A 130,199-nucleotide genomic window follows, 5' to 3' on the forward strand; every position below is an offset into this window, starting at 1 on the left:
GTGTCTAGGTGGCTCAGTCGGTTAAGCATCCGCCTTTGGCTCAGGTCATGACCCCATGGTTCCTGGGTTCAAGCCCCACAGTGGGCTCTCTGCTATCAGCACAGAGCCCACTTTGGATCCTCTTTTCCCCTCTCTCTCTTCTCCTCCCCACCACCTTAAAAATAAATAAATGAATAAACAAATAAAACATTTAAAAAGTCTATCCTCTCTCCATTAAATTGTTTTTGTAACCTCTGTCAAAAATCATCTGGACGTATTTGTATAGGTCTATTTCCGAGTTCTCTGTTCCATTTTGCTGACTCATGTGTTTGTCCCTCCACCCTTGCTACACTGTCTCCATCACTGTAGCTATGCAGTAAGCCTTAGCATTGAGGAGAGGGATTCTTCCCATTCTTTTTCTCAAAGTTATTTTAACTGTTCCAGGTCCTGGGCCTTTCCATATAAAATTTAAAATAAGCTTGTCAATGCCTACAAAACCTATTGCTGAGGGGCGCCTGGGTGGCTCGGGTGGGTTAAGCATCCAACTTTTGCTCAGGTCACGATCTCACGGTTCGCGGGTCCAAGCCCCGCGTCAGACTTTGTGCTGACAGCTCGGAGCCTGGAGCCTGCTTTAGATTCTGTGTCTCCCTCTCTCTCTGCTCCTCCCCGGCTCATGCTGTCTCTCTCTGCCTCAAAAATAAAAATAAAACATTAGAAAAAAACTATTGCTGAGATTTTTTTATAGGAATTGCACTAAATTTATAGATTAGTTTGGACAGAATTGACAGTTTTACCGTTTTGAGTCTTACGATCTATGAATAAAGTATGTCTCTCGATTTATTTAAATCTTCTTGAATTTTTTTAATCCATCATTTTGTAATTTTCAAGATACAGATCTTGTACATGGTTGGTTATATTTATACCTGAGTATTCCATTTTTTGGAGTAATTATAACAATATTGGGGTTTTAATTTCAGTCTCCACGTGCTCATTGTTAGTATACAGAAATATACTTGAACTGTGTGTGTTTGTGTATTGATCTTGTATCCTGCCATCGTGCTTAACCTGTTGATTAGTTCTGAGGGTTTATTTTTGTAGATTCCTTGAGATTTCCTACTAGAAAATCATGTCACCTACAAGTAGGGACAGTCTTATTTTTTTCTTTCTACTCTGCAGGCTTTTTTGTTTGGGGGGTTGGGGGTTGTGATATTGCCTTATCGTAATGGTGACTTCCAGTATAATGTTGGTTGAACAAGTTTGGTAAGAGTGGACATCCTTGCTTTATTCTTAGTCTTAGAGGAAAAAGTATTTGGTCTTTCACCATTAAATAGGTGAGCTGTAGGTTTTTTGGTAGATGTTCTCTATCAAGTTGAGGAAGCTCCCCTCTATTCCCAACTTGCTGGGAGTTTTTATCATGAATAGGTGTTAGATTTTGTCAAATGCTTTCTTCTGCGTCAGTTGATATGATCATAACATTTTTCTTTTTTTAATGCCTGTTGATATGGTGATCACATTAATTTATTTTCAAAGATTCAAATTATTTTTCAGTCAGCTTTGAATACCTGGAATAAATCACACTTGGCAATGGTGTATGATAATTTTCATACGTTGCTGGACTAAATTTATTAAAATTTTTTGAAGATTTTGCAACTAAGCTCATAAAAGATATTGGTCTCTTTCTGGGTTTTGTGGGGGGTGGTGGTACTATCTTTGGTTTTGATATCAAAGCAATACTAGCTTCATAAAATGAGTTGGGAAGTGTTCTCTCCTCTTTCACTTTCTGAACAATAGGTAAACATGATTCCTTTTTAAAAATGTTTTGCCATTTGGGAGCACCTGGGTGGCTCAGTCAGTTAAGCATTTGACTCTTGGTTTAGGCTCAGATCGTGATCTCATGGTTTGTGGGTTCAAGCCCCTCAATGGGTTCTGCGCTGACAACGTGAGGCCTGCTTGGGATTCTCTCTCTCTCTCCCTCTGCCCCTCTCCCCCTCTCGTGCTCTCTCTCTCTCTCAAAATAAATAAACGTTTAAAAAAAATGCTAGTTGGAGGGGCGCCTGGGTGGCTCAGTCGGTTAAGCGTTCGACTTCGGCCCGGGTCATGACCTCATGGTCTGTGAGTTTGAGCCCCGCATCAGGCTCTGTGCTGACAGCTCGGAGCCTGGAGCCTGCTTCAGATTCTGTGTCTCCCTCTCTCTGCACTTCCCCAGCTCGTGCTTGCACTCTGTCTCCGTCAAAAATAAATAAACTTAAAAAAAAAATTGCTACTTGGAATTTCTCTTCTATAGACCGCCTCTTTGTATTTTTGTCCACTTGTCCCTTGCACTGTTTGTCTTCTACATTTGTGAGAATTCTTTATGTATTCCAGATATAAATTCACTATCTACTATATAAATTGAAAATGTCTACTCCCGCCCTATCTTCTCCCTTTCTAGTCTATTTAGAAATGAATGAAGAGCAGTATAATGTGGTGGTCATGTGTATGGCTTCTGGCACATGACTGCCAAGGTTTAAGCCCGACTTCTACTACTTATCAGGCCTATGACTTTGGGCAAATGACATAGCCTGTCCCTGCCTTCATTTCCTCATTGGCAACAGGCAGATAGCAACGGCACAGACCTCACAGCATTGTTTTGACCATAAATATGTGATAACTGAAAAGAAATTCAGAACAGTCACTTGCAAAGAATAAGCCCTCACCATACATGTTAGCTACTATTTCTTTATTGTGATGATTTTTGTAAAAAAAAAAAAAAAAAAAAAGAAAGAAAGATATTAATCTAAACGTAGTCACGTATGCCAATGTTTTCCCTTTTTATGATTTATCCAAGAAATTACTTCTTACAGAATAGAAAATATAAAGATATTTTTCTACAATTCTTCTAGAGGTTTAAATTTCTGTGTGTTTTGTTTTTACATCTTGGTCTATAATTCACCTGGAATTTTATTCTTTGATATATGAGGTCTAAGTCTGGGTTGGTTAGGATATAGCCTGGGTTGCTGTAAACAGAGAGAGCCATATTAATAGCGGTTCATTTCCCTGTCACGTAAAGGTCCAAACAAGAAGTGTAGGACTGGAGGGGCGTGTGAGTCGTTTAGTCAGTTGAGTGTCTGACTTTGGCTCAGGTCATGATCTCACGGTTCGTGTATTCCAGCCCTGCATCGGGCTCTCTGATGTTAGTGCAGAGCCTGCTTCAGATCCTCTATCCCCCTCTCTCTCTGCCCCTCCTGAGCTTCCAATCTCTCTCTCTCTCTCCCCAAAATAAATAAACATTAAAGAAGAAGAAGTGTAGGACTAGAAGGGCAGCTCTAGAGTGCCCAGGAGCCAAGTCTCCTTCTATCATGCTGCTGTGACATCTTCAGCTTGAACCTTCCCTCTGTGGTCCAGAAGGACTGCTCTGGTGCCCACTGTTATGTCCGCATTCCAGCCAATGCGAAGCAGGAAAGGGAAGGGCACATTCTCTCCTCTAAAGGCGTAATTGAAAGTTGCCCACAATTCTTCTCTCATAGTCCCTCACGCAGCTACCTGTTGCCAGATGGCTAGGTTCTCTAACAAGAACACCTTCCCTTTCAGGTTCTGGGCCTCCATCACAACTATCCATCACAGACGACCAGCTCTGGATGCACCTTTAGGCAACAGCACACCAGCCATTAAGTCACTTCTACGGGTCAGGTCTGGCCCACCCACACAGACACCCAATGGTTACCAATTCTGAAGACCAACTCAGCCCACACGCTACAGTATATTTCTCTACCACCCACGGGCTGTGTGCTCCTAATAATTTCTTCCCACTATCCCTCTGTCCTGTGGTGGCTACTTGTCACATCTGCTGCTTTGGGACCCATTAAAGTCTTCTTTACTACTTTTAGTAGCTAAGCACTACCTAATTTATAATGCTTTGTATTTTCCTTATGTGAATAACTGATGTGGTTTCTGTCTCCTCAGAGGACCTTGGCTGATATAGTGGCAGTGTGCCCAACTGAAAATTCTATTACTCTGAAAACAGGAGAATGGATATTGAAGGATAGCCAATTATCTCTATCACAGAATTCAATATTTTTCTATATTACTTATCATTTGTTCCAATATCATTTTTTTCAAGAGCCATTCACTCCCCAAATGATTTGAAATCCCACCTCTGACATGCATAGTATCAAGTTCCTAAATATGCTTGTATCTGTGGGCATTCTGTGCAATCCCGCTAAGCTACTTCTGTTTCCCTATACTGGTAATGTACCATGTAAATTACTCTAGCTCTCTAGGTACTTGGGCAAGCACTCTCCCTTCCCTGGTCTTACTCAGAATTTTATTACTGTCCTGGCCTTTTCATTTTCCATATGAATTTTTGAATTAGTATTTGTTCCATAAAATCACCTGCTAGAATATTTATGAAAATACACTGAATTCATAGCTTATTAGGAAAGAACTGACATCTTGAAAATATTCAGTCTTCCAGTCCAATATCAAGATCTACCTATTTGTTCAGATATTTATGTCCTTCAATAACATCTGAAAGTAATTTTCATAAAACACTTGCATGTTTTTATTATATTTATTCCTAGGAAATATTGAGTTGCTATCATACAAATATCTTCTGTTCAGGCTGCCATAACAAAACGCCATAGACTGAGGTGCTTACAGACCACAGAAATTCGGTTCTTACAGTTCTGGAAGCTGAAGTCCGAGATCAGGGTGCCAGCACGGTTGGGTGAGGTCTTCTTCTGGACTGCAGATTTCTCGTTGTATGCTCACACAGAAGAAGGGGCTAGGGAACTCTCTGGAGACTCTTTTGTAAGGGTTCTAATCCTACTCCTGAGGGCTCCACCCTCATAACCCAAGCACTTCTTATAACACCCCCTCCCATTGCCATCGCCTTGAGGATTAGGATTTCAGCATATGGATGTTAGGAGGATACAAATATTCAGATGATAATGGAAGGGTAACATTTTACCTTTTATGAGTATCTTCCATGACTAGTTTTTGTTATTGGATAGGAATACTATTGGTTTTCAAATGTTGATCTTGTATCTGGAAACCTTTCTGAACTTTCTTATTAGGACTACATTTGCACATTCTCTTAAATTTGCCTTGTAGACAGCCATGTCTTTTGTAAATAAATGTTTATCTCTTCCTTTCACCCTTTCAGTCTCCATTCCCTTTCTTTTCTTAATGCGCTGAGTGCCTCCTGCGCAATGTTGATCAGTGACAGTGAGAGTAGGCATCATAATCCGGTTCCTGACTTTAGCAAAAAACCTGAGAGAACTGAGGTTACGGGGCAACAACTAACCCAATATCTGGATTGAGACAGGCTCTATAGAGAAAAAACAAGACCTGAGCATTTGTGTAACAGCAACAGATCCTTGGAATGCCATGTATGCCAAAAAGAAGCTTGAACTGGAGACTTTTAACAAATTGTGAAGGACGAGGATGGGCTAGCATGAGAGTGTAGAGTTCTTGAGGGGCCCAGAAATAGGGGAGCTCACACTCTCTTTCATCCTTTTACTCCAGGAACACCATCTGACTTTCACAGGAAAGGTGAGGAAGAATCTTGCTAAAGCTCCCTCCCTCGGCTGGCTGGGGAACAGCAGCCACTGCCAAAACTCCCCCCAGACCAGTATTCTCTTATCTCCCCTTAAGAACAAAGCTTTATTCTACAAGGGGAAGAACAATAGAACAAGAGCCTAAGAGCATGATGGAAACCCACTATAGCTGGGAGAGACCAAACAAACAAACCAACAAACAAACAAAAACAAGGAAAAACTCTCTGGGGATGGAGGCGGGGAGACAGGAATATACGGGGAGGCCCAGAATTATATGGAGAGGCAGGAACACTTTTGGAGGCTACCTTCCCAAGACCCAGGTTCACATACCCTCCCAAGACTGAGGTTAAGTCAATACATCAAAGAATGTTTCCCTTCCTGCCCCCCACCACCATGCTAGCAAATGTCCTATAAAAATCACAGTGGAATACAACTGAGAGCTGCAGGAAGTGGACTCCCTCGGAAGGACAGCACAAAGGGAAGACCTAAAGTCAAATAGAAGAAAGTGTCAAACTCAGCCCGACCACTGATTCAACTGCCACCACCCCTACGACCACCACCAGCTGACAGCCCAGCAAAAGGAAAAGAAATGCCCAACTGTGCCACTTGGAGTCAATGGTGGCCTACGTTTAATAAAGCTGAGATGATAGAACTTCCCTAACATAATATTAGGAAGTTCCCTAGCATGAAATGTTGGGGTAGATTTATTATGCGTGAGCTGCATATCAGTCCTTTCCGATCTAACCCTCAAGATAGCCAAGGAGACTTCCCTACTGTAATGTATTGAAAAATACACTAGTGGGGGGGGGGGGCGGGAAGCAGCATCTTTGAGAAGTTTGTGGTGTCTGTCCTCTGCAATCCAGGTCTGATGATGGCATATGCTATCAGTGACCTGGGTGCCTTGATTTCAGGGGGATGATGTGTTCCAGAGTAACAGAGGCCAAATTGCAGTGCATAGCTGCCTCAATTAAAAAGACAGGTGGGTGTACCTTTACTCTAATAGGCAGCAGAGGAGAAGAGGTAATAAAAATAACTTGAGACATAGCACTCACTGAGAATGGCTAATTGATGGAAATGAAATAGACGGGAAGTCCACCAAAATTCACTGGATCTACTTAACAGGAAAAACCCCAGATCCAGTGGCCAGAAACACAACGTGGGTCACTACAATTAAGAGTCAAGCCTCTCTCCCTTAACGACTTCACAGACGAAGGTCCCGTTGCTTGAAGGGAAGACAAATTCTCCTTAAAGAATGGTATTACAGAGCTCCCATAAGTGTAAATGCTGTAAATCTTCCATCAGGCTTTCCCCAAAGGGACCTGAAATTGTTTTCTGTAGTAACTGTGCACTGGGGAAAAGGAAATACTCAGACCTTTCAAAGATTACAAAACACTGGCTGGGTTGACACTAATTTGCTTCTATGCCCTACCAGTCAAAATGGGGGCCTATGAGGGTCAGGTGATGAACAGAGCTATGACTCAAGGTCAAATCATAGTAGATCCAGTAGGTCCGCTGACCCATTCTCTAGTTACTGAATCTAGATCTGTGTAGTTCGATGTAGTCACTACTAGCCACATGTAGCTATTTAAATTTAAATTTCCACTATCTCCAGGTGCTCTTTTGGGCAGCATTGGTGGAGACCTAGGATTGGCAAATTATAGCCTGTGAGCCAAATCTAGCTTGCTTTTTGCCTTTGTCTTCTTTTTGTTTTGCTGTTGTTTCATTTTGTTTTGTTAGTTTTGTTTGTTCTTTGGTTGGGAGGGGGGGTATAGCCTACAAGCTAAGAAAGGTTTCAACCTTTTTTTTTTTTTTTTTTTTTTTTTTACATCCCTGGAATAAATCGCATCTGATCATAGTGAATGATTTTTTTTAAGTTTTTTTTTTAATGTTTATTTATTTTTGAGAGAGAGAGACGCACACAGAGTGCAAGCAGGGGAGGAGCAGAGAGAGGGAGACACAGAATTCGAAGCGGGTTCCAGGCTCTGAGCTGTCAGCACAGAGCCTGATGCAGGGCTAAAACTCATGGACAGCAAGATCATGACCTGAGCTGAAGCAGGACATTTAACTGACTGAGTCACCCATGTGCCCCAGTGAATGATTTTTTTAATGTTATCACTGGATTCAGTTTGCCAATATTTTTTGGAGTGGTTTGAGAATAACAGGTATTAAGTCTTCTTTAAATTTTTTGTAGAACTCACCTGTGAAGCCATCTGGTCCTGGGCTTTTGTTTGTTGGGAGTTTTTTGCTTACTGATTTGATTTCATAGCTAGTAATTGATCTGTCCAAATTTTATATTTCTTCCTGATTCAGTTTTAGAAGGTTATATGTTTCCAGGAATTTATCCATTTTTTCTAGATTGTCCAATTTGTTGGCTACACTTTTAAAGGGTTGGGAAGGAGGAGGAGACAAATAGCTGTCCCACAAAGCCTAAAACATTTAGTAACTGGCCCTTTACAGAAAAAGCCTGCTGACCCCTCACGATTGAAATGGCATAATTGACAACAGGCAAAATCCCCACACTGACTCTTGGATATATGGTGTAAGAGCTATTATAATAGATAGAGCCAAGTAGAAGGTGCTTGAACTCGCTGTTCATCCAGAGAGTAAACCAAAAGCAATATCACGCCCCAGGGGAATTTAAAAGATTAGTGCCACCAACAAAGAGTTTAAAGACGTAGAGGTAATGACATCTATCACTTTCCACTTAACTCACTAGTTTGGCCTATGCAGGAGGTAGACGGATCTTGGAGAATTATTGTGGATTATTGTAAACCTAACCAGGAGGTGGCTCTAAGGGCAGCTGCTGTTTCAGACATAGTATCTTTACCGGAATAAATCAACATAGCCCCTGGCGCCCATACGGAGCTATTGACCTCGCAAATGCTTTTTCCTCCATATCAATTTGTAAAGACTACCGGAAGCAGCTTGCTTTTACCTGGCATGGCTAGCAATACTACTACATGGTTTTGCTGCGGGGCTAGTAAACTATCTCTGCAGCGATAGTCTGCAGAAATCTTCATCTTATTGGCATTCTACACAACAGCATGCTTCATTCTTGATATTGTGCTGATTAGATCTGATCAGCTGGAAGTAGCAAGTTCTTTAGTTGCCTCAGCAAGACAGATGTGAACCAGAGGATGGAAAATAAACTCCATTAAAATGCATATAACCTCGGTAAAATTTCCAAAGGATCTAGAGCCTGTTGAGAGATTTCCTCCAAAGTGAAATACAAGTTGAATTAAATATATATATATATATATATATATATATATATATATATATATATACAATAGCACCAACATTAAATACATGGCATAAATATAACAAAATAGGTACAGGAGATGTAAGTTGAAAACTACAAAACACAATGTAAGAAATCAAAGAAGAAATAAATAAATGTGCATAATCTGAATTGTTCATGAGTTAGAAGACTCAATATTGCTAAGATGTCAATTCTCCCTCAGACTGATCTATAGGTTCAACACATTCCCAATCAATCCCAGTGTAATTTTTTGTAAACACTGATGAGCTGGTTCTAAAATGTATATGAAGAGGCAAAGAAAGAAGGATAGCCAAAACATTTTTCAAGAAAAACAAAGAAGAAAGTTGGAAAATTCTCATTACCTGATTCATTCACCATAAATCATTAGTAATTGAGAAGTGCAATATTGATAAGAGAAGACATATGTAGATACATTCTGTTAGGAACAGAATAGGGAGCCCAAAAATAGATGCATGTATGTATCCTACGTATGGTGAATTGATTTTTGACAAAGGCAATTCAGTGGAGAAAGAAGGAAATTACAAATGGTGTTGGGACAATTGGACATCCATACAGAACTTTGATCCATACTTTGTATCATATATGAAGATTAACTCTAAATGGACTGTAAACCCTAGAGCTACAAAACTCCTAGAAGAAGATACAGAAGAAATATTTTTTGACCTTGGACTAGGCCAAGATTTCTTAGATACAACACAAAAAGCAATATACATAAAAAGAAAATAAAGTATACATCATTAAAATTTATTGTTCCTATTCTGAAAAAGACACTTAAGACATTTAAGAAAAGACAATCTGGGGCTCCTGGGTGGCTCAGTCGGTGAAGTGTCCGACTTCAGCTCAGGTCATGATCTCGTGGTCCATGGGTTCGAGCCCCGCATCCGGCTCTGTGCTGACAGCTCAGAGCCTGGAGCCTGCTTCAGATTCTGTGTCTCCCTCTCTCTTTGCCCTTCCCGCACTTGTGTTCTGTCTCTCTCACTCTCAAAAATAAATAAACATTAAAAAAAAAAAGAAAGAAAGAAAGACAATTCTGACACTGGAAAAAAATATCTGCAAAACACAAATCTGATAAAGGACTTAGGTCCAGAATACATTTTTTAAAAACTCTCAAAATTCAATAATAAGCAAATAACAACCTAATACAAAAAAAATGGCAAAAGATTTGGACAGATGCTTTACAAAAAAAAAAAAAAAAGATATAAGCATAGCAAAAAAGCACATAAAAAGATACTCTATATCATTAGTCATTAGGAAACTGCATATTAAAACTACAATGATTTACCATACATACAGAGTTAACATTTTATTTTTTTAATTAAAAAATTTTTTTAAGTTTATTTACTTATTTTGAGAGAGACAGAGCACAAGTTGGGGAGGGGCAGAGAGAGAGGGAGAGAGAAACCCAAGCAGGCTCTGTGTTGTCAGCTCAGAGTCCAACGTGGGGCTCGAACCCACGGAACACGACATCATGCCTGAGCCAAAATGGAGAACCAGGCACTCAACCCACTGAGCCACCCAGGTGCCCCAGAGAGTTAACATTGTGAAAGACCACATGTTAGTGAGTATGTAGAGAAAGTGGAACTATCATACGCCGCTGGTGGGAAGGTAAAATGGTACAAGCACTTTGGAAAACAATTTGATAATTTCTTAAAAAGTTAAATATACATCTACCATACGATCCAGCCATTTCACTCCTGGATATTTACCCAAAAGAAAAAAAAGCACATAATTATATGAAGACTAGTATCAAATATTCAGGGCAGCTTTATCTATGAAAGCTAAAAACTGAAAACAAATCAAATGTCCATCAACAGGTGAGTGGATAAACAAATTCTAATACAACCATACAGTGAAATGCTGACACATAGAACAACATGGGTGAATCTCAAAATAATTATGCCTCAAGGAGCGAGACACCCCCCCCCAAAAAAAAAAACAGTATGGTATGAGTCTCTTTTTTTATAAACTTCCAGAAAAATGCAAATTAATGTATAGTGACAGAAAGCACCAGATCAGGGGTTGCCCGGTGATAGGGGCTGGGTGTAGAAAGGGTTAAGAAGGGGCCCAGGGGCACAAAGAAACTTTTGAAGGTAATGGATGCATTCACTATTTTAATTGTGGCAATGCTTTCCTGTATACATGTGTCAAAATTTATCAAATTGTGCACTTTAAATTTGATTCTATGTAAATTGCATCTGGGTGTTGTATGTAAGCAAGGAATCATGGGAATCTACTCCCGAAGCCAAGAGCACACACTGTATGTTAGCTAACTTGACCATGAATTATATTAAAAGAGACAGAGAGAAAGAACTCATCACAAACTGTGATCCGAGAATCAGTGTTTGAGTTGTCTACTGCTGCGTAACCACCTAGCTCAAAAACTTCAATGGCTTAAAACAGTTGCCATTTAATTTGTTCATAAGTTTGAGGATCAGGCACCTGGGCAGGGCTCAGCTGGCTGGTTTGCTCCCTGTGCCAAGGGCTGGGGTCATTCACTCAGCTACATTCAGCTGGTGGTTGGAGGAGCTAGAAGACCCAAGAAGGTGCTACTTCACACGGATGACATCTTTCCACCGGGCAGTCTTGGGCTTCCCCAAGCGTGGGAGTCAGGCTTCTTACATGGTGTTTTGTTTCCAAGAGAGCGTTCCAAAAAATGAAAACAGGAGCTGCAAACCTCTTAAGGGGCAGTCCCTGAGGTTACACAGTATCACTTCTGCTACATTCTGCGGGTCAAGGCAAGTTGTCCTGTGATCCTTCAGAGGAAGGAATACATCTGTCTATCTATCCCGTGATGAGATTTTGCAAAGAATATGCCGCCATTTTAATCCACCACAATCAAGGAGCCACAGTGTGCTGCCTGTGCCTCTTCATACCCACAGATCTGGTCCCAGATCACTGGAATACTGACGGAGCAAAGCCCCCACCTCTCCCTGACCGTGCTTGCCAGGAGTAACAGCCAAAGCCCTAGGAACACGCTTTCTGCTATTCAGATTTCCTGGAGCACATCTCATTGGCGGAATCTAAATTCCAATCCAGAACTCTGTCTGCAAAAGAATCTAGGAAGTCTAGTTTCTGGCTTGGGTACAGAAAGGAGCACCAGAAAAACGCTAAAGTGGAAGCTAAGTGCCCTGCCCACTACGTCCGCAGGGACTGGAGGGCACCAGAAACCATCAGACGGCTCTATTTTGCTCCTAAGTGCGAGCCGACAGGTATGTGAGCCAGGAGGCAGATGGGGGCTGCTCGCTGCTCTCCACCCCCAGAGGCCTGGATACACCCCTAGAAGGTGTTCCTGTTGGATGCTTATCTGCCTGGGAAGGGCATCCCAGCTGGCAGCTGGGGGCTGGGGTTGCACACTGAAGATATTCCAGCTGAGGTCTCGGACTCTGGGGACAAGCGAGAGCCATTCCACAGGGATTTCTGAAAGAACAAAAGCCAGGCCAGTGCTCACCCTCATCTACCCCTCTAAAGGTCTGCTGATAAGACCGTGGCCCTGATGTCAGCCCAGGCTGAAGCCAAGCTCCCTAGGAAGTGTGATCGGGTCCCCAACATTTGTCTCCCAGAATGGGGGTGGCCATACAGATCCTGTCTCCACAGCCCTTAGAAACTATAAGGCTGCCTCCATCGACAGACGAGCCCAGAGCAGCCCCACACTCCCACAATGCACATCCGGGGTTCCAGGTCCCCAGACGCTCCCCCAGGGACCCCAGCAATGGCCACAGCCACTCACAGGCCCTAGGAGGTCACTGCTTGTCCTGGGCCTGTCTCCCACTGCGAGCGGGGAGTCTCAGCCCCGGCAGCCCGGATGGTCTGAGCTGGTGAGAGTGGGAGGCAGCTCTTGTGTTCTCCTGTCAGCGCTCACTCGAGAAGCCTGCACTCCAGCCCTTGCCTCCTGCGCTTGCCGACAAGAGGCGATTTTTGTCAGTCGCTGCCAGGTCTGAGCATTTTTTCTGGCCCAAAGCATTGACTTCCGGTGAAAAACCCAATTTCCCGACAAAGTCTCCTGAATTCTCTGGTCAGGTCTGGCACCTTGGTTCCTCTGCTTCCCTTGGGAGCATGCCGACGAGGCGAGGTAGGCGGCCTGCCGGCCAGGGCCACCCGAGACCCACCCGTGTCACCAAGGGCGGAGATAAGGTGGGTAGCCCCGGGGCAGAGTTCCTCCTTGGTCCCTGTGGACTTAGGGGCTGCCTTCCTTCATTCCTGGGACACGCTTGCTGAATGTTAGAAGGGGACTTCACAGTCCCGTCTCCTAGAGATGGGGAAACTGAGGCCCAGAGGGGTCTGGCCGTGGGTCTGCTCAGCACTAGTCAGTTGGAGTCGCCGACCCCACAACCAGCCCCCTTCCCACAACCATCGCAGTTTTGTATTTTCAGGAAACTGCGAATGCGGGGCGGGGCAGGTGCTGGGGAGGCTCAGAGGTTCCCTAAGTGTGAGATAGGGACCCATCCCCTGGCTGCCTCCCTCTTCTCTACCCCCGCAGTACTGGGGGAGGAAATGTCTGACTGGAAAAACAACAAGCAGAAGCAAAACACAAACCAAAAACAAATATTAAAAAAAAAAAAAAAACCCACAGTCTTTCGCTTCTAAGTCCATGACCCCTGTTTCTGGGCAACGGAAGCCTCTAGTTCAAGCTCATATACAGAGCAGTGGAGATTGAATACCTAAAGTCCAGGGACTCCTCCAGCTCTCTGAGGCTCCGAAGAGCAGCTCTGACCTCCATCCTTCAAAAACCACACACACCTGTCTTCTTTTCCGCTCACACACCCACCGACTCACACATTCCTGAGGGAAGTGCCACGTCTGTTGGAAAAGGTAAAGATGTCTTCTTTCTTTCTTTCGGAATTTGTTGCTTATTTACGTTTTAATTCACATGCAGGCAAATCCATCCTTTTTGGTGTACAATTTTATGAGTCCTGACAAAGGCAGGGCCACCAGGATGGTCAAGGTACAGATAGTTCTGTCATCCTAAAGCATTCTGCCCCTCACGTGGTCCCTTCGTATTGAAGCCTGCCCCTCCCTCCACACCCAACCACCTGGCAATCACTGTTCCTTTAAGCTTCCCCTCTCCAGAATGTCATATAAATGTAATGATATAGTATAGGTAACCTTTTGAGGCTGGCTTCCTTCACTGAGAATAACACATTCATATCCATATTAATATTCGTCCAATACATCAGTGTATGAAAATGAACTGTGCAGAAGAGTCAGTGTCCATCTGGTGGCGGGGGGGGGGGGGGGCTCCAGCAATGAGCACGGCTCCCCAGCTCCTCTCTAACCAGCATCATCCTCCCCACCAACACGGTCCCGTTCCGGCCCCTGACCTGCCTGATCACCACGACCCGCAGCCCGCCCTAGTTCACGTGACCCCTAGTTCATCGGCTGCTCCCCAGTCCTGTCGGGGCTGCTGGGCCCTAATCCGGGAGGGAGAAACCCAGACACCCGCAGAGCCATGCAGGTAGTGTTAATAAGCCTGATGCAGTCAGGAACGGTGGCAACCCAACACAACTGGAGAGCGAACATCCCAGCGAAAGACATTCACGGTAGTAGAAACTATCTGATACACTGTTCCTGCCCCACCCCCCCCAAAAGCTACAACATCTGCGGGCCGCATTCAGGTGCGGGGACTCTGTCTGCCGCCTCTGAATCTCTCGAATGGAGCCTGTTCCGCCACTCCACCACTGCACCGCTACGAACTATGACAGCACACAGGGCGACCATGTCACCGTTCTGCAGGAGGCAGAACTCAGGGTGACCACGTGTCCCCCACGGAATGCGATGGAACGTGGGGAAGCAGGTGACCCTCTGCGGACTTGGGATACGTCTATGGGATCTGCTTCGTGCAGGTAAAGCTGTGCGAGAGGCCAGCTGAGTGGAAGGGATGATGGCAAGGAGACCCCCACCCCCACCCCAGTCACAGCAGTCTGGTGCTTCTTTACAGTAACATTCTTCAGGGTACAGATTGGCCATCTTTGGCTCTTTCCTTACTCCTGCCGTGTCCCATCCACCAAGAACAGCACAACCCCCCACATATACAACCAAGGGGAGGGGGAGGTGGCGAGCTGCCCAGAGCTCTTGGATAGAGGTACTGTTGTCCCTCCACTGCTGATAGCTCACCACTGTGCCCTTTCCTGGTGTCGCCCTTCGCCCAAGGTTATGGCCGCTTGGCAGGTGCAGCCTACGACCACAACCGGTTGAAGTCGCCGTAGAAAAGCCTGCTCGCTCTCCTCTGGTCTCAATTTGGAACCACTCCAAGGGGCCATCCAGCTCCAGACCCTTCTATGGGCTTGGGCGAGGTCTGTGCTGCAACCGCATTGGAGGGAATTTCTCCCCCCGCCCGACCCTGCTTCACTCAGGCCCTGCACATCGGCTTCCCAAGCGCATCCCTAGAAACCGCTTGCACACAAGCCTCCACCTCAGAGTCTGTTTCTAAGGAACCCAACCAAAGGCAAAGGGTGAACAGGCTTTACTTAGTACAAATATCAGAGTCACCTGTAAAGTATTTACTCCATCTCTCAATTTTCCAGATGTTATTTCGTTTGATCCTGCAAACAACTCAAAGAGGTGGGTGGGTATATAGTTACTCCATTTATACATGAGTAAAGTAAGGTCCAGAAAGGTTGGGTGTCGCATCCAAGGTCAGTCACATGGACAATAATAATCGGATCTAAGCTTCTGACCCTCCAAGCCCTGCTCTCTAGTTCACTACAATGGCCGGAGCTGTTGGGAGAAAGACAGCCCTTTATAGGGACAAGATGGAACAGGTGGGGGGTATGAGCAGGCTGCCACGTACACTTGGGCTTCACACAATCGTGGGGCACGATGCACATTCCTAGACAACAGAGTTTCACGTCTATTTTCTCTCATCTCTCCAGCAGATGGCAGTCAAGTGACTTGAGGAAGGGGCAGCTCTTCATTTGCAGACCAGCATCACTTGGGTTACTGGGGAGCCAGCAGAGGCAAGGGACGTGTGTGTGTGTGTGTGTGTGTGAGAGAGAGAGAGAGAGAGAGAGAGAGAGAGAGAGAGACAAAGAGAGAGAGAGAGACAGCGAGACAGAGAGAGACTAGGGCAGAGGGTACATGTAGGAGACAGCCAATCCCACCAGACAACAATCCCTCAGATATGAGCTAACCTGTTCATTTAGGTATAGGAGGGATCAGGTCACCATCTCCACGGAGGTCCCTCCGTGCCCTTGACCACGAATACATTTCTCCTTTTCTCTGCCCCTCCTAAGATAGAAGGTCTCAACTTCAAACCGCTCAAGCTTCAAAATACAGCAAAGTCTCTTCTGAGGAGAGCTCTGACAACCCACGAGGGTCACCTGTAATCACTTCTTAAAATTACCTGGGGGGAAAACTGAAATGGAGGACTGTCTTCAAAATATAGCAGGGGCGCCTGGGTGGTTCAGTCAGTTAAGTGTCCAACTTTGGCTCAGGTCATGATCTCACGGTTTGTGAGTTCGAGCCCCGCCTCCGTCTCTGCACCGACATTGCGGAGCCTGCTTGGGATTCTCTCTCTCTTCCTCCCTCTATCCCTCCCCTACTCTCTCTCTCTCTCTCTCTCTCTGTCTCAAGGTAAATGAGTAAACATTTTTTTTTAATTTTGCAAAATACAGCGGAGTGAAGATACCTCTTAAATTGTCACTTAAAACGGCAGTGCAATGATTTAAAGAGGCATAAACACCACAAAAGTGTGGAAGAGGTAGCAACGGTAGTCGTGACAACTTTTCGGACGTTGGAGCAGCAAGTGACCTAGCAGAGCCGGAAAGCTGGGTTCGAAGTGCTCGCAGAGGGAGGGGTGCCAAAGGAAAACCAAGGACACCCTCCTCCTCGAAACCCTAGAACGTTCCTGGGATTCCGGCACTGGCACCAGGCAGCTTTGGAAGTGGGGGAGGGGGCGCGGCTGAAAAAAGGAGAGGGCTGGGCAACAGTTTGTATTCAGAGCACCTGGGCTTCCAGACCCCTCACCACCAGACACAATCTGGCTACATCTTCAGAGAATCAGTGTCATTCGTTCACACGCAGAGTGAAAAAGAAGTATGAAGGTGTGGGCTTGCAGTGGACTGTCCCTGGGGCCAACCTCTGCAAATCTCCTGGCCTTACCCCCACGCTCGTGCAATGGTTTTGCCGCTCCAAGCACGGTGGGCTCGTTCAAGGCAGGAAGAAGGGGAAGAGGGAGAGAGCTCATCCAGCTGCCCCTGTCCTCTTGTATCAGGAAAGCAAATGCCTTCCCAGAAACCGCCCCGCCCCAGCCAAACTTTGCTCATGACTGGTGGCCATCATGCGGCCACATGGCCAGCCCTGGGTACAGGAGAAATGAGGAGGCAAGTACTTCTCTTGGACAGCCTTCCTGGGAGAGACAGGCAGGGAGAAAGGGTGAGGATAAGTGTGGAACGAGAAGAGCTCCCGACAGGTGAGCTTTACGGTGGGGACGGTTGGGGGCCCAGCATTAGAGGTCTTGTCTCTCGGGCTGGGCATTTTCTCAGTGTGAAATTCTCCAATCCTTTGCCAGAGTTCCGGCACCTAGCAGAGGTAGGAAACCAAGGGTCCCAGGAGATCTTACTCTCAGTAAAGCCCCTCACTTCCGCCAGATGCCCCCTCCCAGAGTCATATGGTTGGTCACAAATGGGGGACGACCAGCCCCTGGCTGGGAGGGGCAGGGAGAGGCATCTCTGGGTTCTCCTGGCTTTTGTGTGAGCTTTCCACCAAGCCTCCCGCTTCCAGCCCCGACCTGTACCTCCGCCTTCCAAGATGCCTAGTCCTGAGTGTGTATGGGTTCTGAGCCCCGGACCAGCCTGCCTCTTCACCTGCCCTTACCCCAGGCATTAGCAGAGGGAAGAAAACAGAAGCACAAGCTCGTTACCACTCTTCCCTCTAATTACCATCTCCTATCCTACCTGTTGTCCATCTCTAGATAGGACAGAATGGATAGGGGAATGGACAGAAAAGCTGCGGTGTGTGCGTGACATAGAATGCTCTGCAGCTGTCAGAGCGAGGAATTAACTGCCCACACTACCATGTGGACAAGAGCTCCCAAGCAGAGTGTTAGGGGAGACACAGAAGAAGAAGAATGAAAGTTAGAACAATACCCATTTATATAAATGAAAAGCACATATACACAAATGGCCAATAAACCATGAAAAAGTGCCCAATTTCATTAGTCATCAGGGAAATGCCAATTAAAACCACAATGTGAAACCTCTGCACACCCACTCGAGTGGCTAAAAGGAAAAAGATAAAAATACCAAGTACTGGGGGTTGCTGGAGGATAAACTAGATTCTCATATAGTCGCTGCTGATGGAGTATACGTTGGTAGAACCACTCTGAAAAACTCCTCGGCAGTGTCTACTAAAAGGGAAAACGCTCTCTCCCGTGACCCAGCAGTTCCTTCCCAGAAAGGCATGCTTACGTTCACCAAAATCCATATGCTGGAACACTCGTAGCAGTGCCGTCCGTGGGAACCCTGCATGAGAAACTACCAACCCCCATCAGCAGTAGAATGGATAGATTGTGCTAGTCTCATCCAATGGAATTCTAAAAAGCGATGAGAACAAACACACTGAAACTACAAACAGTGGTCGGGATGGCTCTTCAGAAGAAACCAGATACTAGGGTTTATACTTGCGGATTCCATTTATTTTTTTTAAGATTTTTATTTTTTTTTTTAATTTTTTAACGTTTATGTATTTTTGAGAGACAGAGCGAGGCAGAGCATGAGCGGGGGAGGGGCAGAGAGAGAGGGAGACACAGAATCGGAAGCAGGCTCCAGGCTCCGAGCTGTCAACACAGAGCCCGACGCGGGGCTTGAACCCACGAACTGTGAGATCATGACCTGAGCCGAAGTCGGATGGATGCTTGACCGAGTCAGCCAGGTGCCCCTCTATGATTCCGTTTTTTTTTTTAATATCAAAAGTAGACAAAACTAACATGGGCAACTCCATTTGAGTGCGTGTAGCAGTTACCCACAGGGAGAAGCCGCAGTGACAGGAAGAGGGTGTGGACAGGGCTTCTGGGAGGCTCGTGATGTTTGGTTTCTTGATCTGTGCGCTGGTTACACACAGGTTTTCAACTAGCGACCACCCTTGAGCTGAACATTGAGGGTCTGCACTCTTTTCCGTGTGTAAGTTATAATTCAGTAGAAATAACACAGAGAAAGAAAAGCCTGGGGCAATAAAAACAGAAAACACACAGGTGCGAACCATATTACACATTTTACAGATCTCCTTTTTCTACTAGAGAGGGAAACTGTGTGGGCCAGGGAACGACGTGATGATGGCAGCAAAGGGAAGAACTAACAGGAAGTAATACAGGAGAAGAGTCTTGACCCGGTGCTCGACTCCAGTGCCCTTAACTTTTGAACCAGAAGTGGGGGAGGGGGGATGGAATAAGGAAACACTAGTCTTAAAAACTTTGATTGTTCTCAGACTCCTGACCGTATGTTCCTGCTTTAATTAAATGGGGTCCCGGCAAGAAAAGAAAGTCGCCCCAGATCTTGGCAAGGGCTCCTTGTAGAAGGTCCCAGGCCTGTGCCCTTTCCTGACCCCCTGCGGGCCCTCTCAGACCACTAGATGTGTTAGCTGAATCTCCACGTGGTCAGAATTCTGATTCCTCCCTCCCCTGGGCTTCTCTCCCCTCGTTTACAACTGTGGCGCGTCTAGATTCATGCCTTAACCTACCTCTCCCGCGCACCATCCAAATGCCCAGCGCTAAGACTCAGAATACTCCAGTCTGCGACATGCAGCTGAAGCAAAGGACCTTTCTAACGATCCCCCCACCCCCTCTCGCCCGCCCCAGCAGCCTCCGCTCCAGCTCAGTCTCCTGCTTGGCCCAATGCCCATTTGTAAGTTCCGATCTGCCTTCTGGGGTCTAGAAGCCGGTGGTGGAAAACCTCGGGAGGACCCTCATTGTACAGCCCTCTCCTCCCGCCTGGGAGGTGAGAGCTCAGGGAAGGCGGTGGGTCCCGCGCCCCCGGCTGCCGTTGACACGGCCTGCACTTCCCGCTCTGACCGCTAGTGGGAGATGCTGGCCAACCTGAGGCCCGTCAGGGGGCTAGAAGCCGGCAGGCTGTTTGTGATTCATCTGTCTGGCGAGGAGCCATCCTACCCAATCCAGGCCCAGAAAGTGTCCTGTGTCCTAAACTTTCCTGCAGACAGACTTCCTCACCGATCCCCCCACCCTGGTCTAGCCGTCCTGAAAGCAGGAATAGCTCCTCAGTATATATAGAAGGCACCAGGGGACACCTGGAACCCCACACGCAGGTCCCAAAGGGACAATGGCCTCAGGGTGACCTGTCCAATATCCCCGTGGAGGGGCAGGTCACAGCCTCTGAACTCTCAGACCCAGCACCTTGGTGCTTTCTGAGACACCAGGACCCGTTTTGCCCTCCAAGAGCAGCTTTAAAGTCAGGAAAGTAAAATGCTACTGATAAAGAAGACAAAGGCTGTGCGTGTGTGCGTGTGTGCGTGCATGTGTGTGCTTGTGTGCCTGTGTGTGTGTGTCCGCGCTCCTGCACTCCTGTGACAGCTCTGGGCAGTGGTCACTGCACGGCACAAAGCATCATCCCTTCCAATTATCTTACCGGCCTTTGGGAAAGAGCTCGTAGCCTGTCTTGTTTTAAACAGGCGTGTGTTCCCGGGCATGTGTCCCTATGGGTCAGCCCGGGTGCCCAAGCCCTAGTTTGCAGGGTAGTCTCCGTCCGTGTGTGAGAGGCAGTGTCTAACTCAGTGTCCCCACGTTTGAGTGTGTGTGTGTGTGTGTGTGTGTGTGTGTGTGTGTGTGTCGAGGTGCAGGTTGCGTGTGCCCCAACGAGGTGGGCGTACGTGAGCATGTGTGGGTGTCTGTCTATTTGTTGCTTGTGTCCCTGTCTCTGGTCTGCGTGTGTCTGTGTGTCGGTGCAGGCGTCTGGTACCGTGCGGAACTGGGTGCTGCCCGTGCTTCTGCGGGCCAGTGTGATCCCCGTGTGAGCGTGTGCGCCTCCGCGGCAGCGTGTCAGGGGATGTGCGTCTCCGAGTCGCCTGTCGCTGAGTTCATCAGAGTGTGTCTGCCAATGTCCATGTGGGTGTCTGTGTGTCGGTGCGTGTCTCTCTCACTGCGCAGGTGTGCGTGTGTCCAGTGCGTCCGCGTGTGTCGTGAGGCCGCATCAGGGTACGTCCCTGTCCAGGGGGCTGAGTATCCCTCGTGGGGTCCCCAGGTCGGTGGCGATGCCTGTGTGTATCCGCCGGTGCGTGCCGGCGTGTGCCCGTCCCCGTCCGCGTGGGTGGCTGCATGTGGCGAAGCGTCCCGGGGTCGGTGAGCGTGCACCCCAGCGTGTGCCCGCGTCTGCGTGTGCCTGTCCGTGTCCGCGTGGGCGGCGGTCTGCGGCCGGGCCGCCCCCCCCCCCCCCGGGGCAGCGTGGGGGTGTGCGCCCCGGCGGGCGCCCAGGGGTTCACCCTCTGAGCGGGCGGAGCGCCACGTGCGGAGTCCGGGGCGCGTCGCTCTGGGGCGGAGCCAGCCCGGGGCCCCAAGCCCCAGGCCGAGCCCAGGCGGGGCCCGCCCCCGACCCCGCCCCCAGCCCGAGCCCGCGCCGCCCGCCGAGCCCCGGAGCCCGAGCGGAGCGGCGGAGCCGAGACGGCGGCGGCGCCCGTGGGATGCGGGGATCGCGCCCCCGGGGCCGCTGAGCCTGCGCCCAGTGCCCCGAGCCCCGCGCCGAGCCGAGTCCGCGCCGAGCCTCAGCCGCCCATCCCGGGGCCCGGGCCGGGGGACCAGCAGGTGAGCGAGCGCCCCCGCGCCCGGGAGCCCCGGCCCGGCCGGAGCCCCCTCCGCCTGCCGCCGCCCAACTTTCCTCCCCGAGGGTCGGACCCTCCAGCCCCTGCGCACCCCCTCCCCTGCCCCGGGTGCGCCCGGCAGTTCCCTCCCCCATCGCTGCCCCCCGAGGCTGGGAGGCGGGAGAAGAAAGGGTGCAGATCTGCCGGGCTGGAGGGGACCCCCGGGGGGGGGCGGTGGAGGGGGGCGTCTGTAATCGCCTTGCGCCCCCTCCTCATCCCTTTCCTTCCGGGTTTCCCGGTGCGCTGTCGAGGGCCGGGGGGGGGAGGAGGAGCCGCGGCCCCGGCTTCCCGGCCGACCCTGGCGCAGGCTCGGGGAGGGTCTGGGATTGGGACCCGGATTCCCGAGGCCGGAGACCCCAAGGTCAGAGCGGCGACTAGGCGCGCAGTGAGTGTGGTTCCAGAGAGCCGGGGAGCCGACCGAGCAGGGCTGGGGATGGGGGAGGGGGCCAATCACCCCCTCTCTCTGGGCCCCGCCGAGCCGTCCTCTGAGGGTATCTTCTCTGGGACGAGATCTCTGCCCGTCCTGACCTGGGAAAGATCTCTGCGCCCTGAGGCGGCAGAGATTTATATGTGTGTCCTGTCTCTCTGCGCGCTCCGACCACGAAGAGATCTCTGTGCCCTCTGACGCCCCAACGGGGCCGCATCTGGTCTCTGTGTGCCTTGAAGGAGGGAAGAACTCCTTGTGGCCTCAACAGAGGAGATCTCTGTGCGCTGGGACTGGCGAGAGTTCTCTGCCCTCCTCGCTCTGACCTGGGCAGGTCCACTCGCCCTGACGGGAGGGAGGCGGCTCTCATTCTCTGCGTTATTTGATCGTCTTTGGTGGCACCGGGAGGAAGTCGTGGTGCCTAGCCTTGTGGAGGCCAGAGATGTGGAGAGTGCTGGTGGGGGGGGGGGATGCTGGGGACGAGGCCCCGGGCATAGGCCCGCCTTGCAAACACCTGTTGGAGGCCGGTGCACAGATGAATCAGGAAGCCATGACTGAGGTTGGGGCAGGAGTCAGTCTTCTCTCCTGAGAGCCCCGAGACCAGTCCCAGGAGGGCAGGATCCGTCTCCTCTTGGGGTCCTGGGCTGGCATTCCATCCCCCCAGCTCCTGCTGAGACCCTCGTCACCTTCCTCCGTGAGCCTGGACAGCTCAGTGGAGACAGACACACCATATGACCCCACCGCGCTGCAGCACCTCAGCCTTCTCCCTGCTTCCCGTCAAACCCCTCAGGATCTACGGGGACCCTGAGTAGCAGAGGCCCAGGCCACTGGGAGCCCAGCCCTGGGTACTGCTGTCCTCAACTCCCATCTCCTCGCCCTCAACTCCTCCCAGTTGGAATTGGGCAGGTGCACGTGAGTGGGTGGTAATGGAGCTGGAAGGCGGAATGAGGGTGGCACAGGCTGATAGCTGAGACCATGCCGCAGTCACAGGAGCATCGGAAGGGGAGGGTCAGGGCACAGCCAGACCGTGGAACACAGATTTTATGCTAGAAGGTCCAGCTCTGTGCTGCAGTGAGCCTCGTTGAAGTTTTAATCTAATCCTGTCATCACTGCCACATTGTACAGGGGGAAACTGAGGCTGACGGTGGGCCAAGGACTTACCCAAGGTCGTCTAGAGAGTCCGTGAATTTGGCGCACCACCTGGGGTGAAGATTCCTTGAGAGCCACTTCCTGGGGGCCAGAAGGACGTAGGACTGACCAAAGAGGATCTGAGCAGACAGGGAAGGGGCTCTGGAGTGCCGAGAACCAGCATTCAGCCCAGGGTGGTGGGGGCAGCTGCTGTGCCTCTGAGGTGCTTGGCCTGTCTCTGTGTGGTGCTCAGAGCTGCTCTGGAAAAGTTCCAGGATTGACTCACTCAGCATGAAGACTGAGCTCGCAGTGGTGGGAAGCATCAGAGACAGCTGACAGTTGTGGAGCAGAGGAGGCTGGTGCCCCAGCAACCCAAGAAGGGAGTCCTGGGAACGTCCTGGGACAGAGGTCAGGGGCAGTCTCCGTTCTGCTCACAGGAGGCTAGTTCCCGCTCACCCATGGGAAGGTTATCGGAAAGGTGTGTAACGACAGGAGTGAGCCCCCTTGCTCACCTGAAAGAGGGCTGATTATCTTCCAGCCGGAAGAGTCAAGATTATCTAACAAAAATAACCTTCCACATGGGTTTTGAAGGATGCATAGGAGTTTTCTAGATGAAGGAGCTACAGTCTAGCCATCAGGACCAGCCACCCAGTGCCGATTTGTGAGACAACACAAATTCAGTTCAGCGACCCGTTTGGGTCTCATGGTGTGAGGGAGGGAAGAGCAGAAGCTAAAGCCAAGGTCACAGTCACGGGGGCCCTTGTGAGCTCTACTCAGGAATTGGGAATTTATCCTCAGTAATGGTACTAAAAATAGCTAACATTCACTGAGTGCTTTCTGCCAGCCAGGCATGGCACTAATCACTTTATAAGGCTCATCCCCTGAATCCTTGCGTCAACCCTGGAGGCGGGGGACCATACTAAGGACAGTATTGCAGGTGGTGAGACGGGAGACCCAGAAAAGTTAAATAACTTGCTCACACATCTACTAAGTCACACATCTACTAAGTAGCAGGCCTTGGGTTTGAACCCAGGTGTCCATATATCTGCTCTAGACTGTCCTACCCCTCTAGTGCAGACCGTGGGTGCCACCAAAAGCCTTTCAAGTGAAGGAGAGGAACAGTCAGGTTACCACAGGTGGTGGAACTTGTCCTGTTCCAACTTTCTTCTCTGTTCAGGGACTCGCCACTTCTCCCGTCCCTAACTTTGACTGCTCATTAAGTGAGATTCCCCACCGCCCTCCCACACCGTGAGCGAAGTTTAGGTTGGCAAGCTTGATAAAGGACAAAGGAGAAGCGACGGACGTTGCAGGGCTCTGACTGGAACCGTCGGTGCTTCCAGAGAGAGATGCCAACGTCCAGCAGTCATTTGGAGGGGAGAGTCCAGCGTTCAGGCAGGAGAGCTGGGCTGGCGGTGGAAACTTGGAAGCATCTGCAGAGGCTGGCCATGGGATCCATGGCAGTGAATTAGACTGTCCAGCAAGAGTGCAGACCAGAGGTTCTCAACCCTGGCGATGTTAGCATCTCTCGGAAAGCGTTTTTAAATTGAAAAAAAAAAAAAAATATGCCCAGGCTCCACCCCCAGAGGTTCTAATTTGTCTGGCACCAGAAATGTTGAAAGCACCTAGGTGATCCTAATGTGGGATAGAGGGTACAACACAACAGGGTGGGGGCAGTCCAATAGTCAAGGCCGGAGAAGCCTGCAGAGGAGCCTGAGAAGGAGCAGTCCGAGGGTGGGAGGCAGGCCAGGAGTGGGAGGTGTCACAGAAAGCAAGGAGGGAGCCCGTCCTGGAGGAAGGGGTGTCTTCCGTTTCCTTCTGCCGAAGAGTGAAGAATCTTTCGCATTCTGAGAAGTTCATGGATAGATCAAAAAGGATGCATAATTTTAAAACGAGTGTCTGTTAGATTGAGCAACAGTAAGGGTGCCCGTGACCTTGGCAACAGAAACTTCCTTAACACCTACAGAACGTGGTGCCCAGCACAGATGGACAGTTGTTGAATGAATGAATGAATGAATGAATGAATCAGTGAGGGTAGGAGCTAGTTTGGAGTGGATCCAGGAATGAGCATGAGGTGAGGAAGTGGAGACAGCATGTGTAGACAGCTCTTTGCAAGAGTTTGATGGTTTAAGAGGGAGGGAAGAGATAGAGGGGAGCTGGCCGGGGGTGGGGTCAAGGTGGGGGGGGGGTTGTAGGGAGAGCCTGAAGTGGACTCTAGGCATGTGTGTTCATGCGGTGCACCCACGGGCAGTGCTTATAGGGAAAAATACCTTTTCCTCACAGGGAGGGGCCAGAGGTCTCTGCATTGACGTTGTGCCCATGGGGCCTCAGTTGTTCTCAGAGGGGGATTTTGCGGGCAGGCACTGTGATTCCTCCTGGGGGTGGGGGGCACGAAGGAGAAGGAAATCTTGCTGTGAGGAGAGAAAGGTGTTCCAGAAAGCAGTATCTGGGGACACGATGAGGTTGTATGGAGCAGGTACCCAGGAGTAGGGGGGCTAGCGTAAAACTCCCGTGGCAGGGAGCAGAGCAGGCATGGGGGGCGGGGGCGGCTGCAGAGGAAGCCGGGACTGGATGCCCACTGTCTTCTGCCAGCCCAGGCTGGCCTGAGGTGGAGGTCTGAGGCAGAGTTCAGCCTGAGGTGGTTGGGGAGAGCCTGGATAGGACATTCAGGACCTACTCTGTGCCATGGAAGATTCTAGAAGGTGTACAATTCAGACACAATAACTGCTCTCATGGAGTTTACCTGCTACTGGGGAGAGACAGTCTGGATACCACTTAACAAATAGATACAGAAGATAATTTTAGATCATGATCAGGACTATGAAGGAAGTGAAACAGGATGATGTGATGGAGAGACAAGAGTGACCCTAGACTGGCTGGTCAGGGAAGGCCTCTTGAAGGAGGTGATTGAACTGAGACCCGAATAACAAGAAAGAACTAATCCAGAGGACATCTGGAGAAAGAATATCTTATAAAGAGGGAACTGCATGTGCAAAGGCCCTGAGGCAGTGACAGGCTCCTGAGGCATGGGTGGCGTAGGTGGCCAGAATAGAGATAATGAGGGGGAGCTGGATGCCTCAGTTTCTGACCCCCACCCTTTCCATCATCTGCCCCCTTCTGATATGCACGGGTTATACCACTGCCTGGGACTGGCAGTGGTTCCTGGGGATGAGACTATTTTTAGACACAACTCTTCTCTTTGTGGGCCTAGAACATACCGTGTCTTTTTAAGATGATCAATATGGAATGGGTGCTATTTATAGAGCCTCCACGTCAATTCTTGGGGCCTGGGACCCTCACATGGGGGAGGGAGCCCAGGAGCAGGCTCCTCAGGAGCAAGCCCCGTGGCTGGCACAGCACTGGGGCCATGTGACTCATGGACTCTTTGAAACTTGTGTCACCTCCCCTGCCAGGCCACCCTCACCCCACCCTGCAGAATCACAGCCCTGGGCTGGGGAGCTGGGTGCCCACGGTTTCCCCACCACCAGCTTCATTTCCTGGAGGAGTATCTGGTGTGCCCCAAGCCCAACAGAAAATTTACTGGTTATTGAAGCTAGAGTCTGGTGGGACAGTTCTGCGAATGTCTCTTGTCCGTTCCTCACTTTTACTACTCTGGATGGGCAGAAAAGGATACCGAAGACCCTCGGGGCCTGGCAGGTTCACCCCCCAGGGCCAGAGAGAAGGCTGCTCAGGCCAGAGGAAACACGTGGTTGGGGCTGGGGGCTCAGCCTCCCCAGTGGAGGTCAGCGTGGCCCAGAGCAGCCAGGGGAGGGCGCCTGGAAGAGGTAGGATTAGAGTCCAGCTGAGGCGGAGGCACAGAATTTGGAGAGGTGAAAGCAGGCTGTGCTTGCGGGCCTGTTCTGAGAAGCAAACGTGTGTGCTCTGGGGCTGGAGTTCGGTTCTTTCTCCTCCATTTCGCCTTCTGACCAAATCTCCAGGGAGGCCGTGGGAAGCCGCACCTCCCCCCGCCCCCAACACGGGGGTGTTAAGGGAGTGAAAGAACAGGATAGAGGTGCTCTCGTGGCAGTTGTGTGGGTGCCGGAAGGTCCCTCACCCGCTTGGAGATCCCGCTGGTGTCATCTCCAGGGGCCTGTCCCCTCCTTGCAGCCCTGGAGGCCGAGGGCCAGTGCGGGTCAGCCCGTAGGCTCAAGGTCACACAGGCATTGGGGCGGCGCTAAGCCTGGGCCCCTGTCTCCCTCGCCCCACCCAGGCCTGGCCCGGGCAGTCCCCATGCTTTCTGGGAATGGATTTTGAAGGGTAGAAAGGCTCTTCCTGGCATTAAAGGATGGTAAATGCCTTTCTGGCGGGTATTGATTCCTCGAAGTCCTGTGTGAAGGAAGGGCCTGACTCCAGAGGCAGTGTTCAAAGGGATGGCAGGGCAGGGAGAGGTTTGGCTAGAAGCACTGATTTCAGTTCTCGGGCTACATTAACTGTCCCTCCATCTGGCCAGGCTGGGAGATCTAAGACGGGGCAGGGGGTGGGGGGGGCTGGAAATCAGGCCACGGGAGGGACCAGCCCAGCCCTATCAATACTTGCTGTGTGGCCATCAGAGCCCCAGCCTCATCGACCTGGGCCCATAGCAGGAAAGTGTTCCAAAGAGCTCCTCAGAGCCAGAGTGCCTGCCCTCTGCTGCCCAGCCCTGCTGCCTGCTTCGGGGCCCATCCCCGGGAAGAATCCAGGCCCTTCAGCCCATTCTCCCATCCTCCGACTAAGGGACACCCAGCTGGTGTGGGGGTGCAGGGAGGCAGAGGGACAGAGGCCTGCCCGCCACAGCCAGACTTGAGCGAAAGAAGGCCCGGGAGCTCAGCTGGCCATTTGCAGTGCCAACCCAGCCACCACCCCCACCGTGGTGGGCTTGGATGAGGCACAGACTGCCAGTTAAATAAAGCGACAGCTAGTTGCTAACAAAACTGGAAACCCAGGGAAAGCCCCCACTCCCTTGCTGAGCTGGGTGCCTGTTAGATGTATAATTGCTGAGTTTCTGTTTCAGGAAATGTCTGAGGGAAGGAGAGAAAAATACTCCCTAAGGATCCCCCGGGGGCGGCCGTCCCCAGAGATAGCTGGACTTTGGGGCCTTTCCAGCCCTTGCCTTTTATGATTGAGTTGTTTCTGAAGGGCTTGTCCCCAGATGGGTCACTTATGGTCGCTGTGCATTGCAAAGGGAACTTAGATGACTTAGACGGCAGTCACCAACAAATACACAGTAAAAATCTCAGAAGCATTATGTCGAGCAAGAACATTCAAGGCCAACAGCCCATACAGTGTGCTTCTATATATGTGAAGTTCTAGAACAGGCAAAACTAATCTGTGCTGATAGAAATCAGAAACGTTGACCGGAAAGGGACCTGAGGGAACTCTCTGCCGTGATGGGAATGTTTAGGATCTTAACTGGGGAGCGGAGGGGGTAGTTACACAAGTATATAGATTTGTTAAAAGTCGTTCACCTATAGCATCTAAAAATCTGTGCATTTTCTTGTTTGTATATTATACCTCAATTTCAGAGTATTAAGGCAAAAGGATTGCACATGCATACTGTGTCAACAGACACTTTTGTGGCATAGATTTTGTGTATTTATGGGTGGATTGCCTTATCTCTGAGGAGTAAGGGACCCTACGCTCCCCAGATTTCACTGGGGGAACTTCTGTCTCCCTCAGTGCACATAGTAGGTGCTCCATAAATGCTTCGGTTGCCATGACATCGGTGCACGAAGGCTTTTTTTTTTTTTTTTTTTTTTAAGCCCAGGTATTGAGCAAAATGAGTTGGAAGAAATGGTGCTAGAAAGAGGCTTAGGATGCTGATTGCTGTCTCTTGGGCACCTGTGTGCCCTCAAGGTGATTCCCAGGCCATAGGTGGGCACCTTTCTGGCCCAACTGTGTGTAGATGCATGGGTATAGATGGTCCAGGGCCTGGGGCAGAAGTGCCCTGGTTGACCGAGCCAGCTCTCTGACTTCTGAGTTCTGTGGTCGCATCGTGGATCATTCAGGTCCCCACCCTGGAGACCCAGGGCGTCTAGGCAGCCCTGGGCCTTGACTAACAGCTCAGTGCCTCCTGGCACAACATTATAGATCCCTGTGCATGGAGCAGTGAACAGGATTACAAGGCAGACTCGGGCTTGGGGGGGAAGAGGATGTCGTGTGCCCTGTGGAGGGGCCCCTGAATGACCTGGGAAGTTTGCAGTTCTCCTGACCTGGCACTGGGAACACCACTGACCCCGAGATGAATGAACCGCTTCCAAGCCCGGTGGGCCCTGTGCTTACTGTGGGGAAGGAGGAGTTTGAAAAAACAGAGGCTTTGGCTGAATCCAGGGCTCAAGCCAAAGGTGCGCCCGCCCCCATTCCAGCTCTCCCTTCAGCGTCCACTCCAGAGAGCCACCCCCTGCCCCGGTCTCAGGGACCCCATTTCATCCTGCCTGGGGAAACACTCTCAGAGCAAGCGGGTGGGGTTTTCCTGTCAGCTGAATTAGCCTCGGCTTCAGCCTGAGTGTTGGAATAAATGAGATGCAAATGAATGTAAATGAGGGCATCCCCAGCTTCTGGGGTGGGCGTGTTCGCCTCCGGGAGGGATGGGGGGGGGCGGATTCTGCAGGACTTCCCCAGATTGCTGGGGGCTGGGATAGGGACTAGAGAAGGAAAGCCCCCTCAGGATCCTCACCCCCTCCCCAGAGATAGGGCTCGGACTAGACAGAGTTAATGCGTGTGCAGCCTCAAAGGAGTGGAGCCTGCAGGGAGCCGGTTAGCTGAGGCCCTGCACAAGGACATGCCAATGTGCCTTTGATCCGGGAGCAAGGACCTGAATGCACGGGCCACGAGCACCAGCTGGCACCCCCGCTGAGCTTTTGTCCAAGCTGGTACCCTGGGAGCGCCAGGACTGTGCAGATAATTGCCTGGGCAGGAGGGATGCTGTAGACCCCTCCCACTTCCCCCCTGTCCCCCACCTCCCTCCCAACCACCCACAGCCACTGCCCCAAACCGGGGTGGCCACTTTCTGGTCTGCGGAGGAGGACAACTGCCCTTCAGCCCATCCCTACCCCCTCCCTGTCCCTCCCCTCCCCCACCCCCAGCTAGCCTGAGGCCCAGCCCAAAGCGGGTGGAGTTCTGTAAGGGTTTAGAGCCTGGTGGCCGGGACACCGTGGTCACGCCATCAGTGGAGATATAACGTGAACTACAACCGCAAGTCACATATGCAATGTGAAATGTTCTAGTAGCCACATTTTAAAAAGTCAAAAGTAGCAAGTGAAGTTAATTTGAACATATTTTACTTAACCCAGTATATCCAAAATATCGTCTGTGTAAATCGTAATCCACGTTTAAAAGTTAATGATGGGATCGTTGAATTCTTGACCGTACTAAGCCTCCAGAGTCGGTGTGGAGCGTACAACAGCACATCTCGATGGGCACGAGCCACATTCCACGTGCTCCGTGCCATGGGGGCTGGGTGGCCACCCTGTTGGACAGGGCAGTTGGACAGGGCCGGAGCTGGAGAGAGAACCTGCTAGGGAATCATTTCCGACGAGGGAACTGCTGACTCTCTGGGCATGGGCAGAAATAGGCCAGGGCTCCCTGGGAGCATCTGCCCACGAGTGGGCACAGACACGTTGGCCAGCCAGAGGAGGCCAACAGGGACTAAGCCAGGGACTCCTAGCTCTGTAGTGGGGATCACAGACATGTCCCACCCACGGTAGACCTTGCCCCTTCCTCCCCACCCTCTGTGCCATCAGAGGTGGGAGACGAGGTAGGACCTTGGTTAGGCCTGGCTTCACACAGACTGGGGCTCGCTTACTTGACCTGCGAGCATCAGATTTCCCTTTGTGTAACGGAGATAATAACCTCCCCTCTTCCTGGGATTGTTGCAGGGATGAAAGGTGACCCACAGCAGCACTTAGAGCCATCTAAGTGCTACTTAGTATCACGTGATACTGCTGGCATGGCCCACCCAGCTCACGATTGGGGAAACTAAGGTCCAGAAAAAGGGGGCGTTCTGATGCTGTCCAAGCTCACCGTGTGGGCTAGTGGCTGGGCAATAGGAGGGTTAATCTGGCGCTCATTCACTCATTCATTCATTCACCAGGCCCTTCGAGGCATCTCTGCTGGGCCGGACTGTGCTTTGGGAGCTCAGGACACAGCCGAAGGCAGACGCAGAACAGAAACAGGGAATCTTCCAGAGAGGGAAGTGGGGGAGCCAAAGGTGGAAGCGGAGTTGGGCACAGGGCCCGGCTCTCTGGCCCAGGGCATCGCTTCCTTGCTAATCTCAGCAAGGCTAAGTGGAAATTTCCTTAGAAGCCACCGAGTCACATTGTGGATGGCTCGGACTCATTTTCCCATCATGACCTGTTGATTTAGGATCCATCACCTTGGGCAGAAAAGTACTCTAGGAAGTCATTTGTAGGACCATGCACACAGTGGGTGCTGCTTAAATGCTCACTGAATCACTCAGTTGCTAAAAGGATTCTATGCGTTGAGGTGTTGATTAGTTTTAACTTGTTTTCCTCCAGGAAGATATGAATTCGCTCCTGGTGCCCTCCCCTCCACCTGTGGGGAGTGAGCCCTGGCTTCCTGAGCACCCACACGCTCTCCCTGAGCTTCTTGCTTTAGGACTGAGGAGCAGTGGAAAGCAGGGCCATGGGGCAAGGGCACAGGTTGCCCGAGCCTGCAGGGTGGGAGGGAGGAGCACAGAGCAGAGGAAGCCGGTAGAGATTTTCTAGGAAGCCTGGGAACCACTTCCACGGAGCACCTTGCATAAATTTACATGGCAAAGAATATTCTTTGCATGTTGTGTTCCAGAGGCTCCGATTCCAAGGCGACCAAAATGCCAGAGGTGACTCAGGATGCTGGAGCATGCCTGCCTTGGGATCCGGGAGCGGAACAGGCAGGAAGGCACCACAAGGAGAGGTTGGGCTAGAGTCCGGTCCCTCTTTACCTCTCAGGTGACCGGCCATTCTGGTTTGTCCGGGACCAAAGGGTATCGCATCTCAGGATGCAGAAACCTTAGTGCTGAAACCAGGGAGGTCCAGAGCATCAGTCCCCAACCCTGGACAGTACCCACGGCTGCACCCTGTCGAGTTCCACGTCATGGCATTGTGACCACCAGGAATTGAGCACTAGCTCTGTGCCCCATACATTCAGGAAAATATTTCTTCAGGGAGGCCACCTGAAGAGACAAAAAATAAGAGACAAGTCCAGAAGGGTCCAGTTTCTGGTGTGGACGCTGGCTGTTCTCCCCCACAGCATCTTCACCCTGTTGTGAATACTGGTACGTATAGGCCAGCGACTCAGAGGAGGGGGGCCCAGCCCTTCCCTAAGAAGGGGTTTTCAGGCTGTTGGGTGAAATCAGACTCACCCCAGGGACCATCAGAGAACAGCCGAGGCCAGGAAGCGGGGAAGGGCAGGGTACCCAGAGGAGGGAGGTCAGTGTGCGTGGGCAGTCACAGAGGGTGTCCTGGAGGAGGTGGGTCGGTGAGGAGAGCCCTCAGGGTGGCCCTGCCATCGCACGGGGCAGGGGACAGTGTTTGGGAATGTCTGAGCCAGGGAGTGATGGAGCTTCATGTAAAGGATGGAAGGAAAGAAGGAGGAGGCCAGTGGCCGTGGCGTCAGCACAGTGCCAGCCGGGTGAGGAGGCCTGTCCCTGGGCAGCGGCGGTGGGAAAGGAGGCGGGGGTGTTTGGTGAGGGTGCAGGGGTGTAGCCCGGGTCAGAGGAAAGGATCAGGAAGAACCGATTTGAGAAGGAAGGTTCACGGTCTGCTTCCGTGAAATCTTGGGAGCCAGCAGAACTTTGGGAGAGATGCCCCCAGTAACCAGAAACTGATAAACTTGAGAGGGGATGGAGTCGGGGGCCCCTTGAGCTTGAGTGAAGCTGACAGAACAGGGGCAAGTGGGCCGGGAAGGGTGATCGGCTGGGAGAAGCCTTTCCAGCCTTTCCAGCCTTTCCAGGGAGCGGACAGACAAGCTGTCCCAGACGAGGGGAGAGTCACGGGCGCGCTGCTTCCAGAGAGCATGCTCTTGGAATGAAACCAGGTCTGGGCTCCCCCACACGCTGGAGCTGTGCAAGATAGAGGCCCCCTGCTCCTCCCAGCCAGAGGTGGGGCCTCCCTGGAAAGCCAGGGGCCTGACCTCCCAGGCCGGAAGGCTATAGCCGGGCCTGAGCCTGGAGCGTCCTTGGCCCACCCCCAACCCCTCCTTACCTTGGCTTCACCGGAAACCTTGCAGCCAGCGCCCAGCGGGTCTCGGCCACCGGCAGGGCGTGGGCCCTGAGCTGCTGAAGGAAGGGCAAGGCCAAAGCCAGGTGCAGGCAGGGGAAGAACAAGAGAGAAAACAGATCCATCCTGCCCACCCACCACGCACCGCCTGCGGGGGCCAGAGACAAAGGACACTCTTGACTGGTTTACTTTGGAACCTGAGGCTGCCTGGCTGAGGTGGGGGGGGGGGGGGGGGCGGCGCTGGCAGGGAACTTCATCTGGAATCTGGTTTCAGAAACCACAGACTTCCCAGACTTCCTGGGACAAGACCCTTCCTAAGACCCAGGCCCCCATCGTCAGCGTTCTTTATGAACGTGTTAAACAATAAGATCTAGCAGTGGGTCTAATAAGCATTGTAATTCTGAAGTATCGATAAGCGTTGATGATATTTGAGATGCCTGCGGCACCTGTCATGGGTCCGGGAAAGATCTGCAAGCTTCTACTGGTCACAGGTACCGCTCACGCTATCGTTTTGCTGCCTACATTCATAATTGAGGGAGGTGCTTAATTGCAGTGAGAAGTTAGTGAGAATGAGGTGTCGTCGTTTCCCCTGCCCCGAACTCTTTCCCGAACTCCATAGACGAACAGAGGTGTCTCTGACGTCAGCAGTCGGAAGAGTGGTCGCCCCGCCCAGGGAGGTAGTGACCGGAGGGGAATCTGAGTCTGGGGGACCGGAGACAATTATTTTTCTTGACCTGGGTGCTGTTACCAGGTTTGTTTTGTTTACAGACGTTCATCCACCTGTACACTTAGGAGACGCGCCCCGATCTGCGCGAATCATCGATTTCAATACGCGTTTTAAAAACACCTTTACTGGAACAGACGTATGTGCAGGTGTCAGCTTGTGCGTGCATGCACACTCTCTGTCTCTCTCTTTGTCTCTTTCTCTCTCTCTCTCTCTCTCTCTCTCTCTCACACACACACACACACACACACACACACCAGTATATACCGGTGAGCCTCTGCAGGTCCATGGGCATACACGTGTCTCCAGAACCCTTGCAGGCATGTGGACACAGATGCATACAGTTGAGACAGAGAACACTATTTTTAGGAAATACTTCCAAGTCAAAGAGGAGGCTTCCTGATTTACTTGACTGGTGATTGCTGATGGTGGAGAGAATTGCCCTGCAAAGGGCTGTTGTCATCCAGGCTGGCTTTTTTTTTTTTTTTTTTCTTTCTTTCTCCTCCCCCCCCCCCCCCCCGCCTTTTTTAAAAGAAAGACTAATGACTTTATGGCTTTTGTGAACATAATACAAGATCATCCTAACTAATTCAAGCACTAAAGGAAAGTACAAAAAGGAAAGCGTAAAATTACCCAAATTCTTACCAGCTAAGGGGAAAAAAATCATTCACCTTTGGTGATGAGTATTACAGGCGCCTTTCTTTGTTCACTCGAAGATGGAAGCTACACAGAGATCGCTTTTAGAAAATGGGAGCCCACTCCCTCACTTGCTATTTTTAACAGAGATGCTCCTTTAACTTGACTTGAATGGAACAGAAGAACAAGACACCGAAGGATGGGGTGGTTCTTACGGTGCTGGGTCCTAGGACCTCTGCTCTGACTTTCCCTCCACACATTCCTTGCTGCGCTTCCCTGGGGAAGGCTGTGTAGTGCTTGCTCACTGTTTACCTGTCACCTGGCCAGGTGCCTGCCTCACAGCAATCACGGTGCCTGGTCCCGGGCTCTTTGCGGGCTGTGTGCGAGGGCCGATGCGGCAGATCACTGGGGTCACTGGTGACATGTTTCTCGGGAGTGAGATCAAGGCAAAGCCTGCCTTTGGTTGGCGGAAAGGGATTCTGTCCTGGCAGGGATCTCCAACAGGTGTCCACCCTGCCCTCTTGAGCTGGTGCCCGGCCATTCCTGGGTTTGATGTGGTAATTAAGTGACACTGCCTCCCCCTTCCCGGTGGTGTCCCAGTCAGGAGCTGTGCCTACCACATCCTGTTTTGCTGGGACGGTCAGGAGCGCATTCTTTGGCCTCCATGTCATAGGCAGAGCCTGTTCGCACCAGGTCCTGGATCGTTTGAGGCCACTGGGGCCCACATTCCCCCGGTCTGGCGTCATACATGTGTGCCGGTTGGACACCCGCGTGGATGGTGGTCACTGTTGTCTGCTTCTGCTGTCACTTGTTCAGATATGGGAGGAAGGGAGCAGGTGGGGAGGTGTGAGGAGCCTGAGATGCTGCATCTGAGTTTCCCATCTTTGGAAAAATGCTCCCCCTGGGGATCTCGGGGGCGGGGGCGGGGGGGGGGGGATCCTCTGCTGCAGCCGTATACACCAGGGGGCCAGCACCTGCATGACTGTTACCCTGCTGTTTCCAGAAACCCGTGGGATTTGCCTGCATCTCATTTGGCAGACACAGATGCCCCTTCAGTTACCAGAGGCTGGCACCCCCCGTGCCCCAGGAGAAGTCTGGGCAGCCTTCCCCTGCAGGCGCGTGGTGCTCTGGGGAGACAGAGTGGCCCCCACCCTTTGGCCCCAGCGCCCAGGCTGCGTCTGCCTGGAAAAGAGACCCAGAGTTTGGGCATCGGCCCAGGAGGCCTGTGATCACCCTCCACAGGGCCCCAGGGGTCCCTATAGAAGGGACGAGCTTGAGAGGAGGGATGGCACTGGGCACCTTCTCGTGCCCTTCCCTCACCTATGTGTTCTTCATGATTCCCTCCATCACTCGCTTGTTCAGGACCAGCCCTGCCACAGACCTGCGATAAAAAGATGACAGGCCCCATCCCTGCCCTAGGGAGCGTCCCTCCTAGTCCAGAGAGTGTCAGCACCTTGGTGGGAAGTATCTCAGTAGGCTCGGGTAAGGAAGCAACAGGTGCAAGGGCTCCCTTTTGTGTCGAGTGGGGCAGAGCAAAGGGCTTCGGTGAGGCAGCCACTCTTGCCTACTTGCCATCAAGCGTGCTCACTGGGATGGGAAAGGGACTGTCCCGCGGGTCCCCACGCGGAGCCCACAGCCCGGAGGACACGGGGTTTACCCAGGCCAGGGTCGCCCAGGTGTGTCTCTGGAGAGGTTGGGAACTGCTCCCGGGGCCCTGCCCGCCAACCTCGTCCTCCCCTCCCCGGCAGGAGCGGCCCCCCTGCCCCCTGGGTCCGGGCACCGCATCAGGCGCCGCGTCTGTGTCTTCTGGCTTCCCCACAGGCCACGCGAGGACCGCCTGTGCCCCAGAAGCAGGATGAGAAGATGGCAGGCTTCCTGTTACCTCGGGGCACCGGCAGCTTCCGCAGGTTCACCCGGGAGTCCCTGGCGGCCATCGAGAAGCGCATGGCGGAGAAGCAAGCCCGGGGCTCGGCCGCCTCGCAGGAGAGCCGGGAAGGGCTGCCCGAGGAGGAGGCTCCCCGGCCCCAGCTGGACCTGCAGGCCTCCAGAAAGCTGCCGGATCTCTACGGCAACCCGCCCCGAGAGCTGATCGGGGAGCCCCTGGAGGACCTGGACCCCTTCTACAGCACCCAAAAGGTGACGGCCGCCCACCCCCGTGCCCACGCCTTCCTGAGGCTCCCTGTCGACAGCAGACAGGGAGAGGGCCTCGCCTCCACGTGGGGCTGCGTGCGGGGTAGGCTCCCTGGGCTTCGAGGGAGTGAGTCATTGGTGATCTATATTCCGATCATCTGAATTTTATTCCGGAATAAAAGCCAGAATGACGCAGCCTGATACGGTTTGGTGTTAGAAGGGAAGGAGCGGGCAGAGCCGCGGTTGTCTCGCCTCCTTGTGGAGTGCCCTATTCTGGAAGTCATCTGTGCTTAGACTTCCCCTCTGGCAGACTTCTCCCCGTCTTGGGTCCCAGAGCACAGCACGTGGTCCCCTCTCCTACTAAGGACACCCTGTGGCCCGCACGCTCTGGCGGGAGGGTTTGCCGGGCGTTGGCCGTGCCTGGGCAGCTCAGGCTGGGGGCCGAGGCAGTGGCTCCTGGGCCTCGCAGGCTGGCAGCGGGGACTGTGAGGGCCGGTGGGACATCCGAGAGGGGTGGGGAGGGAGCTTACTCTGCCATTGTCCCCCTGAGTGTGGGGCGGGGAAGTGGCTTTTGTCCACCGGGAAGGGTGACTCAGGCTTCCTCCCAGTAAGCATTTGCACCCAAGACATGAATTCCCCCCATCTGGGTACCCTGCCCTGGCCTCACCTCTCAGACCACCAGCAGACATTTGGTGGAGGCCTTTCCCCAGACGGCCAGGTCCTAAGGAAGAAGGTGGCTGGAGGGCAGACAGAGTCGATGTTCACAGGGCAAGTATGAGCATGTGGCAGTGTAAGTCCTGTGTGTCTGTGTCACCAGGTGCCTGTGTGTGTGTGTGTGTGTGTGTGTGTGTGTGTGTGTGACCGTGCCATGAGACTGCATTTAAGAGACCAGGAACCTGAGGGTGGGGGTGCTGCACAGTTGTCTCCATGTGTGACGTGAGTGGGTGTGCGGGTCCATCGGTAAAGGGAGAGCCCACCCAGTCAACATGCGCAGTGAGAGAAGACACCTCGCACCTGCTGGCACTTGCCCCTGGTTCAAGTGACACACGTGAGGTTGAGGTCGAAGGCTGGGGCGACAGTTGGGCTCAGAGTAAGGCTGGAAGCTGGGATCCGTCAGGGTAGGTGGGCCTAGGTCCCAGTTGGCCAGAGCGGGAGGTAAGAATTAGGGTGAGGGTTAAGGCCAGAGCTGCTGGCCAGTCCGGGTTTCAGTGGCAAATGAGAGCGGCAGTTAGGTGGGAGTCAGCTGGGACAGGCCGGAGCCGTGGCAGGAGGACCCAAATGAGGATGGAGGGGAGACTGGGCTGGGCTTTGGGGGGCGGGTAAGAGTTGAGGCTGGAGGCGGCCGGGGACACTGGCTTCCATCCCTGTGATCAGGAATACTTGAACCATGGCCTGGGTCTGACTGTGGCCTCTAACCTTCTGTCTCTCCTTGCTGCCCCCTGGCCACACTGCCTGAAGTCCCGAGGGGTGGCACAGGTACCACAGCAGAACTTTTTGTCCTGACACATCCAGTCAGCTTATCTTTCCAGCTCAGATTAAATAGAACTTTGTCTTACCAGCTCAACCTTCGCAGAAGCACAACCCCTGAGCCACCTCAGCTGTGCTGGGCTTAGCCTGGGTAGCTGGGGGGGGGGGGGGGGGGGGGGGTGAGCTGCTGTCCTCAAGGGCTGTATCTGCACGTGGCTTAGCCTCCAGCACCTCCTGTCCACTCCCACATCCCACGGTGCTGTGTGGACAGTGTCTTCTGGAAGCCTGCAGAGAGGGTCCGCCTTGGGCTGCTCAAGACCCCCCCCACCCAGAGAGGGGGACACCCGGGTGGCTCAGTCAGTTAAATGTCCAACTCTTGATCTCAGCTCAGGTCTTGATGTCAGGGTTGTGAGTTCAAGCCCCACAGTGGACTCTGTGCTGGGCGTGAGGCCTACTAAAAAAAAAAAAAAAAAAAAAGAGGGGCGCCTGGGTGGCTCAGTTGGTTGAGTGTCTGACTCTTGATTTCAGCTCAAATCGTGATCTCATGGTGTGTGGGATCGAGCCCTGAATCCACCTCTGTGCTGATGGCAAGGAGCCTGCTTGGGATCCTCTGTCTCCCTCACTCTCTGCCCCTCCCCAACTCGTGTGTGCATGCACACACACAATAAATAAATAAATGAATAAACAAACTTAAAAAAAAAAAAGACACCCCCCCCCAGTGGGGGGAGACGCTAGGTCATCGGTCATCTCCTCTGGTGGGGGCTGCAGGGCTGACACCTGTCCTGGACTCAAGGAGACAGGGCCTCAGGGCTGGGGTCTGCGTTTTGCCATCCCTACTTCTCACCTGTTACAGTCTTCTCGAGGACCAGCTCCCTCATCAGTCCCTGTGGCCCCAGCGGGCAGGGAGGGGTCGGCAGGGGGAAGGGGAAGGAGCTGATCCTGGCCAGATCCTGGCTTCTGCTGTGATAACAGCTCGGCTGGGAGCATGCGAGGCCTCTTCCTGTTAGGGCCGTAATTTTGAAACAAAACTAAGTCCCACCCAACCTGGCATTCCCCTAAACTTGACCTGATCCCACTGCAGCCGTGGGCAACACCGTGAGGGCCCATTGACCTGCCAAACACACCAGCTGCCTTCCTTCCTCCCCCCTCCCCCTCTCTCAGTCCCTCTTTTTCTCCCACCCTACCCCTTAGCCAGGGTTCTAGGGCTCTGAGCCAACACCTGCCCCCCAGAATCCTCTCTCCACAAGGGCCGAGGGGCCACCGCCCCAACCTAAAACACCTCTCTGTTCACAGACCTTCATCGTGCTGAATAAAGGCAAGACCATCTTCCGGTTCAGTGCCACGAATGCCTTGTATGTCCTCAGTCCCTTCCACCCTATCCGGAGAGCGGCTGTGAAGATTCTGGTTCATTCATATCCTTTGCAGTCGGTCCGTGCTGTGCATCTTCTCTGGGCCCCACGAGGAGGTGGGCAGGGTGTTTAAGGCTGAGAGCAGGGCCGTCCCGAGGGCCCAGGCAGCACAGTCATCACCTGGTGGCCGGTTGGATGGGCAGGCTCTTGGGCCCCACCCCACACCTGCCGAGTAAGCCTCTGCGTTTCAACAACCTCCCAGGGGATTCTCAGGCAGGGGAAAGTTTGGGAAGCCCTGCTTCTTCAGGAGAGAAACGTCCTGGAAGCCAAGCTACTAAGGGATCCTTAGTAGGGATCCTACTAAGAAGACACAGGCCTGTCAGGGTCCCCTGACTCCGATATTGGCTCCAAAGTCCCCTCCCGCTGCCTCCCCACCCCCTTGCAGGGACGGCAAGCAGGTCACCGGGGCTCAGCCAAGGAGAAACCGCTTCCCGGTAAAGAGGCCTCTGGTGCAGTCACACGTGGGCATCCTTCGAGGGAGGCGACACTTGCTTTTTGATTAGGTGTTGACAAAATGTTTGCAGTTTCAGAGTTATCTCAAAGAACTCCGGTTAGCGTTAAATTATATAAACCGCAGCCTAAAAAAGCTGCCGGCTGTGGAGGAGCGCTCTGGGACTGCTGCAGTGTAATAAGGGACGGGACTGGCCTCGGGGCCCCAGGGGGGCCTCGTTCCGCCGCGTGGGACGTGGGACGTGGGACAGGGCGCCGGCACCCAATCGCGGCGGTTCTGCGGACTTCGGGAAAGGGGCCCCACAGATGGGGAGGCGGGCAGGCGGGGGTCCGGATGCAGCCGGAGGCATCTGCGTCTCAGTGCGCCCGCCTGGGCAGCCTTCCTTGGGCTGGCAGCTGGCTGGGCTGTTAATCGAATCAGGGCCGCTGGGCTCTGCGGCGGTGCGATGAGTCGTGGGTGTGGCAGGCGGGCCCAATAGCCCTCCCCGAGGGCCCCCCTCCGTTCCCCACTCTGGATGGACCTTTTCTGAGGCCAAGGCAAAGACCCGTTCACCTCTGGGCAGGGCAGGAGGCTTCGGGAAAACACCCTGCCCCGTGTCCGCTAAGAGGCGGACAGCTCAGGGGCTTCTCCTGCCCAGGCGGGGATGAAGGGTGCTGCTTCCTGGCTCCACTTGCTGCCCGCTTGTGCCTGAGCCTCACCCCAGGGGTTAAGCCGAGGGGCGCTTTGCCAGATTTGCTCTCTGCACGCAGTCACGCTCTCCCCTCCTCCCGCTGGCTCCTGCCTTTCTCACAGGGCTCCAGAGACCTGTGTGTGTCCAGGGAGAGTCTCACCCGCAGCCCCAGCCGCGGCTGTGGCAACTGCAGGGTGGTCTCTAGGGTGGACAGACGCCGTGGGGGAGGGGCCATATTCCGGGGACCGCCTGCCCTTCAAAGCGAGGCGCCAGTAGCTCGAGATTGAGTTTTGAGCCGTTCTGCCCACTGCTTCTAAGCGCCCCGTAGATGCCCGGGCACTCTGCTGGGCACCGGGGTGTAGGGAGCTGAATAAGACTCTGTGCTTGGCCCCTTGGGAGTTTTGCAGTCCCCCTAAGAGTGATAAGACAGCTACAGGAACGGTTGTCGTTCCTGCCAGCGTGTGGGCACAGCCTGGTGGGGACAGCGCAGCGGGAGGGAAGGCCGGCCTTCTTGCTCGCTCTGAGCTGGTCCCCGCCTCACTCCAGGGGCGGGGCCTCCCTGAAAGCATTCTCCGGCTCCCACCTGGGGCTTCTCCTGCAGGTATCTAACCAACCCAGCACTGTTTGGCAGCCGCAGCGGGCCCCCAGGGATGCGACAGCAGCCCCAGGATTCCTCCTGCAAGGCTCTGGGCCGGGCGGGGGCGGGGGTAGGCAGATGAAGCCAGGGAGGCAGTCGGGACACTGGAGTCCCCAGCCTGGCCAGTGTCCATGGAGCAGAGGCCCAGCCTGTGGGGTGCTCGTTCCACCCGGCGGGACCCACCCTGAGGCCTCAGCGCCGGCCTGTGTCCCCCAGGGTCGCTGCCCCAGGGAAGTGGCTTGCCATCGTTGAGGCCCCGCGACGGTCTCCCAGGGGCTGCCTTGACAAGCCACTGCGTGGGGATGGGAGCGCTCTGCTGGTGCGCCCCCTGGTGGGCTCAGTGCATCGGGGGAGAAGAAGGGTCCAGATCCACAGGATTTGGGAGCAGCCTCCGTGCCCTTGAGCCTTGCCATTCAAAGAGTGGGGCACAGACCAGTGACGCCCGCATCACGAGGGTCTTGTAAGACCTGCCGAATCTCGGGCCCCACCCCACCCCTTGCATTTTCGCCAGGGCCCCGTGATTCGGGCACACGCCACCCTGGGCAGTCGTTTACAAGTGTCGGTCTGTGAGGGCCCCACCATTTAAAATGCCGATTCCTGGCCCTTTCCAGACCAGAATCCCCGGTGGGAGGCCTGGGAGTCCACTAGCTTTCCGTGTATTCCTTTCCTTCGTAATTGAAACATAATCCACATGCCACACAATTTATCATTTTAAAATGTACCATTTAGCGGATTTTAATGTATTCCTAAGGTTGTGCAACCATCACCGCTCTCCAATTCCGGCACATTTCATCACCCCAAAAAGGAACCCTGTGCCCATTAGCAGTCGCTATGCGTTTCGAATGCACACAGATTTCGTGTTTTGAATAGTGAGTTTTCACTCTGCTGACATTCCTTTGTATTGTGGTAAAACACACACACACACACACACACACACACACACACACATACACACACCCCAAAATTTAGCATCTCGAGCCATATTTAAGTATACAGTTCAGCAGTGTTTACTATATGCATATTGTCACGCAGCAAAGCTCTACCTAACCCTTCTGCGTCTTGCAAAACCGAAAGTCTGCACCCATGGTCGGCTCCCGTTTTCACATCCGCTGACACCCACCGAGCCACACAGGTGCGCATTTCTGCGCCGGGCCCTTCGGAAAGGGCAAGGGAGCAAAGACAAACTTAAGACAGGGCAGGAGGGCAGCCCCTGCTCTCAAAACCCACTCACTAGTAACAGTCCGGGCACTCACAGGGACGTGCTAGCGAGCGCCCCGTAATTCCGCCCAGCTTCGCTCTGTGCTCCGCCCTTGCAACGCGTCCCTGGGAAGTGGCCTACAAAGTAAATATGGGTATGTAGAATTATTTTTTTCCAATGTATTTTTGTTATAATCCTGCAGGATGTGTTCCTGCCAGAATCAAATAAAAGAAACCAACTGAACCCCCGATTGCACCGCAGCCACATTCAGAGAGGCCTCACGTTCACGCCGAGAAGCTTTCTGCCTTCCTGGGTGCACAGGATCTGTTCACAAAATCCTCCCACGTTTCTCTAGCAGATTCAAATGGGCAATCAAACCACATGTTTGTGTGTGTGTGTGTGTGTGTGTGTGTGTGCATGTTCATTGAATAGCACAAATATATGAACATGCCCCCCACGGCATCCCTTCTGTTTGGGAGGGTTTTGGTTTTTTTTTTTGACTCCCCGGGATCTGAAGATAGACGGGCCAAGTTTCAGGCATTCCCCATCACCCAGGCAGGCAGTCCTTGCTGGCATTTTAATCATGAGGCTGGGAGTGGGTGTTTGGGGACAATGACACGACAGGATTGAAGATGTTCAGCTGAGCTCAGACCTCGAGAGCTGGCCTTTGCCTCTGCCCACACACGGGGCCGGCTCAGTCATCGGCCTGAAACTGCCAGACGATGCAAGCAGGTGTGCCCTGGCCGGCTGTGCCCCTGACTCATCCCTCTGGTATCGGCTGCACGCTGAGCTCCATGGGCAACCTGGGGTTGCTCTGGGCAGAGTCACGTGGACTCCAAGCACCTCTAGGCAGGAAGAGACCACCCCTGCCCAGCCGTGGGTGCCCGTCTAAATGACTCCTCCAGGAAGCCTTCCTGCCCCGCCCGGCCAGAGGCGGGTGTCGTTTCTCATACCATCCTATCTCGGAGCTCTTCAGACGCCTCCCTGTCTCCCACCCGGGGCCAGGTACACGTGCTCCTTAGGTCTGTTCTTTAAAATGGCAGCTAATTGCGATCCTCCCCCCGGGTGGCAGTCTGCTCACACTTTACAGAGCCCGTCACTCATTGGCTTACTGCCCTGAGAATGGCAGAAGCCAAGTGCGGGGTAGCATTCCCCCTTGGCGGGTGGGGACCTGAGGCAGCGGGACTCCCCCCAGCCCTTCAGGCTGGACCCTCGGTGTCGTCATGCAGAGACAGGGCAGCCGGGCTCAGCGTGGGGGGCTCTGTGCTGGGCCAGCCGGGGCTCCGAGCCCGGCCGTGCATTGACCAGCTTTGCACCGGTCGTCTGTGGCTGCCGCAAGGAATTACCACAACCGTGACGGCTTAAAACAACACAAATTCATCATCTTCCGGTTCTGGAGGTCAGAAGTCCGAGAAGTTCTCACTGAGCTCCAATCAGGGTATCAGTGGGGCTGGTTCCTCTCTGGAGGCACCAGGGAGAATCTGTTTCCTAGTCATTCCCGGTTTGTAGAGGCTGCACGGACTCCTTGGCTTGTGGCCCCTCCGTGTGCAAAGCCAGCAACCGCTGGTGGAGTCTTTCCCACCTGGCTCCTGTGTCCCTCTTCCACTTAGAAGGACCCTGTGTTGACATTGGGCCCACCCAGACAATCCGGGGTAATCTCCCTTCTCAAGACCCCTAATTTAATCATACCCACAAGGTCCCTTTTGCCATATAAATTAACATTCGTGCTTGTCAGGGATTAAGATGTGGTTGTCTGGGTGGTGGGGGGTGGAGGGCTGCTGTTCGACCTGCTGTAGTCACTAGCAGCCTAGCCTTGTGCCTCAGTCTCCCCCCGTACGAAAGGGAGACCAAATCCCCCCTCATAGAGTTGTGGGGAGAATTGAATTCGTTAATGGTTGGTTACAGAGAGCAGAGCCTGGCCCCTAGGAAGGGCTTAATAAATATTTGCTCTTCAGGGTCGTTCCTTTCATATTCCGGCAGTCACCTGGGATCCCCAGTAGTGGATCCATGGGGGTGAGTAAAGCTGGCTGAGGGGCGAGTTACCTGCCCAGTAAGGAGAGCCTTGGCACAGAGCCAGGGTGTGGGGAACGTATGCATGTGTCAGGGAGAAGGAGTTAGGCTCGGCCCTGGAGACCTGAACACAGGCAGAGGGACGGGCAGCTGTCGGGCTGAGGGACATCCCTCCCCCACCCCCCACACACTCCCACCCCCATCCCCGGAGGGATGTCCTCCCACCAGGGAGGAATCAGGACTTCCTGGAGCCACGGCTCTGAGCTGAAAGGCTCTGCTTTAACTAAGGGAGATTCCCAACGCCTGATCTTCTTTTACCTCAGGTGAGAAATTGGAGAATTCATTGTAAACTGGGGGTGGGGCTTGGGGTGCTATTTCCTAGTCCCCTAGATTCCCTAGACAGACGACTAGAAGCGCCGAGGGCTCGCACCTAGATTCTCCGAGAGGCCTCCCTCACCTCCCCTTCCTCCCCAGCTGGGGCAGCGCCGCACTCCCCCCACAAGTCAGCACCCCAGCTCAGCCCAGTCTCCAGTCTGACTGCACCAGGCTCCGGCTCAGACCTTGCAAAAGGGTGGAGCTCTACTGGAGAGGAAAGAGGCAGGCCCCGAGGGCTCAATTTCTTCAGCTCCCTGGCAGCCCGTGGGGATCCTGGGGATCGCAGGCGGCCAGCTGCTGCACGCGGGGCCGGGGCCGGGTCGTGAGTCTGGGGGCAGCCAAAGGGAGCCGCGGTCTCAGCCTCTCTTCTTTGGCTGGGGAGGGAATTTGTGAGAGTACCAGAGTGTCCCTGCTCCGGATCAGGCCCCTTGGGGGTTCCCTAGCCCGTAAGCGGCCCAGGGCCTGCCCCTTGCTCCTCCATAGGCCTTGCCGAGGTGAGAGAGACCGTGGAGGTCGGTTACAGCTCCCTCCAGCTTGACACGGCAGAGAAGTAGCCAGAGGGTCGGGGATCACCCAAGGCCTGCGGCAGTTCAGTTCAAGGCCAAGGGCCCAGAAGGATGCCCAAGACGCAGTCCCAGCATTTGAGGAGCTCCCCTTCTCCTGGGGAACAGATGGGCATTGCTGTTTTGGGAGCAACCGCACACGAGAAGAGATGCCCAATTCCCCGGGGTGCAGAGGCTGCAGCCACCCAGTAGTCAGAGCAGGCTGCTCAGAAGGGGTGCTCCTGCTCAGAGGGGGTGCTCCTGCTGAGGAGTTTCTTGACAAAGGAGGAGGGCACTAGGTGGAGCGTGTGCAAAGGCAGGAAGCAGTTCGAGAAGCCGTCACCTGCACCCTCGGGCAGCGTGTCCTGATGAGGTATGTGAGTTTTCGCAGCCAAACGTTCCTTCAGCGAAATCCTAGGCCCAAGGCGAAAAGCCTTTGGGGCAGTGGGGGAGAGACCTGGGAGCCCCACTGCCAGGGTCCTCCTCTCCCCCCAGCCGTGGCCCCCGAGGAACAGTTTATAAATCCCACTTCCCTGTCACGGCGCTAAGGACAGCACTCCGACGCGGCCGTGGGTGAAAGCCTCCGTGGTCTGGGTGTCTTCGTCCCTGCCCTCCAGGATGGACCCTCCATGGAACTCTACTAAGGGTGCGGTGTCAGCTGCCGGGTCCCTGGCGGGGGCTGCAGGGAGGGGAGGGGACAGGACCCGCCTGGGTGGGAAGAGGCCGGCAGGGACTGGCACAGCCCCAGTGTGTCCCCCTCGGGGCCCCCGCCTCATCGATCTGGTGGCACCGGCCTGGCGGTGACAACCCCAGGGGCAGGACCCTCGGGTGGGAGTGGCCCGGCCGGCCCCCTGCACGTGGCTTTCCTTGACCTCCGCGCCACATTCTTCAGTATGCTCATCATGTGCACCATCCTGACCAACTGTGTGTTCATGGCCCAGCACGACCCCCCGCCCTGGACCAAGTATGTTGAGTGAGTATCTTCAGGGCCTCTCTAGCCGGCCCCTCCCTCCCTTCCTTCCCAGCCCCTACGGGGGCCCCTGAGGTCACCCCGGTAGTCGCCCGAGGGACTTGCCCACCTGGAGGGTCCTTGGCCCAGCCCCTTCCTTCTCTGGCCCCTCCTGGTCCTGCCGACTTCTCCCCTTGAGCTGTCGTCAGGGGAGGAAGCCCTCCGGGTTAGCAAAGTGGGAGATTCCTCCCTGACCCGCCCTAACAAGGACTGAGCACACTGGGGAAGGCTCAGAAATAAAATCCTAATAATTTATCGAGCACTTAGTGTATGCCGGGCCCTGCCACAGAACGGTAAGCCTCATGTCCTTTGACCCTCGGGGCAACCCGATAGGATGGGTACGGCCACTGTCCCCCTTTGACAGGAGAGGAGGCTGGGAATGGGAGGCGCGCCTCGTCCGACGTGACGTGGCTAGGGGGTGTGGCAGCCGGGCAAGGCCCAGCACGGTCCCCATTTCCGCCCTGTCTGTACTGCCTCCTGTGACCGTTTGCAGTTTCAGAAAACCGCTTCTAGTCCTTTCTTCTCAAATGACAGTACCTTGCCCACAAGTTCTAAAGAGACCTGATAGGCCCTTGGGGCATTCGGTGCCAGTTTTTGGGGAACTGACAGAATATTAGGGAAGCCTCTCTTACCAGAGTGGCTTGCCTTGTGGCTCTCTGTGTTCACACAGGACCCCCAGTGTCCTCGGTGCCTCTGGGATGAGGGAGGTCGCACCAGGGTGGGGCAGCTCCCATTCCAGTCCGTGGGCCACAGCCCTGGCATCCGGGCATTGGGATTCTTCAGCCCAGCCCACCCAGCCTCAGGTGCTACAGCCTCAGCCCCCTTTCCCAGCCCACCCTGGATCGTCATATACACCCTCCTGCAGGAAGTTGAGGATGGGCTGTCTCTAGCCGCAGAGGAGCCGCAGCAAGGGGGAGGGAGTGACGTGATCTGAGTGTCCTCCCAGGGCCGACCCAGCGGCCACCATTTTCCCGGTGAGGTACATGACCCCCAGGTCTGGGGTGAGGAGAGGAGTCGAGGGTCTTCTTTGGCCAAGACAGCCAAGGGGCAAAATGGAAAGTTCAGGTGGGCACATGGCGGGCCCTCAGCAGCGCCAAAGGAGCACGTGGCTGTAGAATTGGCCCGATGTTTGGAACAAAGCTCCGGCTCACGGGGCGTGGCAGAGGCCCCGATCCGAGGGCTCCGTAAGAGAGGGGCCATCCAGGGCCCGTGGCATGCCTGTGAGGAACCTGGCCGCCCTGGCCTGCGGGCTTCGGCCACCCTGAGAAGCCCCGCCGGTCTCTCCTCCCAGGTACACCTTCACTGCCATTTACACCTTTGAGTCTCTGGTCAAGATTCTGGCTCGAGGGTTCTGCCTACACGCGTTCACCTTCCTTCGGGACCCATGGAACTGGCTAGACTTCAGTGTGATTGTCATGGCGTAAGTACCTTGCTCTCTGGGCCGCGCCGTGCCACGCCAGGCCGCAGAGAGGGTCGTGTGCACCCTCCCTGGCCCCCGACCGCCGGGCCCTCTCGGCCCCCTACTCCAGTCCGTGTAGAGCTTTGCATTTCTGTAGAGCAGCCCATCTCACTGCTATGGCAAGAGGAAGACAGGACGGACGCCCTGAGCTCATCCTGGTGGGCCGTGGCGGGCAGGCTTACGGGCGCCTCTGTGGCCCCGTGGCAGCCAGGGACATCATTAAGATTCAGGCTTAGCATCCTCTGCCCTTTCCACCAAGGGAAACCAGTGTCGCAGCCCCAAATCTCTGAGCCACTGTGAACAATGACCTGGATTCCCCGGGGATTAAGAATGAATCAGCAGGAAAGAGAAGGAGCCTGGAGAAGTGACCGGGCATCCCCAGGAGCCCGTGCCAGGCACACCAGTGCCGTCTCCACTCAGAGACTCCCCATGTGGCATGTTCTAAGGCACCGGTCACTGACATGATCCAAGGGTTCCTCACACCGGCCAGAGAGGTATCGCAGATGGGGATTCCTTGTCCCCATTTGACAGATGAGAAAACAGATGCCAAGGACACACAAGGAACCTTCCAGAGAGTGAGTGTGAATATCCGCGGCCCTGCTGCCGTGCAGGCTGGGGCCTCGCTTCTCTGTCTAGAAAGAGACCCTTGCTGAGGCTGGGCTGACGCGTTCCACTCGGGGTGTGCCGGCGACGGATGCTGCGTTCTGGTGGGGGTGGCTGATCAGGGCGGGCCTCCTGGGCAGGAGTCGTGGCCCCGGGCTCGGTCCTCAAGCCCTTTCTGAAAACCTGATGTGCGCGCAGGACCCCGTGTGCCCAGGCCTGGGCACCACACCTTGGCAGGAAGCGGAGCCTCCGCTCCCCAACTTTTGGAAGCACAGTGTTGGCCCGGCTGGAATCAAAGGTTCAGTTCAGCGCCCACCTTCTCAGACTCTCAGATTCACCACATCCGCCCGTTCGCGACAAGGTCCGCTTTGCCCCGGATGTGAGCAGTCCTGCTGTCAGCTCAGCCATGCCATGGGGAAGGGAGGGGAGAGTGGGCAGCCGGACCCTGCTGATGGGGCACTTTCCAGCTAGCTGGAGAGTCTGGTGGTTAGAAAATGCATCAGGACCTGTGTTTCTAGGTGCATTGCTTGCAGACCGACTCCAGCTCACCAGCTTACAGGTAGGGGAACTGAGGCTCAGAGAGGTGCTGCCCCTTGCCCAAAGCCAGTGTAGACCTCGGCCTGGGCAGAGCTGAGTGAGCAAGGGAGAGCGTAGTGGGGGAGGAGGCAGGACAGCGGAGGACAGCCGTGTGGCTTTGCAGGCCATCCTGCGAGCCCCGGGGGGTGGGAGCCACGGGCAGTTGAGAGCAGGGAGTGACGTGAGCTAAGCTACATTTAAAAACATTTTTTTAATGTTTATTTTATTTTTGAGAGAGAGAGAGAGTGCGAGCCGGGCGAGCAAAGCAGGCTCCGGGCTCTGAGCTGTCAGCCCAGAGCCCCGATGTGGGGCTCGAACCCACAAACCGCAAGCTCATGACCTGAGCCAAAGTCAGATGCTTAACCGACTGAGCCACCCAAGGGCTCCCTGAACTACATTTTATAAGTTCACCCGGAAGCTGGGGAGCTGTTTCAGTAGCTGGGAGAGAGACAGCGGCTGGGACGAAGGTTTAAGTAGAGGAGCTGAGGAACATAGATTCTGGATGTACTTCAAGGGCTGAAAGAAGACCCCAAGGTGGTTTCGGTTTGGGCAGCTGGGTGAACAGGGTTACCATTTGTTAAAATGGAGGGTGAAGGGAGGAGCTGGCTGAGGGAGGGAGGAAATCAAGGGTCCAGATCAGAATGCATTAAGTTTGAAAGCAGCCAGGGTGAGATATGGAGCAGGCAACTGGATATTCCAGTCTGGAGATCAGGAAAGAGGTCCAAGGTGGAGGTATATATTTAGAAGCCATCAGGGTGCAGATGATGCTTGCAGCCGGGAGACCAGATGAATCATCTAGAGTGAGCATGGCTGGGGAAGGGACAGCGCCTGGGGACCACACCAGGGGACGCTCCAGCATCTCGAGGTCAAGAAAGAAGGGGTAAGCAAAGGAGCCTGGAGGGCACTGCCAGAGGGGGTGGAGGAAAGCCTGAACAGAGGACTGTCCTGAAAAGCCAGCTGAGGAGCGTGACTCCACTTGAAAGAAGCCCCGAGAAGGCTGAGGAAGGTGAGATCCACGGCAGGACCGTTGCAGTTCACGACGTGACACCGCCGATGACCGTGACAGCATTGATGGCCTTGGCCAGAGGAGTGAGGGGCCAGAGGAGTGATTAAACAGGGCTCAAGAGAGAGTAGGGCACGTGTAGACATCCACCTTGTGGGGTTGGCTATAAACAGGACTGCACATAAGATGCTGGCTGGGCTTGGGGAGACCGGCAGAGGAACACGAGTAAAGAAGGGAGGTGTCTTTGTAAGGGGGTGCACATGATCCGGAGCGGGGGGAAGGGAAGCTTGGCGTTGGAGGGGGATGCGTCGCAGGAGCAAAGCCCTTGAGCTGGCCTGAGGGCTGGGAGTCCAGGGCCCAGGTGGAGTAGGGCACTGGCCTTAAGAGCCGGGAGGGCAGAGTTTCAGACGGATTGGTAGAGTCGGTGATGAGAGAAGAGGAACTTCTCTTCCGATTGCTTCTATTTTCTCCACGGTGAGAAGCGGGATCATCAGCTGAGAACCCAGAGTGGGGAAGAATGTCTGTGGTTTGAGGAGAGAGGGAGCCCTCTCCACGCAGAGCCGAGACGTTGCACTGACTTGGGAAGGGGGTGGGATTCCCATGCCAGGCCCAGGCCCCGGGGTGCCCTGTGGGAGGCGGGCAGTGATCCATGGGCCCCCTGAGGGCCTGGTGTCACAGGAAGGGGGCTTTGGCAGGACAGGACACGGCATCTGCGTGAGTCTTTCCGACCTTCCCATCCTGGAGCCCAAACAGGACTGTGTCACAGCAGCCCTGCTCCCAGACCCTGGGTCTCTTGTTTGACAGTGGGAGCCAGGCTTTGGCCTGTCTTCAGCCCATGTCTCTGGGAGATGTTCTGCACGACCTCGGGCCTTTAGCAAGCCCTGCTGCCTCGTCTCATGAGAGAATCTCGGTCTCGACCCCCGGCCCCCCCCCCCCCCAAGGACACTGCCTCTTCCGCTTGGCATCATAGAGCAGCTAGGTGTGCCTCACCGAGGCCTGCCTGCCTCCCCTCTGTACCGGGGCCAGCGGTGACAAAGCAGAAGGGAGCCTCAGAGGCCAGCAGGCTATTTCCAAGTTCCTGAGCATGTCACAGAAATGGCACTCACTTCCCCTGGGGCCGCATGGACCCACCGGAATGTCAGGTTTCTGCTCTGGGCTGGATTGGCCTGGCAGCTTTGAATGACGGCGGTTCTGCCTTATGAAAACAGGGACTGCCGTGGTGATGCAGCGGCATGCATCCTGCCGCAGCCAAAGGGGTTCGGGAACGTGGGGCTCCCAGGATAATCAGAGGAGCCTTGGGTGGCGGAAATGTTGGAGTCAATGAGACTCCCCATCCTCCGTGGTGCAGATGGGGAACTGGGGCTCCGAGGGAGCCTACCACTTGCCCCAAATTATGAAATGAATCAGCAGCAGTGCGGGAACTAAAACCAGGTCTCCTTACTGGAGAGGCACGGAGGTCTGATGTGTCTGGCCAGGTTTCCACCTGATCCCTCCCTTACTCAGTGTAGAGGCTGTGGGAGGGTCCGGGTTGCCGGGAAGCCTGCCAGGCGGCCCCCTCCCCCCCACCCAGCCCCGGGCCAGAGTTCTTCCCGGTGCCCCTCCCGGCTGGGCATTACCTGCCAGTTAGCACAGCCTCCTACCTCCTGGGGTTGTTATGGAAACCGAACCTGGAGGGGAAGGGAGGCAGGGCAGAGAGGAGAGGGTGGGATCTACCTCTGCCCAGCAGCAGCCCTGGGGGGGGGGGGGGGGTCTGCATCGATAGGAGGGCTACACCGGAAGGTGGGGGTGGAGCGGGAGGGGGGCCAGGGGGGCCCTTGCTCTCGGTTCCTCAGCTTCCAAAAGGGCATCCCCCTGCCCTCGGGCTGGTGTGCCAGCGGGAACCCTCACCCAGCACCCTCTGCTCTTTCAGGGCCCAGGATCACCACCCCAGCTGGCCGCCCCTGCCCGGCAACGTGGCCAGAGCACAAAGAATAGAGTGGCTTGGAGGAACGCTTTGCTAGCCTCACAGGGGCAGAGCTGTAGCCCCAACCCGGCCACTGATGAGCCTGGCCCTTTGCCAGACACAGGGTCTCTCACCACACACCTCGGGGCCCCAAGAGAGGCCTCGTTGGAGGTCTAGCCCCCCCCCCGCCATGGGACGCAGCCAGGCAGAAGGAGCCAGGGCACATAAAAGGGACAGCAGCCCCCCATGTCATAGACACGGCCAGAGACACGCAGAGCCCTCACCCAGCCCCACGTCTCACCTTCGAGACTTCCTTCTCAGGATTGCTCTCCCACACGTGTGCTGCCTTCACAGACACACGGCCACCAGCCCCACTCCCGTTCTCAGCCACTCGGCCGGCCTTAAGCCTGCCGGGAGGGAGCACACGCCTCGGGATCTTGGCTCCTCTGTGCTCAGTACCAGCTGCTGAGGAGGCAGACGATGAATGGAGGGCGAGCCTGAGGGTGTGGGGACAGCGGGACAGGCACAGACAGGCAAAATCCAAGCTTCGCACAGACAGGGCTTCCCTGGAGACGTGGGGGGACACGCGGGACCCGTAAGGGACGAGAGCGGAGACGCAGGGACAGTTGACTCTCTCCGATCTGCACGGCACTTTGCTCACTCCCTGTGACCAGAAGAGACAGCCTCGAAACCAGTGTCCTGAGCAAGAAGAGCTTTTGGCCCCGGCCACGCTCACTTGTCCGGCAGCAGGAAATGGGGCCCAGAGCCACCGGCAGGCTGAACCCGTGGATTGCATGTGATGGCAACCTCAGCCGTGTTCTAAACCTGACAGGCTTGTGGCAGCACCACATCTGGATGGAGAGTCCAAGCCTGAGAGGAGAATGGGGGGCAGAGGTTTGGGGATCTGCGTCATCACGGAGAATGGAATAGCCGTTACAAGTAAAGAGGGAGCTTGGACCAAATGAATAGGTGTAGATGGGCCAGAACAAGGGAGGTGACGTCTACTCCGCATCGGATGTTGGGGCTGCCTCTGATTGCCGCACCAGAGAAAGATTTACAAGCTGAAGTAGCTCCAGGGGGCGGCACCGAAACCACACCACAGAAGGGATCTGGCGTAGCCAGAGGGAAAGCTCTGAGACTGTGTCTGCTGACTTCCCATCTCCGAAGGGATGTGGCGAGTTAAGGAGGGAGCAGGCATGGGAAGATGGGAGGGCCATATGAGCGAACATGGAGGAAGCTGGTGTGAACCGAGCGTCCGAGCTGGACCAGGCGGGACCCGGCTGGCTCCAGGACGGTGCCCTGACACAGCCGACCGAGTCCTTCCCTGCCGACATCCACAGCCCAGAAGCAGATTCAGAAGCTCTGAGCCAGTGGAGGGGCCCAGAGGTCCAGACTGGCGGACTGATTCCAGCTGCACTATCAGCCCACCCTTGACACTCACCTGGCCTCGCTGGCCTGACATCCTGGGTCTGATGGCACTCAGCCACCAGGTCAGACACACTTGGTTAAAAATCAGATATCCTGAGTCCCCCGTCCTTTGTTAAACATCAGACACCGTCGCTTAAATGTCAGATACCCTGGATGTGAACTCTTTGGTTAAATATCACAAGTCGCTTGCCAAGGTCCCGACGGCCCTGGTCGCACACCGTCCACGCAGCTCTTAGACACCCTGGTCACGTGGCCCATCCACGCGTGCCCTGACACTCTGCTTGGGCAGTCCCCTGCCCCCCAGAGACCGACTCCTTCCCTCTGTGCCTGTGAGGACCACGCACGGATGTCTGTCCAAGCTGTAGGTAGGATCGCCTCCGTCACCCGGCCCTGCCGAGTGTCCCTCGGGCCCAAGCAGACCTAGAAGGCTGCTCGCTCCTGAGGTCGCTCCTCCTGTGAAGACCCAGGGCCATCCTTGGGAGTCTCCGGAGGTCTTGGGGTGAGACTTGAGGGGGCCTCGGCCCTCAGAGATGCTGCTGTGCCTCCATGATGATCTCAGCCAGGACCCGAGGATCCCACGGCTCAAGGCAGCCAGGCACCAGCTGATCACAGATCCCAGAAGATGCGGAACAAAACCAGGACCAGAAACTGGGCTCCCCTGTCACCTGGCCTGACACCCTGGAAAATGGTTTCCCTATCCACCCTGCTGCGTCCTCAGCCTCAGACCCCGCCGTGTGGCTTCGTGTCGGCATCCCCAGTGGCATGGACAGTGAGGCAGGGTAGTCGCCTCCTGGGGCCGGTTACAGGACCGTCACCGAGAGAGCCGCCTCCTGTGTGGGGCTTCCCGTGTGGACATCCTTAAGTCACCTCACCGAGGTCCTGGCGTCAGGAGGGTTGAAATGAGGAGGAAAGCTTGAGGGAGCCCTGGGCCATCCGGAGCCCTCCCTGTGGGAGGGGGAGAAGGGAGCGGGCTGGTGGGGGAGGGCCGGCTGAGGTGCTGCTTTGTAATTCCCAATAACTGTGGTTTGATTCTGCAGGTATGTATCAGAAAATATAAAACTAGGCAATTTGTCGGCTCTTCGAACTTTCAGAGTCCTGAGAGCTCTAAAAACTATTTCAGTTATCCCAGGTAAGATGCCCAGGTTTGCCTCTCAGATCTCAGCTACAAGTGACTCTCTCTCTGTCTCCCCTCCCTCCCTCCCAACCGTGTGTCTCCTATTGGCCTGTTGTCACTGTCTTGTGTGTGACTTTCCCTTGTTACAGATACACAACTGAATTTGTGGACCTGGGCAATGTCTCGGCTTTACGTACCTTCCGAGTCCTCCGGGCCCTGAAAACTATATCAGTCATTTCAGGTGAAAATCAGGTTAAACGCCAAGGCTGGAGGGACACACTCAGGCCTTCCCAGCCACCCGGGGGCCAAGGCAACCGTTGGGAAGGCCCCTCCGAATGTGCCTGTCACCAGAATACCTTTCCCAGAGCTTGGGTGGGGGGGCTGTCGGCGGCGGATACGGCTGTGCCCTCAAAGCCTCACAAAGCGTCTTCGGGGCTACCCACCCCGGCAAAGCCCACCTTCACGGATGCCAGGGGGGCACACGGCACCCCTGGCAGGTCCTGCATTGAACCCAAATTCTTCCCGAGATAGTGATGTCCTTCCCAAAGTGAACTCAGTGCTTTGAATAGCTAAACGCTTGTATATGAATTGCTTCCACCTGAAGCATCGTCCTCCAATAAGGAAACAAAAAAACTGGACTTGAGAGAAACCGCACACACACACACACACACACACACAGAGCCAAAAAGGAAAACTCAGGGCTGAGTGCCCGGTCCGACATTGTGCCCCCTCTGGTGACATAGCAGCCACCGCCGCTGCAGCCTCCTTTTGTGAGACAGCGTGTACTCTGTGGACAGGTGTCATCGGGCCTTGGCGTCTAACAGCCCTCACTGCATGGTGCGGTAGAGGTTTAGCAAACCGTGCATGGTAGCCTCAGGAAGAAATTCTCCTCGACAGATGTTGGCAATTGTACCCGGGAAATCTAAGCCCGGATGGCCTCTCTAGAAAGCCAGGCCACCCCATCCATCCAGGAAGGCTCTCAAGAGGCTTATGATGATTTCACAGCCCAGAGGGCAGTGCCCAGAGGTTCCTTCCAGGGCCTTTTCTGGATGCAGCCACAATCAGAACTGGAGAAGGCACTTGGTTTAAGAAGGCAGCTAGAGACAGGTTGGATGCCGCTGATCTGGGGAGGTATCAGAGCCGAGGGTAGAAGTAAGTGAACCAGATGGTCGCATCCATTGCTGATCTGGAAAGCCGTACGTCCTGGGCCCTTGATCTGGGCCCATGGAGCCGTAGCGGCCCCCAGGGAGGCAGGGGCCCTGCTCTGAGCAACCTGGAGGAGTTCAGACTCTCCTTTGGTGGGGCTAATTACCTTATAGGAGGACCCCCCACTTATGCTGGGTTCAAACTGAGCCTCTGAGTGCTCCTCCTAGCCTCTGAACCCCATGGGATGTGCACAGGGCCTCTTGTTGCCATGCTCCCCGCAAGTGGCCCAGACTCCTGCTAAGAGCCAGTAGCAGGTGGGGCGGTCTGTGCTCCGTGCACGGAGCCACCTCCATTGGGACAGGCATTGTCATTGGCCTCGGCGCCCACATTCATGCTCAGAAGCCTCAGGGCCTGTCCTCCGGGGTCCCAGGGACAACCTCGCATCACATACCCACAAGATTCGAGAAGCACACTGACCACGGCAGTTGAGAAAAGGCAAGTTCCAGTCTGTTTTATAAGAAAGGCTAGCAGAGGAAAATAGTTCTCAGTCCTGGGGAAAAGGAGGAAGCCTGCCAACCTCAACCCAGCCCCACCAGGACCTCTTCGAGGCATCCAGCAATCCAGTGAGACAGCAGGCAACAGACTGTGAATGTGGCCATTAGAAAAATGCTGTGGTCAGCATGATGGAAGTCTCCCTGGAGGAGGTCCCCTGAGCCGAGGCTTAAAGAGCCTTGGCCCTCTCCAGACCTCGGTCTCCTCTCCCACAAAATGGGAATGAAATCAGAACGGTTGGGGCTCTTTGCCCAGCCTGTTAGAACCTCGGTGGCAGGAGAGTTTCCCAGTTGATCCCCGGGACTCTTCCCTTCCTGGGTCTTTTCAGAAAGAAGTCCTTTGCTTCATTGGACTCATTCTTGCTGCAAGTGAACTCTGTCATCAATGACAACTATTTAAAGGACTGGATCCTGTGCCTCACCAACTGATTGTCCGCACGGACACCATGTCCACAGACCAGGAGGTGCTTTGCTGGGCCTTGAACTGGATGCTCTGGACCAAAGATATTTTAGCCTAACAGCTGAGGTAGGGTCCAGTCTGGGTGTGCAGGTTGCTGCCCATTACCTCTTGCTCTGTGCGCCCCGCCACCTACAGGACGGGCAGGGTCCCCGGGCCCGGTGAGCAGGACCAGAGCGCGCTCACTGAGGTGTCCCAGAACTTCTGCTGGAGGTGAGGGGTGCTGGGCGACAGCACGGGAACCCACCCCCACCACTCCAGGCCCGGACCCCCGCAAGGTCCGCGCCTGCCCGGGGCGGTTGCCAACATCTGCCAGGACGATTTCCACAGAGCACGCTGAGAGCCTCTGAGCTGTGGGCAGGCGGCAGCTCCAGTGGCACGGTGGGAGGGCTTCCTCTCCCCCTCTCCCGTTTGCCCCTCGCTGCCTCCCTGTCTCGAGGTCATGGGCACAGCAGCTGTGGGCACGGCCACCACGGGTGCTCCTAACATATTAACCGGCTGGACGACGGACGGATGGAGCTTAATCTGAGATCTGGCCGCTTTGATGCGGGGTGGGGAGTGGGGGTGGGAGGCAGGGCCCTGCTGCTGGCAGAGAAGCCCCCTCACTCCCGATGCTCGGCTCGAACTCGTCATAGGACAGTAGCTCAGTGTCAGACCAAAGGCGTCTACACGTGCTGTTCTGTCACCTCGCTGTGTGGTGCTGGCTTCTGCAGGGAGCTGGGCCGTGCAACTAACGTGTCACGGCCTCTTGGCTTTGGGGGAATGGGATGCATGGGGTTGGGGCCCAGAGGGACAGGGCAGAGGAGGAAAATGCAAATTAGGTCAGCCCCTTTCTTGTCTGTGAACCTTTCCCATGGCCAGGACAGACCCCTTAGGACATTACCCACCATGACCTTGCCACACCTCTTGACAGCCCCCCATCCACCATGCACACACCGCATTCCTCTGCCAGGAATGGCTTGTGTCTCTCTATCTCCGGGATCAAGGCTGATGCCTTTCCATCGCCCTGGAATGGGCCTGGACCTCCCACGGGTTACCTTTAAGCGTCCTTCCCAAGGGTCACGTTTAAAGGACAAGGCCTCGCATACCTTGGGACCGGCCAGGTGGGGACAGGCTTTGGGCGTTTTCTTCCTCAAGACACCAGCATTTCCCACACCCGTTTCATATATGTGGCTAGTGAAAAGTGAATAGAACGGGGGCCCTCTGAAAATACAAGGCCAGACTGGACTTCTGCCCTGGGGGAATCAGGGCAGAATCTCAGTCGTGGAGGAAATGGGGGTTTGGGTCTGGAAAGCCCGAAAGAGGCTTCCCTCGCCTGCCCCCACCTCAGGATTGCCCATCTGGCCCAGCACCCCCTCAGGCCTGGCCCCCACCCGACGGAGCGGGGAGCACGGTGCCCGTGGGTGACCCCCGCCCCCCCGCTCCTTCTTGCCTCCCCAGGTCTGAAGACCATCGTGGGGGCCCTGATCCAGTCCGTGAAGAAGCTGGCCGACGTGATGGTCCTCACGGTCTTCTGCCTCAGTGTCTTCGCCCTCGTCGGCCTGCAGCTCTTCATGGGCAACCTGAGGCACAAGTGTGTCCGCAACTTCACGGCGCTCAACGACACCGACGGCTCCGTGGAGGCCGACGGCCTGGTCTGGAAGTCGCTGGACCTCTACCTCAACGACCCAGGTGCAGGCTTGGTCTGTGGCCCGGGGAAGGGCTTTGTGAGGCCTCACGGGCCTCGCCAGGGGCCAGACCTCCCCCGGGGCCGTTCAGGCCCTGCCTGGTCCCCCGGAGACCCAGAGGTGTGCTCAGGATCCCAGCCCCTGCCCTTCGGACCCTCCGGGAGAGGACGGAAGGGGAGCAGACTTTGGGCCTGCCCTTGCGAGTTCTCGGGCTCGATGGCAAGACGCTGGAGGAGCAGGACAGAGGGAGTGAGCTGGAGAGGCAGACAAGGGATGGCAGCTGCCACGGCTGGAGGTGGGACTGACCCTAGAGAATCGAGAATGGGGAGAAGACCGGCCCGCCGGCCGAGGGGAGGGGTGCTGAGCCGGGGTAGCGTGCGAGGCTTCCGAGGGGAGGCCCCGCCTGCCCGACATGGGACGTTTCAGCTGACAACGGTGTTCCGTGCCAGGATGTTGATTCCATACGCGCGCCCCCCAGAACCCCGAGAGGGGGTGGGAACAGGCTCAGTGATTGCACAGTTTCGTGCACGCCCCTCCTGTCGTTCCACTGGTACGTGGTTTTCTGTTCTCCAGGCTGATGACTAGCACCTCTCTTACCCGGTGCCGTCAGCCTGGATCAAGGGTAGACACTGGTGCGAGGCCAGGTCCCAGGCCTCAAGGACCCCAAGGGGCATTCTGAAGTCAGGGCCTCTTCTGTACCCCAGACATCCACTCTGGAAAAAAGGAACAGACAAAAACGCAGTGACTCTTCTCAAACTTCCATGTGTCCCAGTCACCTGGAGGGCTCCGGAAAACACTCGCCGCTGGGCCCCAGCCCCGGAGTTCCTGAGTCAGTAGACGGGGGGGGGGGGGGGGGGCACTCCGGGAAGTCACGTTGCTAACCAGGCCCCGACTGGTGCTCGATGCCGCGGGTCCGGGGACCACACTTGGAGAACTGCTGCAGAAAACTAAGGCGGGTGGTGGCGGGTGACGGGGACTGACAGACGGCCACAGAGAGGAGGGGACAGGACTGGTGGCACGTACGTCACCCGGTCCAGGCCAGCCCTGTCTGAGCAGACCGAGGCATGCCACGGTGAACGTAACAGGTATCACTTGCACCACCTGTGCACAGAGAAGTGGGCCCGGGCAGGGGTGCCTGCGTGGCTTGGTCAGTTGAGTGTCTGACTCTTGGTCTCCGCTCAGGTCTTGATCTCGGGTTCGTGAGTTCAGGCCCCGAGTCAGGCTCTGCACTGGGTGTGGATCCTATTTGAAAAAAAAAGTGGGCCCAGACAGAGCTGGGCAGTAGCCTTCCAAGAGCATGCAGTGACTCAGCTCCTCTGGTTCAGGGCCTCTTTTGGCCCCAGTTGTCCCCCTGAGTGGCTCAGGGCAGGGTACGGAAGAAGCTCCCTGCGGGGACTTCCTGGGTCTTCTGGGACTGTGGGGACCACTGGCAGCTGAATGTCTGAGGAGGAGAAGAAGCAGGCCAGGGAAGCAGCTGGAATTGCCTCAGGCCTAGCCAGGCGGCGGGGGCGGGGGGGGGGGTCAAGGGCAGGGGCAGAGGAGAGACCACCAACGGTGTCTCTACCTCCCCAGAGCCCTGGGTGCCAAGCGAGAACCCTGCGAGTCTGGGCCACGCGTGCCCTTCACCGTCGGATGTTTCTCTTTCAGAAAATTACTTGCTCAAGAACGGCACCTCCGACGTGTTACTGTGTGGGAACAGCTCTGATGCCGGGTATGTGGCACCCCTCCCCCGGAGCCACCTCACCCAGAAGGGGTGAGGTGAGGTGAGGGAGGCGGGGGCAGGGGGAGGTGTCCCCCGGTACTTTCTCAACTGACTGTGCTTTGAGTGTATGCCCTTGACCCCAGGCCTTCCCCTACCTCTGTTCCCTGCCGGAGCCCTGGTATCTTGTCCACCCCACCCCCACCACAGGGAAGACAGCTATCAGGGGATTAAAAAAAAAAAAAAGGCAGGGGGCTCAGATCTGCAGGGAGGGCGAACAGAGCCTACAGTGCCTCCCACCAGCCCGACCCTGGTTCCATTCCTTTCCAGAAGCCCCCCGCCCCCCAGGGCCGCTCTCTTCCCCTCCAGTCTTTTACTCCCTCCCTGCCCATCTGTCCTCTGGGTCAGGAGTGAGTATGGCTACCCCTCAACGGCCTAGACTCTCCACCAGGACAAGCAGAGCCTACACCTGCAGGCTGAGTGTGGTGCCCAGAGATGCCCGGTGACCACGTGCAGCTCCCAGGGCCCTGGGCATACGGGGTCTGGGTCAGCGTGACTGTGCCACAGTTGTGAGGAGAAGGGGACACACAGGCTTACCTGGCGAGGGAGGGGCTCTGTGGGGCTGCAGTCCTCCATCCCTCAGTACGAAGTTCCAGCCCTTCCTGTCCCTAAAGAGATCGTCTGGAAAGTCTTAGGACGTTAGCAAAAGGCACGGAGGCCCCTTGCAGCAGCCTCCCACTCGCCGAGTCCCCCTTCCCCCCACCTCTACGTCTCACGCTCGTGAATCCAGCCCAGCAGTCCCTCTGAGCAGAGAGGCTGTCCCATCGAGCCCTGCGAATCATCAACGTGCCTCACTCTGTCTGCGTGTGCAGTCATGCCCATGGGCATCCTCTCCGGACGTGGCCAGGCCCCAGCCCGTCCGCCCCAGAGCCATCCCTCGGCCCCGTGGCCTGGCATTCGCCCTGGGCTCCATGCTGCTCAGCCAAGCCTCCCTGCCCTCCCCCCACTGCATGCCTGCTCTGTGCCCATCTCCCTGTGGGGTAAGCAGCCAGAGGAAGAGACTTGTGAGCCAGCCCTTGGCACTTCCTCTGTGAGAGGAGAGGAAACTCAGATAGCAGCGGGGATGGTGTATTGTGTGGGCAGAAGGGAGCTGGATTTAGGCCCAGCTGAATACAGATGGGTAGGGAGAAGGGGAAGACGGTGTCCCAGGCTCGAGGCACAGCACGAAAAGTCCCGGTGTCAGGCCCGGCAGTGCGGTACCAAGTTCGTGAAACTCGGCCTCGTGAAGCAGTGGGGCCTCTGCTGGGCTGCCCAGGGAGAGGAGTCCGGCCCAGGGAGCATCTCAGGGGGAGGGGGCCCCTTACAGCATGGGACAGAGTCTGTGTGTCTGACTGCAGGACGTGCCCAGAGGGTTACCGCTGCCTGAAGGCGGGAGAGAACCCTGACCACGGCTACACGAGCTTCGACTCCTTCGCCTGGGCCTTCCTCGCGCTCTTCCGCCTGATGACGCAGGACTGCTGGGAACGCCTCTACCAGCAGGTACGTGGGTGCGCGGACAGCGGGGGGACACCGGGAACAGGCCAGGGGCCCACTTACGAGTGATCAGCTAGAAGTGACCCCGGCAGCTTCTCCGCTGGCAAGAGTTGAGGAGGCTCAAGGAACGGGGGACAGGGACGCTTGCATCTGAGGGAGGGGGACACAGTAAGCCAAGGAACTTTCTTTTTGCTGGTGACCAGGTACCCATTCCTTCATATGGGATACTCTGTGCTCTGTGAGGGGGACCCTTCTCCACCCTGTGTGATGGAATAGTCCCGTCTGTGGATGCAACATTTCCTCCGTTGACTGGAACATTCTGCCTCCCTGTATGGGTGGGACACTATCCCCTGTGCGTGGGTCGTTCTTCTCTGTGGGTTAGAACACTTGCCTCTCCGGTAGAATATGCTCCATTCCCTCCCCAGGCTGTGGCCTTTCGAACCCCTGGCACAGCCAGACCGGACACCTTGAAATTCCGCGATCATGACCCAGAAGGGGCCCCAGTGAAGATAACCTCTCTCCCCTTACTCCCTCAGACCCTGAGGTCTGCAGGGAAGATCTACATGATATTCTTCATGCTGGTCATCTTCCTGGGCTCCTTCTACCTGGTGAACCTGATCCTGGCTGTGGTTGCCATGGCCTACGAGGAGCAAAACCAAGCCACCATCGCCGAGACCGAGGAGAAGGAAAAGCGTTTCCAGGAAGCCATGGAGATGCTCAAGAAGGAGCACGAGGTGGGTGAGCAGTGCCGCCAGGAAGCCTCCAGACCAACCCCTCGCCTGACCGTGGGTGCCTGTGGGCATGACATCTGCTGGGTAAAGCTGAAACCTGTTAAGTGTGGCCTCTGCGGGATAAAAGGCAGGTCCTGCTGGGGGAAGCTAGTGCCTGTAAACCCGGTGCCTGCTGGGCAAAGCCGATGACCACGGGCATGGCGCCTGCTGAATAAAGCTGGGGCCTATAAGCGCAGTGCACGCTGGGTGAAGCTGCTGTCTGTGAGTGTGATGCATGCTGGGTAAAACGTGCCTGTGGGCATGGCTCCTGCTGAATAAAGCTGGTGCCTGTAAGCGTGGTGACTGCTGGGTGAATCTGGTGTATTTAAGCTTGGCATCTGCTGGATAAAGAGCAGTTCCTGCTGGGTAAAGCTGGTGTCTGCTGATAAAGGTATTTTATGTGAATGTGGTGGCTGGTAGGTAAAGCTTTGGTATCTAGGTAAAGACGGTGCCTGCTCATGAGGTGCCTGAGAGGTAAAAGGAGTGCCCCCCGGGTAAAGGTGGGCCCTGGGAGTGTGGTTCGTGCTGAGAGAAGCGCTCCCTATGACCGTGGTGTCTTCTGAGTGAAAGTGGTGCCTGCTGGGTAAAAAATGGTGCCTGTTGGGTAAAAATGGTGCCTGCTGGGTAAAAAATGGTGCCTGTTGGGTAAAAATGGTGCCTGTTGGGTAAAAGTGGTGCCTGCTGGGTGAAAATGGTGCCTGTTGGGTCAAAGTGGTGCCTGCTGGGTAAAAAATGGTGCCTGTCGGGTAAAAATGATGCCTGCTGGGTAAAGGAGCCTATGCATGCCGGATAAAAGAGAACCACGTGTCCAAGGACTGAGTTAAGGGATGCCTCTGGTAGCTTAGTGAGGAAGGTCCAAGGTTGGAGGCCTGAGCCAGCTCAGAAAATAAGCCCTGGCGGTGCTGCCGTGGTTACTCATAGTTCCACACACAGGTCCTGGAGGCTGATTACAGAGCATGCCTGTTAGAAGCCATGTGGACATCCACTTTCTTCTCCCTGCCCCATGCCACCTCCCCCCAGCCCCTGTTTTAGCCAGCTGAACCTTCTAGAAGATCTCCTGCCCTCTAGTTCTGTCACTTCCTCTGCTCATCAACATCCTCCCCCCGGCTGTCCCTCACACTCCCCTCTTCGGAGAGCTGCCCACATCAGCCACTTCTTTCCTCTTCCCGGGACTTTGATTTCTCTGAAAACAGCCTGGGTCTGTTTGGGCTCATCTCTCCGTGACGCCCTTGTCTGGGGTGAGCGTTCAAGCCCACTTCCTGATGGGGAAACAGATACTGAGAGTTGCCTGGCCTGCCTTACTTAGCCTGAGGCTGCACAAAATCTCAATAACCCAAACATCCCCCTTCCACCTTTTCCAGGCCCTCGCCATCAGGGGTGTGGATACCGTGTCCCGCAGCTCCTTGGAGATGTCCCCTTTGGCCCCAGTAACCCATGAAAGAAGACGCAAGAGGAGCAAACGAATGTCTTCAGGGACAGAGGAGTGTGGAGATGACAGGTTCCCCAAATCCGACTCGGAGGACGGTCCCAGAGCAATGGTAATCCCCGGCGGGGGCTCCAGCCCTTTCCGGGTGGGTCTGGCATCCAAAGCCCATCATGTTGGGCCCCTGGTGCAGTCACAGCCCCTCACAGCTGCTCCCCGAGGAGAGTATCCTCGAGCCCCCTCCCATCACTTCCTGTTTCCCATGCCCATTCTTGGAGTGGAGGGCATCTGGGCAGAGAGCCGAGCTAGATTTGGGTGTCATGGTGTCCTCAACCTCAGCTAAGTCCCCAGCGTTGGGGCTAGGGCTGAGACTAGGGCTGAGACCACACCCTGTGGTGTGGACCGGAGGCGCCCGAGGACATGCCCATGTGAGTCAGGTGCCTGGCCAACCACCCCAGGTCCTGCTCGGGCCGGGCCTCTTTGCACCACGAGGAGCTTTGCTGCCTCCTTCTCCCCGGGCCCAGCCAGAGCCCCATCTTCAGCCCCAGCTAAGCTTGAATGTCGAAGGCCCCGTGGCACCAGCTTTAGGTGAACAGAGATCCCAGGTAGCGCAGGATTGCGCTCTGAACGCACCCTGCCGCAGCCCACCCAGTTCCCGTGTGGCCAGCGAAAGCCCCAGATGCTCTGAGAAGCTCTCTCGGTCTCAGAGAACACGGCAAGGGATAGGCTGCGAGCACATGAAGAGCGGGCTTCTCCCTGTGCCCCCAGAACCGTCTGAGCGGCGCCCATGGCCTCAGCAGGACCTCCGTGAAGCCACGCTCCAGCCGTGGGAGCATTTTCACCTTTCGCAGGCGAGACCTGGGCTCGGAGACAGATTTTGCAGATGATGAAAACAGCACAGCGGGGGACAGCGAGAGCCACCGCACGTCACTGCTCGTGCCGTGGCCTCTGCGCCGGCCTAGTGCCCAGGGACAGCCCAGTCCCGGGACTTCGGCTCTCGGCCACGCCCTCAACGGTAAAAGGAACAGCACCGTGGACTGCAACGGAGTGGTCTCCTTGCTGGGGACAGGCGACCCTGAGGCCACCTCCCCGGGGAGCTGCCTGCTCCGCCCTGTGATGCTGGATCGCCCCCCAGACACGGTGAGCCAGCCCCGTGATGCAGCCCCAGGGCAGATCTGCTCTCCCAAACTGGCCACCAGTGCCAGGTCCAAAACACTCACCTAGTATATACCGAGCACCTGTTGTATACTGGGCTCTGGGGGTGAATAAACCTAGCAAAAAAAAAAAAATCTCTGCCCTCACAGATTTTCCATGATAATGGGGCAGACAGGCAAAAATCAACGAAAGAAGAAAAATAAGTATATATGTATACGTGGTATATAACGTTGATAAATGGAGGTAATAGTTAAATATGTAGCAACTGGTAAAGCTCGGGCACCGAGATGCCATGGTGACACAGGACTCGTGTCCTGGAGGCCCCATGTGTGCCAGCTCTCAGCCCGTGTTGTTGCTGGATCCTGCTTAATGCAGGGGGTTCTGGGAAAGGGGCCAGAGTGGCAAGGGGTTACTTACAGGGCTCTGGGCAACAGTAATTGACCAAGCCTGAAATATTTCAGTAACTTACAAACTGGTCAACATTAGCCCAACTAAGAAGTGCTGTTGTAGGAGGGCAAATAAGTGTGGAAGAGCGGGAGCCCTCACTCATGAAGAGGCATTTAAACAAAGACCTAAAGGGGGCAAGAGTGGGAGCCGGAGGCTGCTTTCTGAAACTCTCGGCGGCGGGGGGTGATATAGCACCCAGATTCTGGACACAAACTGGGTTTCAATCCCAGCTCATAGTTTACGAGCTGAATGGCAGTGGGCAAGTTACTTTCTTTCTCTGTATGTCTGTCATCTGTAAAACGAATTTAAAACACCCATCTCGTCTTGTCGTGGGGACGAATGGGCTCACGTGGCTATGGATATCAGGACATCATGAGCCTGCTGATGCTGTGATAATGTCATAATAATATACCATCATTATAGCATCTGAGGGAAGCATGCTCCAGGCCTAGAGAACAGCCAGTGCAAAGGCCCTGAGGCAGAAGCATGCCCACCCTTTTGAAGGAAATGCCATGAGGTCAGAATAGCTGGAACCCAGGGAGCAAAGAGGAAAGGAGTTGAAGTTACCATCAAAAAGGTAGTGGAGGGACCTGCCAAAGTGTGAAAGGCCAGCCAGAGCTCTTATCACTCGGTCATCTGAGCCCTTGACCGACCAATGACTGCCCAGTCAGCCCTGGAGTGTCCTTGCTGACCCTTGCCCCCCAACACAGTGCCCAGGGCAGCCCACCCAGGAAAAGGGCAAATGTGTGGCTTATACGCCAGGGCCTGCAGGAGACGGGGGAGGGGAGACTTTCTAAGGAAGCTAGGACAAGACCGGAGCCTTGATCAGGAAGGTGAAGGTGGGGCTGAAGAGAGAGGCCTCACGGCCAAATGGCCAGTTTTGCTCCAGCTCAGACATTGGCTCTGGCTGCGGGACTTGATGTAGGTTAACGAATCTCTCTGTGCCTCAGTTTCCTCATCGCTTAAGTGGAAATAAAATAATATCCACGTCAGCAGGTTGTGGTGAGGACGAAAAGGGTGAAAACCTGTCTGGTGCTTAGACCTGTACTTGCCTCAGGTTCGAGTAATTATTATCTGTTGCCATTACTATCCAGGAGGAAGGAGTAAGGATTCCTGGGGTGCGTTGCAGTATGCCAGAGGCCCTCACACTCCTCTGGAGCAGGGGGTCAAGGACAGGGTCCTGGGAGTGCCCTGGGGGCAGATCACAGCGTCTGGGAGGGCCTGGGAAGGCCCTAGCCATCACCTGGAAGGCAGGATGTCTGGCCTCCCAGGAACACCCCATCCTGGTGGTCTAGGCCTCCCCTCCAGGTCCAGCCCTGGAGCCTCAGCCTTGTGGAATCAGATTCAGCAGCCCAGAACACTAATAGAATTTCCTAATCTCATTAGGGAGAAAATCATCTCATTGTGCTGCACACGTCAGGAGGAATCCAAGTTCAAACACTTCATTACTGGGAACTCTGACTTCACCCTTTCTCACTTCTGTGGGGCCCATTTGTAACCTCAAAGGGATTAGCAGGCCAAGGGGCTTATTTGCAAAGTTAAAGGAATTAGCAGACCAGGATGGAGACATTGTAAAGTTAAAGAGATTAGCAGGCATAGGCCCCTGGGAATGCCTTCGCAGCTTCCGAGGCATCTGATTGAGACACGTCTGCTCACTTCTAGTCTGAAAACAGGGTACAGTGTGGGGCACATAGTGGGTGCTCAGCCAACACAGGAGAGGGGAGGAAGGGCCAGCCCAACAGACAGCTCATGTTTAATTTATCCCGATTGAGGGGGTGGAGGGTGAAAATGTATTCTGTCAGCTGTCTATATGAGAGTGTCTGTCCCAGAAGGCCAGATGGGAGTGGGGAACGGCCATTCTTCTTCCTCCACAGGTTAGACTGCATCCTCCTATCCCCTGGTCATCTGGCAAGTTATGGGCAGAGCTAGAACTAAACCCGAGCCCCTGATTCCCAAGTAATTATTCACCCAACCAACATTTATCCAGTGCCAGCCTTGCTGCGTTGAGTTGCAGGCTCCAGGAATATAGCAGTGAACAGACAAGAGCTCTGAGCTCTGAGTTTACACTGTGGTCAGGAAGACAGATGGCAAACTGGTCAATATTTCCAGATAGCGGTAAGGGTCATGGGATAGAACGTTGCTAGGGGGAGGGTTGGGGATGGCTCTTAGAATACTCAGGAAGTCCTTCCTGAAGAGGTGACATTCAAACTGGCAGGCAAATGATTTGGGGAGCAAGCCACAAAGATACGGAAGAGAAGTGTTGTAGGCAGAGGAAGCAGCAAGTCCCCAAGAAGGGTAGGCTTGCCGAGTTCGAGGCATGAGAGGGCCAGGCAGGGTCAGGTGTGGTGGAAACAGCAAGAAGGGATTTGGGCTGTGCAGCACCTGTAGGCAATAGAGTGTGGGTTTACTCTAAGATGGGAAGCGTGGGGTGAGAGGAGGAGAGAACTGTTATGACTTGATTCACTTTTTTTTTTAATTTTTTTTTTTTAACGTTTTTTATTTATTTTTGAGACAGAGAGAGACAGAGCATGAACAGGGGAGGGTCAGCGAGAGGGAGACACAGAATCCGAAACAGGCTCCAGGCTCTGAGCTGTCAGCACAGAGCCCAACGCGGGGCTCGAACTCACGGACCGTGAGATCATGACCTGAGCCGAAGTCGGCCGCCCAACCGACTGAGCCACCCAGGCGCCCCTTGATTCACTTTTTAAGGGAATCCCTTTCTGCTGGGTAGAGAATAGAGGGAAGAGATGATAGATTGCACCAGGGTGGTGTATCGGTCAGCTATTGCCACAATAATGCTGTGTAACAAAGTACCCCGAAAGTCAGTGGCTAACAGTAAGCCTTTATTCTCACGCTCCCTTATCTGCAGGTTGACCATGGTTTGACAGATCTGGGTGGGGCTTGGCTGAGCAGCTCTGCTTCGGTCAGCACACTGTGGGGCAGGCTCAGCGCTGCTCCATATGTCTCTGTGCCGAGGCTCAGGCCGAAAGGGTGGCAGCTACCTGGGGAGACTGTGTTCATAGACGGTTACCGGAGCGCAAGAGCAAGGCAGACGGCGTTTAAGGTGCTCTTGCTCACGTCACGTCCACTAACATCCCTTTGGCCAAAGCACGTGTGTCATCAGTGGGACAGGGACGGGTACTTCACCCCACAGTGGGAGAGCAGCAAGTAAATACTCACTAACTGATAACTCGGACTATTGCAGAGTGTCAAGGAGGAGAAGAGAAGCTGGCAGAATTTAAGACATGCTTGTGGGTTAAGGGGGCCCTGTTTGTGGCTCCACTGGGCCGGAGCCACTACTGTTACAGCAGCCACCGCGGCCCTCTCAGGAGCCTCTGCTTGAGTACTTCCCCGACTGGGGAGCTCACTCCCTCCCGAGGCAACATTTCAGGCCAGTCCCACCGATCGCAAAGGTTGACTTTGGCCTGAGCGCGGATGGATTTGGTAGCCACCCCAGGCCCTGGCTCTGCCGCCCCGGGGAGCCCAGGCCATCTTGCTTCCGACCCACAGAGATCGTAGAGCCTCACCCTTGCATGCTGAACAGCCCGGTGCCTTGCGCAGCCCCGGCTCGGGCTCGTGGACCCCGGTCACGCAGGGCCATGCCGCCGTGGCGGTGTTGTGGGCTCCCCCCGTGGCGCTGAGAGGCGGGGCTCTGAGCCGGCCCAGAGTGCCTGCTGCCGCCTCCCCTCCTCAGACACCACGTCTCCATGTCTAGATCTGCTTCTTTCACTTACCAAAACGGTGCAGGTGCACTGCGACCAAGTCCCCCAGCGCAGAAGTGCAGAGGTGAAGGGCAACTCCGCCCTCTCCTTGGCCTCCCCCTCTCCTCCCAACCCCAGCCCCCAGAAGCATTCCCTTGAACAACTCCGTGTGTGTCCTCCAGACCTTTTTCTTGGCTTTTCCACAAACTCTTCGTCTCGGAGGGGCTCCCGTGGGAACGCACACGGGACTACGTCGTTGTCTTTATTGTCCGTATCCGAGTCCAGAGTTGGGTTGTATCCATAATTGATCTTAGGATTCTTTGCATTGATTAGTTTTGTTTTTATGGTATTAGGAAGCATGCTGCGGTGAACATCGTTGCGTACATGTTTTTGGTGCACGTGTATAATTATTTATGAAGGTAGATTTGCTCGATGAGGAACTGCAGAGCCAATTTAACATCTTCTTGGCCGAGAGAGCCAAGCTGCCTCCACAGAAGCTCCCACCAGCTGTGTCTAAGCATTGTGCTTTATGCTTCTATTAATGTCACCTTAGAGCACGGGAGATTTTTTTTCTGTTTCTTTATGCTCTTGACTCTAGGGACCTTGTGGTCAATTAAGACTCCCAGATTGGTTTTGCATGTCCTAATGTATAATGACAGCATCTGGTTACATGTAGTTTCCTGTCCACGCTCAAGAATCACCACTGACGAGAGCAGACGACGAAAAGGAGAATGAAGGAGATAATGAGTGGCGAGAGGGATGGGGGAGTTATTAACAGGGAGGGAGTTCTCTGGGAGCAGAGAAACCCAGCATCCGTGTCCCATAAAGACCCCCATCCTGTCTCCCTGTGGCCCCCGAGACCTGATGATCTGTCCAGGACAGATGCCCCAGGCCCAGCAGCTCCCCCAGGTTCAGCAGGACCCTGGCGCCCAGACTGATGCCTGTCTGCTGGTTGCACCCAGACCACCCCGTCGGAGGAGCCGGGCAGGCCCCAGATGCTGAACCCCCACGCTCCACGTGCTGATGGCTTCGAGGGACCAGGAGAGCGACAGCGGGCGCTCAGCGCAGTCAGTGTTCTCACCAGCGCCCTGGAAGGTCAGCACCCCCGGCGTCATCCAAACGCTCCTCCTTAGCCTGACCTGAGCCAAACATCCCCCAGCTGCTTGGCTTGCCTTGGACGTCCCCACAGCTGGCCCAGGCTTTCTGGTCTCTGTTGCCTGTCTGTCCTCACCACGTCTGTGTCTCGTCCAAACCTCCCCCTAGCTGTCCTGGCCTGTCCCAGGTGCTTACCAGTCTCATCCCGTCCTCTCCCAAGCATCCCCATGCCTTCCTGGGACCACCCTGGCCCAGCATGCCTGTTCTAGACTATTCCCAGCCATTCCATGCCTACCACAGGCTATTCCAGGCATCCCACATCTGTCCCGGCCACTCCCACCCTAGGCAACCCCCAGCCATTCCAGTCTGAACTTGGCATCACTCCCCAGTCTTGTTCCCTCCTGTCCCATATGTGTTCATCTCTCTTCTGGCCCGTTCCAGGCACCTGCCATCTGTCCTAACATGTCCCAGATGCCCACGTCTGTTCTTCTGTTTTGCGTGTCCTTAGATCTGAACTTGCCTATCTCAGATGTTGTCTCATCCTCTTCAGCTTGTCCTCCTCTGAGCGTCCCCATGTCTATGTGAGACTGTTGTCTCGAGGGAGCCCAAATCTGTCCTAATCTGTCTCGTCCCAGTTGTCCCCACATCCATCCTGACCTCCTGTCCCTGTGGCCCTCCACTCTCATATTTCCAGAGTAAGGGGCCAGGACACAAGCCACACCTTTCCTTGGCCTTCCGTGCCCCTCTCACGGTCCCCCTGTCACGTAGCAGCCCTGCCATCTCCCCAGCTAAGTCATAGGTCTTTTCTGGAATACCAAATTATATGTGAGCCAGTCCACAAAAACAAACCTGCTCACTGGCTGCCCCCAGAGTTGGAAGAGTCTCACCGCAAATGTCCACCATGCTGGACCCGCTTCGCCCAACGCTACCTGATCTGGGAATGCTGCCCGCTGTGGATGTCCATCAAGCAGAGAGTGAAGTTCATGGTCATGGATCCATTCGCTGACCTCACCATCACTATGTGCATCGTGCTTAACACGCTCTTCATGGCACTGGAGCACTACAACATGACAACTGAATTCGAGGAGATGCTGCAGGTTGGAAACCTGGTAAGGGCCACTGGCAGCCGACTCTCAAATGGGCATCCTAGTGTGAAGGGCTCTTGGCCAGCTGGCTCAGCCTTCGTGGATAGCGGGGGGGGATTCAGAGCACAGCAGGATCTTCTGAAGGTGGGAGTCATCATGGAAAACATCTTGGAGCAGGAAGTGTCAGGATCAGGTTTTAAGGAGCTGAGAGATGTAGATGAGAGTGAGAAGTTGGGGATAAAGATGCCCAGAGGCTAGAAAACAAAAGTGAGTTGGGGGAGAACTTGAAATATGCAGGGACGTACGGCCGTTAGGATTGGAGGAGGAGCCTATGCAATAAAAGGCAGTTCTCTTAGGGAAAGGATGAATGGATGGAGAGGTGGGAGGAAGGATAGAAAGATGAATGGATGGATGGATGGATGGATGGATGGATGATGGACTGATGGACTGATGGATAGTTGGGTGTAGTGAATCAATCAGGCAGAGCCAGATTTGCATTCTGACTCAGCTCTTACTATGTGACCTCAAGCAAATTACTTAGTCTCAGTCATTGGCAAAATAAGGATTTGTTTAATTTAATAAATGTAAAATTAGTATGACAATACCAAGCTCATAGGAAGCTAATGAGAATTGAATAAGATAATGTGTGTAATGTGCTTGGCTCAGAGTTTGATAAACAGTAAGCACTCGAAATAAATGATAGCTGTGGTCTGTGGTTATTGTCACTGTTGATGTTATTAAAGAGACTGCCCCTGGAAGTCAGAATGTCTGGGTTCTAATTCTGATGGTTTTTTTTTTCCCCTGGAGATCAAATCAGTTCCTACCTCTTGATTCTAAAGATGGGAAACTGAGGCTCAAGAGGTGACATAGTAGTGGCAGAGCTGGGCATGTAACTACTGTCTCCTGACTCTGACAGGCAGGGCCCTACGGGCTCTGCCCAGCTAAGCACAGTCAGCCATTCCCAGGGGGTTCCAGGTGAACTCTGGCAAAGTGTCCAGTGGCCTCTGAAAGGAGCTCCTGGGATCATCACTGAGGTTGGGTGAAGGAGAGGGTCATTCAGCCCAAGCGTTCTCTTACTACAGAGACCGCCCTATCTTGGTTTCACAGGTGGTGCCCCCCCCCCCCACCCCAGGCAGGCAGGTCTCCTACACCAAGGACTGTAAGGATTCTCTTCGTTTATAACTTCCCATATCTAGAACTCTAGATAGTTACCTTGGGGTCTACTCAAATTTTTTTCGCAAACGTGAATCCATTTTGCTATAATTGTACTTCGTTCCTTCTTCCATATGCAAATAGAAAGCTATATTATAGTCTGTAGGTGTCTCACGGAACAATTGCGCCTGGCTCGTGTTGGGTGGTCTTCAGGTGGGTTGCAGTTGAAGGCAGTTTTATTGGAATGTTGACCAGCTGAGTTGGGGCGAGCAGCAAATCAAGGTGATAAAGAACACTGGTGGCTTCCCTGGATCACTGAGTTGTGACTGAAGCGAAGGTGTGTTAAACTTGGGGCTCTGTTATTAGTAATAAGTCACGTAATTGGATTATAGCTGCATTGTGTTTCATTTGGATAGCTTTATTGCTGCTACGTAAGGTTTTGATTGTCTTGAAGCTAATATATCCTCAGTGGTTTAAATGTTATATGTAAAGAAACAAACCATAAAGATAAGCATGGGAAAATAACCTCGGTATGGGAAAAACCTTTCCAAGCATGTCGTTAAAGACCAATTCCGTAAAAGAGAAGATCGCGAGATATGACTTTTAGCCCATCACTTGGAGAGCAAATGCAACTTTTGTTCCTAACACAGTGAACCAAAAACCCTGATGAGTCTCCTACTAGGAAACAACTAAAAATATAGGACGTATTCTTTGAAATGCATATCAAAGCTCATGAGAAAATAACAAAAATCCCCAAGTAACAAAAACAGAAAGGAACTTAAAAACCATAGCAGTTTACAGGTGAGGTGTTTCTGTAGTTCTCCGGGTGGGGGTCGGGAGCAGGTGATATTGCCGATTTGGGTAATCTGGGGATTTGGATTTCAGTGAACATGTAGAGACAAGACAAGTCTTTAGACATTGTGAATAGGGGTTGGAACTGAGTAGCCCCATGAGAATATAGCCCTACATTTGGCAGAACAGTGAACCAGAAAAAACTCCTGGCACTGAAACTGGGAAATGATATAGAAGGAAGCTTGTCAGTCTCAGCCAGGACTGAAGAGGAGGAAAAAGTAACCCCTGGAAGCTTGTGACAATGAATTTGGCCTTCTGTAGATGTGGAGTTCAGGTTTATAGCTGAGTGTTTCTGGAACCTATGCCTAAAGTTTAACAGATAAAGTGATCCTATGATATGTTGATATGTTGCTGCAAGAAGCAAGCACAAAACTTTTCTGAAAAGACACACTTTTAACCCAGGCCAAGTGTATTCTCGAAATTACAAAATACACAAGGAAATACCCCACTATGAAGAAGAGTCAGCAGATACACACACACACACACACACACACACACACACACACACACACGGAGGCTTATCCCCTTAAGAATGTCCCATGATATAACTGTCGAATAGAGATTATAAAGTAAGAATGTTTGTAAAAACTAAGGACATAAAAGAAAGAATTAAAGGAGCACCTGGGTAGCTCAGTCGGTTAAGTGACTGACTTTGGCTCAGGTCATGATCTCACGGTTCATGGGTTCAAACCCTGTGTCGGGCTATATGCTGACAGCTCAGAACCTGGAGCCTGCTTTGGATTCTGTGTCTTCCTCTCCCTCTTTGCCTCTCCCCCACTTGTGCGCTCTCTCTCTCTCTCTCTCTCTCAAAAATAAATAAATAAAACATTAAAAAAAGAAGGAATTAAAAACATAAAAGAATAAGACAGCTTTGGAAAAGAACCAAATCAAATCTCTAGAAATGGAAAACAGTCATTGGGATTAAAATCTCAATATATAAATCAAATAGCACATTCATATAGCTGGGGAGAGAATTAAATTAATATAATTTTAGATCTAAGGAAGTTGCCCAGAATGTAGAACAGGGAAGTAAAGAGACAGAAATTATGAAATCAAGGTTCAGAGACACGGAGTCAGAATGAGAAGGTAAGGCATACAGCTGATAGGAATTCCAGAAGGAGAAAGTAGGAGAATGGGGGCAAAGGAATATTCAGGGAAAGAATAGGTGAGAACTGATAAAAGAAATGAACCCTTAGATTCAGGAATTACATCCTGCACAGGATAAATAAGATATCTAGACATGCTGCACATCAAAAGCAAAGACATCATACAGCAACCAAAACAAGAAAGATTGCCTACTAAAGGAACAACAGTTAGAAGGACGGCAAAGTCCGCAGTTGCCTCAACAAAATCCAGAAGGCAGGGACATAATCATTTCACAATTCAGGGAGAAAACACTAGACACCCTAGAATTCTATACCCATCATCATCCTACCGTTGACAAAGGTATGCTAAACAAAGACCAAGAGCCTACTACACACAGACTGTCTCTCTTAAACAATAACAAAAATTTATACTTCAGAAAGAGGTAAAATGACTGCAGAAATAGGATTTGATAAGATCCTGAAAGGAATAGTAAGAATGTGGGAAAAACCAAGCAAGCATTGACTGTAAATACAATAATAATAAGGATTGCTGATTGGAGGGTATAAAAAGTAGGAACTAAAATATTGAACAACAGCAGCATCTAAGATAGGCATGGAACAGGGATTGGAGGTAGGATGGCCTAAGTACATGTACACTATGAAATATTAATTTAGATGTTATGAACTCAAGACTGATTGTTAAAACTTTTTAGGGCCACCACTAAGAGGATAGGAATGGAAAGTCTTAACTGCCAAGCCAGTAGAGAGGAAAATAGAGGAATTTTACGATTTTACAATTCAACCTGATAGAAGGAAGCAAAAGAAAAAGAAATAGAAGCACAAAATAAAATGAAGACGTAGGTCCAAATATACCAGAAATCGCAATAAATAGAAGTGGGGACTGCACTCACCAGTTAAGAGACAGATCGTCAGTTTGGTAAAGAAATTACACACAGCTATATGTTTTTTTACAAAAGATGCCCAAACATATCTTGGGAGACAAATCCCTAAAAGGGATTGAAGAAAAAGAAATGGAAAAAAGATAGAACAGTCAAATACTATCAAGAAAATTAATAGAGTTATATTAACATCAAACAAAAAAATACTTTAAAGCAGAAAGTATTATTGAGAGATAAAGAGATCCAAAACATAAAGATGGAAGAATGATTCACCAGGAATATATAACTCTAAACCTTCATGCACCAAATTACATAGCTTCTAAATATGTAAAGCAGACAGTGAGATCAATTTAACAAGACCACAATCTTAGTGAGAGGCCACCCTCCATAACTGATGGGTCAAGTTTACAAAAGATCACCAAGGATCTAGAGGACTTGAATAACAGGAATAAAAAGTTTCATTTATTGAATGTGCAGAGCACAGCACCCAACAATCAAAGAAAATACACATGAAACATTTACAGAATGACCACATTTTATGTCTCAAAGCAAGTTGCAGCAAAGACAGGGTATCATGCATTCTTCAATCTCCAACCACTGTGCAATTAAATTAGAAATATATGTGTCAGAATCTCACTGACTATGCACTTCCATCTCCAGAAATTTATCCTAAGAACAGAACTGGGCAAGATGTTTTAAAACATGTATGTGATTGGATATTTATTATGGCAATGTATTTAATAGGAACAAAAGAATGCCCATTGCAGGGAGATGGTTAAACTACTTATGGCATATCTGTACAGTGGAATATTCCACAACTGTTCAGGAAGGGAGGAAGAAAGGGAGGGAGGGAAGGAGGAAGGAAAAGGGAAGGAAGAAAGGAAGGAAGGAAGGAAGGAAGGAAGGAAGGAAGGAAGGACGGACGATGCCATAGATCATGTTTCATTGGTATTGAAGGATGTTTACAAATAATTAAATTGTAAAAGCAAGTTTAGGGTTCCATCAGCACTGCGCAGTGGCCCCCCTGCCAGGAGTCAAGGAAAGCACATCCCCACCCACACAGCCTCTGCCTACCAGATCCCAGTGAGGCTATAAAACAGGAAGAATTGAAGGCAGACCCTACCTGGGCCTGGCACTCTTGGCCACTCGCATCCATCATAATAAAAGCTGCTGATGATAACAATAATGGCCCTCTCATAGGAGCCTCTGCCTTGCATCCATTAGCTCTAACCCTTAGAGATCTCCTATGGGGTTGTTATTATCCCCATTTTACATATGAGGACACTTGAGGCTCAGGAAAATGAGGAAACTGGCCCAAGATCATAAAGTAGCAGATCCAGCTTTGAAACCTGGGTCTGGCTGCCATTCTCTGCGTGTCTTAAACCATCAAGCTTTGATCACAAGGCCTTAGAAAACCCGAGCTGGTCCTTTGGAAGGAAGACTCCGGCACCAAAATGTATGCATTTGTAAAGCAATGGTTCACAAGCTTAGCCGGATGTTAGCGTCACCTAGGAAGTTAAAAACAAAAACAAACAAAAGACAGCTCAATACTGGGCTGCACTCCAGTCCAATTAACGAGAATTTCTGGGAGTGGGACCCAAGCATCAGTATTTTTAAAGCTCCCCAAGTGACTCAAGTTTGAGAACCAGTGTTCGAATCACCTGGCAATCTAGTCAAAATGCAGGTTCTGCTTGAGCAGATCAGGGCTCTTCAAGCTGCTTCGTGTCTAAAGAGCTTCCAGTGATCACTCCCCCAAGAGGCATTCCCCAAGAGCCTCTGCTGTCTTTTTCTTCTGACTTCCAATGCCAGCTAATATCTGCTCTCTTGCGGCCAGAATAGCCTTGCCCCCGGGCAAAGTGAGGCAGGGAGCTTTCCTGAACTCCTTTCCCAGAAATGAGTGTTAGCATCCATGGGTCTGTCGAACAGGCCTTAAGAACCCACCTACCCTGGCGTGCTCAGGCAGGTGATGGGGGAGACCAGAGGGCCAGCCGGGGTCAGAGGAAGGGGCTTCCCAGGCCCCACCCTTAGGGGTTCTCAGGGACACTCAGTGCAGGGAGTGTGGCTGGCAGGACACCGGGCACTGCAGGAGCTGAAGGTCGGAAGCCCAACCATTTGTGTGTTTATTCGACAAATATTGGTGGACTGCCCGCTGGCCGGGCACTGTTCTTGTCGCAGTAAGACAGAAACGGTCCCCCCTGTGGAGATTCCTGTCTAGCCAAATCCGCAGCCACATACACAGTATGTCGGATGGTGGTAAGTGAGGGAAAGAAAAATGGAGCAGGGAAGAGGGATGAGGAGTTTGGTGGGAGAGGGTCATGATTTTAAGCATCAGGAAGCCTCATCCATCAGGTGGCTTTTAAGCCCAAACCTGAAGGGAATGAGCCCGGTGATTGGGGGAGGGGGGGATGGCCCAGGGAAAGGGAGCCGCACATACAAAGGCCCCGAGGAGGGAACAGCAGGGAGGAGACCAGCGTGGCTGGAAGAGCAGGAGGAGAATGGAGTCAGGGGGATGGAAAGGTTCTGCGTACAGAACCCGGAGACCGGCTTGGGTGCGGAGGAAAGGGGCAGAAGAACCCAAGGATGTCTCCCCACATGTGAGGGCAGCCCAGGCATTGGAGCTGAGGCTGAGAGATTTGGGGGGCCCTCCCTTCCCCAAGACCACAGCTGGTGGGGGAACAGTTCCCTCTGGGACCGCTGAAGTCATGGGGCCCGCCCACCTGTCATCTGGTCCCCGCTCCACCCACCCCACCGCTGCCCCACCCCCCACCCTGGCCAGTAGCAATCCCTGCCCCCAGCCCACCCCTTATCCAGACAGCAGGGGAAGGGGCTGATGCAGGTACCCCTCCGTCTCTCCTTTCGGCTCAGAGCCCCCTCAGGGTGCCAAGGGCTAGGTGATCCCCTCTTGTTTACTGACCCCGGCAAGCTACCTCAGGCTCCCATCCCTGGCCTCTACCTCCCTCACAGCTGCTCAAGCCCTGGTACTGTCCCCAGGGGTGGTCTGGCCCCTCGCCCACAGAACGCCCCAGTGCCTCCTCACTGCCCTCACAATAATCCCCTCAGCTCCAAGAAGGCCCCAACTTCCTGCCAGCCGTGCTTGCACAGGCCATCCCCACCTCCAGGAGCCACGTTCCCGTTGAGGCAGCTGGCACATTGCAGAGCAGTTGGTAATGATCACGGCTGCCTGGCCCACCACGCGATGGGCTCCTGGACCGCGGGGCTCTGCTGGCCCAGGCTGGGTGGCTCCGAACTGTGTCAACGAACCAAGGGAAACCCAGCCTCTGCCTCTTGGAAACTTTCTTCAGGAGGCAGAGGCGGTTCCTCTAAATCTTGAAGCACAACACTGAGTTCATTTCCTGCTTCTCGAAGGTACCAGCTACGTGTCCCCGAGCACATTACTTAACCTCTCTGTGTTTCCGTTTCCTCGCCTGTAAAATGGGGATAATGATACTTTCCTCGTCGGGTTGTTGGTTGTGTTAAAAGGAGCGTTCCAGCCCGGGGCTGGCACATTGTCAAGGCCTCAAGAAGGGGGTGCTGGCTGTTACTGCAGTGACGAGAGTTCAGTGCGTGGACAAGGCAGAGCAGGAACAGCAGGGGCAAAGGCCCCGAGACATGAGAGCCCTGAGTGTTGGCGGGAATGCGTGTACTTGGCCCTCGCGGAGGGAGAGCGCTTCCGGCGGTGACACGGGCTGGAAGGTGTCAGGCTGGGTGGTGTCACCCCCACCTCGGCCTCCCCTGCCCCCAGGTGCCTCCTAGAGCTGTGAGTCTGCCTAGAGCCTGAGGCGGGCCCAGCTGTTTCTGAGGGCCAGGCCAGCGGGTCGCGGGTGGTGAGCTGAAGAGGCAGCTAGGGCCGCAGGTATCCCCGAGGGGCTGGGCCGTGGCCGAGCAAGCACCCACTGGGAGCCGGGGTGCAGCCAGAGCTGGCAGCCCAGTGGGGGGGGGGGGTGCCCGGGGCTGCAAGAGTCAGAAAGCAGGGCGCCCCTCCTGGCCAGAGGGTCTTTCCAGCCCAAACACTGGGCACCCCGATCTGTGTGCCTCCCCAGGTCTTCACGGGGATCTTCACGGCAGAGATGACCTTCAAGATCATCGCTCTGGACCCCTACTACTACTTCCAGCAGGGTTGGAACATCTTCGACAGCATCATTGTCATCCTGAGCCTCATGGAGCTGGGCCTGTCCCGCATGGGCAACCTATCAGTGCTGCGCTCCTTCCGCCTGGTACCCGGCTGGGCCCGCTGCAGGGGGGTGGGGTGAGGGCCCGGGGCACTGTGGCCACCCCCCCTCCCCCGAGGTCACCACTCAGTTTCCCCTGCTCGGACCCATCGTGCTTTCGCCCAACAGCTATTTGCTGGGTACCCCAGCGCTGGTGACGTGGGGGGTCCGGAGAGGGGCAACATCGGAGAGGTTCCTCTGGGGGGACTATTGGGGTGGCGTCCTGACGACTTGCAAAGCTCTTTGTGGCTCACCGTGCCTCCTTTAGTCCTCATAGAATCCCAGGACAGGAGCTAGTATTACTGCATACCCATTTCACAGATGAGGAGAGCAAGGCTTAAGTGAAACGAATTTCCCAAAGCCACGTGGCAAGGAGCAGGTGGGAGCCGGGTCTGCCGACAGCTCCCCTGCCTCCTGGTTTCAGAGTCACCATGTGGGAACCTCTAATGCACATACAAATCATCTGGGGATCTTGTGAAACCACAGACACTCGTTTAGTAGGTCTAGGGTGATGCCAAACTGCTGGTCTGTGGACCACTCTGAGTGCAGAATGCCGGAGACGTCCACGCAGGGGGCTGGAGGAGATCAGGGAAGGCTTCCTGGAAGAGGTCTGGGCAATGTTGGGTTCACTGGGGGCTTGGAAGGCAGGATGGTAGGGGCAGTCGAGAAAGTGGAAGCTATGAGTTCTAACCCCGACCCACTGCCATGATCCAATGGACGCAGACAAGTTGCTGCACCCTTCAGGGCTGGCTTCTTCATCTGTCAGAGGAGGTGAGTGCCGGCCTCATGTGGTTATTGGGAGCTCTGAGTGAGGTGAGCCATCCTAAGCCCCGGCCTGGTACAGCAGGTATCCAGTAAATGCTAAGCGCCTGCCCCCTTTCTCCGTGAGAACTGAGAGGAGAGAAGGTTGGAGGCAGTTGGGCAAATCAGAGATGGTTTGACCTGATGAGGATGAGCCTGGAAGAGGAAGGACATTCCAAGCTGGAGGAATCTACCGGGAAGTTCCTGGAAGTGAGCCTGAGTCGGAAGCCGGTGTAGGGACGGAGAGCAGGGCTGATGGGGGGCGGGGGGTGATCTGGACACGGTGACCTGACTCCCAGAGCAGCGCCCAGGGCGGTTGCCCTCGGGCTGTAGAGAGGAACAGCAGTGTGCGCTCTTGGGGACACGTGCCCACAGGCTCCCTGGGTTTTCAGGCGGGAGCTAGTGGGGCAAGGGTGTCCGTGGGCAGCGGGAACCAGAGCCCCTCACAATGACGCCTCCCTCCCCAGCTGCGTGTCTTCAAGCTGGCCAAGTCGTGGCCCACGCTGAACACCCTCATCAAGATCATCGGGAACTCAGTGGGGGCGCTGGGGAACCTGACGCTGGTGCTGGCCATCATCGTGTTCATCTTCGCCGTGGTGGGCATGCAGCTCTTTGGCAAGAACTACTCAGAGCTGAGGCACCGCATCAGCGACTCGGGCCTGCTGCCTCGCTGGCACATGATGGACTTCTTCCACGCCTTTCTCATCATCTTCCGCATCCTCTGTGGGGAGTGGATCGAGACCATGTGGGACTGCATGGAGGTGTCCGGCCAGTCACTGTGCCTGCTGGTCTTCTTGCTCGTTATGGTCATTGGCAACCTTGTGGTAAGTTGGCCACACATACACCACACACACACTCACCCGCCCGGTCACCCGTCTGTCCATTCACTTGGCCTTCCTCCCGTCCATCCACTCGTTCACTCGGCCTTCCATCAAACTATCCGTCTACCCATCCGTCTCGCATCATCCCTTTACCCATCCATCCATCCCCCTGTTCGTTACCTATCCTTTCGTCTGTCTCCTCATCCACCACCTCTGTACCCATTTACTCATCCCCCTACGCGCTTATCACCAGTCCATCGATTCACTTATCCGCTCATTCTTCCATCCCTCTGCCCGTCCACACACCTCCCGATCCAGCCACCCATCTACTTACCAGTCACCCACCCGCCAACTCGCCCATCCACTTGTCCACCTCTCTGTCGCTCTGTCTACCCAGTTACCAGTCCTATCTATTCATTCACTCCTCCGGCCATCCCCACTTCCTCATTCTTTTACCCCCCCCCACTTCTCTGCCCATCCAAACCCATCCATCAACCCCTCTTCGTTCCTAAACGCACACGCACACCCCTACCTATCCGTCCATCCACCTGTCCATCCATCTGTCCATCCATCCGTCGCCCACACTCTTACTCTCCTATCTGTCCCTCCACTCATTAATCCACCCCCACATCCATCTGGCAACGCACTCGTCCATTCACTCATTCACCAGTCCTATCCATCCACCCATTTTCCATCCAGCTCTCTCCTTACTCACTCACTGATCCACCCATCCCTTCACATCACTTTTCATTTGTTTTTTCCTTCAATCACCCACCTCTTTACCTGCTTATTTATTGTATACTCGTTTTATATCCATTAACTTATTTATTTATTCATCTACCCGCTATTATATTAGTTAGTTACGACCAATGATGTATCACATCGTTTTTCAGTTCAGCTTAACAGCCATTTACTGAGCCCCTGCTGCATACAAAATACTGTGGCAGATGCCGTTGGGCATGCAGAGGTGAATGTGGCCCTGACATTGCTCACCAACGGGAGAGTGGGGAAGTGGAGAGTTCAAACAGGCCGGAAATAACTGTCAATCTGGTTAGAAGGATCAGAAGCATTAAGGAAGAGCCCGTGGGCACTGATCCCCTCCAGCAGGGGAAATCAAGGAAGGCTTCCTAGAGGAGGATTTGGAGCAGACCCGACAGGTGATGCTAGAGTGGGAAGGAGCAGAGGGAGTAAAGCACAGCTGTAGCAGGTGGTGGCCCAGGTAAGGCAGGGCCCATGGGAGCTCGTATGTCATCCTGGGTAGCTATGCTGGCAGTCCCTGCTACCCTGTCATGAGGGACGCAGGCCTTTGTTCCCATGTCCACCTGTCTGTCCTAGAACATGTGCTTCTTGCCTTGTATCTTTAAATGTGGGGGATTCTGGAGTTGAGGGAGATCAAAAATCCAAATGCCAGAGAATGAGTTCTTGGAAGAGGCGAGTGAGTGGTTCAGGAAGAAGTCACTGTCCACTGCGGACGTGAAGCTACCCGCCTGAGCACATAGGTGGTCCGTACGTGCTCAGACATCACACCCGCACGGCCTGACTCCTGCTGTGTGGGCCGTGTAGACTCACAGTGTAGGGCTTGTGGTTGGCTCAAGTACCGTGGGCTGTAGGCTCCAGAGCCCTTCCCCAAGCCTGCCCGCTTTCTCCTCCAGTGTGCCCTAACCATGCAAGGGTGGGCCCGGTTCAGGTTGGGATCGGGCTTCCCCCTGCCCCACAGGTGGAGCCCAGAGAGGGGGCAGGGCATCGGTGCACAGTGCACCCCCGTCCTTTCCTTCTGCTGGCCGCCCCTCAGGATGGAGCCTCACTGAGCCCTGGCCCAGCCCCGGGGCCACCACACTGTGTATTCCAAGGAGGACGCGGGTATGCCAGGCTCTCAGCCCGGGGCCAGGCCCGCTGCCCTCACGCATACAGCCCTGCGATTTCCTAGCGGATCTGCCTGGGATGAGAAGATTAGAGGCCGCTGGAGGAGGGAAGCTAACGCAGCCCACACAGCCCCCACCCTGGTCGCCTCAGGAATTGGGCCGCTGCCGGGCGTGGGTGGAAGCGAGATTGCCATTGAAATGGGAAGTCATGATCAGGCAGGGGCTGGGGAGCGGCAGCGTGATTGACGGGGAAAGCGCTGGAAGAAACCAAGCCTCAGAAGCAGGCAACAAGGGAGGACCTGGCGCCTAGTAAGGGTGGACAGGGCTGCCCAGGCACCCCCCCCCCCTCGCTGCCCCCCAGCCTAGACCCCAGATACCTGGAGGCGAGCCACGGGGGAGGTCAGAGGGTCCGGGCTGGGCAACTGGGAGCAGAAGCAGGCCAGGCCTAGGCCAGTGTGGCCGAGGCCAGGGGCCAGGCCAGAGGTCAGTGTAGACAGCAGCCCTGAATCACATCACGTGCCCCACCCCCCAGGGGTGACATGAAAAGGGCTGCCAGGTGTCAAAAGCGATCATCTCCCCATGTAGAATGCCAGATCCTGCTCCTCAACCTTCCCATACTGTCCTTGTGAATGTGCACTCCTTAAAGGCGTGTTTCTGACTCCCGGCGCTCCAACTTGACTGCTGCTTTCTTCAGAATTCTCATCCCTAGCTCTCGGACTGGCACGAGGCATGTCTTAGGGGCTTGTGAGAAGCCAGAGAGGGGCCCAGAGTGGGTTACTAGTGAGAACTGCACACGCATCGTCACACAGCTCCCTGCCGAGGGGGCCCCCGTTGAGGGAACTCCCTTCTGGGGGCAGCTGGGAGGAAAAAGCACCAAGCCCCAGGTGGGGAGGTTGTGTCTCTGGCCTGTCAGCCTGACGACACGTGTGGGAACAAGCCCACCACCCTTTTCCCTTACCCTCCACGAGGCTGGGAAATGGACCCACGGCCACCCCCTTGTCACTCAGCAAAAGTGCTCTCTTTTTTTTTTTTAACAAAAGCTAAAGCTTTGCACTTGCAGGGTGGTTTAACAGCGAGCAATAGTCCAGACCATGCAAAGAGAGACGGGTTTTGCACACCTCACTTAAGGAGTCTCTTAAGGACACAGGTAGAGTGTGTTCCACAGCAGAAGCCCCAGATTTTCAGGTGTCGAGCCAGTTCAGGGGCCCATCACCAGCCCCTCCTTCGCCAACAGATGTAGAAGTCCCTTCCCGGGAGTCTCCGGGAATTCTAGACTGCTTCTGGGTGGGATTCTGTCTTGTCCCTGGTGATCCCAGACCGGATCCCACTTCCCAGGGAGCAACGCTGTGCCCCTCCTAACCCCACAGTCCTCCATTACTGCCAAGGTAGCAAGGCTCTGTCTGCAGGCCCCGTCTGGAGGAAGCCATGGTTCTCCCATTGACCCTGGGCCCGAATGCCTTCAACTCAGACTGTATCCGAGCCCTTGGGAAAAGGGATGGGAATTGGTCTTTCATTTATAGCCAAACTCACTATGTTCAAGACACCTGGAGCGTTAGGATGAGGGCCCAGGGCTCGCGCCCAGAGCTGTTTGCCGCGGCAGTCCTTCAGGTCTTTCGGCCTCAGTTTCCCCATAACGGACCCGAGGCCGAAGGCCTCTGGTGTGGTGCCCGCCCCGATGAGCCGGATCTGTTGCCTCCACAGGTCCTGAACCTCTTCCTGGCTTTGCTGCTCAGCTCCTTCAGTGCAGACAACCTCACGGCCCCCGACGACGACGGGGAGATGAACAACCTCCAGCTGGCCCTGGCACGCATCCAGCGTGGCCTGCGCTTCCTCAAGCGGACCACCTGGGACTTCTGCTGTGGGCTCCTTCAGCGGGGGCCTCAGAAGCCCGCGGCCCTTGCCGCCCACGGCCAGCCGCCCCGCTGTGTGGCCACCTCCAGCTCCCCACCCCCACCGCCCCCAGAGCCAGAGAAGGCGCCTCCGGCCCGCAAGGAGACACGGTTTGAGGAAGACAAGCGGCCAGGCCAGGGCACCCCGGGGGATACAGAGCCTGTGTGTGTGCCCATTGCCGTGGCTGAGTCAGACACAGATGAGCAAGAGGAGGAGGAGGAGGAAAACAGCCTGGGCACAGAGGAAGAGTCCAGTAAGCAGGTGAGTGCCCCCCGCCCACCTGTGCAGCACCTGCGCATACAGGGTCCAGGGCTCTGCTGTCCAGGGATCCCAGCCTCGCTCAGAGCAGCTGCCCCAGCAGGAACGGGATGGAGGTAGACGACAGGCCACTCCCAAAGGGCAGCCTCACACAGGGGTGCTGAGGCCAGCTGTCAACCCTCTCTTCCCAAGCCAGCCCGGAGGGGACCTAGGGACGGGCTGCTGTCCATCATTCATCTGATGCTAGCCATGAGAGCTGATCGCATGGAAAGGGGAACCAAGGTACGGCAAGAGAGAGGCTTGCTAGGAGTTCCTCATGCACCTGCGACAGAGCCAGACATCCTGGACCCCCGACCAGAATGTCCTAGTGGGGAAGGAGTGCAGTCTCCTGACCTCGCCACTGCCCTTTCCCCTCCTCCCAGGCCCAGGGCTAACTCTGAGATTTAAAAATAAGCCTCCCTGAGATGGCAGGTGTCAGAGACAGCACTATCTTATCTCCCAACCTGTTATTTTTAACACTTAGGACCAGAGTCTGGACAAAAGAGACGGTGCCCCCCGCCCCCTCAGGTTTCCCGTGGCCTGAGCCAGGCTCAGATGGCTTCTCCTTAGGTCTTCAGGTCAGACAGTGAGTGGTTCTCTGTCCGGTTGGGCCCGTCCTGGCTGCCTTATTTAGGCCTGCCCTGAGCGGCTTTGCTGTGAGGAACAACGGTTCCCCGTGTGTAGAAGTGAATCTGAGGCTTCGGGCTAGCTTCCACAGCTTTCTGCCTCCCAGTGGTCCCGGAGGCCAGCTTCCGCCCCTTGAGTCAGACCAGGCTGCGGGACAGCGACAGTATGAGTTGGGAGAAGGCAATGTGGGTGTTGCCAGGACCACGGCTTCCAGTTATCTCCAGGATGCTCCTTTTCCTTTTCCTTTCTTTCTCTTGAGCCTGTTGACTCTGGCTCCCTGGGATGTGTGTGTGTGTGTGTGTGTGTGTGTGTGTGTGTGTGTAAGGAGTGCCGTGGGAACTCATGGGAGAAGTCAGCGTATCCTTCCTAAGTGGAGTTGCCAGCACTTTGGAGCTGGGCATCACAGCCCAGCTGCACCCTTCCAGGGAATGGGAGGAGGGGGAGATTTATGCCAGGCTGACCAGGAGCCTCCCAGCGGCCCACTTCCGGCCCTGGAGGCCCTTGATCTTCAGTGAGAGGAGGCCCCATGAAGAGGGCAGGAGGCAGTGTTCCAGTCGCGTAGGCAGGGCCCTGGAAAACACTCTGGCTGGGTGGCTCACGGGCTGGGGGTCTCTTCAGCAGGAATCCCAGCCTGTTTCCGGCAGCCCAGAGGCCCTCCCAAAGCCCAGGGCCTGGAGCCAGGTGTCAGAGACCCCCTCCTCCGAGGCCAGTGTGGCTCAGGCAGACTGGCGGCAGCAGCGGAGAGTGGAGCCCCCGGCCCCAGGGTGCAGTGAGGTAACGCACACCTTTGTCCCTGAAGCCGGCTGGGTGCTGCTGCTTGGACTGGAGCCAGGCCGTGAGAGGCCCTGGCACACGCCTGCATTTGCTGGTGGGAACCGTAGCCGCTGTCATAGGCAGCGTGGGAAACCCGTCGACGGAGGGGAACGTGGGCAGGATGGGGGGAGGGATGGCTTGGGGCCCAGGGCTTCCGGGAAATTCTGGAAGCAGCCAGCCGAGACCCCTGATGCAGGACTAACCCTACACCTCCCTGCGTTCACGCCTCCTCACTCGGTTCCTGTGCTTTGCTCCTCTCTGCCAAACGTTTGTCCTATGAATTACCCCATCCCAGGGAACTTCAGGGGGCCCTGAGAACAAGTTCTTGGCACATTGCCCACCCTCCTTGACACTGGCAGGAGCCCTCTGGTTTGCCACAGACCCCACTTGCCTGACTTCATTCCACCACCTGCCTGGCCCCTGTAAGCATTGGAGTCGGCAACCCCTGAGCTAAGGGACCATGGCTCTGCCCACTACGCCCCCGACCCTGCACACCCACCCCCACTCACCACGGAAGGGGGAGGTCAGGCGTTCAGAGACAGCGCTCCGTGGCTCTGGCCCTGCAGCCTGGCCCTGGCCGGCAGTTGTGACTTGCCCCAGCAGAGCACTGCCCATTTTGCCGGGTCCCTGTCACGGGATGGGCTCGTGGGAGGCCTCGCGATCATGGTCATCTTTGGAGCACGAGCACCCGCTACGGTCTTCACCCTGACGGTGCGGGTCGCACTTCTCCCCTGGAGGGTCTGACGCAGAAAGGCACCTGGAAACAGGAGGGGCACAAAAGTCGCAGAGAAGGGGGGGGCTCTCGTACTGGAATGTTGAAACGTCTTCCTTTCCTCAAATCAGTTCGTGGTGGGACCCATCAAAGGGAGAGAGAAGTGGGCTGGGTTTTCCTGGGAGAAGGACCCCTCATCTCACCTGCGGCGGGATCCTGAAGGCTTGGCTCCCTCCGGATGCCCCGCGGACTTTACGCAGCTCCGGTGTCTGAAGAAGTAGCACAGAGACCTCCTCGGGCTCGTGCCTTTCCCAGCTCCGCTGCGTAGTGAAGCTGGGGGCAGAAGGAGGAAGCCCTCCAAGGCACGGGGACCCCAAAAGGGCCACGGCTCCACCCTATACCCGGGCCCTCTCGACTTTCCCACCAGCGTCCAGCCCTTCCCCATCACAAACACCAAAACTTAAGAGGACTTTGAGAAACCAGAGGAGTGAGTCATGGGAGGAAGGGAAGAGAAGGCAGCTTCAGGAGCAGAGGCAGGCCCAGGAACTCAAACCAGCTCACCTCCAGGCGGAGCTGGAGATGCGGGCTTGCCCCCGTAGCTGGGATCCGAAGCCACTGAAGGCTTCCCTTCCTTCTCAGAAGCCCCTGCCTCGGCCGTGCCATGGCTGTCTGTAGAGCGGGCTCCTAGAAGCAGAGTCTGAGACAGGCTTCCTGTGCAAATGATTTACCGAGGGAGCGCCCTCAGAGAAGCCGATAGGGAAAGAAATGGGAGAAGCAGGGTGAGGCCAAGGAAGAAGCTGCGAAAGGCCAGTGCTGGATTCAGGCCTCAGCCTGGTCCGCTGGGAGCCCTGGAGCATGAGCTGCACATGGCCTTGTCCCACCCCAAGGCAAGGGGCTGGCCTTTTGTGTTCCCATAGCGGTGCAACACTGTCAGCCGCCCCTGGCTTGGGCCGTAGCCCCCACGCCATTACCAGGGACGGCCGCCCCCGGCTGAAGACCGGGCTCTGGAGAAGGAGCCAGCTAAGCAGCCGGCGTTCACGGTGCCGTGGCTAAGAGGGAACTGGGCAGGGCACCAGCAGGCTCCACTACTGCGCCCCTGCACGCTGGAACCCACACGAGACTAACACAGACACTCACAAGGGCAGGCTGCGCGCACATGCCCGGCTGTAATCAGGTTATGCAAGGTCAGGGCAGCAGAACCCCGCCCAGCCGGGCAGGGACGTTCCCGATCTTTTCTTGCTTTTACTCCAGACCCTCCCTGTGAACCGGGTGAGAAGTGCGGGCTGAGTTGCTGGCCTGTTCTCTGCGTGTCTGACCTCACACCTGTATGTGCCTGTGCTCCTGGTCCTGACTCTGTTCCCCTTGTGGCACGTCTGTTGGCTCTGTGTGCCAAGCCACTACCGTGTATCCTTGGCCGGATGTGTCAGTGTTGCTGCCCGTGTCCGTTTGTTCCTGGCTGGATGCATTTCCCGTCCCCAGTGCCTTCCCTCCCCACACACCCCCTGCACCCCACACTAGACTCCAGCGCAGACTCAGGACCCCCGAGGGGCCTCAGTCCAGCCCGGGGCAGGTCCCCACCCACCCGTCCACCCTGGGCTCAGATTTCCAGGGTGTGTAATGGAAAGTAGTCTGGGCACCTTCCCTTAGGGAGCCCCCGGCTGCCCCAGACTCTGGGCTCCAGGCTGGAGGCTTCCTCATGGCCCTCACCCACCCCACCCCACACCCCTGCCCACAGACTCAGGAGGACAGTTACTCGGAAGGGAGCACAGCAGACATGACCAACACTGCTGACCTCCTGGAGCAGATCCCTGACCTGGGTGAGGATGTCAAGGACCCAGAGGACTGCTTCACCGAAGGTACTGCCCGGCGTGGCCCTTCGCCCCGGCCTCTGCCCCGCCCAGAGGGGCAGGACGACCAGTAGCAATTTGGGGCCAGGGGCCATGTGGCACCGCACCCTGTCCCTGATGCTTGCCCTCTCTACCCCATTCCTCGTGACCCCAGGGCCCCTCCTCGTGCCCAGGACTTGAATCACGGCAAGTCTGCCCGCGGAGTGCTGGGCTGGGCAGTGTGGGTCAGCGGCACCGAGGACCGGCGACGTTGCGTTGGTAGTCGTAGTGACACTGTGTTGGTAGCACGGCAGGGGCGCCATCGTCTTCACCTGTGCCCCCAGGTGGGCACGGTGCCCGGCACGCCGTGGGCCTTCTGTAAATACCTGTGGGTGTGACCTGTGGCCGTGCTGGTCGCCGGCGTCTGTAACTCTACGGATGGGTGGTGTATTCGCAAGGCGGCTGGGGCTAAAATGAGAGCTCGCCCTCCACGTGTGGCCTGTCATCTGGGGCTTTCAGTGAGCGGTCTGCCCTTCCCAAGGTTCAAAAACTGCAAACATGGACAAGGCCCGGGGACAGAGCGCCCCAGAGCACCCCAGGGGTTCGGGAATATTTCCCCAGGGGGAGAGTTTCCCAGATGAGCAGAGGAGAAGCAGGAGCCCATCCCAGCCCCAGCCTTCCCCCCACCCCAGACCTGCCAGGCCCTTTAGCCACTCACTGGGTGCCCAGTCCACGCGGCCTTTCCCTGGAGTTCCTGCTGAGCGTGGGCCCCGAGGACGGCACCACGGTGCTTCCTGCCGTCCACCACCCCCGCCCGCCCCGTTCTTTACTCCACATCATCCCCTCTTTCTCTCAGTCACTCCTTCCACCATCCGACCTTCCGCCATCGGGCGTGGGCATTGGCAGGCCCCGGCCTGGGCCTGACCCCTCCCCCTCCCCACCCCCGCAGGCTGCGTCCGGCGCTGTCCTTGCTGCGCCGTGGACACCACGCAGGCCCCGGGGAAGGTCTGGTGGCGGCTGCGCAAGACCTGCTATCGCATCGTGGAGCACAGCTGGTTCGAGACATTCATCATCTTCATGATCCTGCTCAGCAGCGGAGCACTGGTACCCTCCTGGGGATGCAGGGTTGGGCAGAGAGGGATGGAGGAGGGGAGGAGGGCGGGGAAGGGAAGTCTCCCGCTGGAGAGGCTGGGGAGGAGACCGGAAACTGGGGCAGAGCCTCTGCTGAAGATGTGCTTCCCCCGCCCCACCCCCCCCCCCCCCCCCCCCGGGAGCGGGAGTCAGCCCACAAACTCCCAACACCACGGCACGTACGGAGGTCAGAGCAGGAAGGGCTCACAGAGGTCATCTTTCCAGACCCCCGTGTTCCACAAAAGGGGGGTGATTTGCCCCCAGTTCACAGCACCCAGCTGGCATAGGTCGCAGGTCACCAGCCTCCTACCCCCCAAGCTCCGGTGACACACCCAGCTGCAAACAGCCCCGTCAGGCCGTTTCAGTGCAGTTAACAATGCTGGCTGATGTGACACTGGTAGTTTTACTTATTCCCCGTCTTCTAGGGCGAGAGGCCATGCTCTGCAGGCTACACAGTATCACCTTGGATCCTGACAATAGCCCTTTGTAAAAACGTTAAATGACTTGCCTAAGGTCCCACCTCACTCAGCAGCAGACGTGGTATTTGAACCCAGGCGGTCAGATTCCAGAGTCCTTTGTCTTGAGCTTCTGTTCGTTCAAGAGGCCTTTTCTAAGCTCTCCTTGTATCTAGGCCTATGAGCCATGGGGGGCAGCAAGAGGAGGAGACCCCAACCCCAGCCTCAGTGGCTCAGAGTCTAGTTGGGGAAACCAGATTCAGTAGGTTTGGGGTAGAGATCAGCTCCAGAGAGACAACGGAACAAGAATGGAGTAAATGGCTGGGAGGTCAGGGGGACTGGAGCGGTCAGGAAGATTCCCTGGAGACAGCAAGTGCAGCTGGACTGTGGAGGACAAGGAGGTTTGACCAAGCACCCGATTCTGACCTCTCAGTCCTTCTAGGAGGAGATGGGACAGCCCCGGAGAGAGTTCTAGAAGATGCTGGTGAGCAGGGAGACAGGTGGTCAAGCAGGCAGAAGAGATAGTAACTTTCCTGGCCACAGGGAGGAAGCGCTTGATATTGCTGGGGAGGTGAGAACCCCATGGATGAGTAGCAAACAGGGAATGCTTTGAACTGTAGAGCGAGAGAGAGGGGCACTTTGACCCAAGGCTATGTGCCTCCACTCTGTGCTGCCTCCTGCGGGGGCAGGCCATGGGGAGGCACTGCGGCTGTCACTCCTAAATCTCTGGGCCCACCCCATTCTGTACTGCCCTCCCCTGTCCCAGAGTGGGCCTGGAGCCATGACTTGCAGGCTGCATGGTGTTTTACCATCGGCAGCTAGAGCCAAATCTCTGTAGGCTTCAGAGAAGGATGATTTGACAATATGTTAACGAGTTTTGTTTTTAAACAGCCACAAACAAGGGCAGCCAGAGCCATGTAGTCTGGGCTGTGGAGGAAAAACTCAGCCTGGCATAAGTGAGGAGGAGGTTTGGCAAGCAAATGGTGAATCTAATCAGGGTAGACAGCCAAGCACAGTTTAAAAAAAAACCACGTCGATGATATATTGAGAAAAAGAAGTCTGAGTGTGTTATTTAAAGTCATAAACTTGTTTAACAGAAAGCAAACTATATATCCCTTCCAAACTGTTGGAGGGAATTTTCTTTTAAAGAAAACAGAGCTCTTACAGCAAAAGATAGGAGAAAAAAGAAGGAACAAGGAAACATGAAACCAGGAAACAGAAAATAATATGGCAGAGGCAAAATCAAATATGTGCTTTAATAATAACAGTAACTGGATAAAATTCATCTTTTAAAAGGAAAGGACTCTGAATGGATTTCTTTTAATACTTATTTATCTATTTTGAGAGAGAGAGAGCACAAGCAGGGGAGGGGCAGAGAGAGAATCCCAAGCAGGCTCCATGCTGTCAATGCAGAGCCCTACCCGGGGCTTGATCTCACGAATAATGAATTCACAACCTGAGCCAAAATCAAGAGTCAGATGCTTAACTGACTGAGCCTTCCAGGTGCCCCTGAATGGATTTAAGACAAAAACAGGGGCACCTGGGTGGTTCAGTAGGTTAAGCATCCGACTCCAGCTCAGGTCATGATCTCACAGTCCATGAGTTCAAGCCCTGCGTCGGGCTCTGTGCTGACAGCTCACAGCCTGGAGCCTGCTTCCGATTCTATGTCTCCCTCTCTCTCTGCCCCTTCCCTGCTCATGCTCTGTCTCTCTCTGTCTCAAAAATAAATAAAAACATTTAAGAGCAAAATAAAAAAAAAAAAACCTTCCACTATGTGTTTTTAAATGACAAACCAAAATGGTGTCACTCAGAAATATTAAATGTAAAATAATAAGATATATCAGACAAATGTAAATACAATGACTACAAAACTAGAGTGTTTTTGTTTGTTAACATTAAACAAGGTTTAACTCAACATAAGAAGCTTGAGATAAAACCAAGCAGATCCAAGCTATAATTAAAAAAAACTATTATAAATATATTTTTGCTTGGGATTGCATAGCACTTATATCAAACAAAAACCATTAGAATAAAAAGACAAGAAAAAAGTGGCAACAGTGTAACAGTACAGGGAGATTTTACCACACTTCTATTAGTTCTTGACAAATCACATAGAAAGAACAAAACAATGAGAGATCTAAAATATATGTATATACAATTTTATCTAACCTAATAATAGAAATAATAACATTTAAATAGCACCCACTATGTACCAGACCCTGTTGTAAGCATTTTACAAAGATTCATTCATTTGATTCTCACAATAACCCTAAGAGATAAGTACTAGTATTAAGTCTATTTTACAGATAATGAAAGTGCTAGATATGGCAAAAATAGAAATAAAAAAACAATAACAACAATAATCCTTAAAAGTGTAAAAGTCATTCTTAAACTTTGGGTCAAACAGAAAATAGTTTGGTGGTAGGTTCATCAGTGTTCATTATATTAATAAGTAAGTAAATAAGTAAAATATAGAGGCTACTCATGGACCGAAGATGACAGTGTGTTGTAAATCAGAGATTATGATTCAACCAATTCTGTCCGCTTGAGATCTAGAAAAATAAGAAAAAAAATTAGAAGGAGAGAAAAAAAGCTGGCTGGGGGAATAAAAAACTAGAAAATAATAATACTGAGAGTACTGCTTATGGGATGCAGCCAAAGCTGTAATAAGAGGAAAATTCATAGACTTAAACACTTTTATTATTAAACAGAAAGAATGTAAATTGATTAATTATTTAACTCAAGAAATTACAAACATAACAACAAAATCATCTTAAGGAAAATGAGGAAATAATTAATAAAATTTTAAAAACAAATTAATCAGAAAATAAATAATAAAACTGATATGAAATTCCAAAGCTGATTCCTTGAAAAATTAAAATAATAAAACAGATAAACCACTAGCTAATCTGATCCCTCACATCTCCAAGCATTAATTCTTCTGCATTCTCAAGGAAGAAAATAATTCCAATCCTATTTAAAATAGTCTAGTGTGGGGCACCTGGGTGGCTCAGTCTGTTAAGTGTACAATCTTGGTTTCAGCTCAGCTCATGATCCCAGGGTCATGGGATTGAGCCCTGTGTTGGGCTCCACACTGAGCATAGAGCCTGCTTAAGATTCTCTCTCCCTCTGCCCCGTCTCCTGCTTGTGTGCTCTCTTTCTCTCTAAAATGTAAAATAAAATAATAAAATTAAACTAAATTAAATTAAAAATAAAATAAAATATAAAAATGTTCTAGTCTATGAAGAAAGTCTATACATTCTTTTTATGTAAGTTAAATAATGCTGATTTTTAAAAACCAGTTTTCATACACCATATTTATAAACAGTGATGCAAAAATCCTGAAATACTTGCAAATAAGATCCAACAATATATTTTTTTAAGTCAGTACATCATAGCCAAGTATATTCTAAAATGGCAGAATAATGCCATACTAGGAAATCTATTTATATGAATAGGACAGAGATGAAAACCGTAGTTACCTCAATGAATGCCTGACTTTTAAAACTCTAGTAAGAATAGAAATAAAATATATTTCCTTAGTTTAGAGAAAAACTCATTCTCAAATTAGCTTCTATTATCATCATTAGTAGTAAAGCACTTGAAACATTTTTATTAAAGTCAGGACTAGGAAGATGATTTAACTACTTTTTAGTGGTTGTTCCATTATTTAGTAATAATCTTGAAGCACTAGCTGCCCAATTAATCAATAAAAGTAAACATAAAAGATAAAAATTAGAAAATAGGAGAATTGGGGGCACCTGGGTAGCTCAGTCCATTAAGCAATCAGCTTCAGCTCAGGTCATGATTTCAGTGTTCATGAGTTTAAGCCCCACATCAGGCTCTGTGCTGACAGCATGGAGCCTGCTTGGGATTCTCTCCTTCTCCTGTTTTTCTCTACCCCTCACCTGCTTGCACTCTCTCTCAAAATAAGAAAGAAAGAAGAAAGAAAGAAAGAAAGAAAGAAAGAAAGAAAGAAAGAAAGAAAGAAAAGGAAAGAAAGAAAGAAAGGGAAGAAAGAAGGAAAGAAAGGGTGGAAGGGAAAGAGAAAGAAAATAGAAGAATTGGAGTTAAGGTAGTCAAGTATAAAATAAGTTAAAATAATAGAAATAAATATAACTGAAGCATTACTTGTAGATAATGATTGCTAGAAAAATTTTAAAACCTATTACATGGCCAGTTATAAAATAAATACACAAAGAATTGTTGCTGCTGTTTTATTCTAACAGAAACCATTTAGTCATAAGTAATATTTCTGGAATAGTCCTTATTTGCCAGACATTGTAAACACAAAATAAGTGGGAATAAATATTGCATGAGATGTATAAGAGGTACATGAAGAAAACTCTAAAACTTAGCTAAGCAGTGCAGAAAAAGACCAATAAATATACTATAAATATACTCTGGTCTTGGGTAGGAAGGTTCCATATTACATCCTAATGCAGTTAATGCATTAAGTGCAATAACGATAAGTTTGCAACATTTTTCAGGGAATTGGATGAAAGACTGCTAAATTTTATCTTGAAGATTACTAAAAATGGCCAGGAAAATTCATATGATATTAATTCAGGACAGCACACAGACAGGTTCAATAAATTTTAGCAAAGACAGAAATGTAGTTTATATGATAAAGTTGACTTCTAATCTGTGGATTGGAAGTGTATTCTTTAATAAAGCGTCATAGCACTGACAAGCCACTCTGAAAAAAATATTAAAATGGATATTTGCTCTTCACCAAAATATATTGGATTTTTACAGTTGTAATATAAAATAATGAAACTAGAAAGTTAAAAAGAAAAAAGAAGAAAAGAAGGGCCATCTTTTGTCCTAGCCTTAGACTAGGTAAGGGCTTTCTTAACGTGATCCTGAAGGTTTTAGTAGGTGAAAATCATAATGAATGATATGATTACATTAGATATAATAATAAATGAAAATGAAGTATGGAACTTCCGTACGGTAAACAAAAATAAACAAGATTTTTTTTTAAAGGTTGAATTTTTTTTTTTGCTCTTTCAAGTTTTTAGTTAAATTTCAGTGAGTTTTATTAGTGTAATATTAGTTTCAGTGTAATATTAGTGATTCATCACGTATATACGTGCTCATCACAAGTGCCCTCCTTAATCCCCATCACCTATTTCTCCCATCTCCCCACCCACCTCCCCTCCAGCGACCCTCAGTTCGTTCCCCGTCGTTAAAAATCTGTTTCCTGGTTTGCCTTTTTTTCCCCCTTCCCCTATGTTCCTTCATCTGTTTTGTTTCTTAAATTCCACACAGGAGTGAAATCAGAGATCTGTCTTTCTCTTACTGACTTACTTCACTTAGCAAAATACCCTCTAGTTCCATTCATGTCATTGCAAACGGCAGGATTTCATTCTTTTTTGTGGCTGAGTGCTATTCCATTGTATAGATGTACCACACCTTCATTAGTCACCAGGCAATGGATAAACTAAACAAGATTTAAAGGCACACAACTAGGACAAGTTGTATATAACAAAGAATAACGTCTCTGAATAAACCAGACACTCAAGTAAAAAAAAAAAAAAAAAATTAGAGAAGATGAACAGGCAGGTCGCACAAGGAACACTGCCCATATCCAAGGAAATGATGTCAGCATGGCCAGTAATAAAATACATGACAATGTAACAAATTGCAGTTTCCATGCCTCAGGCTAGGAAAAGTGACGAGAAACCCCAGCACCGTCAGTGGCGTGGGGAACAAAGAGCCAGCTTCCTCGACTGTGCAGGGAATGTCTGTCGGCTTCCCCTGCTGGAGATCCTGTTCCCCATCTGTACCAAAAGTACACCTTGGACCCGGCACCCCAATTCTGGACATGGATCCTCAACACATAATCATTCACGTTGTTCGCTGCGATGTTGTTTCTACTAGGGATAGATTGGAAACAGCTGCAATGTTCGTTCATGGGCATGTGAGCTCAGTAAACAAGAGTTATGTGCAAATAATGAAACAGGATGCGGCCGTCTAAAAGAATGCTAGGTAGCTACTGCCGGTCACATTACAGAGTAGGTAAACACAAGAGATTGTTGAGTGGAAAAAGAAGCTTAAAAGCAGAGCATATCTTAGCAAATTGGGTGCTGTCATATGCACACAAGTAGCGAGTGTTGAAAAGAATGTTCACCTAAATGTTAGCAGTGGTTACTGTAATGTCATGAAATCTTCTAGAAGGGCCTCCTGCTCTTCTTTAGGATTTCTAGATTATTTAATTTTTTTGTAAGAAGCACACATTTTTGTAATCAGGAAAACACACACACACACACACACACACACACACACACACACACACACACACCTACTTTTCATCTGGAACAACTCCCAGAGTCCATTTTGGGACCTGAGTTCTCCTGTGTCCTGTCTACGCTGACTGGGCTAGCCATATAGATGCCTGGGCAGGGCACACCAGGGCTGACAGCGCTGGCCACCGGGGGCCCCAGTGACTCACTTGGGCCCCGCGGGCAGGCAGGGAGGCCCAGAGCAACAGGCGGAGGTGGCTCCCCGGGGCCCCCAGTGACGTGTTCAGTTGCCTAGACTGGGATCCCCCGAGCACACCAAGCGGGGACAGATGGGGACAGGAGGTGCAAGAGGGCAGCTGGGACGGGGCAAGGGTTCCTCTGTCGGCTCAGGAAGCGGGGCTGAGGCGGGAACGAGGCGGTGGACAAAGACACGTTCTAGAGTGTTAGGAACACTCGAGAGTGTTAGCAAGCGGGAGCTTCCCGATCCCCAGGATAATGAGTCGCGCATCCTCCAACCGTCTTCTTGACAAACCGCCTTCACCGGCGCTTACCGGAAATTTTCCTTCGGATCAGCTCTCACTGGCTTTTGTGTCTCTACATAAACGCATTGGAGAGAGAGACCTAATGATCGTTACCACTGGAAACCAATTTCATTTCCCGTGAAAAGTAGGTAACCTCGTAAAGAGAGGAACGGCGCAGTGGAATGAAAACAACAAAGAGAGGGTTTACGGTGCTCTCGGCCGAAGGGCCGTGGGCCGAGCCCGCGCCCCCTCACGCTCCTGGTTAACACGGGGGATCAGCACGTCTGACGAAGGTCTCAACGGTGCGCTGGCTCAGAACTGAGCCTCGCTCCTCGGTGGGAAGGGAGAAGCCTTCTCACCGCGCGTTGCGCCTTTCTGTCCACGTGCCCCACGAGCCACCGGCGGAGCGCGCGCTCCCGGGAGAGCGCGCGGATCCAGTCCAGCGTGATCACCCCGGAAGGGCCCCTCCGCTACGTGCCTCCCCTCTGCTCCCGCCCCCTCGGGCCGGGATGAGGGGAGGGAGTCTCGCGCGGGGCGGGATCGGCCGTGGTCTGGACGTCACGGGTGCCGCCCTTGGCCCGGTCTGCAGGCCTTCGAGGACATCTACCTAGAGGAGCGGAAGACCATCAAGGTTCTGCTGGAGTATGCTGACAAGATGTTCACCTACGTCTTCGTGCTGGAGATGCTGCTCAAGTGGGTGGCCTACGGCTTCAAGAAGTACTTCACCAACGCCTGGTGCTGGCTGGACTTCCTCATCGTGGACGTGAGTGTGGACCGGAAGGGACGGGAGGAGGGGAGCTCGGTGGCCAGGGTGGGAAGGAGCTGAAGCGGAGGGAGGGAAGGGCAGAATGACAGGGCGGGGGGGGGGGGGGGGGGGAGTCCGCAGGCCGACGCGGAGGCACGTGGCTGGGCCGCAGAGCAGGCAGAGGGGAAGGAGGCCACGCCCCCGTCGCAGGAGAGACCCAGGCCCCGCCCATAACGTTCCCAGCCTGGGGGGAATCGGAGCGTGGGTCTGGCCGTCAGCACCCCGGTTTTGGGAGACAGAGGAGCCGGGGGAGGGGGGGGAGACCGAGGCTTCTGGGGGAGACTGGATTCCCTAAGGGGGAGAGTGAGGAGCAGTCCAGGCAGGAGCGCGAGCCAGGGCAGGGGTGGGGCCCCCTCCCAGGAGGGCCGGAAGTCAGGGGGCAGACCAGCCTGTATCAGAGCACCCGCTACGCGTCTTGTGAAGCGGCTGTCAGGCCCACTAGTTAGGTCGCCGGTTCGGATCCTCTGCGCCCACACATGGTAGGAGGCCGTGTGGACAGAGTGAGCCAAAGGCCAGAGGGGACAGGGCCGGTGAAGGGATTCTGGTCAGGCAGCGGGGGATCCTCCGGGCTCAGGTAGAAGGTACCACTTGGGGAGGATGAGAAAGGGGTACAGGAAGGCAGAAAGCCACGAACGCTGGCTGAGGGGTTCTGGGTGGGTGCCCTGGACGACTGGGGAGGCGGGCACAGCTTCCCTGCCTGTCCCGGGAGGGTGGAGGGCGGGAGGCGCCACGTCTTCTGAGCGCCCGGTTGGCAGATGGAGCGGGGGGGCGGGGGGCCTGCCCCACGGCTACCCAGGCCCCAGGACGCTGCCGGGTGCCAAGCACGATGCGCGCAGGGTCCCCCTGGGCTCCTGAGCACAGTGGCGTGTGAGAAGAGCCAGAGGGGAGCCCGAGAGCAGGGTGTGGAACAGCCTCGGGCCTGCACTCACTGAGGGCAGAGGGAACGGCCAGGGGCTCAGGTGAGGGCTCGCCATCTGGTTGCAGCGGGTCCTACAGAAGGTGGGTCCACATCCGAAGCCGGGTAAGAGCTTTCCGGAGGGTACCTGTGGCTTCTGGGCTTGGCCTTAGGCTCCGCCCACCTTAGGGGCGGTCCTTCACGTGGCTGCAGAAGAGGCTCAGGTCTCTGTTCAGTCCCCCCACCCCACACCCCACTCAGAGGCCACAGGGAGGGACTCAGCCTTGCTGGGGGGCCAATCCGTGGGTGGCCGTGACAGGAGAGGCTCTTTGGGTTAGCGTGTGCATGGAGTCCTCAGAGCCTCCCTGAGAGGGAGGAGAGGGCCTGGGAGGCCTCCTGCCCCAGGGCCGTGGCCGCGCCTGGGATCCTGGCGCCTCTGCCCTGAGGCCCCCACCCAGCTATTTCTGCAGCTTCTTGGGAAGCCGGGTCTGCCGAGCGACTCCCCTCGAGGAAGGCAGGAGGCGTTTGCAAAGACTCCTGGGGAAGCCCACCAAGCCCCTCCCACCTGCCACCGTGGGGAGCTGCCCAGTCCCAGAACTGGAGAATTAGCCTGCACAGAAGGAAACTGAGGCCCACAGCAGAGAGGGGCCTTGTCCGAGGTCAAGGAGAAGGAAGTAGAGGAGAAAAAGGAAGCGGAGAAGGAAAGGGGATGAGGAGGGCCGGGACTCTGGCGAGGGGAAGGTGTAGGTTACAACTTTAAATCGGCCGGCCAGGGTGGGTCCACTGAGACGACGTTGGAGCAAACGTGAAGGAAGTTAGGGTCAGCCGGGCAGACATCTGCAGAACCTTCCGAGCAGAGGTTGGAGGGGCCGTGCAAAGGTCCTGGGGTGGGAACGTGCCTGGCATACTCGAGGAATGGCAAGGGGGCCCGAGTGGCTGGAGCAGACTGAGTGGGGAAGGGAGGTACAGGAGATGAGGCCAGGCTTTGGAACGAAGTGGGAAGGCATTGCAGCGGCTCTGAGCAAAAGAGTGACATGTTCCTGAAGGAGCACAGGGGCTGGGGGGGGGGGGAGGGGTGAGGCCCACGTGGAGGCAGGGAGGAGGGTCAGGAGGCTCTGGTGGCGGTCCAGGGGAGAGATGACCGTGGCCTGGCCAGCGTGGTGGCAGTGGAAGTGGTGAGAAATATTTGGGCTTCTGATGTATTTCGAAGGCAGAGCCAACAGGAAATCCTGCCGGGTTGGACGCAGGGTGTGAGAGAGGGAGAGGAGGCGGGGATGACGCCAAGGCTCGCGGCCTGAGCAGCTGGAAGGAGGGAGCTGCGGTCAGCTGAGATGGAAGGGCTCTGAGTGGGGCAGGGGCCCAAGCTTTGAAAGCACAGATGATGACCAGGGTGCGCTGCTGGGCAGACTGGCCCGACCCGGTCCCTGGGCCATAGACGCTCCGCTTGTGCCTACCCTCTTTGAAGACGGCCGATGGCTTTGGGGGAAAGCCCCAGGATGGTCTGTCTGCTCACGGTCAACCCAGGACAGTCCTCCCTTCCCAAAAGGAATTTGACCTGAAGGCAAGCCCGCGGGGACCAAAAGCCCAGGCTTTGTGTGCCTGTCCCTGCATGCCAGCGGCTGGCTTTGGAACTCGGTTTTCTACAGGAGAATAGGGATAAGGCATCCCAAGTCCTTGGGTTAGTGAGTGCACAGAGCAGGCCCTTAGTAAAGATCTGAAAGCGGGGACACACTGGCCTCACGCCCAGCCTCATGGGCCCCAGCAAGGCCAGCCCAGGGCGCGGCAGCCCGTGAAGACGACGCAGCCGGAAATAGCAAAGATTAGACGCGGGGAAAGCCTGCTGGCCCTGTGACACCAGCCGCGCTTTAGGTGGGCCAGGAGCCCTCCCACCTGCCTCTAGCGCTGTCCCCATGGCGCTCCCACCCTCCTTACCTCCCACAGGTCTCGCTGATCAGCCTGGCGGCCAACACCCTGGGCTTCGCAGAGATGGGCCCCATCAAGTCACTGCGGACGTTGCGTGCTCTCCGACCCCTGCGAGCCCTGTCCCGATTTGAGGGCATGAGGGTAAGGGGAGTGGCTGCTTTCCTGCCAGGGCAGTGGGAGGTGACTGCACTGAGGGGCCCCCACGTTCACCCGCTGACCAAGCGGCCCCGCTCCGGCCCCAGTTGGAGCATGGTGCAAAACCTCCAGGACAGGGTCAGCTGGGCTCACGGGCACCCAGAGGGTGGAGAGCTGTGAGATCCCTCCCTCGAGGCCTGTCACCTCCAGCCCCGTGGGCCCCGCGAGGGCCAGGAGAACCCGACAAAGGAAAAGAAGTGAGGTCTGGGTGTGGGTTTCTCGGCTGCCGCCCAGCCCCACTGGCCAGGGAGCCCCTCTGCTTCTGCTCCGGGGCGGGGGCCACCCGCGTGTTCTGATTCCATGTGCCCGTCTGTGCGCCCTGCCCTCCAGCAGACACAGGCTGCCCTCCTTGGTCTGCGATGGGCAGTAGGGCCGTGGTCATGAAGGTCGAGGAAACAGAGGAAGCAGCTGTATTCTCAGCACCAGCTCTTAGTTGTCATTTGCTTAGTGAACTCTTACACGGATTTCTTTTTCGTTTGTAATTCTTTTTTACATTTATGTATTTCTGAGAGACAGAGAGAGACAGAGTACAACTGGGGGGAGGGGCAGAGAGAGAGGGAGACACAGAATCCGAAACAGGTTCCAGGCTCGGAGCCGCCAGCACAGAGCCCGACTCGGGACTCGAACCCGCAAACCGTGAGATCCTGACCTGAGCCGAAGTCAGACGCTTGACCGACTGAGCCACCCAGGCGCCCCTACACGGATTTTTAAGTACAGAGCCCTAAGCATTTTTCAGGTCACCAAATTTTACCAAATATGGCCACGCAAGGCAAATTTAAAAGCCCCACCAAGAAAAAAACTTTACCTGTAGTACGCAGCAAGAAAACACGCACGTACGTGTACTTGTGTGCGCGTGTGTTTTGCATTACTTGTTTTTTTACAAAACATACACAGTTCTGTTGTGGCTTCAGCAGCCACATCTGTGTGCCTGAGTCTCGCTGACCCTGCAGACACCGTCACACAGCCCCCATTTTGTTGGGGTTTTATTTTTTAAGTTCTTTGTTCTTTTCTTTTGATTCTAGTTAGTTAACATAGAGTGTAGTATTGGTTTCAGGAGCAGAATTCAGTGATTCGTCACTTGCATGTAACACCCAGTGCTCGTCCCAACAGGTGCCTTCCTTATTGTCGGTTCTGACCTTTGCCCACACCCCCAAGAGAGAGAGAAACAAGTCACTTATTCCTGGTGGGAAACCATTCGCAAGTGAATCATCCTGCCTAAGCCAAAGGTCTCTTGGGAGCGAGGGCATCTGTTTCCAGAGGGACACGGGGCGCTGCGAGCTGCCAGGAACGCCTCTGTTGTGGCCGTTGGCCACAGAGCCGGCCAAGGGCAAACCTGGGAGTTGGGTTTCCCACCCTGTTCGTCACGCCTGCCAGGACCAGGGGCCCTCTCTCATCTGCATGTGTCACACTGCCCGTCCAGCCCCAGGCCCACCACACAGCCCCGCACCAGCCTCCCTTCCCGCCTGCACAGCAAACACCTTCCCGACTCCCAGACGGCTGGGCGCTTGGGCCCTCAGTGGAGCGGAGTGCCCCATATGCTTTTGCCAAGGGAGCTTCTGCCGGGCACTGTGAGTTTCGATGAAGAGAACGACGCCAGGGCTCCATGGGGTCAGAGAGCCGCTGGCTGCCGGGAGGGAGAGGGGCACCGGGAGTGCCCACACGCCCTGCCCTCCCCGCTCGGCTCTCACCGCAGCCCCGGAGAGCTGCCAGAGCACCCGCCAGATGCCGCACAGAGGTCCCCTGGGCGTGCTTTAGGGAGAACGCCCATCCTTCCTAGTAGCAGCAACCCCAAAATGAACCAGAAACTTAGCTCAGAGAATGTGTCTCCGGAGGCCCTTTCCCATCAGATCGCCGGCACACTCAACCAGACAGACCCTGTTGAAAATTCAGTTTGAAGGTCATGGATTCAGGGCAGGACCAAAAACATAAGAAAGGTGTCTGTGTGTGTTCTCTCCCCCGCCCCACTCACCATCATCTCTCCTTTTACCCCCCCATCAGGGCTTCCTGCCAGGGGTGGCCCTTCCTTGGGGACAGGAAGTGTTCCACCCGCCCCCCCACCCCCACAGGGATCTGCAGGCAACAAGTTCAGGGAGGGAGCAGGGGTGGGTCTCGAAAAGAGCATATGTTCTGGGCACCCCCAGGAACTGAGCCTCTTCTCTGTCTCCTTGAGGTTGTGGTCAATGCCCTGGTGGGCGCCATCCCCTCCATCATGAACGTCCTCCTCGTCTGCCTCATCTTCTGGCTCATCTTCAGCATCATGGGCGTGAACCTCTTTGCGGGGAAGTTTGGGCGGTGCATCAACCAGACTGAAGGAGACCTGCCCTTGAACTACACCATCGTGAACAACAAGAGTGACTGTGAGTCTTTCAATGTGACTGGCGAATTATACTGGACCAAGGTGAAAGTCAACTTTGACAACGTAGGGGCCGGGTACCTGGCCCTTCTGCAGGTGGTAAGTCCTTCTTCCCACTGGTTTTCCAGCAACAGGCACCTTCACCCACAGTGTGGGCAGGAGGGGGACAGTGGGGCCACTCTGGTTCCTCATGATAGGGTCACAGTGCCCAAAGAAGGCTAAGGATTCTCCAGAGACTTCGTGGCTCCTTGGGAAGTCTCTGGATTTTCCATTCTAGAACAGATACCACATTCTCCCAGAGGCATGGCATTGGGGGTTCAGCACTGACGCAGAACCAACCCCCCAGCCAGTAGTCAGGCGGACAACCTCACGCCATCAGCTTGGCAATGTGATGGCACAGGTTAAAAATCAAAGACCATAGACATGCAGAGCCGGAACTATTAGCCAAGCTGCGACTCCAGCCTTGTGTTATAAAAGGTAATAATACCTCCTGTGTTGTTCCAGAGAACATATTTACTTCTACCTCTGATGCGCAAGATGTGTGATGTTGAAACATACATGACCCTACCCAGTCTTTCCAAAGTTTCCATTGATTTGGGAGGACGGAGGCTTCAGTGAGCCTGATACATGCCATAAACTTAACCCACAAATAGCCGTGACACATACAGCCACAGCTTCTTGCCACCCCGGTCTTGAGACCAGATACCTGTCTCTCGTCCCCAAAGCAGAGGGACACTCAGTGGACTTAATGTACATCTCCTCACTCTTGCGGGCCTCCCTTAAATCCCAGGGGTAGCTCTCTCCAAAGACTCCCCTGAAATACCTCCTAGAGGACAAGATTCAAGCCAAACCCAGAGAGCCTTCTGTTCCTGGGACTTCCCTCTGGACGACAGAATTTGTAGACTGAGAACTGCCAGCCGTTCCAGACAAAGCAACACAGTGGCTGGAAAGAGAGTCACAAGCATCTCATCACCTTGGATGCTCTCCAGCAGTTTCCAGAGCATTTCCAGGCCTCTCTCCACAGGGCAGGGCCTCCTGGCACGGCGAGCTGAAGTAGCCTGCCTCCTCTGGGGCAGCCTCAGTTTCCCCATCTGCCCTACCTGTGTCATAAGAACTCTCAGGCCTGGAAGTGTGTGTGGGCAGCTGTACCCTGAAAGGAGGCTTGGGCAGGTTTGGAACTCGGCCAAGGACACAAGTGAGATCCCCCTGGGCAGTCGGCCTCGCCACCACACGTCTCTCAGGCCCTTCCTGAACCTTCCTAGCAGCCCCGACTGGGGCAGACAGTGTAGCCAACGCCGGAGCCCCGTTTCGTGCGACCTCCTCCTTTGCCGCTCTGGAGGGTGGGCTGGAGCAGGTTTGTGTAGCCTACAAGAGCTGACTGTTGCATTTTCAGATACTTTGCAAGCCCTGATTAAAAATTAGATGTTATAAACTGATAATTCACTAAATGACATTAACACAAAATCATAGGGCGCCTGGCTGGCTCAGTCGGGGGAGCACGCAACTCTCAGTCTCAGGGTTGTGAGTTTGAGGCCCATGTTGGGTGTAGAGATCACTTAAAATAAATTTAAAAACTCAAAATTCACCATTACTGCCTATTACTCTCTATGCTCTTGAGGTTATTTACATGAGCTATAGCTGTACAGTGGAAATACTGTAATGCTAGGCTCCTGTGTGTCTCTTCCCAAGTCTGTGTTCAGTAAGGAGACGTTGATAACTTGAAACGGGCCGTGGGGGGGAGTGTTTACACCGAGAGATTGGCGAACACAACAATCAGGGCTTTGTTTGCTTCTGGAAAGCCATTTGTTAGCCATTTACCAACACACCCGTGGCAAGAGGACCCCCATAGGTACGAGGGGAGGTTGAGATGTTTCAGGACCTTCCTGAAAGGCCCTGGAGCAGAAGCCACGTGGTTCTCTGAGGGACACGGCAAAGGGGGCCAGGTCAGCGCTGGGGCGGGATGCTAGCTTCTCATAGGAGGATAGTCCCTGGCCTCATCTGTCCAGATAGGAGCCCTAAGTACCTCAATAGATGGAAGTTAAGTGATTTTCTTGTCTTTTCCTTCCAGGCAACATTTAAAGGCTGGATGGACATTATGTATGCGGCTGTGGACTCCAGGGGGGTAGGTAACCACGCTGGCCTCTCCCACCAAGTCAGGCACCTGAGTCTCCCGGATGCTTGGCCACTAGGGAATCCGTGTCCACACCCATAAGCCCACCCCATACAGGCCAGATGTCTCGTGTCAACCTGCAGTCGAGCCTGTCTGGAACGCCCAGGCCTGGCCCTGGGGCAGAGTTGCATGGTGTCCCAAGGAGCCCCAAATCCGCAAATATCTTTCAAATGAAATTCACTGTCATTTGCTTGAATCTTAGTCTTGCCCCAGGAGAGACAGGGTAGAAGGAATAGAAATGCAGATCAAGTTTCTTCTGTGTCTTTGCACCCCACCCAATCACACTGATAGTTCAGTGAACACTGGGGGTGCTGAACAGACTCGAACCTCCCGACGGCCCAGGGTGGAAGCCAGACGGCACCACCGTGTCAGCCCTGAGCCGTCACCCTCCTGAACCCATTCCCCACCCACCCCGGCCCTGCTCTGCACGCGCGTGCACGCACAGACACACAGCCCCGTGCTGGTGACCTTCCTGTGGACACACCCTCTCACCCGTGGAGGGGACACCTCCAGCCGGCCCTCGCCCATTCCCGCCTGTCTGATCCCCCTGTCTGATTTCTCCCCCTTAGTTTGAAGAGCAGCCCCAATGGGAATACAACCTCTACATGTACATCTACTTCGTCATTTTTATCATCTTCGGGTCTTTCTTCACCCTGAACCTTTTCATCGGTGTCATCATTGACAACTTCAACCAACAAAAGAAAAAGATACGTAGAGCGCCTGCCCACTGTGGGCTGGCAGGGCCGGGCTGGGGGCCGGGGCACTGAGGAGCCGTTCTGGGCCCCGGCCCCGTGTGGCCTTCCTGCTGCAGATGGTCCTTTTCCCGCTGCTGCTGGAGTGGGTGGGAGAGGGGGCATCCATGAGGTAACAGGCCCAGTCTGTTGGAGTGGAAGGAGGGGCCCCAGGCCTGCCCTAGTCTACCCGACAGGTGAGGCTCCTGAGAGGAGCTGGGCTGATGGGACTATTCACCAGGATCAGGAAGGTGGGAAAGGGGGACAGTGGCCCCGGGTCAGGCCATGATTGGGTTGTGGGCAGACCAAGTAGACAGAGAGAACCTCCGGGTGGCTGAGCTGAGCCGGTGGGGGGGAGGGGGGGAGATGGGGAGTGGATTTGCATCTCACAAAGCCAGAAAGCCCTCCAAGTGAAGGGAGACAGGGACCCTGGAAAAGCAGATTTGGGGAGGAATCTCTGGCGAATCTCCAGCAACATACTTTTCTCCAGCAGGAGAGGAAGTGAGGAGGAGGCCGACCGAGGCACCCTCATCAAGGAGGCAGTATCCCTATCCCCCCCCATGCCAGAGCCTCTAGGAACCCCAAAATGAGTCTGGTGCCTGTCTCTCTGCACTTAGGGGGCCAGGACATCTTCATGACAGAGGAGCAGAAGAAGTACTACAATGCCATGAAGAAGCTGGGCTCCAAGAAGCCCCAGAAGCCCATCCCTCGGCCCCTGGTGAGCCAGTTCCCGATTCAGCAAGAGTGGGGAGGATGTGCTGAGGGGGCCTGGGAAGCCCCCCTCCCCAGGACCAGCTATCAAGGCCTCTTCACAGTCTCTCAGCCTGGCCCAGGGCCCTTGGTCAGGCCTCTGACCACACGGAGGCCTCAGACTGCTGGAGAAAGTGAGGAAGGCCTGGGAGGACTGTTACAACCAGGAGCACTCCCTCCCACAGGAGTCCCTCTGCCTCCGAGTGCTCCCTCCCCCCCCCGCCGGAGTGCAGCCTTTCCCAGGGAGAGCAGGACGGCCTCTGCACACCCACCCGCATTCACAGCCTCTTCCTGGCAACCCCTGAGTGGGACAAACGTGGCCCAGAGTCCCCTGGCACGTGGGCTGACTGACGAAGCCACTCTCTAGAAAAGGGGGTGGAGGACAGTATTCAAAGTAATTAGGTGACACAACCCAAATCACTAGCTAGGAAGTGACAGGCCCAGTTTTTAAATCCATCTCATCGATTTTATCTAATTCCTACCCTTTCACCATGCTTTATTCTAGGTTAGCTGTGTGTGTGTGTTCACTTATTTTTTTTTTAAATGTTTATTTTTGAGAGAGAGAAAGACAGAGCGTGAGTGGGGGAGAGGCCGAGAGAGAGAGGGAGACACAGAATTCGAAGCAGGCTCCAGGCTCTGAGCTGTCAGCACAGAGCCCGACGTGGGGCTTGAACTCATGAACCATTAGATCATGACCTGAGCTGAACTCAGATGCTTAACCCACTGAGCCACGCAGGCATCCCTGTGTTCACTTATTTGTAATCTTCTGTTTTTCCCCAAATAATCTGAGGTGGCTAACGATTAAAGACATACAAATATAGTTAATCGAATAAATAAAATCAATTCCAGGGGCACCTGGGAGGCTCAGTCAGTTAAACATCAACTCTTGATTTGGGCTCAGGTCATGATCTCAGTTTGTGAGGTTGAGCCCTGTGTTGGGCTCTGTGCTGACAGTGTAGAGCCGGCTGGGCATTCTCTCCCTCTCTCTTTCTCTGTCTCTCCTTCTCCCTCTCCGTCTCCCTCTCCCTCTCAAAATAAATAAATAAACAGCTAAAAAAATCAATTCCATAAAGAGTGGAGAAAATTTGTTAACCTGAGGGCCGATCCAATTTCCAGATTGAACTTTAAACCTGACCTTGAGCCATCGGTACAAACAAAAAGAGAAGCACAGTGCGTGTTCTAAGGAAGCTCAGGGTAGGAGAAATCCCTTCCTGAAGGTGGATCGGGAAGACCTCAGAGAAGAGGGGGCCTGAGGGCCGGGCCTGGAAGCAGGAGAGACCGGCTGTTTCCGTTTCCTGACTCCTCCCCTCACCCTGACAGTCTGGCTGGGGTGTCGGCCTCAGCGGAGGGTACAGCAGGAGGGTGGAAGTTCTGGGCAGAGGGGCAGCAACAGGGGGCCTACTAGCCCATCTGAGGCCCCTGCTGAGCCCGTCCTTTTCCCCTCCCTTCAGAACAAGTACCAGGGCTTCCTGTTTGACATTGTGACCAAGCAAGCCTTCGATGTCACCATCATGTTCCTTATCTGCTTGAACATGGTGACCATGATGGTGGAGACAGATGACCAGAGCCCCGAGAAGGTCAACATCTTGGCCAAGATCAACCTGCTCTTCGTAGCCATCTTCACAGGCGAGTGTATCATCAAGATGGCCGCCCTGCGTCACTATTATTTCACCAACAGCTGGAACATCTTCGACTTCGTGGTTGTCATCCTCTCCATCGTGGGTGGGTATGCAAGTTGGCCTTTCCCCCAGTCCCGGGTCTGTACTTAATGCCAAGTATACTAGTCTTCTTCGTTCTTTTCTCTGCATTCCTCACCTCTCCCTACCACACACGCATACACACACAGCCACAGAGAACTTGTCTGGGAAGGCCTACTCAGTCCAGGGGAGCCATCCTGGCAGAGAAGCCGGCACCCCCTCACGCCCCCCCTCCCTCCATGGGACCCTGGAACACAGCTTTCTGCTCTCTGTGAGAGCTTCAAGAATGAGTCTGGGAAGGAGAGCGGGGGCTGGGCAGACTTCCCTGCCCTCCCGAGGGAAAGCCTGCAGCCTAGGTTGAAGGAAGAAGGGGCTTACTCAGGGTGAGGTGAGTCTCCAGGGATGGGAGCAGGTGGCCCTCTAGGGTAGAAGTTATCCCTGGAGATGGAAAATTCTAGAGTCTAGCCACCACTGTGGGCCAGGCTCCTTCAGACATCACTCACCTTGTGCATTCCGCCTTATAAAGTCAGCGGTGAGACGAGGATATCAGGCAACTGGGAACGGAAGAGAGAGGATTCACACTTAGTCTGTTTGGGCTGCTCTAACCAAACACCAGACCGGCTAACCCAGAAACGACAGAAATTTATTTCTCACAGTCCTGGAGGCTGAAAGTCCACGATTAAGGCACCAGCAGGGTCATGTTTTCTGGTGAGGGTCCTTTTCCTGGTTCATAACCAGCACAGTTGCATTGAGCTACAATTCACATACCATAAGATTTACCCTTTAAAGTAGATTTAGTCGTTTTTAGTATATTCACAGAGTTGTGCAACCATCACCGCCATGCCTACTTTTAGACGACTGCCCTCACCACCAAAAGGAACTCCATACCCTTTTAGCAGCCACTCCCCATTTTCCGTCTCCCCAGCCCCTGGAAACCACTAATCTAAAATTTGGAGAGACTGCCAAGCTGTTTTCCAAAGTAGACACATTCCCATCGTCGACGTATAATGGTTCCAGTTACTCCACACCCTCGCCAACACTTGTCGTCGTCTTCAGTTTCTTACTATAGTCACCTCGGTGGGCACGAAGTGATAACCACGTTGAGGTTTGGGTTCACACTTCCCTAATGACTAATGACGCTGAACATCTTTTCATGTGCTCATTGGTCATTTTCTGTGGTGTGTCTGTCTTGGTATGTAACACGAGAGATGTCTTGGAGAAGCATCTATGCAAATCCTTCGCTCATTTTTTAATTGGCTTATTTATGTTTTTATCGTTGAGTTGCGAGAGTTCTTTACGTATTCTGGATACCGGTCCCTCGCCCGATACACGATTTGCAAATACTGCCTCCCATTCCGTGGGTTGTCTTGTCACTTTCTTGGTCATCGTCTCTTGAAGCACAAAGTTTTTCATTTTGATTAAGTCCCAATTTTTTTTTTCTCTCATCGCTCGGGCTCAGAGCCCAAACTCTTGACCCCTCCGCCGTGCAATTCTGCCATGAGGTGGCTGACTTTCCTCTTTCTGCCACGTACAGCTTTTGCCTTTGGTGAACTCAGAGGGAAACACGGGGGCTAAGGCAGGGGCTGTCATAGCCGCAGTGACAGAGGGTGGCTAGAAGCTGGAAGTAGAGTGAGGAAATACTCTGGGAGGTCCCAGGCAAGAGTGAGGGTGAGCACGCCTGGTGGGACTAGAGAAAAGCTTTAGAGAATGCAGGATGTCAGCCGCAGCAAGGGGGCCGATGAGGGACACTCTCAGAAGCTTCAGGGAACACTACCGGTCCTGGTCCTTGGCCATACTGCAGAGGCTTGGTTAACAGGTCGACTTGGAGCCAGAGTGTCTGAGTCGAGTCCCAGCGTCTCACTGACTAGGTGACAACATGGGTAAGTTACCTCACTTCTCAGTTTCCTCTTCTGGAAAATGAGGATTATGGTATCAGCTTACTCCCCCCTAGGGTGCCCGGAAGGCCTAAATGGATGGATATAAAATGCTCAGCCCAGTGCCTTCTTGACAGTAAACAGGACACGTGTCAGCCAGTGACATTATTACGTGAGGAATCTGGAAAGGTCACGTGGGCCAATACAAAGCAAGCGTATTTCACTCTTTCTCCTATAACTTATATCCCTGCCTCTTCAAACTGCAAACCCAGGGTTAGTCAATAGAGACCCAGGGGTGGGAAGCCCTGGGAGGGTGACAGAAGCTATCTCAGAGAGGCTGAGTTGTGACAGGTGTGGCGTGGGGGAGAACCCTGACTTCTGGGCCGGTGCTTCTTGCCCTCCAAATGCCCGTGAATCGTCTGGGCTTATGAAAACGCAGTGGGTCTGGAGGTGGAGCTGAGATCCCACATTTGTGATAAGCTCTCGGGAGATCCCAGGGCTGCTGGCCCTCGGACCGCACTTTGAGTAATGAGAAGCTGAAAAGCCTGAGCTCTGGTCCGTGCTGGGCCACCCAGATGCTGAGCAAGTCCCTTCAGACCTCAGAACCCAAGATCTAGAACATGGGCCCCGTCCAGCTCTGCTGTGCAGGTAGTCCCGGAAGACTAAGGGACGAGAGGTCTGGGAAGGCACTTTGCAAAGGATGTGGTTCTTTGGGTCCTCCTTTCCTGCATCAGAGATGAGAATGAAAGACCAAGAGAGGTGGGGGGGACGCAGGGTCCTTGCTTGCCCCGGTCAACCCAGTCCTCCTGAAATGGCCTCCTCTCCTTAGCTCCTGGCTGTACAGAGACCCCCTCCAGTGATGTGGGGCTAAAGGCAGGACAGAAGTGCATGGGTGGCCATGGTCTCTGTTGTTTCCCATAGGCACTGTGCTCTCAGACATCATCCAGAAGTACTTCTTCTCCCCAACGCTATTCCGAGTCATCCGCCTGGCCCGAATCGGCCGCATCCTCAGGCTGATCCGAGGGGCCAAGGGGATCCGCACGCTGCTCTTTGCCCTCATGATGTCCCTGCCTGCCCTCTTCAACATAGGGCTGCTGCTCTTCCTCGTCATGTTCATCTACTCCATCTTCGGCATGGCCAACTTCGCCTACGTCAAGTGGGAGGCCGGCATCGACGACATGTTCAACTTCCAGACCTTCGCCAACAGCATGCTGTGCCTCTTCCAGATCACCACGTCGGCCGGCTGGGACGGCCTCCTCAGCCCCATCCTCAACACGGGGCCCCCCTACTGCGACCCCAATCTGCCCAACAGCAACGGCTCCCGGGGGAACTGTGGGAGCCCGGCCGTGGGCATCCTCTTCTTCACCACCTACATCATCATCTCCTTTCTCATCGTGGTCAACATGTACATCGCCATCATCCTGGAGAACTTCAGTGTGGCCACGGAGGAGAGCACTGAGCCCCTGAGCGAGGACGACTTCGACATGTTCTATGAGATCTGGGAGAAGTTCGACCCGGAGGCCACCCAGTTCATCGAGTACTCGGCCCTGTCCGACTTCGCCGATGCCCTGTCTGAGCCGCTGCGCATCGCCAAGCCCAACCAGATAAGCCTCATCAACATGGACCTGCCCATGGTGAGCGGGGACCGTATCCACTGCATGGACATCCTCTTCGCCTTCACCAAGAGGGTTCTGGGTGAGTCCGGGGAGATGGACGCCCTGAAGATCCAGATGGAGGAGAAGTTCATGGCGGCCAACCCGTCCAAGATCTCCTACGAGCCCATCACCACCACGCTGCGGCGCAAGCACGAGGAGGTGTCGGCCACCATCATCCAGCGGGCCTTCCGGAGGCACCTGCTGCAGCGCTCCATGAAGCACGCCTCCTTCCTCTTCCGCCAGCAGGCGGGCAGCAGCGGCCTCTCCGAAGAGGACGCCCCCGAGCGAGAGGGCCTCATCGCCCACGTGATGAACGAGAACTTCTCCCGGCGCCGCGGCCCGCCCTCCACGTCCTCCACGTCCTCTCCACCCTCCTATGACAGCGTCACCAGGGCCACCAGCGATAACCCCCAGGTGAGGGTGTCCGACTGCAGCCGCAGCGAGGACCTCGCGGACTTCCCCGCCTCCCCAGACCGGGACCGCGAGTCAATCGTGTGAGCCGCACCCCAGCCGGCCAGGACGCGCCGGGAGGCAGCCACGAGCCAGCACCCCCTGGGCCCTCCTTGCTTTGGGCTCCGGCGTGGGAGACGGGCCTCGGCCCCACGGATCGACGAGGCGGAGCTCTTCCTGTGGCCGCCACGCCGCCGGCCAGAGGCCCTTGGCCGAGCCGACCAGACGGGGCACACGCCGGTGGCCGGGTCTGGCCGGGCAGCACCCCGGCGCCCTGCGAGGCAGCGCTGTCCCAGCTGCTGAGGCGAAGTACAAAGCTGAGACTGTACGTGTCGTGAAGGGGCTTTCATAAATTTATTATATTTGATATTTTTTTACTCGGGCAAAGAACTAACGTTTTTTCCATGGACGTCGGCAGTAATTCACTCTGCCTTTTCTTCACTCCAAACGGGAGGGTCTTTGGAGCTGCTGGAGGTCTGTTCTCAAAGCAAAAGTGAAACGCAGAAGGGGTCTCCCCTGCTGCTTGGGCTGTGGTGCCAGGAGGGCCGACCCCCTTGCCTCGCGCGCGCGCACACGCAGTCCACGCACAGAGGCCAGACACGGGCCACGCGTGGCCCTGGCTCCCCTCAGGCACGTGTCAGGCAGAGGGGTTCTTGTCAGTGGGCGCTCACTCTGGCCTTCCGTGGTCCCCAGGGTCCTGTCTGCCGCCCGTGTTTTTATGCAGGCCATACTGGGGTCACGTCTACGAAACGGAAAAGCTTCCAGGAGGGAATGGCCCGGGTCTCAGGGCCGGTCCTGGGCACTGATGTTGCCTTTTCTTCCCAGGAGGGCCCGGTCTTCTGCAAGAGTATTAACATTAAGGTGAAGGGCACAAGGGAACCAGCCCCACGCACGGCCCGGCCCCCAGCTTATCCCAGCTCCCAAACCCGGCAGGCCCTGCCCCACAGGCCGGGAAGAGAAGTCTGAGCCCGGCACCGTTAGGGCTGAGAAGCTGAACAGGCTTCAGCCGTGTGAGGAAGGGAATCTGTTGTCGTGGCCAGGGCTCTCTTTCCAGACCTTTCCGCCTCTCACCTTGTGTGCGGGTGTGGGGAGGGGGGATCTCCCGCGCGGTGCCCAGCGACGCTCCAGATGGAGCAGGGAGGGCATCACGGGCCCTGTGCCGGGAAGGAAGGAGCCTTGGGGTGGTCAAACTGTTCCCTGCCCTGGGAGGAGCCTGGACTGTGGGCTTCCTTGGGGAAGAGAGCGGCGTGGCCCCGGACCAGCCCCTCTGGCTCAGCCTGGGGTCCTGGTGGCACCCGCCCGCGGGACAGTCCGGGGCAGGGTCCGGGCCGTCCACGGGTCTTGTGAGAAGGCCTTTTCAGGGAAAAATACTTTTTCTAGTCCAATTCCCCCCGGGGGGCCTCTTCAGCTGCTGACAATCCTATTTAGCATATGCAAATCTTTCAACGCAGAGACCTGTCACCCGCGAGTGACAGTGTTGGCTGGCGGAGATATCCCAGGTCTCCAGCAGAGCCGCCGCCCGCCTCGCGGGGCAGCCCGGGAAGCCGGAAGCCCGCTGCCCCTAACCTACCTCGCCGAGCCGTCGGAGGGCTGGACGATCGTGAGCTCGTGGCAGTGCTGAGGGGGCATTGCCGGCGAGTCGAGTATTACGTTTCTTTTCGTCGCCCCGAGTTCCCTTGGTGGCGACCCCAGCCCCCACCCCACCCACCCGAGGGACTTCTCTTCTCCCGTGTTCCCCTTGAGTCCAGTGTGGGACGTGGTTTGACCGTCCCAGGCACACTTCTCCGAGTGGAAACCTTATTTTCGTAGCTCCCTATGCTTTGCTCCGGGCTCCGAGAGGCGTGTGCCCCTCCCCGGCACTCTGTGCCCACTGCAGGGCAGGAATGCGGGTTTGGAGGCAGGCCGGCTGGCCGCCCAGCTGGCCGGAAGGGGCTGTGGTTTCATGTGTCCGCGGACGGCCCGGGAGCCCTGAGACAGGTGCCCGGGCTGTGGCCGAGGCAGGGTGAGCTAGGCCCGACTCCTTAGCTTTTAGCGTGGCTCGCTCTCTCTCTCTTTTTTTTTTTTTTTTTTTTTTCCAGAACTGCACGATGACCAGCAGGAGGGGAGAGGAGGGTAGGAAGAGGAGGGAGCGTCAAGTGCCAGCTGTTGTCTGAGCTAATCGAGCACTTCTCACCAAACTCCGTGTATAAATAAGATACATATTTTTAAAACAAACCAATAAATGGCTTACATGACCTGGCCTGGGCTCTGTTCTTGTGTTTTGATGAGGATGGCAACCCGGGACAGCGGTGGCGGTACAGGGGGGACGGGATGAGATCCCGAGAATCACGCGGGACTTCCCGTTGCTTTCCCGGGAAAACAGCTGGCAGAGTGGCCGGTCCAGGAAAAGTGGGGTCACCCCGGTCCTGCCTTCCAGGACCCCCAATCTGGGGCACTGCAGAGAAGCAGGGCCGGGATTTGGGGCTCCCACGATGGGAAGGGTCGGGAAGAGGGAGGTCATGGAGAACAGCCAGATGGTCTTTGTGTCAAGCCAGGCTTGGACCCAGGACACCGGACCCTGGCTTCCTCGCCCTCACCTCCCCCTGGCTCCTCACCACCGCCCCTGCACCCTACCAAATGCGATCTGCGGCCAGCAGAGGCCTCCTTGTGGCTGGGTCTCTGTCCCATCTTGCGGGTCCCCTCCACAGCACCTAACTCAGCAGACAGCAGCCCCTGCACTTCCCGGGCCTTCTGTGGCGCCAGCCCCTCCCGGCTCTCCTCCGGTCTCTGGGTTCGCCTCCCTTGGGGGCACGGCCTCCAGCATCCGCCTGAATGACCGAGGGCGTTAGGCCCTGGGCCCACTTGCAGGAAGAGGGCAGGAAACCCCCTCTGCCCCAACCCCGGCCAAGCTTTGGGTCCTGTCTTTATCTGGAGCCCAGTTTTCTCCACTGAGCCCGAGGCTGGCATATCCGGCTGCCTCCGAGGCCGGCATATCCGGCTGCCTCCTGGGACATCCGCAAAGCCTTCAAGCCCAACCGTCCAACCTGGGCTCTTCTGTTTCATCCGGAGCATCGTCTGCAGTCTCTTCCACGCCCCGTCGGCGCTGCCTTCTCCGTGTCCTGCACTGGCCGCTGCCGGGGTTGAAACCAGGGCAGCTCCTCAGGGGCCTCCCCCCCTCCGTCCTTGTCTATTCCCAACCGCTCAGCTACCAGAGTGTTTTAATCCAAGATCATTCCCTCCAGGATAAAACCCTTCGCTGGCTTCCTGTTGCCTCAGGGCCCAGGCAAGCCGCGGCCGGCCCCCGGCCCCCGCCAACTTCCGTGATGTCCTCTCTCCCCAACCCCCAGGGACCCCGGCTCTTCCCCCTCACGGCCTTGCCAGCTTCTGGTTCCCTCCACCCAGAACCCTGGCCTCCTCTCCACTCAGCCCTTAGACCTCGTCCTAACGTCACCTCCTCTGGGAGCCTTCCCTGACCATCACTTGTCCCCACTCTGGTACTCCATACCCTTCGTTGCAAACACCTGCAGAGCCCGTGTGGGAACAAACATGACGCCCGTGTCATCACACCCAGCCTTTATTTTTGTCTCTCCCTGTCCCTCTCGGTTTTATTCAGTGGAGACAATCGCCGGGGCCCCGGATGAAAACAGGGCCGATCCTGGGGCCGTTCGGCTCAGCCTGGGATAAAACAGCAGCCTCCGGCCGTGCTGTGAATGTGATCTCAGCCTGGTCCTGAGACCGCCCGATCCCACGAACAGTCGATATGGGGTGGCCACGCTGCTCCTCTTCCGCATGCCACACAGGCAGCTGAAGGGGACTCTCCTGGGGGCTTCTGGGGGATTTTCGGAGACTCCTTGCTGGGCCATCTCCCTGCAGTTTCCTCAGCCCAGGAGGTGCGCTCTCTTCCAGGGGCCCCTGTAACCCCGACCTTTGCCCGCGGGCACCTGTGAGTCCATCCATGGCCTCCTCCTGCCAAGCCCCTCCCTCCACCCCTCAGGCGGCCCTGCTGGGGTGGCGCCCCCAGGCCTCTCTGCCTCCCGTCACCTCTGGTTCTGGAGAAGCACTCAGAGCACCTGCTTCCTGCCCCACACACACTCTGGGGTGTGGCCATGGCCAGCCGCAGCCTGCTCCACAGCCGGCACCGGAGCAGCCGGCCCGTGACCCCTCTCCTCTGTCCCAGGCAGAGTCAGGCCCCGTCACCTGTCCACCTGCGCTTTCTCAGACCCCGAGCTTTGTCAGCGAGGTCCCGTCCTCTGTGTCTCCAACCTGCTAAAACTCTCCAAGAGGCCCCCTGCAGACCCAGGGAAGAAGTCGGCACGCCCCACCGGGCCTTTTTGTACCCTCGATGGGACTGTGGGGTCCCAGCGTCCGGCATCATTTCCCTTGACAACCACCTGCGTATGAGACGGGGCTTGGCGTCCTGACACCCTCGGTGTGCGTCCCTTGGTCAAAACCGGGGCAGAAGCAGGCCACCCTAACCTCCCGTGGCACTTGTTTAATCGTCTTTCCCCAACGGGACGGAGGCTTTCCAGGGGTCCGGCCACATCCCCGTGGCGTGGGCCACCACCAGCTGTTTTGAGAATAAAGTCAGATTTTGGAACAGCAGCGTCTCCTCTGCGGTGAGGAGGAGCGTGGTCGTGTGCGACCGGCGTTCCGGATAGGCAAGACGCCTCGGGTGGGCGCCCGCGGGGACAGCGGGCGGGGGTGGAGGGGCGGCGCCTCCCAGAAACCCCCGTGGAAACGGTGGGAATGGCCCGAGGACACGGCTCGTGGCCGGTCTGCTCCCCGTGCAGCCGGGACCTCGCGCAGCCGCCGGCCTGGCCGGAGCCCAGCCAGTGCCGGTGGAGGGAGAAAGGCTGGGACACCCACCCTGCACCGTGAAGCCTCGGCCTCGTCTCTGGCAGCCCCCGGGTCACGGCCGCGTGGTCTGGGCCCGCGCAGCGGCTCTCCCCTCATTCTCAAAGCCCAGGCCTGGCATCTGGGCTTCCCGGGGGCCCCCCGTGTGGGGCCTCCCCCGGCTGCCCGAGGCGGCCCTTCGCCTGGCGTGGCAGGGGACAGGCTCCCCCGGAGGGAGGTGCGAGCGGGGCCACGGCTGTCACGCGCCGTGCTGGGGTGAGGCCGGGGTCCAGGCGGCGGGCGGCTCTGAGGGACGGACGCCGGCTTCTGTGTCACGGTGAAGGCATGCGGCCCAGAGAGCTCGACCCTTGGCAGGCAGACAGATGCTCCTGGGCAGACGTCAGCTCTCACCCCGGGGCCACGGCTTCGGCAGACGCCCTGCCCCGTGCCAGCGGCGTCTCCGCCCGCGGCCCCGGCGGCCACGAGACCCGAGCCCTGGTGCCCGGAGGGAGGGAGGGCAGGAGGGACAGCGACAGAGCGGGGACAGAACGGGCGCAGCCGCTGCTGGCTCGGGGAGGCCACAACGGGGTCCGCCGGCACAAGGCGTCCACACCGCTGCGCAGGGCCCTGCGCGCACGCACACGCCCGCTGCGAGCAGGTCAGCGGGAGGGTCTGCCGCACCCACCGGGCCCCTCTTCTCCCCCCCGAGTCCATCCTGTCCTCGGCGCTCCCTGCCCCTTCCTCACAGGCAGTCCCACCCGCCACTCTGTGTTCCCCTGGAAGGTCAGGCACGGGGCCATCTGACTCCTCACCTACATGGGGACACACGCGGATCCACACACGTGCACACTCGAGGCACCGTAATCTGGGTCTCCACTCTGGGAGCAGCAGCGTGACATCAGGGAGATGCCTGAAATCCCTCAGATGAGCCTCAGGCTTCCTGTCGCCACCCCGCCCCCCCCCCCGCTCCCCCCCTCCCACCAGGGGCCTCGGGACATTCCCAGGACAGAGGCAGGCAGACAGGCCAGAGGGGGTGGCCGAGGGCCTTTGTTCAGATATTACTCTCGAAGGCTGGTGCTGCCGAGTTCTGTCTGGGGAACCCCAGGGGGGACCATGGGGACCCTGCCCGAGGCACCCCTCTCTTGCGGGTGTCCCAAGTCAGTCTGAACGGCAGGGGTGGGGGCTGGGCCAGTTCAAGCCTAGCACGGATGACGATCACCCGGACAAGCACTTCCTCCCGTGCCAGCTCACGGGGCTGGCATCCCCGGGCGGCTGCCAGGCACCTGCTGCCGGAGAGAAAAGCCCCATCATCCCGGCCTTTGTGGAGAGACGGACTGGCTCAGATTCCAGAGAGGCGTGCGAGTGACACGGAGCCCCCCTGCCCGGATGTGGGCTGGCCGGGCAGGCGGTATGTCCTGTCCTCCTACCCTGCTCCGTGCCCAGCCTCTGTGGGCAGAGCCTCGGAGAGCGGGAGCTGGGATCCTAGGTGCAACCAGCCAGGGGGCCGAGCTTGCTGTTCCAGCACCGGCTCCTGGAGCTGTATCTCCTGGGGGACCATCTGTCGGCCACTCACCCTCCCAGGCTGCACCCCCTCTTCCTGGAATGCCAGGCACCGGGCCGGCTCTGCGTGCCCGGCTGCGGGAAGAGCCGCAGAACCGCTGAGGGCCGGGAGGGCTTGAGCAAGAAGAGAGGCCGGCTTCACAGAGATAATTGGGCCTCCTGTATCCTGCATCAATGCATCACATTTATAGTCTCGTCTCCAGACAGGAGGCGATGAGGAAATGACAGAAGCCAATAAGGCTAATAAATAAAGAGTAATAGAATAACCAGCATGTGCAGCCCAGCCTCTGAACCCCAGAGCCAGGAGCAGGGCCGAGCCACTCCCGTCTGTCTCTGTCTTGACTTCAGCCACAGGACCTAGGGGACAGTGAAACCGGTCCCCACGGCGTGGAGGATGGGGGTGGGGGACGGCCGGATTTCCAGCCGCTCAGGCCAAAACGCTTGGCGTCCTCCCTGCCTCGCCTCTCCCTCACGCACACCCCACATCCAACCCAGTAGGAAATCTTGTTGGCCCTACCTTTGAACTATATCCCAATCCAAACACCTCTCAACACTGCCACCGCCACCATGCTGGTCTGAGCTCTGCCTGGATTGGTACAAGGGCCTCCCAGCTGGTCCTGGCCCCAGACCGCTCCTGACACAGCAGCCATTCGGATCGCAAATGCTCAGCACAGAGCCCCCAGGGACCCCTTGCGCTCAGACCACAAACAGCCGGAGCCCTAGGCAGCCCTCCGTAACACACCCCTGCCCCCCAGTGCCTGTCTGAGCCATCCACAGCCGTGTCTCTTACTCCGCGTCAGCCACACGGCTCCTTGCTAGTTCCTCCAGCAAGGCTGAGTGCTCCTCGCCTGGGGACTTCAGCATGGACTGTCCCCTGCCCGTCACCCTCTTCTCCCAGAGAGCAGCGTGGCCCTCCCTCCCCTCACGTCTCTTCTGTCTCTTTTGCAATGAAGCAGCCAAGACCATCCTATTTTCTACCCTCTGCGGCCCACCGTTTTTATACTTGAATCAGCTTCGGGGAGGTATGATTTACACACGATAAAATTCACCCACTGAAATGCACGGTCTGATGAGTTTGACGAATGCATAAGCAGTAGAGTCACCACCAAAATCACTCTATCAAACATTTCCATCGTTCCAAGGAGGTCCCCCCACCCTCGTCTCTGGCAACCGCCGAGCTCTTTTCTGTTCCTACAGATCTGCTTTCTCTGGAGAGTTCGTACAAAAAGAATAATACTGCGCGTACCCCGTCGTGTCCGGCTGCTGCCACCCAGCAGAGGGCACGTGAGCCTCGGCCATGCTGTTCGCGTCGTCAGCTCCTTTCCAGCGAACGGTGCTCCGTTACATGGATGTGCCACGGCTTAGTTTGCGTTCAATAGCTGGTGTAAACATTTGGGGTGTTTACAAGGTTTTGTCGTCACGAATGAAGTTGCTCTGAACATTCGTAGACGGGTGTTTGCGTGGACACATTTTTTTAACCTCTTGGGTAGATCCCTAGAAATCGCATCCCAGGGTCCCACGATCAGCGTATGTTTGACTCCGCACGTTAGCAAACGCTTTCCAAAGCGCGTGCGCGGGTTTTCACCCCTACCGGCAACTGAGAGCCCCTGGTGCCCCGACTCCATATCCACGACACCGTCTGGTATTGTCAGTCTTCTTATTCTTTTCTTTAATTTTGGCCCTTGGAGTGGGTGTGGCCTGTAATTTTAATTTGCCTTTCCCTGATGACTGATGACGTGGAATATCCCTTCGTGGCTTATTGGTCCTTGTCCCTTCTTTGGTGGAATGTCTGCCACTGTAGGCAAGGAGCTCTCAACAAACGTTCTACTTATCGACATCATTATCTGAAGGAGCAAAGCCCCCGGGCAGCGTGGCCACATCCTGTCGCTCTGCCTGGGCGGAAGCAGGAATGTGTGGTCCAGAGTCTGGTCTCCCGTTTCCTCATCTGTGAGATGGGCGGAACAGGAACGTGAAGGGTGGGGTAAATTAGGATGTGCGGAGAGCTTACAGCGATCTCAGGTACAGAGTCAGCGCCTCATAAAAGTCTAGCGTGGTGATGACAGGTATTATCCCTAAGCAACCCCCAGACAACTTGCTCCTGTCGATGCCATCGCCCTCCCCAGAGCCCTAGGTTTTCTCTGCGAGGGGTTGGGACCATCCCTAAGGCCCTTCTGCGATTCCGAGCTGTTCTCTGCTGACACACCTCTCTCAGGTCCCTTCCTCCACCCAGGGGCACCCTCCACCGGCCACACACCCCCGGGACCCTCATCACACACACAACACCGCAGAACGGCCTGGGGCCAGCTTCTTGGTCACCAGTGAGAGGGACCGCGAGAAACGGGAAGGAGTCTAAGGAATAGCCAGACGCCAGATGACGCCAGACAGGACAACAGGCCCTGGGAGGCCGAGGAATGTGGTATGGCCTTGCAGGGATGCCACGCCTGCCCCACAGGGGCTCAGCATGTTCTCCCCCCTGCCCCCCTCCTGCCCCAGCCCTCTCCTTGGCTCAGTTCCAGAGCCGGGCCACCAGGCCTCCCCATGAGCCCGCCCTCGCCCCAAGTGACCTCTGGAGGAGAGCTGGGCCCCCTTCCCCAGACAGGAGCAGGACAAGAGTGACCGGGAAAGCAGACCACCCAGGTCTGGGGCCCGAGCCAGGGCGCCATGGGGAGTGAGGAGGAGGGGCTGAGAGAAGGCCCAGCAGGCCAGGTCCTGCCTGCCAGGCCGGTGGCTGGCAAAGCTTCGAAGGCTTAGGGGCCGGTGGCCAGAACAGGGAGGATACGAGGCAGTGAGGGGCAGGGGTGCAGGAGGGGAATCTCTGCCGTGCCCCCGCCCCGCCCAGTCACTTCCACCGGGCAAGCTCTTCAGGCTCATTGTCACCGCAATTGTGGGTAGCCCCGCCCAGCCACCAGCCCCCGCCAAGACCGCCCTGGTACCCTGCTCATGCCCTCCTCCCCCCAGGATGACTCATCACCTCAGAGCTGTGCCCTCACCACAAGCCTGCTGTCAGGCCCCAGCCACATGGCCCCCCGAGCGAATTTCTTGGCTCCCAGGCCCCAGCTGAAGACCACCCAGCCCCAAAGAAAGCCTCACCATGAAGCCCCGTGCCAACCCTACGGGGGTATGACCGAGCCGTCCCCGCTTTCTCCTGTGGAGACCACCATGTTTGCAGGATAAACAAAAGCTGAGCAGTGGCCAAGGCCCAGCCAGCAGGGCGGACGCCAGGAGCGAGTGTCAGTAGGCTTCAGAGCCAAAGGAGGTCTCCCCTTCCTCACTCACTCCCACTGATGTCGGCCGACACACAGGACCAGCTGGGGAAGCTGTGACATCTGTCCAGTCCTCCTTTAGCAAACACGCACTGAGCATCTTACAGATTCTGGAGTCCTAATAACGAGCAGAAGCAGACAAGGCCTCTGTCCTCATGTAACTCACAATCGAGCTGGGAAGACAGATGTTAACCTCAAAAGCCACAAACGAGGGCCGTTCAATAGTGACAAAACTGGGTGTTGCTGGGGGGCAGGGGGGAGAGTACTAATTATGTCCGGGCGGTGGAGTCAGCGAAGACCCCTAGTGAAGGCATGGCATTTTTGTTTTCCCGAGATGGGTACTTGGCAGGCAGAGGGAGGAGCGAATGTGGAGGTCTGGATGTAGAAGGAATGTGGCCCCTTCCAGGAGGGAAGATGGCCCCTGTGGCTGGACCCAGAGAGTGAGAGGGAGTCCCTCCCGGGAAAGGAGTCAGACGTGCCCCTGGGGCACCGTGGAGCTGTCCACGAGGTTTTCGGTCTGTGCTTTGTATTATTTGGGGAAGGGCCTGACTGCTAAATGGGTTGAACTTCGGTAAGGCTTACTTTAATAAGACTCCGCCTCCTGCCCTGAGGGAAAGTTTTGTGGGAGGCCAGAGCGAATGGCGAAAATAGGTCAGGGGAGGCCTCTGTCAGGAGAGACCATGGTAGCTTGAACCGCGATGAGCACTGTGGAGAGTGAGAGATTCGGGAGCTGTTTAGGAGGCAACATGGTGAGACAGAGCACCCAAGAGTGGGTGAGGAGGCTTCCTTGGGGAAGGTGCCACGGGAGCTTCCTCAGGTCCCCTCCTGAGCTGGCTCTCGGGCCTCCTCCATCTGCCCCAGGGAGCACTTGGCAAGTAGCATGGATAATTCATCGGGGGCTTATTCCATTTAGGAATTACTTCTAGGCCCCATCTTCCCTAATTCTGTCCTGTATCCACCATAAGCAGCATGAGCTCAAAAAGACAGCATGTTCCCGGCACCTGCTTGAGGCAGTCACACATCGCCAGTGACGGGAAAAATGTTGGCTTCCCCGGGGACTGTGAAGGCACCTGTATGAACTGCCCCCCGCCCCGCCAGCCCCCTGCCTGAACTGCCCCAGAGCACAGAGCGCAAAGGTGGCCTCAGGCGGCTTTCAATTTTTTCTATTAACCAATCAAGGATTTACATGACATATCGCCCCTTGAGGGAACTTTGCCTTCAGCTTGAATTGTTGAAAAAACACAATAGGATTTGGGGTCTCCAGCACTGCCACATCACTATCAAGGACACTCAGGCACCTCACAGGGCCCGGCCCAGGATACCAGAAGATAGTACCATTCCTCAAAGTCAAGGGGAGCCGGGTGGGGGCCCCTACTTTAACTCCCCTCTAGGCGATGGTCCTGTGGATAAATAACCCCAGTCCCTAGTTGAGAGCACAGGCAGAATCTCAGCAAGGCGGGGCCTCTAGAATTCCCGACAGAAGCTTCACTCCGTGCCGAAGTCAGCCCTACCCCATGAAACACAGGCGGGCCCTTGCTGTAAACCTCAGCCACCACCCCAGACTCCCGCTGTCCTCGGGATAATTTCATTTCCGAAGGCTGTGGCCGCAGGTCTTTACGGTGGGCACCCTGCTTCTAGCCCAGCAGATCGCCTTCCCTTCTCATCTCAAGAAGGAGCAGCTGGGTATTTTCTTCCCTTCTGGAAGCTTGGACTGCTTCTGTAAATTGACGTGTTTCCTCCAGGGCCAGCGCTGCATACCAGCGCTCTCAGGGAGGGGAAGACTCGGATCTAGTCTCAAAACAGTTAACTAACTCCCAAGTGGGGGCCCCTGGCTACCCCGCTCACCCTACATTTGTGTCACGGAGAAAGCCAGTCAAGTGGCCTTCACTGGACTCCAGGCATTTTCCTTTAAATTCTACCGGTACCTGCTACCTATGGACACAGCAAGTGGGCCGTACTGGGCAGTTACTCTTCCCTGCTGGCCCCAGAACCCTGAGGAGGCTTATTAGAGAGCAGACCTCCCACAGTACCCCCTCCCAGCCTCAACACAGGCTTTGGTCTAAGTGTTTTTCATGCAGGAAAAAGGAAAGTTTCCAGGTGGAAATCTTCCAAATGTGTCTTCCCCAATCACCTTGTCACCGGACTGTTCTAAGCAAAAACTTTCTCATAAATTATCTTTGCCTTTGGCTGTTCACACACAAAGGTCACATAGTTGTCTGCCTCTGATATCACACACGTAGCTGGGGAAATGGTTTCAGAGGTTCCCACAGCTGGAATCTCCAGAGGAATTCTGACCAAGAAAGGGGAGATGAGGTCACGATGAAGAGGGACAGAAGGAAAAAGAAGGTGGGCAAGACTCAGACAGTTAGAGAGGGAGAGGGGACTCTCTCCCTCTCTGGGTCGTCTCGCTCCTTTCCCCCTTCCATCTCTGATTTACAGCTTCCTCAGCGCTCCCCCCACCAACCCATCCAAGTGAACAGATGATAAAAGCAGTTAACCAGAAGCAATAATACACCAGCGTCACTGAGCACACGCAGCACCCAAATCTTGGTTTGTAAATACTATTCTCCATTAAAAAACGGGACTCCTTGGTGGAGTGGCTGATTCACTGTTAGACCAGAGAAAATAGAAGATGGCCCGGAGCATCTAGTGTCAGAAGATAAGTTGGGGCGCCTGGGTGGCTCCGTTGGTTGAGCATCTGACTCTTGATTTTGGCTCAGGTCATGATCCCAGGGTTGTGGGATTGAGCCCCATGTCAGGCTCTGGGCTGATCGTGGAGACTGCTTGGGATTCTCTCTCTCTCTCTCTCTCTCTCTCTCTCTCCCTTTGTGCCTCTCTCCTGCGTGCGCTCTCTCTCTCTCTCTCTCACACACACACACACACAAATTAAAAAAGAAAAAAAAAAGGTAAGAGAGGGCTCAAAGACTGGCCAAATGCCAAAAGACACAGGAACCAGTTTGAATGGGCCGATTAGTGACTTTGGAAGGAATGATGGAGATTAAAATCACCAATGGATGAAAACTAGTGGGCAAAAGTATTTCTCACGGTTACTTTTTAATTGTGAAGAGAAGACAGCAGTTGTACTCAGGGAGAATTTGGCGGCGCATGCCACGTAAACCGAATGACCAGAGGCAACACCTCTCACAAATGGGCAATTGGACACTGGGAGCCTCCCCATGTGGTACTCTGAGAAAGACAGTGTCACCTTCATGGCGATCCTGCCAAAATGCGTAACCTAAAACTAACAACGAGGAAAGAACAAAACAGAATTTGAGCAACATCATTCCACAAAATAACCGGCGTGAACTCTTCAAAAATTTCAAGTTCACGAAACACAGAGAGGCTGAAGAATTTACCCAGATTAAAGCAGGCTACAGAAACAGGACAACTAAATGCAGTGGGTGACCCTGGAACAGGAAAAAAAACAGACATAAAGGAGATGTGACTGAGATAACGGATGAAATTTGAATATGGACTGTGGATTAGTAACAGAATTATAGCAATATTAAATTTTCTGTTTTTGATAACTGTATCGTGGTTTTGTAAACAATACACACTGAGTTATTTCAGGCTAAAAAGACATGGTATCTTCAACTTACTCTCAGGTGATTCAGAAAAAAAATGTGTATGTGTGTATGTGTCTAACGTAGAGTGTATTATATGTACACAAATGTACAGAGAGAATAAAATAAATGGGCAAAATATGAATAATATACGAATGATATATGGGAATTGCCTGCAACTCTTCTGTAAATTTGAAATTATGTTAAAATGAAATTTACATAGATCATAACAATGGCCAACAATTACATGTCGCTTACTCTGCCCTGGGCACTGTTCAAATACTTTATGTGGATCAACTCGATACTTAGAGTCCTACAAGGTGCGTTCTGCAGTTTGCCCAAGCTCCCTACCTGGTAAGACAGCAGAGCAGGGATCCTACACCAGGCCAATCCGCCTGGATCCAGAGTCTGTGCTCTCAGCCAGTGTTAGAGAACAAGCACCCTTTACACACACACACACACACACACACACACACACACACACACACGGGCTGCCTGGCACAGAATGGTTACAACCTGAGAATCAAAATAATCTTCAGGTGTGAACTCAGAAGAGAGCCTTTGAGACAGTAGAAGGCAGTTTAGCGCCTTGGGTTTGGGGCGTGCACAAAGACCCTCCTCGGGGGTCCAGGGAGTGCCCTGGACTTTCTGTGGCCCCTGCTCAGTCCTATTTGCCTTTCTGTCCCCTTTCCCAGAGCCCCAAGCCCTGCGTCTCTTCCCCTAGCCTTCCCTGCTCTCCCAGCCCCGATGCCCACCAATGCAGAAATCAGGGATTTCTGGCCTTGGCCTTCTGAACATTGGCTGGGGCCAGACGGAGCAGTGACCCCAAAGCCAACGTGGAGGGAGCACGACTGAAAGCTGATGGCCACAGGGACTGGAGGAGACCGGACGAGAAGACACTCCTCCTCAAGGAGGAGTAGCCTTGAGGCGTGCCCCGCGATAAACGGGGGTTGCCAGGCCTCAGCACCACGGTCACCGCAGGAGCAAGCTTGGCTGGGGGTGGCCATCCTCCTCGGCACTTAGCCACAAGATAGAAGGAGGTCTGTCCCCTACCACCCTGAGGAGGCTGAGGCCTCACGGGCAGGGACAGAGCACAAAGCCCAAGCGGGGCCGAGCGTCAGGAGGAGGCTCAGGAGTTGGGCCTGTCCGCTCCGGCAGGGAAATGGTGGGGGGGGGGGGGGGGGGGGGAATGAGATGCTGACGTCTGAATTCAGAAGTGGAGTGGACCCCGCCATCCCCTCCCTGCTGAAGGGCCTGTCACAAGGCGGCCGTGGCTCACACCTGCTTATCAGGGCCGGGGTGTGGAGAGGGTGTCGGGGACGGGAGATAGGGCTGGGACAGGGCTGTCCTCACCGGCCTGCTCTGCCTCCCTCATTCACACCTCCTCAGAGGCCCCCCAGTGCACTTATCCGCCGCAGCCTCCAGCCTCCGTCAGCATGCCTCCCACGAGCCGCCGCTGCAGGCTGCCTTTCTTGAAGGAGTACTCCACCCTGGACCGTTCAGACACCAAACAGGGAGGGACCCTGGAGACCACCTAGGGAGGAGATGCCGCTCACCTAAAACCCTACTGCACGCACACATAGGAGCCAGAGTTAGGCTCTGACCCTAGACCAGAGCGCAGAAGGGTCTGAGCCTTAGCCTGGAGCCCCGTGAGGCAGGGATCCAGGGCCACGGTGAAGGGGGAGTGACAGGGACAGTCATCCAGAGGAGCGCCACGCCTCATGTACACTGCCTCCGGCACACCGCGCCGGAGCCCGCCGCCTGGATGGACGGCAGTGGATGGCAAGGGATTAAAGGCTCCTTCTGAAGTGATGGGCAGAGAGCGGCAGAGAGGTGGGGGCACAAAGCACATGAAGCGGGAGGCCGGCGGGAGAAGTCAGGGGCCGGGTGTAGGCGGTGGTAGGAAAGGAAAACATTTGTTCTGCCTGGCGGCCTTGGGCCCCAGCTGTGCCCTGGCCTCGGAGGAGCTGGGGAAGCTCAGCAAAGTCAAAGCCACTGCCTGCCCCTTCCCCTCGCTCCGCTCATAGCCTTAGAGATCATTTGGGTGGAAAGGCCCATGACCAGAGAGGCGGGACAGTTCAACTCATGCCTGCGGAGGAACCAGGGCTGAGCGGGGAGGGAGGGAGGAAATGGAAATAATTCCAAGATCCTGGTTCGGGGGAGGGGAAAGGGCGGGATTCCACACCTGCACACAGCTGGAAGACCTAATTTTAGCTCTGCTTCCCCAGGCCCAAACACACAAAAGCCCCTGCTCATACTCTGCCTGCCACCCCCTTGCTCCCATCTTTGCAGCAGGGAGGGCTGCCTCAGACCAGACACCAGGCCCTGCAGAGCCTGAAGAAGGGTGCTGTGGGGAGTGCCCCGCACACCCAACCTCCTGGAAGCAGTGCTCGGCACCCGGGCTGTTATGTTATCAGAGACACAGGCCCCTGCTCTGCTCTGCTCACTCCGGACGGGCAAGCACAGAACCAGGGCCTTGGCGGGAGACTAGTACATGTACCTTCCTGCCTCCTCCGAGCCACCTTCCCCACAGCCGTCCTCACTGTCCTCATCTGGTCTAACTGGTCCCCAATGGGACCCGCCGCACCCTAGTCCTTACCTTTCCTGGGTCCCCCCACAGAGACAATGAGCACACGGGACTCAAGCAGGATTGTCTCAACTTTGCAGTTTTGGCAACTGCAAAACATCTTTCGAGCCTGTGCTATTTGCAGAACCCTCTGGAGGCCCCAGGAAGGAGCCGACTGCATCATTTGTCTGCTTCTAGGAAGTTAGCAGGGCCTCATAGGGCTAAGATGAGTAAATGCATGAATGACTGACTTACAAAGCAAATTAAAAGAACTGCAACAGCCTTGTGGGGTGGGGGGCACACTATCAGACTGAGAGCCAGAAAACCTTCCTAAGTCATACGCTCCTGGAGCCTGTTTCCTCATTTGTGAAATGGGATGAAGAGTAGCTATTCGACTGGTGCACTGAGTAAGTTCCGATGTGAAAGCACTTTGGAGACTGCAAAGCAGTGACATAGTCAAAGAGCTGGTAGCAACACATTACACAGTCTCAGGATTGGGGACAGACAGAATTGCGTCCACCTGGTCCAGAGCTTAACGCCATATTAAGGTCAGGCTGTGCCCTTCACCTTCTCGGGACAGGATGACCTTCATCAGTTACGGTCTTGGTCGGTTCCAGCTGCGATAACGGCATCCTTAAGACTGGGTGGTTTACAAACGCATTTTTCTCACAGTTCTGGAGGCTAGGAAGTCCAAGATCAAGGTGCTGGCAGATTCAGTGTCTGGTGAGAGCCCACTTTCTGCTTTGGCATTCATCTGTAGCGTTCTCACATGACAGAGGGGCAAAGGAGCTCTCTGGAGTCATTAATCCCATTCTTGAGGGCGGAGCTATTCACCCTCCAAAGGCTCCACCTCCTAATACCATTGCACTTGGGGATAAGATTTCAAGAATGAGTTTGGGGGGGGGACACAAACATGGTCTATGGTCACTGATAACAGGAATTCATAGTAACTGGCTACCATTTATTGAGGGCTTGCCAAGGTACATGTTAGCTTATTCAGTCCTCAAACAATCCTGCCAGTCATCCTCCACCTGTTCTCGGATCAGGAACCTGGTTTGGAAGGATAAACGAGGGCAGTTGCAGAAGGCTGCCCAGTCGGTAGGTGGGAAGGTGGGATGAGGACCCAAGTGCGCCTCGCCTCCCTACACACAGCAGGTGTCCCGAGTGCTGGCCCAGCCGTGCCGTGTGCAGCAAGAAGATTCAGTGGGCACTCTTACTGTCCTGGAGTGACAGCATTGTGCGACTTAGTGTTGCTTTCCCTTTTAAAGAAATAGAAGAGAACTGAA

General features: G+C 54.7%; 1 protein-coding gene across 11 annotated transcripts; it reads left to right on the forward strand.

Annotated features, from left to right (window-relative positions):
- The first annotated feature begins 21,326 nt into the window (after positions 1-21,326).
- Positions 21,327-115,383, forward strand: SCN5A (sodium voltage-gated channel alpha subunit 5). Of its 11 annotated transcripts, XM_078432492.2 has the most exons (29): positions 21,327-21,541; positions 36,521-36,835; positions 39,590-39,707; positions 46,471-46,561; positions 47,889-48,017; positions 54,872-54,963; positions 58,317-58,547; positions 60,191-60,254; positions 61,640-61,781; positions 62,312-62,509; positions 63,907-64,083; positions 64,737-65,108; positions 70,234-70,366; positions 71,237-71,475; positions 79,480-79,653; positions 80,916-81,272; positions 84,833-85,282; positions 85,472-85,561; positions 86,564-86,719; positions 89,206-89,326; positions 90,246-90,400; positions 98,241-98,414; positions 101,293-101,415; positions 103,640-103,921; positions 105,891-105,944; positions 106,562-106,703; positions 107,341-107,441; positions 108,925-109,195; positions 111,966-115,220. In XM_078432492.2, the coding sequence occupies exons 2-29, from the start codon at positions 36,563-36,565 to the stop codon at positions 113,195-113,197; spliced, it is 6,141 nt and encodes a 2,046-aa protein (XP_078288618.1). In that variant the 5' UTR covers positions 21,327-21,541; positions 36,521-36,562; the 3' UTR covers positions 113,198-115,220. The 11 variants fall into 11 exon arrangements, with proteins under 11 accessions (XP_078288618.1, XP_078288617.1, XP_078288608.1 ...); XM_078432491.1 differs by lacking the exons at positions 85,472-85,561; positions 111,966-115,220 and adding an exon at positions 115,228-115,383; XM_078432482.2 differs by lacking the exons at positions 54,872-54,963; positions 85,472-85,561 and adding an exon at positions 54,646-54,737.
- The last annotated feature ends 14,816 nt before the right edge of the window (positions 115,384-130,199 follow it).

Source organism: Panthera onca, chromosome C2 (assembly GCF_046562875.1).
Source record: "Panthera onca isolate mPanOnc1 chromosome C2, mPanOnc1 haplotype 2, whole genome shotgun sequence".
Taxonomy (NCBI): domain Eukaryota; kingdom Metazoa; phylum Chordata; class Mammalia; order Carnivora; family Felidae; genus Panthera; species Panthera onca.

Coding starts and splice junctions, on each gene's coding strand:
- SCN5A (XM_078432492.2), top strand. CDS start 36,563: ATGGCAGGCTTCCTGTTACCTCGGGGCACCGGCAGCTTCCGCAGGTTC. Junction 71,476..79,479: donor TGCTGCAGGTTGGAAACCTG/GTAAGGGCCACT, acceptor GTGCCTCCCCAG/GTCTTCACGGGGATCTTCAC. Junction 85,562..86,563: donor GCATGGAAAGGGGAACCAAG/GTACGGCAAGAG, acceptor GGGTCTCTTCAG/CAGGAATCCCAGCCTGTTTC.